Genomic DNA, 114,198 nt, shown 5'->3' with positions numbered 1-114,198 from the left:
ACTCATGCTTCCACCATCATCCTTGTGGGCTAGACTGATGAAGGAGAAGTATTTCCCCAATACTAACTTTCTCCAAGCTAAATGCCTTGCGAATGCTTCTTGGGGATGGAAATCGATTTGTTCCATTCGCAAACTTCTGCGGCAAGGCATTTATCATCAAGTGGGCAATGGTAACACCATCAATCCGTGGACTGATTATTGGATACCTTCTTGTCCCCCACTCCGCGGCTCCTTTTCCCCTTTTGCCTCATGCACCATCCTCGGTTGACTTCTTCATTGATCCCTACTCCAGGCAGTGGAACAGAGAGAGGGTCTTTCAATGGTGGCCTCCTGACGTGGCATGTATGATTCTATCCATCCCTATCCCCATCTTCTACACTGAGGATCGTTTAGTATGGCAGATCACATCCTCATGAATCTTTTTAGTTGCTTCAGCTTATTCTTTGGCGATTGACAAGGGTACTCAACCAATTGACAAAGTGTGGCTGCGAGTTTGGCACCTTCCAACTGCTCTTAAGGTACAACATTTGATTTGGAAAGCCCTCCATCAGAAACTCCCACTCTCAAATTTCTTGAATCTCAGAGGATTTAATCAAAATCCTTTATGCCATGTTTGTCAGCATCAGACGCAGACAGTCTCACACCTGTTCTTATCATGTAATAGAGTTTGGAATATAAGGAGACAAGTTGGCTTGTTACACCTCTTCACCAGTGAGGACATTCGCTCTGGAATTATCTCGGCTCTAAATAGTCCTCATAAGACTAATAGAAACAGCTGGAGCCAAGTTTCTCTTTTGTGGACTTATATGGCATATTTGGATAGCCTATTGGGATCTTGTCTTTCGACAGGTCCCCTTCAACCCTGCAGCTATTACCCTCAGAGCTATTGTGACTGCCAGGGAACAGGAACAGAATTGCACTGAACATCGAAGGAGAGAAGTGAGATTGATTCAATGGCACCCTCTAGTTGGTCCTTTTATGAAATTTAATGTGGATGGAGCTAGTCAGGGTAACCCTGGTCGCGCTGGCATGGGAGGAGTATGTCGATCATCCAATGCCACTTTCATTTGTGGTTTTTCACAAGGACTAAGATGGAATTTTGCTTTGGTGGCAGAAGCTCTTGCAGTTCTGGGAGCCTTGAGATTGGCAGTAGTTGGTTATGCAATTCCTCCTTCCATTACGGTTTTTATTTTTTCCCCCATAAGTTTTTTCTTTCTTTCTTTTCTCTTGGATTAGTTTTCAGAAATGTTGTGTGTAACTTTGGCGGGTGGATGCTTTCTGAAGCATGATTGAGACTATTTTATAGAAATAAAGGTCGATAAAAGCAGTGGAGTGAGTGGTTGAGGTGTTGGCACTTACAGAGGCACGGGAGATGGAGCAGGGTAGTGGTTTCCTCGAAATGAACCATAGAAGAAGAGAAGTGGAAGGGATCGGGACAAATGTAGCAGAAAGAGAGTCCAAGCCCTTAACAGCTAGGTCGTTCCAACAAGGTGCTCCTCCAACATCGGAGAAACAGACGCTAAGCTTTCCCGAAACCATTACCCATCGAAAGAATAATCCAAAGGACCAATGGAATAAGGAAAAACCCTTTGGAATTGAGAGAGTTCATAACCGATCTTTCATGGTTGATTTACCTTCGATTCCTCTCTCTGCTCTTGCATTTCGGAACTCGGCTAGGCAAAAATGGTTCCAGCGGCATCACCGAAATCCAGTTCGTCATCATCTCCACCACCACCAGCGAAATCATGGAGTGGTTATCCCATGACTAATCCATCTGCTCCTCCAGTCAGTAGGTTTATCGCCGGAGATGGCACAGAGTCCTGTAAGCAATCAAATGACTTAGGGTAGTAACCGGCTATGGGAGGTAACAGCTAGTTAATGTTAAAGATAAGTTTAATTTATTAAACGGATAGGATTAATCTAAAATTATTCTAACGGCTCAGATTAAGCCGTTGCGTTTAACAAAAATACCCATAGCGCTGCTACCACTCACTCTAAACATATAAACAACTTGGGAAAAGGATCTCTGTCCGGGAGTGTGGTCTATGCCAGCACTCCCATGAGTCTATCTCTCTCTGCCCCATGTGAAAAGACACCTCTACCCCCTTGTTTTAAGGAGGAGAGAGATTGACACATGGGAGTGCTGGCGTAGGCCACACTCCCGTACAGAAAACTGCTTCCCAAACAACTTATACACGATTTCGATTTTACTATCCAAAACCGTTATTAAATAGTTCGATTTTAGTTTGACCTAAAAAATCTTGCACCAAACCAAAACAACCATTTATGCTGGAACCAAGCTGTTTAACGAGTCCAATCCCTCTGTACGTATGTGTGAGAGGTAAGCACCTGTCCCATTTTTGCCATTTATAAGGGGAAGAGGGGTGTATTAATGGAAACAGAAAGGACAAGTGGTTACCTCTCAATGGAGAGAGCACACGTTTAATTTTTTTCTCCCCAAATACACTTTGTGACCTAAAAAGTAGTGAATGTTACATATGTCTGTCATGCACCATAATCATACGTGAAGCAAACATATATATTTGTGTGTGTGTGATCCTGCCGCCAATCGGGTGGAATGAGCAGTGGGCAAGTGCTTGGTAGGTCAACAACCAAGTGAACTGGGCGGGGCACTCAATTAATGGGGAGCACACTGAGCACAAGATCTCGATCTCAATAAGGAATTGGAATCAGGAAGGGGAGGCATGAATCAATGCGATAACAAGGGGCGAAAAGCGAAAGTGTGGTTCATCCTCTAAGATAGAATAGATGTGAAGGTTCGAATCAAAGATATTCGCGAGACGGCCCATAAATCTCAACCAATTGCATAGTTGGTGGATCCATGTAATTATGTGTTGGAAGTGTGTTCAACATATCCGAATTTTTATTAATATTTAAATTAATTTTTTATGCATGATTATTGAGAGGCTATGGTTGTCCTTAGATATTCCTTAAAGTCGTTCTTGGCTAGGGATAGGAATGGACATCCTATTCATATGGTCATCATACTATATATTATTTGCAATGGCGATTCTCAGATACCAGTATGAATGCATATATGGCATGTGCATTGAACTGGATCACATGAAAGTCTTGCATGTGTTTCTACAAGTTGTTGAGGAATGACCTGTTGACTTGAGAGGTCTTTGTTGTTGCAATTACACATCATGGATTTTGACGCATCAATAGTTGATGTCTCATTGACTATATATTGGTGTACTAAATTCATGGTGTTTGATCGTGAACGAGAGAGTCACTCAACATGGAATCCACAACCCTACTATGGACTATCAATTGGGGAGAATGCCTATGTATGATTGGACAAAAATCCAGATCCGGTAACATTTTTGTAAAGTGTTTACAAACTGTTTTGAAAACTAATATTACATATTAAGAATATTGTTTTATTAATTATTTTTTTGAAAGATATTTTGGATTAATCACTGGACACAAAATCTCTGTACTAACATATTCGATGCATTGGGGTTTGGTAGTAATAACTTTGCATGCTCTATAGTCTAGTATGTGATATTGTTTAGTGAAATTATCAATATGCAATTAATTAGATTAAGTTGCAAACATATCTACTACTGTAGGGATTTTTTTTTGGGTAAAACTACTTTAGAGAGTTAATGATATTAATTTATCTAATAATTATCTTAATAATATCTTAATTAGATTAATAATATTTTAAGATATTTGATCTAAATAAAAGGCCCAATGGGATTCTACTTCTTCCCTCTATATAACAATAAGGCACTTGTCTTTGTAGGGAACTACATTAGTCATTGTATAGTACCAAAAATCCCAAAGACAAACTAGGAAGGCCACTCTATTTGGTTATTCCCTCTCCCCCTTCTCCTTCCCTTTCTGTGTTTAAGATTTTCAGAAACTTAATTCTGCAGGTAATGAGATACATTACTCTGTAAGTACGACCACTCATTAAGCTTGGAAATGTTGTGTAATTTTCATTTTTTGAAAAAAAATATGACCATTCATCGCCTGCAAATTTATTAACCTGCTCTGTCAAACCCACGCTAGTGGGATTTTTTATTGCAAAGGGGGAAGGGGTATGTGTTAAGAACATGGAAAGAAAACTCAATTGAAACCTGTCGAAACCACCGAGATATCTTGATTTCGTAGGTTTTAGAAACGAGATGGAGGGGTATTTTAAAAACTACATGATTTCGACTCGGCATCGACAGTTTCGACCATGTTTCAACCATGTTTCAGTCGAAACATGGTTGAACCACTTTGAACCAGGCCTATATGATACCTCATCTCGACCGAGAAAGGCATATCTCGACTTGGTTTCAACAGAAATCCCTCCAACCATGGTTTTCCCATAAATGAAAAAAAATACCAAGTTTCAAACTGGTTTCGGTTGGTTTCGACCAAATCTCGGTTTCAGTCCCGTCGTAACCCGAATTCTTGATCCTTGGTTAAGAAATCAGTATCAAAACTATTACGTCATCGGCACATATTCATAGGAGAGTGGTTAGAGTCCTACAACGTCCCTTACCAAAGAAAAAATCTACAAGTGAGTTAGCTAACTTAATGATTAAATGATTTGGCGGAAAAGGTATACAGGGATACTTGTGTAAATAAGCATGCATGACTGTTAGTGGGCAAACCTTGACGGATCGATTAAGTTGCTCTATTGCAACTTGTTGGTTGCAAATTCAAAACTTGAAAACAGCCTCTCGTGCGAAACAGGGGGTTGAGACTTTGAGGGCAAAAAATATCTGATACAGTCAATACGGAAAGATGCATATCGGGTATCTTTATCTTTGTTTCTCCCGGATTCCAATTTCGAGGGTTCCAACTTCCAACCACCGATCTGATTAGAATCTAAAATAATGGAAATCGATCCTGTGTCCAATTTTGGGTTTATAAACCTTGCCGGCGAACTTTATCCCACGATTGACCATTTCAACAAGACCCGAGTCCTACTAACCTGCATCCCTTCCACAGTTCCACTGTTATATGTTTGATTGCAATTGATGAATACTTGCTGTCTCAAACTTCAAATGCAAATTATTATTTGGTTACAAGAGTTCCACATCCAAGCTTCAACCCTTCAACACGAAAAAAAGATAAAACACTTGCGTATATTGTATAACAATATCACAGAATAATAAACACGGAAAATGTTTCTATTGCTGCAACATATAACAAATAAAGTTGCTTACCAAAAAATATATAAATACTAGCAAACAATGCTATTAACTATAATATTACCTATTTCACAGGTGCATATTATACAAGATATTACAACACTTCCTCAGCAGTTATAGCTCTATTGCCAAGCATTTACTCGGTTTCAATGATACTCACTTTCGCTATCAGAGCTTCTGCGGCATTCATCCACAAGAGCAAGCGTTAACATCTCTGTGCAGAACTGGTCATCCGGTTGTAGCCATAAAGCCTGATCATAAGGACAGACCATGTTTAAATTAATCTTGCATAATGATAAAAGGATGTACCAATGACTATAGACGGATCTAAAATTTAATTTTCTAGTTCTTGAGTTACAGATGAATACATTTTTTTTAAATATAAAACAAGCTCAAGGACACAGTTGAAAACAGGGAACAGAAAGAAAAAAATCACTTTATTTTTCCTTTTGCCAATTTAGCATGGACCAGGATTAAATCAGAGTTAATTAAAGGGCAAAAGATCCCCACACAAGCAGTGTGGGATGCTTTCCAACACAATCACATTTTTACCATGTGGCGCACTGACACTCTCCTCTCTGACCATGTAGGTCCCCTGTTGACAATCATTTCCCTCGCCATGAATGGTATGGCGTGGGAGATCCCCCCCCCCCACATGAGCAGCGTGGGAATCCCTTGCCTTTCATTTAAAAGAATAAATCATTGATGAACAGAAACAAATAGGAGCTGCAGCAATTTACCTTGTGGTAATATGTAATTGCAGCATTGAAATTGTCCTGCACAGAAAAATTCAAAGTCATCAACTCATAAAAAATATCCAAATCCAAACAATATATGATTTAAAAAAAAGGGAGGGGAGGGGAGGGGAGGGGAGGGGGGGGGAAATAGAAACTAGAAGATAAGTCTGCAGTATGTGCGCTTCCCAACCAGGTCATTCCATTTTCAAGTACAGTTTTTCATTTGATCAAAGAGTTGTGGTATGGAGGTCAATCCCATAATAAGTTCATGTAACCAGAGATTTTGGTCCAAACCTTGCAATTGAATCCTTTTCTTAAATAATAACATATGGATTACAGACTAACGATTGCAATTTCACTTGAATCTTGCAATTCGGTTTGAGTCAGATAGGTTTTAATTCAGAATCTTCTAAAAAGGTTTTGTTATTTTTTTTCAATTAATTTTCTTATTTCAAGAAAAATATAAGTTGCTTCTATTTTAAACCCCTCTTACATACATCATTGAACTAGATTTTTAGATTCTTCAAAAATTATTTCAAGAGATTGAAGGGATTTAGGTTTAAAGACCACCAAGTCCTACTTCCAAAAGTCAAAATATCTTCTAAATTTTTTTTACAAAAACATGGCCACATATTTTTCCCTTTTTGCAAAGTAGTGGGTTGAATAGATACATAATTTTCAAACTTCCATCGCCTATTCTTCTGGAAAATGAAGGGAGAAGGAGTATACCACCTTTAGAGAAAATCTGTAATTTTATCCATAGTTGCAGTTTAGCTTGGTCAAAGTGAGGAAGAAATTCCTCATCACTTCTAACCTATTACTACTCGGCAGCTTCCTCTTGTTTTCACAGCTCACACTGGTATGTATGATTTTATCCTCCTTCTCTATGCAACCTTTTTCTCTTTTCTTTGAAGAAAACGGACAAGAGAATGACACACAGGAGGATTGTGCTAAAGTTAGATGTATGTGTACTTATGATGGAAAATGAGTCCAATAATACATGTGAATTTGCTTCAGATGATCATAGTCAATTGGTTATAATTTGACAATAATCAATAATTACACATAATTTTCATTCATAATTATCTGGTTAAAAATAGATTTAGTTATTAAAATTGGAAATAAGAGAACAAATGGATTCATTTAGATTCTATAGAATCGTTTTTAGCTTTGGTAACCTGTCAGGAGCTCAGCATGGTAACTCTTCCTGAATCAAGTATTAAACATCACCTTAAAGACAAATACAGATAGAAGTAAACCACGTCAGTTGAGCTCTAAGCTTTTATTTGTTTTACATAGAAACATCCAAACAGGCTTGACAACTTCCCCACAAAGTTTGCCCCATCTTCAGATTCCGAGAATCACATCACATCCAAATGAATTTACAACATCAAATTATGAAAAGATTTTGATCCAAGCCGTTTTAACAGCCATTAGTTGTAACTTGTAAAGAGCAGCCCAGTGATTATGAATTCAAGTCTAAATGTGCTTTCTTTCACTAGAATCATGGTTTCCAACTTGAGATCCACCTGTTCCAACATGGATCTGGAGAATATTGGGTCAATCCTAAATAACATTATATAGTGGATTATCTTTCCAATGGCAATATCATAATTATCCAAAGTGGAGTGGATTATCTTTCTGATGGCAATATCATATTGATCCAAAGTGGGTGTCTCAGTCCTGTGAATGAATCAGATTGGGATTTGATTGGACCAGCAATTCCTATACTCAGACCATTACTACAACAAAATTCATATTACTGTACATAAACTCAACCTCAGACGTGAAGTTCCAAAATCCAAAATGCGTATCAAAGTACCTGTAGGTGGTAAGTGTATGCTAGACCAGCATAAGTGCTCAAACTTTTGGTTGACAAGGCAAGTGCTTTCTCATAGTATGAGATTGCTTCAGGATACATCCTGTGACATACAAGAATTGTTTTTAAGGTTTAGTATGGTCAGATAATACAACAGATAGTCTACCAATTCAGTTATGCAGTTCATTTTAGCAATATGGTAGCATTGGAGCAAAGAATACTAGCCTAAAAAGGGAATCAATAAAAAAAATATGGTACAAGAGGGGAAAAAAAGGAGAAAAACATGATGGAGAGGGAGAAGTCCATCATCAAATAACAACAATCTGCACTGCAAATCATCAGTTTTCTACTATAACACACCAGATTAGCAAATTAGATATGCCTGCAATTTAAAATGGACAAGAAATTCAAGGACTGAAAAACAATCTTTTTAAAGCCAAACCATACGCTGAACAGTAACAAGTCAATAAACATGGTTTGAATAGCCAGTTTCAACAGTTCAAAACCCATAGTTGGAGGGGCGCCTAGGTGACAAGGCACCCTAGGCGTGCAGTATATGTAATATAGCAATGATAATTATACAATTATGCTTATATGCAACATAGAAGCCATATCAATGTAATATGATATAATTATGCCAGTAATGATCTAATATGAGAAAACCAACATATAATAAACAACGCATAGGATATAATATAAGCATATTCATCAAAAAACAAAAGAATAAACATAACTCAACATAAACTTGTGAGGTTTGAGAATTAGAGTTCACACTATGAGTAGAGTACCATTGGCATAATCTTACACAAGTTGTATAGCATACATACTTTAGTTTCCTCAACGCATGTGCAAGATTCACCACAGTTGGTTCCCACATTTCACTTAAACAAGGAATCTGAGCCAATGTCTTCTCAAACCACCACACAGCTTTTTTATACCTAAAAGCATATATAAAAATGATAGATAAATGTTGGCACTTTCACTCAAGTAATAATACAATATGAAATTTGTCAAAACTCAAAAATACACAAGGTTTTGAAATCATCAATAATGAAAAGGAATAATCAACCAAATCAAAAGGCAAAAAAAAATATTTAAAAAAAAAGAGTAAATAGGGAATGCTGCCACAAAACCATCATCCAGCCCTGATTCTATGAAAGTAAAATCAAATTTGGTGCTAATTAGAAATCAGTATCAGAGGCTAGCGACTCCTAGTAGTTCATATCAATATAGAAGGGATTGTCAAGTAGTTGGCAAATTCTTCTAGCAAAAAAACATTATTACTTTCCATGTTGGTTAAGTTTCAAAGTGAATTTGTTGGGTGTAACTAGTTGAAATGGATAGGTTAACAAGATTAGGTTACCAATCACATGTACTCTTGCTTCATCTGAAAAATTACTTGTCCCAAAGAATGAGCGGCTCCATTTTATGTTACAATATGTTCAAGACTAGAGAGAAACAAAAGGAGGAAAAAGTGCACTTAATGACAAACACACAGGAATAATATTTAAAAATTTCATTCCACTTAAGATAAGGTAATTTTTCTTAGTTTACCCACTCAAATGAGCAGTTGAAAGAATGTACACCATCACTCATCAGCATCTTATGACTGGAGAAATATAGTGACGGAGAATGCCTGGTAAAAACTGAATTTCCTCTATTTCTGCTTCCTCTTTTGTGAGTTTAGTGAAATATTATGACATAGTTGTTGGGATGTCTCAGCACTTCAAATAACAAAAAATATTACAGCGAAGAACCAAACCCAAGCTCTAATTTGTTATTGTGATAGCAAAGCGGGACCAGCATAGAAGCTTCCCTAGGTTATAAAACCCATTTGAAATAGAAGAGCAAGCAAAAGTTGCAAGAAATGGCTAGACTCGATGGGCTGATCAGCTTCCTATGTTTCTTTTATATTCAATTTCACCTATTCTGACCAATTGGGGTATTTATTAGATCATGGAAAGAGATTTACACCCAATTTGGCAATGTTCTTAGAACACTCCAGTAACGTTGACAAACCAGACCTTATGTGTGCTCATTCTGAGTACTCTGGCACAGGATTAATGTTATGCTTAGACAGTTTTCTGTAATTTTAAGACAGTTCTGGACCCCTTTTTGAAAGAAAAACAGATTCTGGGACAAAAGTACATAAATTCTGGATAGAAGGGCTTTCAGAAAGGATCTTGAACTGGAAGGGGTTGTCCGTAATATCAGAAAGTATATAAACACAAGTTTAACAAAAGACGAATGATTGGTGCACTTCCTGATAAAGTTTCTGGAGTTGCAGAAACACCAAGCAAACTGATCGAACTCTCCTCAGGCAGCTAAATCAATTAACACTTTAGGGTTGAGTTCCTAACCCCTAAACCTCTTAGAAATAGCCAATAATAGACCCAAAAATCAGGTATAAAAATAATTTCTGCAAGATGGATCTGGCAGCAGATACTAAAATAGATCCGCAACCAAGCTTGTGAGTCACCACTTTAGTGATATCTCTTCACCAAAATCTATGGTTAGAACCGAATCTAGTCAGGGAAATTGCAAACAAAATCTCAGACCAAACTGGAGTCGTATTGATGTAGGACAAGACATGAAAAAAAGAGGCCAAACACTGTTCACGTGAACAGTGTCACAGCCCCTTATTTTGCCTTGGTGTGAATGCTACTAGAAGATCTTGTGGGGCCCAAGACCAGATCATGTGAAGACTTTTTAGAAGGGTCAATTTTGTTTATGTATGGGGATTTAGGAGCTTAGTTTAGTTTCTATTTTCAGAATTATTCTCTTAAATATTTTGTGGTTGTCTATTAAGCAACCTTAACTCAGTTTAGTTTCTAATTTGAGATTTAGAAAGTAAGTTTAGCTTTTATTTAGAAGTTTCTATTTCCTTGAGTTTCTATTTTCAGTTTGTTTCCTTTTACTTGCAAGTTTCTAATTTTTTCTTTACTTGCAAGGCAAGCATAGCTGCCCATAAATATGTAATGCCCTTAGAGCCCTACCCCCACCCCCACCCCCACCCCCAAACAAACGATTTAATGAAGTTGATTATTATTGCTTTGAGTGAGTTTTCTCTTGTCCATGTGTGTGACATGAAGGCTGGGAGGCCTGGCTGAGAGAACCAAAATCCTAGGGCTGAGAGAGCCAAATCTCCTTATCCCCCTTTTCTATTTCTCCTACGTTCTATTTTCCTATTCTCTTCTTTTCACTGCCTTCTACACCCAACCGAGCCACTCCCTGCTGTGATTTGTGATTGCAACTATTGCAATCAACTGCTGCTGAAGTCCAGAAGATATTCTCCAATCAAGTCCTTGACTGCCGTTGCTGTTCATCACAAGAGAAGGATCGAAGCACACTCCTGCAGACCTGTTTTCTGTCCTGCTGCCTGCAACAATCGAAACAGCTTTTCTCTGAAGCCTGAGCCCTGATCCAGTAGAACTTTGGAGGAATTCTTCACTGCTACTGGCCATCCACTCGATCCAAGTTTGAGCCCCTGTTGCTGGTTGGATTGGCCTGCAGCCCTAAACCTTCTAATTTGGGATCTTCTCCATATCCCACAATTCAGCCATTCAAACTGAGTGAAACTTCCAGCAGTGTTTCACCACCATACAAGCAACCTTCGATCCAAATTTGTTGGATTCCAAAGGCTGGTTTAGTTTGAGCCCTAACTTTCTAATTCTGCCCCCTTGTTTCTATTTTGGATTTGTGGGTTTACTTAGGACTAAATTAACCCTAATTTAGTCTTACATTACGTATGATGGACCCACTGGCCTTTTTTCTCAGCCCAACAGTTCCGCCGCCTACAGAGTAACACCAATAAAACAAAAGGGAACTCAGATGGTAAGGAAAATAAGTAAAAGATTAAGGAGGAAATCTGCGCAACTGAATTGAAGAGAAATCTCAGTTCCCATGAACCGAGTTGAAAGTTGCTCATGAAATTTCAAAGGTTTCCCCTTCAAATCAAGATTTGAGAAATTCTCAACCATTAAAAAAAACCATCCATTAACCATTCTTCGTTCCAGAATCGTTTACGCTGTTACAGTATTTATAGACTGAATCCTAAGGAAGAAAATAGAAACTAAATATTGACTAGAATCTTGCCTAACATATGTAATCCCTTTTCCTAAAATTTTCCCAAGTAATACAACTCTAGAAACTTCTTGAAGTAAAACATAGAAATCAAAACTAATCCCATATAGGACTCAAGTCCCCCATACTTGAACTCATAGAGTTGGCCCATTACAAATAAAAACCCAAGAACAACTAGCCCATGACCCATATAACCCAATAATAGTCCTTTGAATTTAGACTGGATCAAGCCCAATTGACCAGATCTGGGCCTCTACCTGCATCATTCAGGCTTACTTCTCATTTTCAGTTTATGTCTTGTCAAAACATTAAGTGGTTCAATATCATTTTGGGTATTTATACTAAACTCAAGATTTAAATAAGTTTTTTAGAAGCATTTCCGCTCCAAAAAAAAAAAAAAATAGCAACATAATCTAAGGTCAGTAATTAATTTTTTTCACAGGTTTATGAAGGATTCTGTTACGCTTACTATTGGTCTTTGAGGCATTATCAAATCCTAATCATGGTGACATGGTTTTTTCTCTTAGGAGTCTAGGATTCTAGTGAGACCTAGATTATCTCTACCTAGATTATCTCTTTCCTCCTCCTACCCTTATTTCCTTTTATTTTATTCACAAACTCTTAGGACAAACTTAATTATGGGCAGACTCAATTCCCATTTGTTTTTCTCAAACCTTCCCTTACTAACACACCCTAACTTCCTGACCATGGTTCTCAACCTCTAAACCCTATCTATATGTACAGCTTGTCACTCTTTCACCAATAAACCATCGTTGCTCCATGATATCATCACAAACACCAATTAGCCAGACCCTCTTTCACTGTAGAAAACCGTAATTCTTCTAAAAGTCACCCTAGTAACCACAGATCCAACTTCCTTACAGCTCCTACATCACATTTGGGCATAGGCTCATAAGTTTCCCATCATAAATTCAAGAGCAGGCTGCATGGAACTCATCATAGCAAAAATAAGCAGAGTCAGCATGCATTCCAAAACATTGGATTTATGCAAGTGGACAATCCTTTCATGCAGTATTTTCTATTCACATGGCACTATAATCTGTTTAAAGACGAATAAATGAAATAGTCATCTTACAAGATTGGCTGCCAAGACAAGAACCAAAGATTCTTGCAAGCATTGAACAAGAAGTTGTACTCAAACCATTAGGCCATTTTCTCCAACAAATACATTCAGTACTTAATATAAAAATCATGACAGTGCTGTATGACACACAGAAAAAAACATTTTGCAAGGTCGAGGTTTCCTTACTCCTTCATGTGATATGCAACAACTCCAAGTTCATTATAAACAAGAGGATCAGAAGCGCAAATGGTTTTAGCCTCCATGAAAAACTGAAGCAGGAAAAAAAACAAAGATAAGATTTTGAAATTTCATTCATGAATAGAAATTTTGTTCTAATCACTCAAAAGTTCAGTGAGCAAACAAAAGAAAGTTATTAACTTGCTTTTTTGTTCAAACTTCAGAAATCAGAATATACAGCCTAAAGAGCAGTGGACCAAAAAAGGTTTCATAATATCTCGGAAGCAGCAAGTTATACTCTGGGACAATGCATGAGGCTGAAACATTTGTAATTGAAAGCATAAACAAACTGGCAAATGGAAGCTACATGCTATTTGATGAGGAGAGTGTTAGAGAAACAGTCTAACCCTTTGGGAATCATCATCTTTACTAGTTATGAGAGATGACGATAAGACAGCCTAACCCTACCAAAACTGTTTACAAAGGTGCTCTCCAAAAAATAAAATAAGAAATTGATATCATTCTATGTGAAACAACATGGAAGCAGGTTTTCATAAGATCACTTCTATACCAAACCTAAGGCGTTCCTGCATCAATGTTCAGTAACATCTACAGGATAAATAAACATAAATGACTTCAGACATCCAACTCATCTGCAACGAGTGAACTGCAAAGTACAGCTGTGTAAACAAGCATGAAAGTCACCTCTTCGGCCAGTTTAAAGCTGTGTGTCCGCATGCATTCCATCCCAATGTATACAGTTGGTAAATGGCACCTGGAATAAGAGAATAACAAGATTCAACCTGTAAACAGAACATTACAAGTGAAAAGAGGATTTTGATTGCTATAACATGCACAAATAATAAACATTCAGAAAAATGTCGTATTGAAAGAACAAAAACAATAAAAAGTTAAGGCTTTTAATAGCATCACTCTTGACAGATTGCAAAACTTGATTTAATTTTGTTGAGTTATATATAGCCCGAGGGGCATTTTAGGGTTTTCCCCCTATAGTCGATTCCTAATTAGAATCAACTATGGGGGTATTATTGTACTTTTGATATTTCTTCTTTTATTATAAATAAGGGTAAATTACACGTCACCCCCTGGTTTTCAAACGAAACTCAGATCACCCCCTAGTTTTTGAAAAAACTTAAATCACCCCCTCTACAGTAATAGTGTTAGTCTGCTGTTAGTTATTGGTGTGAAAGGACTATTTTACCCTTGTACTAAAACGTTAGAATTAAATTTACAATACTACCCTTCCTTCATCTTCAACATTGGTCAAGGGTAGTTTAGCGATTTAAATTTATTTAACTGGCTGACATCATCACTTAAAAGCATAAAACTAACAGTAGGGACTAATTTGTCATATTGGGGTCTAAACCAGGGGGTGATTTGAGTTTTTTCAAAAACTAGGGGGTGATCTGAGTTTCGTTTGAAAACCAGGGGGTGACGTGTAATTTACGGGACTGGGTCAGGGTGATCCTATTGATCACTCAAGCATTCAGTTCTAAGGGTTGCTAACATGGTATCAGAGCTAAAACTCTGATCTACAGAGCAGTATTTTCAGTTTTTTGTTTTTCTTTCCTTCCCTTTCTCACCACGATTTGATTCTACCCCCTCCACCACTCTCGGTTCTTCTCACTCCTACAGGGCAGCAACTATGAGGTGATCTACTGCAGATTTAGATGCTGCCCTCAATTCTACCTCATTGAAGATTGAAGACTACAGGTATGACCTAATTCTGCCGGCAGGTTTCTTCCATCTTTGGAGATCGAGTTCTTCCTACACTTGAAGACCAATTTCTGTTGTTTTTTGGAGATTGGTTCCTGCTCTTATTGGTACACACCCTTTCCTGTTTGAAGACTGCAGCTTTGGATGAAGTACAACTCAGATTCAGCCCTGAGATTTCTCCAAAAACAAGTTTTGACCTCATTTTGTGACAAAATTAGGGTTTTTTATTGGCTCATCAGAAAGAGCTAATTTTTGGAGGACTTCTTCCCCACCACTAGAGGGAAACTCGGTTCAAGTTGCAGCCCATTCTGACGGTGGAAAGTGCTGCAACCTCAAAACCCATCCATCACACTCAATTCAGGTTTCTACCCATCTAGGGTTTTCTATTTACTCATCAGAAGCTGCTGATTTCGGAGGATTTATTGTTCACCACCTGAGGAGGATTCGATCCAATTTTGAGCCTATTCTGATGGCTAAAATTGTGGGTTTTCAAATCCCGTCTATCACACTCTCTTGACATTATGTTTGATCTCACTACAGCTGAATCAGATGGTTCTGCTTATCCTGAGTACCTTCCTTTTGCTTCCCCCCACTAAATTAGATGGGACTAATTACCTGATGTGGTCTAGATCTACTTACCTTACCATTGCTGGTCGTGGCTACACAAGAGTACAAGACACCTGCACAGGATCGATGGCTATCTCATGATTCCATGGTAATGTCCTATCTTCTCCATTCTATGCATGCTTCCATTGCACCTGGTTATCTTCTCTTGGATATTGCTGCCCAGATATGGAAGGCTATCAAGGAAACCTATTCCCAGGTTGGGAATGATGCTCAAGTATATGAACTGAGGAAGAAAATTCATGATACTAAAAATAATGAATTAACTGTCTCCCAATATTATACAGAACTTCGTAAGTGCTCGCAGGAACTTGATCATTACTCGGATTATCAACCCACCACTGCTACTGATATTGCTACCTATCGCAAACATGTTGATAAGATTCGAGTATATGATTTTTTGGCTGGACACAACGCTGAATATGATCAGATTAGAGTCCAGATTCTCAGTAGGGATCCTTTCCCTACTTTGGAGCAATCTTATGCATTGGTTTGCATTGAGGATTGACAGCATTCAGCTATGCTCCACCTTACACCTGTAGACAGATCGGCCTTACATACTGGGACTGGTTCAAACTCTACTACTGTTGACAATTCCAAAACTGTTAAGGAAGCTGTCAAATGTGAACATTGTGGTAAACAATGGCACACCAAAGCCACATGTTGGAAATTACATGGGAAGCCTGCCGATTTTGAAGCAAATCGAGAAAAAGAGGGTGATAACAATGGTCGTGGCCAACCTACTGCCAAGGCCAATCAGATTGACACTACTACCACACCTCCTGTAGACACGGGTCTATCTCTGGACGAACTTCAGGCTTTCCGTCAGATGTCGAAGGCCTCTTCTACCTCTGCTACCCAGGCTTCTACACTTGCTGCCTCTTCTGGTTCTACATCTAACTTTGCCTCAGGTATTTCTGTTGGTAGTCAGTATACAGCGACAATCTCCAGCCCATGGATCATTGACTCTGGTGCTACTGACCTTATGACAGGTTCTACTCTTTTTCATCAGTACACTCCTTCCTCTGGGAAAGATACAGTCCGTGTTGCGAATGTGTCTCTTTCCTCTATCTCTAGAAAGGGATCTATTTGTTGTTCATCTAGTCTTACCCTTATATCTGTGTTACATGTTCCTTCCTTCTCTACTAATTTATTGTCCATTCGTAGTCTTACAAAGGACCTAAACTGCAAAGTAACTTTTTTTCCATCTCATTGTGTCTTACAGGATCTGGTGACAGGTAAGATGATTGAGGTTGGTAAAGTGCATGGTGGTCTCTACTTGCTTGATGGTGGTTCACAGCTACTGTTCCAACTCACACCCATCAGTTACATTCTGTCTCCTCTGACTTATATCAATGGCACTGTAGGCTAGGACATCCTCCCATTGGGACTTTATCTCATTTGTTTCCACATTAAGTTAAAACTTGTAATAAGGATGAGTTTTTTTGTGAAGCATGTATTATGGCGAAACAGAGTCGGTCCATTTATCCATCATTAAATAAAAGAAGTCATTCTCCTTTTCACATTGTTCATTCGGATGTATGGGGTCCTGCACGGAAAGCCTCTATTTCTAGACACCGATGGTTTGTTACTTTTATTGATTGTCATAGTCGAACTACCTAGATGTATATGATGCAACACAAGAGTGAAGTATTCATGTGTTTTCAACTTTTCCACAAATTAGTTCAGACTCTGTTCGATGCCACCTTGAAGATTCTCCACAGTGATAATGGCAAAGTGTACATGGAAGGGCAATTTCAGAAATATATGGTTGATCATGGGATTCTTCATCAAACCAGCTGGGTTGACACACCTCCTCAAAATGGTGTGGTTGAGAGGAAAAATCAGCACCTCCTTGAAATGGCCCGAGCCTTGATGTTTGACCGCAATGTTCCATCACAATATTGGAGTGACGTTGTGCTTACTGCTGCCTACTTGATCAATCGGTTGCCTACTCGGTCCTGTCCTCCTGTGCCCCGGTTGATGTTCTCCAAGGTTCCTCCTTTCTCATTCCTCCCAAGGTTTTCGGGTGTGTGTGCTATGCTCGCAATCATCATTCTCGTGGGAAGCTAGATCCTCGTGGCGTCAAGTGTATTTTTTTAGGTTACTACTCTGCAACTCAAAAAGGGTATAAGTGCTATCATCCACCCACTCACCACATACTTGCCTCTACGGATATAGTCTTTCATGAGTCCTCACCATACTATACCTCGCCACCTCTTCAGGGGGAGTTAGACTTGACCATAGTTGTCAAGGCGTCCAGGCGCCTTGGTCGCCTAGGCGGATGCCTTGGCCGCCTAAATGGTGTCGCTTTGATTTTCGACCCTCGCCAACGCCTTGGGTCACCTACACACCCTGACAACTATGGACTTGACTTGTGAAGATAAGCCGATTAAACGTTACCTGTTGACCCTCTTTCTCATGTTCCTCTTCAGGGGGAGCAAAGACCGGATCAGGTTCCTGTTCAAGACGGGCCTTCTTCGGATGCAATTCAGGGGAAGCAGCCTAACCCTGGTTCTGTTAGAAGACAAATTGAAAAAATCCAAGTAAGACTTGATCGCCAGGACCTTCGCGTCTTCACTTGAACTTCTAAAACGCAAGTTGGAACCACCACCATCACGGCACCTTTACCGATCCCATCGCTATTCTTTGAGCCAGAGCCTGCTAGTCCGTCTGGTAAGAATTCACCCTCTCTTGAATTACCAATTGCTGCCCGTAAAGGTATTCGATCATGTACCCAACATCTCATATCTCATGTTGTTTCCTATGATTCTCTTTCTCCTACCTATCATGTTTTTGTATCTTCTCTTTCCTCTGTTTGTATTCCTCAGAAGTGGTAGGAAGCCCTTGTTGATACAAAGTGGAAAGCAACTATGGTGGAAGAGATGAATGCCTTAGGGAAAAATAATACATGGGACCTTGTCGTTCTTCCTCTAGGGAAAAAACCAGTTGGGTGTAAGTGGGTGTTTGTAGTCAAGCAAAAGATGGATGGTACAGTTGACAGAGACAAGGCTAGATTGGTAGCCAAGGGTTTTACCCAGACTAATGGGATTGACTACCCGGAGACTTTTGCTCTTGTTGCAAAATTGAGCATTGTTCATATTCTCTTATCTTGTGCTGTGAATTTTGGGTGGGATTTGCAGCAGCTTGATGTTAAAAATGCTTTCCTTCATGGAGAGCTTAAGGAGGAGGTATATATGGAGATTCCTCCAAATTTCTCATCTGAGAAAACTCATGGGAAAGTCTGCAAACTGAAGCGCTCACTCTATGGGCTAAAGCAATCACCACGGGCTTGGTTTGGCAGATTTCACAAGGCCATGCTTTCAGTGGGATACAAACAGAGTAATGCTAACCATACTATGTTCATCAAACGGTCTGGCGACAAGGTTACTGTTCTTATAGTGTATGTTGATGATATTGCGGTGACAGGGAATGATGGTGCAGAGATCTCTCGTCTGAAGAGCTTCCTAGAGCGTGAGTTTGAAATAAAGGATCTAGGAAAGTTAAAGTACTTCCTTGGGATTGAAGTTGCTCGTTCCTCAAAAGGCATCTTTCTTTCTCAAAGGAAGTACGTCCTGGATCTCCTATTAGAGACTGGTTTGTTGGGTTGCCATCCCTATGATACACCTATGGAAGTTGTTACTCGACTGAAGGATAAAGATGGTGAACCTGTTGATAAAGGTCGTTATCAAAGATTAGTGGGAAAGTTAATTATCTCTCACGTACTAGACCAGACATTGCGTATGCAGTGAGTTTGGTAAGTCAGTTTATCCATGATCCCTATTCTTAACATATGGCTATTGTTTTTTGGATTCTTCATTACTTGAAGTCAACTCCAGGAAAAGGGGTTCTTTTGTCTCCCCATGATCATCTCCATATTGAGGCCTATACCGAAATAGATTGGGGTGGCTCTTCTGATCGGAAGTCTACTTCAGGGTACTGCTCATTTGTTGGAGGGAACCTTGTCCCTTGGCGCAACAAGAAGCAAAATGTTGTGGCAAGGTCCAGTGCTGAAGCAAAGTTTCGGGCTATGGCACAAAGACTATGTGAGTTGTTATGGTCTTATGGATTCAGGGTTTACTCCAAGACCTTGGTGTTCCCGTTCGTCTCCCAATGATGTTGTATTGTGATAATAAAGCAACAATTTTTTTTTGGGTGATTATAAAATGTATTAAAGTCCCAAAAAGGGAAACAAAAGTCCATAAGGACAACAATACAAGCCCATAAGGCCAGCAAAAAACTAGATGACAAAAGCCCACATAGGCATGTCCAAAGCAACACAAAAGCCCACATGAACTTAAAACAAGAGCAATGAAGCCCATAAGAAAGAAGAGGGGCAACAAGACAATTCCAGTAGGGTCCCCCAAACCGTAGACAACTGATCTCAACACATCTTCTTCCTAGCCGCAAAGAGGAAGTCAGGAACCACCGGCAAGAAGGCAACCAAGGCGGAGGGGCACTGGCTTTGCGGAAGGCCACGGTCAAACGAGCAGCTGGCCTAGCGAGGGAGACCGCCATGACGGAGGGCAACGGCGAAGAGGCTGCCGGCCGAGCAAAGAGGCAGCCTTGCGGGCTGCGGCCTTGCAGCTGGCAGCGAAACGGCCGAAGGCCGAGCGAGCCAGTGGAACTGGCAGGAAGGAGGCCAAGCGAGGCTGGCGGACGCAAGACTGCAAGCCAAACATACAGGAGACCGATTGGCAGAAGGTTGCGGCAAAATCAGATGGTTAAATCTGGAGTTATGGAAACTAAGTATGGAAACTAAACTAACTAATCCCGTATGCAACCTTATTACCCATAGTTTAGGCCCATAAAAGTGGCCTATTACATTGAAAACCCATGGGATCAAAGGCCCAACATGTATATAACCCAACCCTAAACTTATTCCCATTAAAAAATAAGCCTCTTTTGGTGATGTATCTGCATCATATTGCATATGGAGTAAGAAATGCCCAGATTCTTTCTAACCTAAGAAGAGAATGTTGCCAAAGAAGTAAGGAAAACAATGAAAATGATAGGGTTGTTTGTGTTGCCAGATTAAAAGGGGTAAAACACTTACAGAATTTGGGAAATTTGAGAAATGGCTGTGAATGGATAAGGGGTAGAGTCCTTTTGTGGACTGATTACAGTGGTCCAGCATCCTAAGTATAGAGGGATGCTTTCTGTTTGAATAAATACAATCTTTATCTTTCTTCTAAAAAACGAAGACTCAAAAGCCATATCAGGGCTAGCGTCTCCCTGAAAGAACAATGTAAGTTTCACACATCTTTACTCCACCCAAGTTTGTTCTCTCTTATTCTCTCCTCACACATATGGTACTAAAGCTAGGATTTTATGGATGACTAATAGTTCAAACAATCTGTTGAGGGCCTGAAGCAGCTTGGGGGCCACAGCCATGGGAAAGTAGAACCAGCAAGAAGCCTTCCACTCATGGATGGAAAAGAAAGATTTTCAGTCCAGGCCCCAGGGGTTGTCATTTTCATTAAGCCATGGGGTAAGATGTAATTTTAAATTTCTTCTAAATTGTTAGTCCGGTTATTAGTTGTAAAGACTAGAGAGGTCCCGAGGTTATTTATCATGTCCTCTTTACAGTAAGGGCATTCCAGTCTTTGTCATTAAAAATTCTAATTAGCCTGGTTGATTGGTGGCATGTTTCAGTAACTCAGCGATATTTCGGTGATTTCGAAGGGCCCGAGACGAAATGCCACACGAATTAAAGGATCGACCATGTTTGGGTCAAAATTTCGGTGTTTCACCGAAATTTCAACCCTATATCATATCGTTTTGGCAATATGGCTCAACAGGGTATTTATAATAGCCTGTTTCGAATGTGCCTGGTCAAAATTTCGCATAGACTCGACATGTTTCGCCCCTTTTCTCTGCGGGAAGAAGGAAAACCCACATTTCAACCTGATTTTGCCACGTCTCCTCTAACACACTGCTGGAATACAGGGCTGGGGGAGTTGCCACATCACTCCAATGACATCGTTTGCCGCATATTGGTGAAGCTTTGGCAAGATTCAACCATTCAAGGTATTAACTTCGTCCCAAAATGAAATTTTGTAAAATATATTTTTTCAATACCAGAAAGTTGATGAAATTTTATGTCAAACACCGGAGCCCGATCCACAACTTCACCGTGTTTGATTCTTTTCTACCTATATTTTTTTTTCCTGGTTTCAAAAAATGGATTTTCCTATAACAAAAATGTGAAAAAATAGGGTTAATATCAACTGGACGGGGCTCAATTTTATATATGTTAGATACAGTTGGCCGATCAACAACCTCACAGATTGGTTTTCAGCATGTTTTGAAGCACATACGAGGGTTATTATGTTGTACCATATTTGCTTTTGTTGTATTTATGGGGGAATTGACCACTCAAGAATCCTACTTTCCCAAAAGTTGTTCACAACTAGGTTTTGATGATAATGAACACTTGAACATAATTAATGTTTCTTTAGAATCTTGTAGTTACTTGTTGATGTAAGAAAGAAAAAGAAGAATTAAGAACAAGGTTTATGAAGACAATATCTATTGGAGTGAAGCCAAGACAAGATGGAAGATTGAAGTCAAGACACGCTTGAAGATTGAAGACAAGACAAACTACAAAGATGATCGTGTGCACTTAGATTGTGCTAGAGCAATTGCACACACTTACATTGCATATTTGCATACCCATGTGAGCAGACTTAGATAGACCCTAGGAGATGCCCAAGGACCCTTGAAAAGGCCGAATTAATGTCAAAAGACCCAACCATAACAATAAAAACAGGGCTGATTTTGCACCAACCGGCTTGACTGGTCCAAAAACCAGTTAGTGGCAGTGACCACTGGCCTTAACCGGCTGCACAGAGGTTGCAAGCGGTCTGACCGGTTGGCCTAACCGGACGATATCAAGCCGGTTGTCCAACGGCTCTTTCAACCGGTCCAGCCAGTTCATCAACCGGTAGACCAAAAAAAAAACGACCGCTATTTGACCGTTGGAGATTCTCTTGGCTCATACTTTTTTGCTATAAACACTAAAGGACAAACTTTACACAGCTTTTGAGGCATTCAATACTATTCATTTGAGAGCATTTATTAAAAGTAATGTAGTCCTAGAATAGGTGATAATCCTACTACGAGCCAATTGGAATCAAGCTTTGGTCAAGCCTGCTGTTTAGGGCTGATTTGGGGCTGTTTTAGGGCAAAATTAGGGTTTAGGATGGGAATTTGGGAATGGTGTTTATAGGGTTTTAATCTGCAGGTTTAGAGGGTCATTATGGTATAAAAATATCTGAATTTGGATAGGTTTTAAATTTCTGCAGAATTAGGGTTAGGTTTTCGGGTTTTAGAGTTAGGAGAAACAGACAGAAAATTAGGGTTTTAATGGGATCTAGGGGCTGGGACTAAGGTCGAGTTTTCTAAATAGGGAGGGGCAAGTTCGATCCAAATTGGGGAGGGTTTTGATGGTCAGAAATACTGAATCTGGAAATTTAGGGTTTTGATGATTAATGGAAATTCACAGAAATTAGGGTTAAGGTGGGGATCCGGACCAGGAGTTAAGATCGAATATTCAGATGTGTGGGAGGGAGGTTCGAGTGGAAAAAGGTTTGGATTTGAATGGCTGGAAGTATGAGATCAGGATTCTAGGGTTTGGGGTTTCAATAGGGTTTTATGAATCAAAACAGAAAATAAAAGAGGAATTGATTGGGGAAGGAGAAGGAAGGCTAAAACAGAAATTAAATCTCAACTCACCTTAGGATTCCACCGACAGTAAATTGAGGGATGAAGGATGAAATCACCTTCGAAGAGAGACCCTCCCAGCCGTCGCGGCGTAAGGAGTCGCAGGATTCCACCCACCCTTCCACCTTGATGTACCCACAAGGATGCAAACACTCTTGAAGAGCAAGGAGCAGCAGCAGCAGTCAGCCAGCAACAGAAAAAAGGGTTTTTTTTCAAATTTCAATTGTGGGGGAGCCTCCCACGATCTCTTATATTTATAATAAGGCCATAGGCCAATTCCTACTACAAATTAAATACCTCTCCTTCACAAAAACGTGGAAGGGAGAGGTTTAAGTCTAATTAATTACTTAAAACAGTGTCATGACTTAACTACCCCTACTAACTTAAAAATAAAAGAATCTAACTTAGAACAATTAACTTAAGTGAAGATTCCATACTAGCCAATAGGATATAAGAACCTATTAGCCAATAGGAACATTTCACTTAAATTAGGCCCATTGAACCAATTGGATGCAACCAAATCTAAACCGGTTCAATCTAAAAACATAAAAATAACTAAGTATTGGGCTAATCCCGTATGCAACCTAAGTACCCCTAGTTTAGGCTCCTTAAAGTGGTCTATTACATAAAAAACCCTTGGGAACAAAGGCCCAACATGGATATAACCCAACCCTAGGCCTATTTCTAAAGAAATAAGCCCTATTTGGTGATCATTCTGCATCAAAAAGTCTTTTGTCCTTATCGATTTTTGAGTTGAACATCATCATTATAAGATCTTGTTTGAGTCAACTCAACCATTGAAGGCTTGCAAAGCTGCTTTTCAATCTTCTCATCAAAGAAGCTTTGAGTTAGCCTTCATCACGTACATGCATTCTCTCTCATATCCTTTTGCACAAGGAGTATTCTCCATATAGGTACTATCTTTCCTCACTTGTTTATTTATATTTAAATCTTACTGTTGATCTAAGAGTTGGTAGAACTCTTGATCAAACTAAGTGTGCATTAACCTAGACTAAACTTAGGTGTTTGCACGGATACTCTTGTCCTTAAAAGATTTTATGTACGAATTATCTTATCCTTTAAAGAGATTTTATAAAGGATTCTCTTGTCCTGCAACAAGATTTTTGTAAAGGTGTTGTTTCTCACCTACTGTACTGAAAGGATACATCTAGTAGAAATCTCTCAAGTGTTGAGAGGAGTAGACTTAAACTCTTGGAGTCAAACCACTACAAATAGCTTGTCTCTTGTGATTGATTTGTCTGTCATTAATTTTCATTGTGTGATTTATTTTAAAAGAAAGACCCAATCCACTAGATACAAGCTATTCACCCCCCCTCTAGGTTGTTTCACAATATTAAGCCAATGTTTTTCAAAAAAAAATTATGAAAAAAGAATTTTTAAATAAAAGAAAAATAAAAGAGTTAGGGGGGAAATAATAAGTAGCTACATAGTTGTTTTAGTGGTCTTAATTGATGTGCCTCAGTTAATAATGGCTTGTTTACTTCATGCAACAGTACAATGGTGAGATAATGGCTGCCTAGAGCATAGTTGTCACGGCGTCACGGCGATCCAAGTCGGTGGAGGGGTGTCACGTCGATATATCGACATGTCGCCTGCCATGGCATTGCCATGGCGAGCATGTCGACCATGTTTTATTTTTTATTTTCTCTATTTTTAATGTCATTTAGTATGCTATAGTATATATCCTATAACATCAAAAATCAGCATGAAAGTGTACTATTAATATACTATGGTTTAATTCATGAAAGTGTAATATCCATTAGTGTACATGAAAGTATGAAAACATAGATAAGCCTATCAAATAATCGTGTATGTGTGCGTGTGCTCGTGTGCAAGGTAAGAAGAAGAAAAATATAAAAAACACCATCTCTCGTGATCGTGCAAGCCTCGCAATCGCAAGGCAAGAAGAAGGGGAAAAAAAACGAGAGAACTACTGGCTGTAATAAATCCCTCCACCCCCCCCCATTTTGTCTATCGACTCTCTCCCTGTCTCTGTGTGTGTAATTGTGTATGTGTGGCTGTGTGCAGGGCAAGAAGAAGATAAAAAAAAACACCTTCTCTTTCTATGTGCAAGCCTGCAATCGCAAGGCAAGAAGAAGAAACAAAAAACCGAGAGGTCTATGATTGTGTCAAGCCTGCAACTGCAAGGCAAGAAGAAGAAAAAAGTAAAAAAAAAATTGAGAGGTCTGCGACTGTAAGCAAGCCTGCAACTACAAGGCAAGAAGAAGAAAAAGGGAAAAAAACAAAAAAACTGAGAGGTCTCACACGTGTGCAAACATGCAATCGCAAGGTAAGAAGAAGAAGAACCGACGAGAAAGTTGCTGGAAGTGAAGAAGACGAAGAAGTGAGAAGAATCAAGAAGAAGAAGAAGGATCGAGTCGCACTCGCCGGAGGACTCGGGAGGAGATTGGAGAAGAAGAAGAAGAACCAAATAAATAAAAAATAAAAAATTACTTACCTAGAGGTTGCCGAAGGGGTTCAAACTTGCCGAGAGTTGCAGACTTGGAGCTTCAGTTCTTCTTCTTCTTCTTCTTCTTCTTCTCACTTCTTCGTCTTCTTGACTCCTTCAGTCTCCAGACGTCTCACGAAGTCTCTCTTCTGTCTTGACAAACTTTGCGATTTCTAAAATCCCCAAATTTCAATTCCAATAATCCAATTAGGGATTTAGGGAATACTACTAAAGTGTACTGTTTAATCTTTAATGGTTTTAATTTTTAATGTTAATGTGACCAATACAAATGAAGGAAAAAGCATTTAAGCTTTTAAAAAAACAAATTTAAAACCAGAGTTTTTTACACTTATATCGACCGATATGCCCATATATCGTGATATTGCGTCCATGGCGACGCCATGTACGCCATATCGGGCAATATTATACATGAGCCATGTCAAAGGTCGATATGCCAGTTTCTCCAGCGCCATGACAACTATGGCCTAGAGAGGAGATGGCAGCAGTGGAGACATAGCATGGAGGCATGAACTGTCAATTGGAGGTGACAAGAGAAACACGATGTAATTATTATGGTAAGAAGATCGTGAGAGGTGGAGCCACTAGACTAAAAGAACATTTGGCAAAAGAATGGTAAAAATGTGGCCACATGCCCTATGGTACATATGGAGATTTCTAGGGCCATAGCTAAAGCCATGAGGGGAGGGCAACAGAGGAGGGCGGAAAAGGAGAAGGCGATGGACAAATTTGAGGAGATAGTTCTAGCGTCCCAGCCAGAAGAGGGGGATAATGATGACAGTGATGATGAGTTTGACCGGTCCCATTATAGTGGTTACACTCACATACTCTCACCATCTACTCATGGAGATGATGGTAGCGACAATAATGATGGTGATGATGGCGCGGTGGTGATGGAGGTGATAAATATGCTTCCCTTCAAGAGGAAGATGACCAGGCAAAGGAAGAGCCAGAGCCAGAGCCAGAGCCAAAGCCGATATGATCCACTGGAGAGACCCAATTTGATCACGCCACATAGGATATGGACCATGGTACACATCCATCCTCTTTACGTACAGGCTACACGAGAGAGCCTCGTCGCCGGTTCCAACCAGATGAGTAGGCTGATTGTAGTAACATGGACATCGATGTAGATAGCTTGTCTAACAATGTTGGGGGATTATACATAGGGGACAGCACTGGACGTGAGCAGTCACATGCCCCATCCTTTGTTGCAAAGAGTACCAGGTAGGACTTCAATGCGTATGGTGGCGGCCATGGTAGATGAGGCCATCTATAGGGCAGCTGTGGAGGACTTCGAGTGTTTTCTTCCGGTACACTATGACGTGGCCTACATTTGTCATATAGTAGGAGGAAAATTGACGTCGGCACCATCGGTCCATGAGTGGGCTCAATCCTCCACGTAACTCTTTGTGGTATTAGCCATTAGGATGGCTTGAGGAGGTCCACTTTGTACTCATGTATCACCATACAGTACTGTATTGTTGGGATTTTTTTTTTTTTTGGTAGCAAATAGGACTATTTATTCATGCATGTCCAGCGCAAGGTATCTAAGATACAGATTTCAGACAACCAAGGAGTGGAGTTTGGCCACTATGAGTCTATGTTACATGTACTTTCTCCTATTCCATAATTAACCAATATTATGTTTCTTCATTCATGGTGCATAATTTACTTGTTTTACTTGCCTTTTCTATCTTCTAGTACTAAAACAATGTGTAGAATAGGCATATTACCTAAGGTATACAATAGGGTTCGGCGTATACTACCAACCAAGGGTGCAAATCCAAACCACTGTGACTTTTCTTGCAAAACAAAGGTTTACATATGTTTATGTAGGCTAAAATAAGGTTTCCCTGAAGTATTAGAGCTTAATATGACCATTTGCACCCCGAAATGACCAACTAAAATTTACTCAAAATTTCGGATTCGGTCAAGACAAAGCGAGACTGAAACCCGAGTTTTCAAACTATGATTGGCGGTCAACCACTTATCATGAGCATTCCTCAATTCTCAACAAAATATTGATGGATATAGACAGTTAATAGAGATCAACCTCAAGGCTCAAACTCCAGGTTAAACTTCAATTATTGACACACAATTCAGATTTCGGACTTCCAAGTTACCAAAATGATGACCAAAATTTTCCCCTTTTGTCCTTATGACAACCCAAAGATGGCATAAAGTGAGTAAAATAATTCCAACATAGTAAATTACCCAGGAAACAGACGAGCTGCAGTTCGATAGGCCAACATTGCTTGATCTCCCTCTTCTTGAGCAGCATAAGCATTACCATATCCTATCCAAGCAGGAGGGAATGTTCCATCCATATTCGTAGCCTTGCTGCAGAATTAACATCTTAGCCAACAAGAAAACTGATGACAAATTTATTGCATTACAAAACTAAGGGGGTCAAGTTATAATGGATATATTGACAAATTAATTGTGAAACAATGACTACACTGTAGAAATCAAGAGCAAGTCTAGGTACAAGTCTACAAGATATCAAGATCAGGTGCATGAGGAAAGGCAACACACAAAAGCCTTTGAGACCTCACCCATTCATCAACAACAAAAATGGGACAGGGCCATGCATCAAACAGTTTCAACCATATACAATAAAAACAACCAAGCCTTATCCCAACTTAATGGGGTCGGCTACATAGATCCTATAAGAGGCAATAGGTAAGAAGAAGTAAAAGGAGAGGGGGGGGGGGGCATACAGATAATAAAAGGAAACAGAAATATGATAGACTAATGCATCCTGGATTGTGCCTCAATTATTACCTGAAATAATGTCGTGATTGACCATACTTCTTGATACAATAGTAGTAGCAACCAACAGCAAACCATGATAAAGCTCTAAATAAGAAAGAAGAACTCTTCATCAGCATATGACAAATAGAAACCTCTAAATAAAAGTTAAGCCTACTTTCTAAATCTGAAATTAGAAACTATCTAATCTCCTATTACAACCAAACTGGAAACTAAAAATAGAAACAAGGCAAAATATCATAGCTAAACAAAAAATAGGAACAAAGCTGTCCATATGTGTCCCCAAATCACTGTTCATGTGAACAGTACCACATCAACAGTAACTCGGGTACTGTTCATGTGAACAGTAATAACAAAAAAACTATCTGTCTTGGTCCCTTCTCTTCCTTCATGCTTCTACCTGGAGTGGGACTGCTTTATGTGATGCTCCATCGAACCAACAAAAACCTGCCCCATCATCAGACCAGGCTGCCTCTCACAGCAGTTAAATCCCACAACTACACTGGGCTGGTTTTGGGGCTTGTTCCGGCGGCTACACATGGACCTGTGATCTACATCAGCAGTTGGTGTATGTACATTATAACATGAGACTGAAGATGAAGCACATACACAGATGGGTACTGATGTTGATGAGTTTATGGCATCTCAAAAGGGCCGTGTTCATTCACAAACACCCCGACCTTTTGAGTCTTAGCCTGATGGGGATGATGATGACAACATCACCTGGTTGCATGCTAGTGGCCACACACGCACACCGTCCACATTTGATGGTGGTGGTAATGATGATGATGGTGATGGTGGTGATAGATTTACAAGGATGTGTGAGGGGTACCACCAGCCGAAGTCGGAGCCAGAGCCTAAGCCGATCCGCCTCATGAGTGAGAGTCCAGTTCGATCATGCCACATAGGATGTTGACCAAGATGCAGATACCCCCACACGTGCAGGCTACTCGAGAGGCCCGCGCCGCCAATTCATACCACCACCTGAGGAGGCTTAGAGCATGGAGTACATGGATATCGATGCGAGCTTGACTAGCACTCTCGAAGGCCTGAGTCTGGAGGAGAGTAATGTGCATGGGCAGTAGTGTGTATCATCATAAGCTACAAAGAGCACTGGTTTCGACTATGCTAGGTATGGTGGGAATGGTGACTATGGGCAATTTAGCTCTTCATCATCATTACTCTCTGAGTATGAGGGTAAATCACACATTGGGTCATCATTTATGGACATCCTCTCATTCTTGTCCCCCCCCCCCAACCATACATACTGGTGGGATCTGGATCCTCTACTTCCGAGCTGCCCCTACTGCCGTGCGCCCCAGACACAGCAAGGCGGTAAAGACCACCTTACCCCGCTCAGGCAGGGGTAGGGTGGTCTTTTCCCCGCCTTGCGGTATCTGGGGCGCACACGGCAGTAGGGGCAGCTCGACAGTAGAGGATCCCAACGCCATACTAGTGCCGGTTCCACAGCCACCATCCAATAGCAATGGCCCTCGATCAAGTTCCTCACAATTCAGAGATCTATACGGCTATACCCTAGGTTAGGGCACCTCCAGTATGTTGACAATTCTATTTATAGGCCTATTGTGGAGGACTTTGAGCATTTCTTCCGCCTCGCCATACTATGACATGGCCAACTTTTGTGATACAATCAAAGGATAACTTGCTTCAGTAGCAGCAGCAACATTCTAGCAGTTTGGATCCTGCTCAAAACTTGATGCGGTACTAGGACTATAGGATGGGCATAAGGGTGACTCGCTTATATTATTGACTCCCTTTTCTTGTATTTTTGTAATTAACCATGTATGATGTATGATTATGAGATGCTTTATAATTTTTATGTCTACTCAATCCTAATGCATATGTAAGTTGTTTTAATTGAATTGCATTTGTTCTAGTACTAAACTTTGTGTGGAATAGGCCATATTAGAGAATGTATACAGCAACGTACAGCGTATACTACCAAGCTAGGCTCTGAAGTCAAACTACCATTTTGGGTGTGATTTTTTAAAATCTTAAGGTTCCACTATGTTTAGAGGACCTAAAATAGGTTTTCATAAAAGTTTTGAGACCTAATTTGGCCATTTGGGCCTCAAAACCCTTCACCGAAATTTGCAGTTGAAATTGTATAGGTTTCGACCTTAATTCCGATTTCGTTCGAAGTATTTTGGTTCCGAGCATCTTGACCCTTGTTATTATTCCAACCATGGGACTACAAAACGTAAGAGAATAATTTGGCTACAAATTAGGAAAATATTGCAATTATTACTTACAATATTTGTTACAAATAAATTTTATTTGCATACAATTACAATAAAAGGCAGATTGGAAAGTTCCACTCTGTATTGTTCCTTTCCCCAAGCTTCTTCCCATGATCACCTTCCACTTTCCTCATTTATAAATTCCTTTCCTTTCTCCTAATTTCAGTTAGATCCTTCTTTTTCTAGTCACATATCATCTTACATGATGAAACTTCCAGCAAAGTGGCAGAAAATTTTCTTCACCAACAGAGCTTATACATATATAGACATGTTCAAGAGACAGAGTTAACAGATACAAACTATGAAGATAATTGGTTCAATTAAAGTTGCATACATGATGGAGAGAGCAATTATGATAATATTATCCTGGCAGATACTGTTCCTACAAATGCAAGCACAGCAGATAGGAACTTTTTCAAGCAACATGATGAGGAATTATTATGCAAATTAAGACTCATAATTGCCCTCCCCCGAGGGGGATAAATAACAATTCTCATCAATTCAAAAGGTAAAAAAGTAATAACTAATAGAATAGTGTTACAACTCCAAAACAGAAAAAAGACCAGTACAATGAAACAATAATTGGCATATTGGACTTTCAATACCTATGCTTGTATCATCAAAACAAATAAAACATCGAAAGACAAAAGGACAAATGTCAGTATTCCATCAGAATTTGAGAATCACTAGAGCATCCTGATAGGTAAATTTCATGGTAAAACCGGTCAGTGCCAACTAACCTTTCAACTCATAAGCATGTCTGGACAGACATAAAAAGAAAGGTGCATAGATACTCACTTTTTAGGATGGTCCTTTGTTAGAGTGGAAGCCATAATATAGAGCTCATTTGAATGGCCAAGCTCCATAGCGGCGGCTAAATGCACCAAAGTACATTTCAAATGGAAGGGGTCTCTTTCAAGTAGTCTGAAATAAAAATGACATGAAACAGAAAGTTTCATAAATCCCATCTTATCACATACAAATTAGTGTTATTTTCTGTTTGTCGTCCTTATACAACTTACACAGAAGTCAGTTCAAAGCATTTTTGATATTCTCCACATTGATGGTAGTATTCAGCTTTGCAGGCCAACAGATCTGTGTTGTTTATCAGTGTGCACGTGACTGAGGGATTTGGAGAGTTAACATCACAATTTTCTTTCTCCAGATCTTTGAACTTCGCTTCTACAACACTTTCCTTGCCATACTGGATAACCAAAAAGAAAAGAGGTTGCTCAACAGTCATAAAGGCAGCACAAATAAAATAAGAATTACTACCATTAGCATTCAGTTTGAAGTAGACATGAGAAGGCTTACAACCATTCACATTTCCACTCTTGCATAAATACATCATGAAGTCATAAGTGAGCTTACCTTTGTTATTAAACATGAATAGAAAGATGCAAGCCATCCATCTTCGGGACCAAAATGCAATGATGACAGAAGACTTGTTTCTGTATTAATAAAAAACAACCAAGTCAAGTATTGGGTCTTCTAGGCTAAACAATGGTTTTGCAGGCATATCAGCTATTGCCAATACTCTTACCCAGGCACACAGGGGGAGGGGGGGTAGGGGCGGGAAGACAGCCAAGGGATAACACGAATCTTTGATAAAATCATGGAACACTTGCACAACCTACTAAAATAAAACAGAAAAAAGAAGAACAAATAGAATGGAAGAAAAAAGACGAGTAAAATCTAACCAAGGGTTCCCAAGCAATCACACTTTCAAAGTAGAGGAGCATTCTCCATAGCAATAGCAAAACATACAATTTAGCATCATATCTTGCAGTACAATAAGCATATATACTCTGAAATCCTAACTTAAATATGACTAAAAATAGAAAGACACACCACAAAGTAAATAACTAATATACCATCTACATTTTGGCCATATCTTTTCTAAAATGAACCTGGATTTGCAGGATCTTGATCCCATGAGATATATAATTGAATAAACATCAAATGACACAAAAATCAAGGAAAACAAACAACTTTTGGACCATAACAATTGGACTAAAGAAACATGACCAGTGCCTAGAATAAATTCAGCCTTCAAAAGAAAAACATTTATGTAACATATTGCAAGTTTCAAGAAGTGTTATCAAGTATGGTCAAAAGTTTTGGATACTAAGAGTTAATGAAAACTTTGGGCAAATTTTACAGGACTTGAAATAATGGAAAATTGAGGGAAGATTTAGATATTAATATTGTTGAATGTTCACGGATTTCCCGTGACCCAGACCCGGATACATTAAAGTGTCCAGGTTCATTATGCACATGTTGCACATGTGATATATATATATATATATATATATATATATATTCATGTTCACTGATAGCATTAAAAAATTTTCTTACGATCCATAATGTAAAATAGCTATGCACGACAAATAAAAGATGAAAGGGTACCAAGGTCTTGAAGTCATCAACTTTTTTTAGCATATCAACCACAATACTCTTTTAGCAATGGTATGGTATCCTATGCACACCATCACTATCAGAAACACCATATGGTACGGATGTAGATGTGCTTGAACATTTATATATTCATATCTAACCCATGCCCCTACTTGGGATGTTTAGATATTTCCATTCCCATCAATTTTGTAGTTCTATGCATTAACCAAACTAAGTTACTAACGTAACTTGACTAGAAGACAACCAGAAAAGGAGTGCACAAGTGGGAGAACCCTATACATGAAAGGCCATAGTGTTGAGAATCCTGAGATGGGCCATCAAATTCCAAACGAAGACAATCCAGAAAATATCCCCATCAATCCAATAGTCAGAATAATCAAATCATTGATCCACAAGGCATATATAGCTGACAGTACAAGAAAGATTTCCTGCAGTGACATTGTGAGTGTTTTTTTTCTTTTAATTAACCATAAATTGAAAAAAAAAATTACAGATACGTAGGAAATGTCTTCTACATGACCCCATCAATGCAAGCTTTCCTTCATGGCCCATTTACCTCGACCCCATGAAGGTCTAATATGACCCAACCAATTGTTGGATAGATAGGGCACCCTCTGCATTCGTCATGTGACAAGTTTCAAGCACCATCTCATCCATAAAGCCCATCATGAAATGAACTTTTCCCAATGTAGTTTCAGCCATTAAATCTCTTTTTTTGGGTTGGGGGGGAGGAGTGCTCACAACTAAAACCTCCACCCTTAAGCCCACCCCCCTCAAGGCGAAGACTGGATTTGATCCCAAGACATGGTGATAACATGCCATCATCCTTACCAGCTGGCACCTTCATTCAGCAATTAAACTTCTTTCTTTTTTTTGGGGGGGGGTAGGGGAGAATCATCATTCAGCCATTTAACTGATCTGTCCAGAACTAACTTTTGGTCCATATCTTGAACCCATACAGGGTCACATGGAAAAATATGTTTCATCTGAAATTACCACATGTATACATGGTGATGTGAACATGCCCTGTAAATTCGAGCCCCAGCTATGCAGCCATGGGGCACATATTTAAGGCCATCAAAGCACTAATGCTTCTTCTTTTGCAAAGTTTGTGCTTTCCTCTCCTCTCTCCTATCAACCATCCTCTGGTGCATGAGTCACCCATGATGTGTGTTAACCAATTTCATGAAGAGGGAAAAAAACCATATGGCCATCCAATGGGAAATTTTCTGGGAAACTTTACACCATGTGATGAAAAACATAAAATACCTTCCGAGTCATATGTTTCTACCGTACTGAATAAACTAAGCATGGAAATTTACCTTCCTCACAGGTCAGCATGTGATTGTCGATAAGACATTCCAAAGCCTGAAATATAAAGTTAAGAGATATCATGATGAGATACAAAATCACAGATCTATTACCATCTACAAAAACCCCCGGGAGAGAGGGGATCCTCTAAACGTGAGAACAATAGATTTTGGAAAAATAAGTTGTCAAACAAATTGAAACACATCTTATCATCTTGAGGTGGAACCATGGAAATTGTCGATTTAGGAACTTTAAGGAGTTACAGCAACTCCGCCTGTTCTCTAGTTGCAGGTTCATGCACACAACATTATGTCATGGATGCAGGAATAAACAGGACAAGTTTTGGTATTACACACCTCATAACATAAAGGATCAGCCTTGAGAGCAGCTCTGTACCTAAAAAAAATCACGAAGGAATTAAAGTGTATGAGCTCTTCCACCAACAAAGAATGTGGTCTCGCTTAAAGCTGGGAGGAACAAAAATTAAAACAAGCAAATGCTTAAAAAAAAAATAACTGACTTATAAATTGGGAATAAAAGCACATGAAGTGGAAGGTCTTCAAACTAAGAATTAGAAGATTTAACAGAGTGTTAACCAGGTTGGAGGTCAAAAGTGAAGGACCAACTGAAGCTGTAAAAAGCAGAAGGCTGGGAAAAGGTTCAATCCCCCCCCTCTTTCTTTCTTTTTTTATTGGCAAGGGGAGGCATAGAAGGGGAAAACACTATAGTTCTATTATATGCCTTCGCTACAAGCAATGAAATTCCATAATAACCTTCCCAAGCCCCCCCCCCCCAAATAAAAAAAAACAAATAACAGAGAGAGTATGAGCCCAAAATATTCTACTTTATAACTTCACATAGGACCCCGCTGTCATATAGAGAACACCTTTACAACCCCAAGAGAAGAGGCCCAGGCAGTACCAAAATTGAGATGAAGAGAAGCTCAGAACTCCAAAATCCAAAGAATAATTCATGTATTTACTCGGCAAACACATCCATTTAGAACCAAAGAGGCTATATGGCAATGCTCAAAAAAAAAAACACGTGCTATTTTTGTATTTTTTGGAACAGATTTAGAACAGAATTTGTATGTGTTGCCCGATCTGTTTTTATGCTTCTTTGAAACGAACGGGGAGAAAAAAACACTTCTCCACCTCCACCATCACCACCACCACCGTCAATGCCACCACACGTGTCTGATTGATACATTCGACGATCTTGCTTACGTGGCTAAAATAGTGTTCTCAAATATATGAGCAATGAAAATATGTGTAGGAAGGCATATTATGTAATTTGGTACAAACAGAGGAAATACTTTTGTTAATATGCATTCCATACATGTTTCTATTCTTTTTTACTGGCAAAAATATTTTTTCCAATTTTACCATACAACATTTTTATGTACAGAAAAGTATTCCAGATTAACAGAAACACAGAAAAGCACTACTGACTCAGAAATACTAATTTGGAATAGAAGAGTTGGCATACAGCCCCAAATTGTCGAAAATAAGAATCCCCCCAAAACACCTACACACAATAAGAAATTTTATCAATTACAACTGCAAGAACAGTTAGCACAGATGATCACTTAATCCATCCACCAGGTCTGCATCCCCTCCATACTAGCTTCAAATCATCTTCCAGAATAAAGATAAAGTTCCTAAATATACTAGAAATAAAATGCGTTAGACAAATTTACTCTCCAAGAGGGTTCTACCAAAGGACACTATGATATCTCATCCCCTCTCTGCATGTAATAGATCAACCAAAAGTCCTTTCACCTCAAAAAGTAGAGCTACACAAGTAATCTTCCCAGAACCTTCCACATTGCCAACTTTAATGTGGTAACATTTCAAGAGATCGTCAGGCACTCAACTCTGTCCATATACATCACATGCATAGAGTCATGAATGCCCATCATAGATTCCATCCTTGCCTTCAACAACTCTCCTCCAAAGGAAGGCCTTTCTACAATAAAACCTCTAAAGCCACCAGCCAAGAGGAGCTCATTCATTACCCATACTAATCTGAACCAACAAAAATGACTCACCACTCTATAATTTGCCAAGCAGAAGCAATTGTTAGCTCTCTTCCCATTACCTAAGAAAATCATAACTCTTTTCTATTTTTTTTTTTCAAAGGAAAATCTACGCTAGGAAAATGAAAGGACAAGGAGTCCACAGAGGAGCACCTCAAAACATTAGAAAATTAAAGCTGTAATTTAATAAGGGTCCAGGTTTCCTACACAGTACACTTAGGCAGTGTTTGGTATGCATTCTAAGAATTCATTCTAGGTCGATTTTGAATTCTTGGATGATAAAAATAATTGTTTTTATGGTCTGAGACTGCGAATTCGACCTAGAATGCATACCAAACATAGTATTAGGAAGCCTTACCTAAATGAACATAAAAATCTGCCATGTGGCAGACCATATGGGGCCCAAATTTAGCGTAAGGGTAAACCCCTATGTCCCCTGATCATATGACAAGTTTTGGCTCAATCAGAGTTTGCCAAGTAGAAAAATAGAACTTTGAAAATCCAAGACTATAGGAGAGTGCACAGGAATGGTTGGAGTATTGTAGATGTTCATAGACATAGAAGGATATGCATGCCAATACACGGAGCGTATTTGATTGAATTATGCTCTGAAATTTGACAAATGGCTGATCCAGACCATGTCCACTCTATCTGATGGTCGTAGTTGCCACATCATCTGTCCACGTGGCTCAAAATGGTGGATCGTTTAGAAAGTCCCTTTTAAATGGGGTCGTGTAAAAGCAAATTCCCATTTTAATAAATGACCATGGGAAGCCGAAATCTGCATGCCATGAACTAGCATTTTGCTTGTCAAAATGGGCTAACACGCAAACAAGCTTTGGGGCTTTTGGGGCTTTTCCCCCTCTTAGAGTCGAAATGCACGAAACTGTAATTTCGATCGAAACACATTATTTAAACCATATGAATGTATCGTTTCGCCGAAATGATACCAAAGATCTGAAACTATGTACCGAAACCTAAAATCTCGGCCGAAATGCCAAAATTTCAGTCTCCCTACATTTCTGAGCCGCACCCAGTCTCGTTCGACCTTCATCCAAACCAAATAATTTCGTGAAATCTCGGTGGCTTCGATCGAGACTTCAAACTATGGTCATGGCTAGAGACCTCCCCGTTGCTACACTCTCAGCCATTTTTTTCACATCAACACAACAATATATCATGCATTGACACTCGAAAACCAAAACCCACAACCCAAATTAACATTAAAGAAGTAAAGACTAATAATGTAAACGGAAGAAGTATGAAAGTGAGAGATTGGAGGTTTAAGTCTCCGTTGCAGTGAGTCCAAAGCAGAGCACCCGCTAGGCACCACTTGATGTTCATGGATCTTCCCCAATCCCATATTTTAATGCTTCTCACTTTATGTTCCTTGAACAAATCCATATGCATTGGAGTTGCTGCTATATGTTCCTTTCTCAGCTCCATAGTTCAACCCAATCCCACATGGGAAGAGAAGAAATTACCTATCAGATGTAGCAATTTAATGAGGAAAGTGGGAAATGCATGCTACCAAGGCTTCAAGATACATTGGTGAATCGGCAGAATTCGAAGAAGGAAGGAGAGGAGGGTCAAGAGATAGAGGGTTGTAGATAACATTCTTGAGGGAAGAATTGAGGGGATCTGTTGGAGTGCTTTTGATGGCTTCAGGGATGCTTGTGAGGATGGGGTCCTGATATGCAAGTGGAGGATTCAACAAGGTGGAGAAGAAGAATCCAAGTTGTTTATTTTGATGGAAGTGTAGTATAGATCAAAGATCGATCTGGCAATGGGAGCATAGCAAAGATCCAATTCTGAACCTGGTAGGAGGTGACAGAGAGAGGAAAATCCCTCCGACGATTGACAGGTTTCCAGCGAGGTCTGGAGTGCCGGCATGTTTCTTTGGCAACTCCTTCCCCCATTTCTCCAACGAAGTCTGGTGCCTTCGCGTCTCAGCAACACACCTCTCCCTTCCTGCCATCTCTCAGTCTTGTGCGAGAAAGTGAGAGAGAAGAAGGCTTGCATTGGCTTTCATTCTTTTTAAAATGTCAAATGACATTTACCCTTAATTTTGAGCTGTTAGAACATGTTCTTATTAACCTTTAGTGCATAAAAGATTTACGGCCAGAAAACAGAAACAAATCCTCTCCTATTTCTAAATTTCTAATTTTTTTATTTTTATTTAGGACAAATAAGGACCAGATATCATACCAAACAGCTGCAAAAACAAAAAATGTCAAATAAATAGAATTAAAAATCATACCAAAGACAGCATTGCAGCTAGGTTGATTTCCTTTTTTTAGTTTTTCATTTGTATATTGAACAATATTTAGGACGTCATGCAACACATTAATTTATATGGTTTATTGGTGTCTTATCACGTAGGATGAGATTAACCTGATTTTGAGATCAGGACAAGTTAGTTAATTAAGATATGTATGCTACTGCAAAGAGATATCTTAAAATATTAAAAAGAAGGACCCAATAACTATATTTGTACCAACATGAACAAGGGAACGCTGCTGAAACTCATTACTCACCATTGCCTAGCCTGAGCACGGTTTTCCAGAGCTTCATATGCCTTGCCTCGTAGAAAGCATATAGCAGAAGAAATCTGTCATGAGATATATATAAATATATGAAAAAGAATGTATTCACATCCTCCAAACACATAATTGGCGTGAAATACCAATCATTATTCACTTCAGCACTTAAATATCTGATTGAATTAAGAAAAGTTAACCAACTACTATCATATAACTTCACAAGTAATAGAGTACAGAAGGCAGCTAAATGGGTGTGGTACAATGAGAGTGCAGTCGTGTAGATAAAAATGGAGAACCACAAAACATCAACTTTTTTTACATCAGTGAAACATTGCGATATATTAGTATTTTCCCTTTTCTGATTGGCACTTAAAAGTCCATTCTTCTAGTTTTTGTGCTTGCCATATGGTTTAACCTTGTAATTCTCTTTTATTTTTGTATTATTTTTCTAATCAGATAGACTAATTTATATTTCATCTTTGCAGTCTTCAGGGACCAAAAAGATGCTAATAAGTATATGTGGCTTAGTAACTCGATTACAACCACAAAACAGTGAGACATTTAACTACAAACCATCCAAAGTCTGACAAATTGAGGAAATATTGTCAACTTCTGAAGCATAAGGAATTAAGGATTTAAAGGCAGGTTAAAAAATAAACACAATGTTGAAGGAAGACTCACCAATTAAAGCACTATTAAATTTCAGATTGCAACACAACCAAGTGGGCAGGAGGATCATATAAAATGCAATAGTAAGCCAGTACCAGGAAATCTTGCTTTTCCGCAGCAACATATCAGGAAAAGAAAACAAAGGAAGGGGCAACCCAACAATGCAGATTGCAGAAGTTGTTAGATCATGATTCCTCATCTCATCTTTTTTTTTTTTTGGGTCTCACATAGGAAAGGTATTTCATGGTATTCTTGGAAAAAGAAAAGTTTCAAGTTATGGTTTGCGAAGGGATATATTGAAGATTAAGACGAAAAAGAGTTAAGATTTCAAACACAGCCTACATAGCTGGATTAGAGGTAGAAACCTGAGAATGATAAGTACTGCCTCTGAAGTGTTTTGCTCTTTCTACACCGGCAACCCCAAAAAAATAATCTTATTAATATGTTTAAAATATAGAATAGGAAAATGTTAAGAAGACCCCAGGGTCAGCAATCTGGAGGACCCCCAATTTGGATTGGACCAGAAGGAATAAAAAAAATTCCTTGAAAAGAGGCAACAATAGGGGGAACCATGTGGCCCAATCCAATTTGGGGGATCAGCTGAATAGCTTTCCCTGGGATTCTCCTAGCATTGCTCTATAGACAAGTATACCTAGAGTATGTCCTTCACCCAGTACAAAACATACAAATCATGTACAGGAAAATGCTTTCAACCAAAATTGAATAAGAGATCAGCAGCCCATCAACTAAAACAAGAACACATTGAGACCTTACCCTTTGACTGACTAAAATCTAGTCCTTCTAATAGTGGATTTCCCTCCTAGATGGAACCCCCTGGAAATGCTTCAATGAAAACATTAAAATTTTATATGTTAATAACGTTAAACTTTCTTTGGTTCATAATAATATTCCAGGTTAGGAATAATTGAAAAAGCAATAGCCATTGCAGAGGTTGTTTAATTCAATGTTTTAGAAAATGAATGCCATATGATGTGCATATTTCATGTGCAGAATAAACAAATATATCTGTGCATATAAAAACAAAGTATATATCTAAACCATCGGAGTGTACATAATCACAAGAACACATCTTTGATAATCATTAAATACTTTTGATTTTCAATCAAATAATGAATAAAGTGGAACTTGATATCACAAATAGCTGATAGAAGAGAGTCAGAAAACCAAAAAAAAAAACTCAGTTTTTACTAAACAAAAGCAGCACCAAAGACAATAAAGCTAAAATTCTTCAAACAAATTTACATTAATTTCGTGATCTTCCCCATCCTTATCCAGGTACATGATGTTACAGCCCTTTACATCATGAACATTTCCATGTTCATCTATTCTAGCATCACCAAGCATTTGTAGGCATTGATCCCACTCCCCCAGCTCCTCCTGATTGAAGTGCCAAGAAAAATAAAAATAAAAACAAGAAAAAAAAATGTTATAATTAAGCAATAGAAAAGTTAGAAAATAAAGAATGTGTGTGGTTTATTGCATCTAGTATTGAACAAAATGTGCTTCAAATACTAGTAAGTCAGCTAAGAAACTAAATTAAGTGAAGTTTAATATATATATATATAAAACACTGACAAAAAGTTTGCTCAGCATATTGAACAAGTTATTTCAACAACAAATGACTAAAGAACATTTTTCAAGCTTCAAAGCAACTTTGCAAGTAATGCGTAAGAAATAATATTAAACAGAATCAAGAGGAATAAGGATAACTTTGAATCTTTTTCTATTTAATTGATACTTAGTTTGTGTACCAAAAAAGAAGAGAATCATGGATATCCACATACAGAATCTAAGCTAAAGGGACAAAATATTATGTTTTCCAATGCTGAAACTTATTTAAGCATTGGTTTACAATGCTGCACCTTCATTTGAGCATTGGCCAGCAAACTTGCTATTTTCCCCCCTTTTTGATATATAAGATTTTCATATATTTGTTGCCTCCTCATGGATGGTGTATTCCACCATAAAAATGATAGTGATAAACAAAACAACAGATGCGCGTTTTTGAAAGGGCAGAGCAAAGCACTTGAGTCTTTAGCTTCTATCTTGGATTGTGAGAGAATCAATGACATACTATGATCTCTTCTCCACTATTTGCTTCGTTAGGTGCTAGCAGGGTGCAATATACATGGCATGTTAAGTGAAAGCTGGCTTATATTTCGGTTTACTCCTTGTTCGGGTGCAATATACATGGCATGTTATGCAAAAGCTGGCTTATATTTCGGTTTACTCCATGTTTTCTCTGAAGATTAACAATGACCTTTACCGAATTAAAGTAATCGATGCCATCAAGGGCTTTCATCTTTCGAGTAAACTTTATGCATCAATAAGCATTTAATTTGACAACGAAGAAACATAAGAAGAGGGGTAGAACAAACAGAGAAACACGATAACATACAGAAACCCTAGATCTGATAACCAATCAGCAAGCAATACCCGGAAGACAAGAACAGAATAATGAATGAACATAACTGTTACCAGATTTGTAAGGAAATAAAAAGAAAGTACCAAGCATTTGGCAGCGAGGTAGCGAAAGCGGAGGTCGCGAAGAACGATCTGGGAAGCGTTAAGAAGGTGGAAAGCACGGCGATAATGGCGACCGATGAAGAGAGCCTGCGCCTGCATATAGATATCTGCAGGATCGTTCGTAAAGGCAGCAACTTTATCGGCAAAGAAAATTGCGGAGGAGTAGAGATGCTTGCTCACGCAGTCCCTTACCACACCTCGCATCCTCTCTATCTCTTCCTCTCTCATTTTGGTGATCGATTCCCAGAAGGTATAGACTGAACTGATCGTCTTCCGGGTTTATAATAAGAGAGAGAGATAGAGAGTGACAAACGGGGAAGCAACGAAGTGACGACTGAGAAGTGAGGAGTGAGGAGTGAGATGTCGAGGAGTGACGGGGAGGTTGAAAACGAAGGCAAAACGTAAAAAGAGCGGGAGCTCCTTCCTCTCTCTCATCTAAAACAGACCCGTTTACAACTCGGTTGTGCCCGCTAGAGATTCGGGTATGTTGTGAGACACGGGTCGCAAATTTCTTTCGAAAAAGGGGCTGGACCGGGTCCTAAGAGCCTTTGCCAGTGGACTGTATAACCGAAAATTTGAATTTGATCCGTATTCGTATCCGTTTCGGAGCATCTGAATTTGTTTAGAGATATCCAGAAAAAAATCTGAATACTCCGATAAAAATCCTAATCTAAATACTTAATTATAAAAAGTTAAGTAAATAATGATCTTGAGGATTTTTGAAGATTCAACAGGTTCTAGAATATGAGAAAAAAAGAATCATGATCTAAAACTATGGATTGAGAGTGAATTATATCCACTAGAGGGAGGAAAGTTCGAGTTACACAAGGCAGAGGAGTAAACGGATGGTCGAAATTTCAAATTCGATCTGCATCCGAATCCATCTGAATCCGTTTAGAAGTATCCAAATTCGACCAAGAAATATCCGAATCCGATTACATCCGATCCGTATCCAAGCCGAATCCGATCCGATCCGTTTATAAGCCTACTTGCCACATGCCACAATTGACCCACCTGGGCGTATCACTCAAAACATTGGTCTAGTGTGAGATCTTGTTTATTCCTAGGGAGGCTAATGTTATAGCCCATAACCTAGCAAAGGTTAGCTACACACTTCATTATGGCAATTTCCGATTCGATAAAGGAGTTAAAAACCGGAATCGGGAGCAGAATCGAACAATGCCCATTCCAATCTGAATCTATTTCTGATTCCCATTGAAGCAATTTGAATCGGAAAATTTGGGATTGGAGATCGTCGATTCCAATTCAAAATGGCCAATTCACTAATTCGATTCCCAACTTTTAAAACTTTGACTACTAGAGAGAGAGAGAGCTTGGTACTAATGTTAATAGATTCTTGCTCAGATACAAAGACTATGACATAAACCAATTTAGTCCTTAATGTGGTTTGGAAAAGCATATGACCTCGCAAGACTACACCAAAAATTCAAATATTTCTTTGGCATGCCTATGCTTTCAAATTAGCGATTACTTTTGCTCTTCATCGGAGAACTTTTCTTTATTATTCAGAGTGGTCGATGTGTATGACAAGAATCCATTTCACATATCTTATTGGAATGCTTTTTTGCACGTGCGGTGTGGCTTAGAAGTACCTTTAGTTATATGACCTCATCTTGATCTGAATGCTTTCCTCATCAATGATTCAAGGATGGAGTACTTGTGTTTGCACAACATGGGAAAGCAGTAAGTCGTGGTTTTAATGTCACATTGTTCTTTTCATTTGTTGGTTTCTATAGTTAGCAAGGAATGATTATGTCTTCCGTATGCGCAGTTGGATACTTGAATATGTAATTATACATTGCGGTGCTTCAACGATGCATATTCAACATTCCAACACTATCCATAAGTGGTTCATTGTACAGTCATTGATTTGAATTGATTGACTCATGAACTTTCCCTTAGGGTGCATTCCTGGTGAGTAAGTCGAGCTCTTCCCTTGATAGAAGGACTCGGTGAACGTCTTTCAATGCCTTATTTCTTAGCTTAGGTCTCCCTGTTTTATTAGATCCTTTAAGCTTAAGCTTTTCTGTTTTGAAAATGCTTGTTCCTGTCGAGTTTTCCAACGACCTATCGAGTCCGGAATAAGTACCTCTGGCTTGCCATGGCTATACTAACAACGTGGCTTACTCGTTAGGCCATTGGAAAAACCTGACTTGGCAGATTACTTCCTATGCTTCCATCAATGTGCCAATGGCTCATATTTGCCTCATTTATGCTCAGATGAAGTACCTAAGAGGGCAAGTTCTATTTCACAGTGAATCACTTTCAGACTAGCATGCCTTCAATCTCTCTTGTTAGTGGCCCTTGTGTGCCTCACTTATGCATGGGTGACATTTCTTATCGATCGGACTCCTTTTCTCTCTAGGCACTGGGTTTTGTTCTCGTGGTTAGCTTGCCAACTGAAATTGCCTTGGGTCACCCTAGCCATTAGCCTATCTTGTCTCTAATGGTCCCATCTTTCCTATCAGGCAGCAACCCCACCTGCCATTAAGTCTGGCCTGATCGGCTCGTATACCTTTGTATTTTAAGTCGTTATTGAGTCTTATAGGATACTTCTTATAAAATATATAGCCTACTTTTTTTTTTGGTAAGAATATATAGTCTTCTACAGCTAAGAGAAAGGAGGACCTGGTTTCATAGTATGTGTGTTAGAACACGCAAGGGTTTTGTCAAACCCAAATCCGTCCCCATACAGATCTCTAGAATACGATTGAATCAAATAATGCAGGGAAAGCATGTACCTGGCACCCACGTGTGTTGATGAAGAACAGATAAGATCGCCTCCAATAACTACAACAATCCGTCAAATAATGAATGCAATCCGCGATGGGGATCTTCTGCCGTCTCCTAGATTCTCCTACAACTCCCTTTCTTGTGGAGAAAAGAGAAAAGAGAAAAGAGAATAGTGACTGCAGGGACCCCTCATCAGTAGTATTTATAATACTCCCCAAACCCTAATCCACTTTCACAATGGGTCAGGCCGGTCCGGTCTATCTCAATAAAACAGTAGCATGTCACGTCAACCCTTATATTTCTTGATCCCCATCAATGATCGACCCGATAATTAATTAAGCCTACACTCGTCGCATTTTGGGAAAATCCTAACAATGTGAACTACTTGTAGTATTGCGCCCCACTACCTTCACCAATCCTACAATGGGCAAAGCCATGGTAATAGGATATGCACTCCTAGAAGCAATCTCTAAAGGCTATGATAATATAATGGTTGAATCACATAACAAGGATGTGATTACCTATCTTCACCAAAACTATAGGTTTTCTCCTTTGGAGATACGTTCTATTATTGAGGATATCATGTACTTATTTTCTCAGTTTATTAGTTGTACTTTCCCAATTTGTTCAAAGGGAGATTAACAGCTTAGCCGACTTAGTGGCGAGGACGGCATTGTCAGTAATGTGTACGACAATTTTATTGGGGTTCCACGTGGTAGGCGGAAAACATAGTCCTACATCGATTATAAAATGAGAATGTGAGGGATTTATAGGTACTCATGCACAGTCTCCTTAACGATAAGCTTTTGAGGATGAGTTCTACCTAAGTCCATAACAAGTGGTATCAGAGCCAAGGTTAATGCACGTGTATTGTAGGCAAGTGCACGTTGTGTCTATCTCTCTCTTTCCTCTGTTTTGAAATGACCTTTTGCCCTTTCTGTATGATATCCATCCCACGCCCCCATTGGTGTCACCCGCTAACTTACTGCATACGGACTGAGGAAACCATGTTACTCAATTTTTATTCATTTTCAATTTTACCCTAATAAATATATTTTTTTTATTTTTAAACAAAAAATAGTGAGACCCACATCATCCCCCTTTTTTCTTCCAACAGCCCCACTTGCCCCCACCCCTCTTCCTTCCCCTCCCCCCGCCTTGCCCTGCAACTTGCCCTAGCCTACAACCTACCTCCATACCATCGTCCCTTCTTCTTCACCCCAGCCCACTCCATCCAACGTTCCCCCCCATCCCCTAGAATCAGGATCCGCATAGGTCCCAAATCAGTCTCAACAAACCTTAACCCTAGTTTCCGTCCAGGGATCGGCCAATCTAGATCAATCAAAATCAAGCTCAAAGCCTCAGACGATCCAATCCTGATTTTTAGAACACTATGTAAGATTACTGACTAAAGAAATTGATTAGGTGAATCAACCATGATGAATGATCAAATTTTTCTCCATTCTGGTTAATATTTAGTTCATGGGGGCCTGCCTGCTTGTGCTATTCTGTCCGAGTTTGATGGCAGATCAGTATTTTTTCATCCCGTCCATTTGCTTGGCCATGTTTCTGAATTGAAACTTAGAACATAGAAGGCTTGGTTGATGGTGGACCATAGAGACGACTACTAATGACATCAGTGGTTGGCGATATGGAATACACAGGGCATCACCAACAGATGAACACTACTAAATGATCTGCAGGTAGGGCTCAAGATTTTGCCCTCATCAAGTGCACCTACTGCATGAAGCCTCTGGAATCCACTAAGTCGGCTTGCGAAATGGCTATTCTTGCAAACCCTCTCCCTTCCATGAGGCTTTGAATCCGGGGAAGGGACTTGCGCAAGCTCTGGAAGCTCAAGACCAATCAATCTGTAGCTGCAGTGAAAAGGGAAACCATGTTCGAAACTCTAAAGCGGACAAATCCTATGACCTGATGAGATTGCACTCATGGAATAAATTTCAACTAAAACAGAACTACAGGGGTAGCATTTGCCTGAATCAGGTTCCAGCAATTAGAGTCCAGGACAACAATGCTAATCATGTCCCGTAGGCTCTGGCTAGCAAAGTCAGTAATGGTAGCCAAGGGTGGGTTGCAGGGAGAGGAGGGAGCTTGCGACATGGGGTGGAGCGGGACTCGAGCAAGCAGGGAGGTGAGGCAGGGGAGGGTTGCAGAGGGAGAAGAAGAAAATATGGTATCGCAGCATTGGGGGTATGGGGTGCTGGGGAAGGAACACAGGAGGGGGGAAGATGATGGGGGTTGTAGAAAGAAGACGCATAAAGGAAACGGTGATGAGGGTTCTACTATTCTGTATTTAAAATATAAAATAATTTATAAAGCTAAAATTGAAAATAAACAAAAAAACATGAGTAACCTGATTAATTAACTTTAATTTGGTTCATAAGCAACCCAAACACAATTTATGAAACATTGGGTACATAAACTACAAGTTCTCCAAACATTAGATACCCTCATACCCTGGCCATCATTTATCTATTTTTCTTGAATAGCATTAAAATAGTAACAAAATAGAAAGTTTTTGTAATCGTTCTTATTAGGTTTTTCTTCCCCATCACCATGCCTGTTTCACTATTTGCAAAATAATAATACATCTCTGTGCTAAGGCCCCTTTTTTTTTTTTTTTTCGCCCGGGGGGGGGGTGGAGAGGTGTTAAAAGATCCTGGTGGTAAATTTTAGAGAAAATTCTAAGGAACTCGGTCTAGTAGTTGCCAACACTTGCTCTTGTTACAGGGAGCACAACCCTTGACAGGACACAGATGAAAGGTATTAGTTCAACTACTCGGATTCCTTTCAGCTCAGAACATTCGAACTGCGGGGTTTTATTGTAAGGTGTTACCAGAGCCAGAGCCAGAGCCAAACAGGTAATGCATTTGACTACTAATCCACCCTATGGGCTGAGTGGGGAAAGAGCGAACCTGGATTGGACAGGGAAATCAGTGGTGGTGCTCCATTTGGCAACTCTGAATATAACAAAATCCTTCCAAGGGGACTGGCTAACCGGCTGAAAGAAGAACCAACTTTAAACAAAACCAACAGAACATTTTCAGGATTTTTTTCTATTCTTGGGGGGGGGGGGGGGGGTGTGTGTATGTGGAACCTTCCATAGTCTGGTCTGAACTCTGAAGAGGTTCATGGGTTATTTTTGTTCCTAAGATGAGATGAAAGTCTGCAAAACACTGCATCCAACGAGAAAGCCAACTTCCCATGTATTTTCGGAGGAAATCAACTTCGCTGGAAAATTAGGAATAACAATTAGGAATAGCACATGCAACACTAGCTAATGAAACCAGAAGTGAAATAGGACACTGATCAAGTGGTCAATTTGACAGCTAATGAAATGAGCAACAAATCAATCTCATCAGTACTCAGGCTTATGCGCATGTAAATCACAAAAACATAATACCAACCATCCTCATAAGACAAAATTACTACTGCAATAACCAATTCTAGGGATAACAAATTAAGAGTCGACAAACTCAACTCTCTACAAAGAACAAAAAGGTAATTTAAGCTTGTCAAAACTTAAAATTGACCCAAGTTTAAGTTGTACTTTTTATCTCTCTAAGAAGTGTTCGACTGAGACTTGTTAAGGATCACACCCTCATACTTGACCTGGAACCACTTCATCGCGTCTTCTTTTGTGACCCTATGCTGGATTCCGACACGGGACTTGCACCTGCGGCGACGCCCTACACGGTAGCCTGGACGTTCCAGAACAACATAGAAGTCCATACCATAAATGCCTGTCGAGGGATCATACCTGGATAGAAAGGCGTCGAACAATGCATATATAATTAGTGCAAGGCAACTAAAAAGATATTAAAAGAGCCAACACATTTCAGCACAGTTTCAAGTAGTGAACAGCTTGAAGGAAATATGTATTCTCCTTTTTCTTCTATGGTTTATTAATGAATCTTTCTTACCAATAAGAAATGCTAGGACCAGATGCAACTTCAACATCAGTTCAAACATGATTCTATAATCTCAATGCATGTGGCATATGTTATTTTTTCCATTGTCCACCACAAGGCACATTTGATGGGCATTTTTTTTGCAAGTATACAAAAACAAAAGAAATAAATCAATTCATCACTGTGCTGCTCCCATCACACACCACACACTCGAAAGTCTAGGTAATATGGTAACAGATCAAACAACCCCAACAATGAATAGGTTCACTTTAAACAAGAGTGGCAAACCAAAGATTTTGGAAACAGGCCATCTCCCATCAAAATTAATAAACAAGATACAGCTGAATTTACTAGTAGTAACAATTAACAATTTGCATCTCCAAAAATCCGTATAGCATAGGGGGGGCAACAATGTTCCACCAAGAGATCCATTCAAAGGCCAACTTGACAGATGGTTAGGAGGACAATATACACAAATAACCAAATCATAGTTGTCACGGCGATCCAAGTCGGTGGAGGGGTGTCTGATTGATATATCGACATGTCGCCCTCCATGGCGATCATGTCGACCATGACAGAATTGTAACTAAATCTAAAGTTGAATGACAAACTAGTAGATAAATTAAGATTTACAAGAGCTATGGCAGAATGGTAATTAATCTGAAGTTTTAAAGGAATAATGGCAGAATTGTAATTAATCTGAAGTTTTAAAAGAGTGGCAGAACTGTAATTAATGGAAATCAATTTAATAAAGAAAATAAACCAGGGATAGCACGTTTGATGGGTAAAGGGTATACTTGTAACAAAATGGAAAATAATAGATGATGGGAATATAAGTAAAAGAAAAGGGTAATGTTGGGAACTAAGGAAAATAGGTTTAATAGATAAGAAATCGAGAAACAAAAAACAAAGGAATTCAGTCTTCTTCAACCTCACGACTCCTCAGCCAAAGAAGGAACCATAACCCAGTGGCAGAATGGAAGTTATTTCGAAGGTGGGCCTTCCTCGTAAGAACCCAATCGATACAAAGCTTCAGGCAAGAATCGCCACAACCTGTTCTCTCAAGGGCACCAAGAATCTAATTGAAAGAACTTGCAACCAAGAGATCGATGGAGATTTAGGGAAACAGACGCCATGGCGTAGATCGATATGGTCATTTCTCCAGCGCCAGGACGCCATGGCAGTGCCATGACAACTATGAAACAAATAAAGAGAGCAACAGTAATAATAATAATAATAATATATAGCATCACGAAATACATTTGAAGACCAATTTGGCAAGGGGTTAGGGAACCCCCCAATCCCCATGAAAAACCAAATAGTTAGATCAATAGGGAGAGGGATAAGCTCACCGCCCATGTGAGGTAAACAAGCAGGAGGCAACAATGGGGGCACAGGATGGGGTATCATATAGGAAGGGCAGGGAATCATATCAAAAGGGTAAAGAGAGAGAGAGACACAGAAGGCACTACTAGCTTACACCTGCAGTGTGCCCCGCCTTTTTCCATAATAATAATACTGTGTTGACAATCAAAACTTCAATAAAAAGAGAATCAGAATAACAAAAGAAATGAGAAAATTATAAAACCTATACTGTCAGTCTTGACCTAAAAGACTAGGCACAACAGTATAAGTTGCATAAAGAAATCATTTATCTAATTGGCTCAATATACTTGCTGGACCTCAATAAGTAGAAATTTAAATAAATCAACCAAATAATCTGATGAAAGTCTTCTGGAGCACTTCATATACACACAATACTTCAATCCACAGTACACTAAACAAAGATAAATCCACCAAAATTTAAACCTATAAGAAACAGGTTGGGCAAACCGGTACAAGATTAAAATTAGGTTTCCATGACCAATCCATTCAAGGGCCCCAACGGACTTATTATCAGTATGCATCCAGAAACAAACAGATACATATCTATGATTTAAATACTTAACAGTGTCTCGTATGATATAACATAGAACCCTGCAATCCTGTCCATATTCACGTACAAATTAGACTTCCGCATAGTTCTACGCAACAATCATCTTCCAAATGGAAGTAACATATGGGATAAGGAATCACTCGCATGAAATTAAACCCATTTGTCAATTATATGGAAAGTTTAATCTTACTTGATTCCAAGATCGATATGTTCCTGAATACCAAAACCGAAGCAGCCGGTATCACTGAAATTCCTCCTCAGGAGCTCGTATTCCTTCACCTTCAATCCGCTTTCCAGAAGCTGCATCGCCTTGTCACCCCTGACGGTAACGTAGCAAGCAATCTTTTCGTTACGTCTAATTCCAAACGACCGCACGGTGTACCTAGCTGTTTATTATGAACACAAAAAAAACACCACCACCAACAACAACAACACAACACAGCATTAGCTTGTTGGGGGAAAGCATTTATACACATAAGAATTTAAGGTTCACCATAAGTTTAGCCAATCAATCACATAAGCCCTACCCTTGGAGAACACAGGAGTTTGACCACTCAACTGCTCCAACACCTATCAGCAGAACAATAACCAAACGAAATCTGGCTTAGAACAATAAATCTATGATTACTGCAGGTGAGTAAATAAAAGACTGACGGTATTGGAAAACCTTAGAGGCTCTGGTAAGACGATCTCCGCTTTCTCCGACGGAGATGTTAAGCACGAGTTTCTGCACCTTAATCTCCCTCATAGGGTTCGCGAGCTTCTTCTCTGAAGCCTGTCATAATAACAGAGACAAAAAGGTAAGGAACAAGACTGGATCCTACAGAGCATAAACACATTTAGGGACAAAGAGAGAGAGAGATCTACCATGGCTCACAGTGACCGAGTTCACAGCAGCAGGTGAGGGGGTCGGGAGTGAATGAAGAGAAAGAATGAGAGACGCCCTAGAAGAGAAAATATACGAGACTTAAACCTCCTAGGGTTTTGTTTTGCACTAATCGGTGCCTTATGACCAAACTACCCTTTGGGCTGGGCTGGGAAGTTTGGGCCTTGGGGGTTGTCGACATGTCGTTACTCGTAAGCTAGTACCTGGGCAGAAAAAAAAAAAAAGGGGGGGAGGGGGAGAGTGTTGGTTGGGCCATAATTTTCTTAACTCGACCGGTCACCAAACCGGAGAAAGGACCTGATTCTGGTAAATCCTTGATTAATCAGACCATAATTAATGATAATAAAAATATTTAAAATTTAGAATACAAAAAATGAGAAAATATTTATGTGAAATTGGATGTATATTAATCCGATCAGGTGATGATTTGATGAATTAAGATTTTATATATTTAATTATACATGGGATTATATGTGAAATTGTTAAGGGAAAGTGTTGGAATTATATCATCAAATCCAATTGTTAGGGTCAATTCCGAAGCTCATGACCTTCTGGCCTCTAGGATTTTTCTTTACTTTTAGCTCATTTTGGTGGTTAATACCCCCTCTTTTTTTGTCTTCCTTTGTACCTTGCTCTTGGTGGAGTTCCGACACCTCATTCATATGATCGTTGCATTGTGTATCTAAGAATGAAGATTCTACGGCACAAGTACAAGTATACATATAGTGTGTACTCTAAACTGGATCATACGAGAATTTCACATGTGTGTTATTTTCAGTTGACTAGGCACGGAATTCTTGTCAGTAGTGTACGATCGATCCCTTGACCTGAGTGGTTCTTATCGGAACAGTTACATGAGTTTTGGCACACCAACGGTTGACATCTCCCTTGACTATATATTGGTGTACTGGGTGTGTAGTGTTTGATCGTATTCGAAAGAGATGGGTACCCATTGCCATAATTGAGAGAGTATCAATAGAGAGAAACTTTGTAATTGGTTGGAAATAAATCCGGATCTAGCGGCATTTTGATAATTTTATAAAATTAAAAAAAAAAAAATATTATTTATTATTAATTATTTTCACAAACTTTTTAGAAAATTTTTACTGGTCCAATCAGAATTACAGACTTTCTGAAAAAGGAATTTACAATAGATTATGAAAGTAAATTCAAACATGCCCTATAGTCTATTATGTGAAATTGTTCTATGGGGGGACGGATGCGTAATCACCTACTTGACTATGTATGTATTGGTAAATACCACGTTTGTAAAACCTTAGTTTTGTGATAGAGGTGACAGTGGTGGTAGCCTTCATTGACGGGAATAGTCTGTAAAAAGGCTAAGATTACTTGGAGGGTCTGCATATATAAATCTAAAGGTAACCATCGATTCCCTCTCTTAGTAGTTAAAATTTTTTGAATGACCGACCCTACTCGTAGCACAATCACCATGCAATTTTCCACACTAGAAAGGGCCTAAGCTAGGTTTGCACAACTTGCAATCAGGCAAATTTTTTTTAAAATTTTGACACATTTTTAAAATCGCATTGCCCACAAGGAACTCAGTCTGAAGTCCCAACTCCCCAGCAACCCAAAATCTTGTAGTATAAAAAACAAGAGATTTATTATTAATATGTGAAATAATCAGATCCAATTGAGTTTGTATTGATATCTAAATCCTCATTGGATTCAAATTTGGATCACTCACATAGTGATCTTCTGGAGTATCAGATCATATCGGATTGGAGGAAATTAATGATGACAAAATTAAGCATTATGAACAAATCATTCCATAGTCCCTCAATTATAATTGCTAACTACTTATTTTGATGATAAAAGATAATTTAGTTTTATACAAGTTCAATACAAATGTAAAATATACTAAAAATCAATGCTTATAAACATGATAAAGACCCAACATTCAAATTAATATCTGAGCTTCCCATATGAGTGATTAGAGACTTTAATTGCAAAACTTAGGCTGTGTTGGTATATATTCTTGGAATGCATTCTAGGTCGATTTCGCATTCCTATTTTTATCATCCGAGAATGCGAAATTGACCTAGAATGCATAGCAAACCCTGCCTTAGTTTCTCATAGAAGCATGCTGAAACCTTTGCTTAATTTTGCCATGTGGACTATTTATATAGATTCTTCTTTTTGGATCCTCTGCTTAGGTCATTTGTCAAATTTAGTGGTATAACCATACTCATAATTTGGGATATATATATTTTTTAACAGTTCCTGTTAATCCATGTTGAAACATAAACTGAGTTCTGTAAAAAAATTTATGTGAGCATCAACCTGACATGTGATCACTCCCTTATACAAATCGGGGGTGCTTATTACCAAGTCTGCAACATGGTATTTAGCTAAACAATGTCTTACTGGTAGATAGAGCTCAAGCAGGTACTCAGTGTGGAGTACATTATGGAAATTAAAACTCCACCCAAAGATCAAGATGTTCTAATGGAAGGTGCTAAACAGAGACTTGACCACGAAATCAAAATTGATTTTTTTTTTTTTAATTTGTACTGAGGATAGATGCCCCCCTTTTATAACAATGAAGTTGAGACGGGATGCCTCCATTCTTGTCATGTAGCTTCACTGAAGGATTTGTGCTGCAAGCACTTTAGGTTTAAGTCCTGAAAATATACAAGGGAGTAACTTACTCAATCTATTCCAAGACCTTATAACAAGTAACTCTCTCATTAAAGAGGAAAGAAAGTTGTCCCATGTATTAGTTCCATCACAATCTACTTCTTGTGGTATGCAAGGACAAACATGGTTTTTCGAAATCAGAAACCTAATCCCTACCAATTCCTTCAGAACATTTCCAAATGGTTGCATGATTTGAGTATTTTCCCAAAAATCTATCCCTGATCTCCCAAACTCAGAATGCCACACATCCAGACCTACCGCCTATTTGGATTTCCCTACTTGTGATCATCCACTGCTTATCACTGATGGGAGTTTCAAGCCTCACACATGAAGCAGTTGGTCAGGAATTGTTATTTTTACAAAACACATTGTTTCAGTTTGTTTGGATTATGGTCATGCAGGAAGCGCACAAGAAGCTGAGGCCCGAGGAATCCTGCAAGGAGTCATCAGAACAATGCAGGTAGGATGTGGTTCATTAGAGATATGGGCAGACTTGCAGGAGATGGTGAACAGGATCACAAGACGGAATAATCATTTATGGCCATGGAAGCTTTTTCCTATTTTACTAGATATTTATAGTTTTCTTAAATAAAACTATTTTACAACATGTCCTCAATCTTGTCGTTCCATGGTGAAGCAGTGCCTTGCTGCTGTGGTGATTCAGCAACGGTTGTTGTGGTGATTCTAACCTAGATCTTTGGTGGTATCCTATTATCATATCTTTCTTATGTTTTTCTTCTTCTTCTATGCAAATCTGATTTCAAGTACTTCGTGCTTTATTCAATCGTTGGTTTCTGCTGGTTTGAATTCAGCAACTTAGCGATCTCAATTTGTTTCTGCTCTGGTGGTATTTGATCTCCAATTTCGCTTCCTCATGATTACTGTACTGTTTTGTTCATTGATCTACTGAATACCATTCATTCTGAGATCAATATATGCTTATATTCTTCTCTGCAAAACTAACCTAGATCTTTGGCGGTATCCATTGATCAGATCCTTCTGATATTCTTCTTCTTCTTCTCTGCAAATTTGATTTCAAGTACTCTGTGCTTTATTCAATCGTTGGTTTCTGGTGGTTTGAATTCAGAAACCTAGCAATCTCAGTTTGTTTCTGTTCTGGTGTTATTTGATCTCCAATTTATGCTTCCTCATAATTACTGTACTGTTTTGTTCATTGATCTACTGAATAACATTCACTCTGAGATCAATATATGCTTGTACTGTTCTGATGTTGAGATTCCTACCTACAGTAGGAAACTCTTTGATCTCAGCATCTAACCATTTGATTGACCTGAGTTTCTGGTATTTCATTCACCTTGGTGTATTCAATCAACTTATTGGGTTTATCTGACCTATATTTGATCTGTTATTGGTAGCTTTCTAATTCTGGTCCTGCAGATCTGTTTTCCTATTCTCAGTAGGAACCTGAAATATCTTAACATCCAACCATTGTCTCAAGATTTTAATATCTATTTCTACCAGTAAAGTATAGCCCTCAACCTGAATTTTGTGTATATCAGATCCTTTGGTCTGGTTTTATCAGAGTTTCTTTGAAATTGAAGATTCTCTTTAGTCTGTGATCCTGTTGTTTGTGGTCTCCTGAAACCTAACCTATATGTGTATTTAAACCTCATTACTTTTCCTCTGTGTGGTGTGAGTGTGATCGGGAATTCGGCAACTTTTTATCAATAAGTGGTTGGTTACAAGAAATGATTACTTTCACTTAGTTAAAAAGAAAGGATTCGACTTAAACTGACAGCTTGCATATGAATGTTATCCTATAAAGCAAATTTTCTCCAAGAGAAACATCCTGCAGCTAGTTGCACTCCTTGATTTACCAGAGAAATCAAATCTCTCTCTCTCAACCGTGCCCTTCAATTTGTTCCTCTAAACAAGCCTTTCAAAATTCATTGAGGCTAACTTGCTTCAATTATCCATCTAAAGTCCTACCCAAAACCCTTTATCAAAATCAAACCTAACAAACCATTTTCTAAACTCACCTGATGAAAATGCTAAATAAAAGAATAGCTACCTTAACGGAGGTTGGAAGCCTAATTCGAACAAAAGATTTGGGAGGCCACCACAGGGTTAGAAATTGATACAAGAAAACGCCATTCAGAAGCATCTTCAGTGTTAAGTTGTGGTCCTATGGGGCCGTGGACCCCTAGTGGACCAAACCCTTGTTAGCAGTAATAGATTTAGGTGTTTCTCAAGATAGGGGGAGTGTCCCTATCGTGAGAGAGTTGTAGTTGGTTATTGTTAGGTAGTTTTCTTATGTTTCCTTTCCTAATTTAGTTTCCTTGTTTGATTGTAATTCTATTTTGATGCTGATATTATAAATAAGTATGAAGCCAGTGCTAGAATACACACTGATTCTAACGCTGGTTCAGTTCTCTTCTCACCTCTTCTCTCTCCATTGTCTCTCCTCCTATTTCTCTCTTTGTTTCTTCTTTTCTTCTCCTTTTCTTCAGTCTCTGGTTGACTGGTTAGTAGGTTCTCCCTTGCTACATTCAGCTTTGATGGTGAATATTTAACATCTGGTCTCCCCTACCCAAATCCACATATCAAATACATCTGGCTAACCCAAGATTTTTCAGTTTGAAAACTATGCTGGGCATTCAATAATATTCCTTTTTGCCTGTTACTGTTGATTCTGGTGGCTTATACATCATAGTTACTACCTGGATATTGAAGTGGTTTCCAACTGCAGCCGCCGGCCAGGTCCACCGTCCACCCCAAGTATATGTATGTGGGCAACAACCTGGTGCAAGTCCCACTTTCACAGGTTCCTAGGAGGGGTGAATTGGTGATGGTCCTAACCTTCAGCATTTTTGCACAAAGTGGCTGCTCTCAGACTTGAATCCTGGCAACCTGAGCTTTTTTCCATGGCATCAAGTGACAACCCTTATGTGTATATATATATATACCCTACGGACTCACAAACCAAAACCAAAAATTTCAAGCTCTTCAGATGTCTCTTCAGTTTCACACTTAGCTTCAACAGATTGGGAAATAATGTCCCATGGAAGATAAAATTTATAAGAGCATTTTTTTAGTGATAACCTTTAAATTGTATAGCACTTAACCTTTAAATTGTATAGGACTCAACCTTTACATTGTATAGGATTCTTTGCATCAACAGATTGAGAATTAGGTACCTCAGAACAAATTAAAATTCCAATGTGAAATGTTCCACATCTTGCAAAGAAGACCTAGAAGAAATGCAGAGTTCTTTGAACCCACTCTTCAGTTTCTTTTGATAATGCATCTCACTACTACTACCAAATGTAACATGTCTATGGGATGCTAAACTGTCCAGCCCCAAATTTCTAGCTCCTCAGATGTCTCTTCAGTTCCACATATAGCTTCAGAAATTGGAACGAAATGATAGCCTAAAAAGGCATCTGACAAGATATCCATCATAGGAGCATTTTGAGAAGAAAACCTAAATAAAATATAGTTTTACCAAACAAGGAATTGAAAACTAATTAACCCTAGAAGAAGACAAACAAATTATTTTTTTCTTTTGCAAAATAAATATACCTTCTTTTCAATAAACTGAGGACGGTTAGTGATCTTAAGACAAAGTCCAGAAAAACTCTTTAAACCCATTCTGAGTCTTGCTGGTAATCATGAAACAAACATCAGTCATATGTTCACTGAGACACCCACTTATGTAACAGCAGAACTGTTTCAATCTTGTACTCATACAGCAATTTGACATTAAACCGAGAGAGAGAGAGAGAGAGAGAGAGAGAGAGAGAGGGGGGGGGAAGCTATTGCAGAAGCGCTGCCCGTTTGAGGAGGGATCCCTCATGTTGATGATTTCAGGCTCCCAGACTCCTAACAGAAGTCTAGGACAAGGAGAGGGTCAGAGGTCTAGTAGTCTCTCCCTTCGCATGTCCTTCTTCTTCCACTGAGACAGCTCTCTTCTTTTGGATTTGTCTGTTTTCATTGATAGAACAAACAAATTTCTTATATTTATATAGTATTGCCAAAACATTGTGAATCTCTGACCATCTACAACACTTGATTCTCAAAGGTGAAGGATCAGGAAGACACGGAGACAAAACTTCAGATTGCTACTAGACTACTGATTCTAATAACAAAAAGATCATCTGTAAGCATTTATATTGCTCTCTTCCCACAGATTTTCGAAATAGTGCTTCCACACTACTTGTCCACAAGCCATGATACATTATCTTCACTATGCAAATAACTACTACTCTATCCTAGATATCAGAAGTTGGCCCTACTACTGACAAGATGACTCGCTTGTATCAATGATGTCCCATCTTGTTAGAGATCCCCCATCCCCGGTTGATTGAACGATCAGGGGAACTTGCATACTGCAACTTCATTCCACATGGTGAAGTTCTACAATGGCAAGCAGCAAACTAAGGCCTCAATTTTAATTTTTAGCATTAGGAATCTCAGGACCTTATGGAGTTCAGGTGGGGGAGGAGGGGGGGGCCAAATAGGGGAGGAAACTCGGTAAGAACAAAATTGCTTTCCGGATGGGATTGGACTGCTCTATTCAAGAGAGACTTTGACAACATCACAGCTGAAGGATACTCTGCAACTATTATAGCTAGGGCGGACTCCAACATATACCCATGGAGATGTGCTCACATCATTATACAAGTAAAATCCATTGTTTTCAGGAAAACTGCTCGTTCCAATGGAAACCAAGAACAGCAAATGACACGGCAGATATGTTGGTAAAGCAAGGGATTAATAGATTAAAGGGTTACTTATTAAAAACAAAATCCGAAGCAACAAATGAGCACCGTATAAATTCAAGAAACAAAAACTCACAGGAAGAAACCCTCATTATCGTTTTATCTATGTAAACTCCTTACGTTTTCAGTCTCTCCAACCAGAAATCTCACAAGCATTATATCAGTACATTCATCAATGAATACGATTAGAATACAGGTAAATTCCGAGAAAAATAACGGACGAAACATTACCGGAGAAAACCGGTGAGGTTTTAGGAAGACGGAGGCCACTGGTTGGGAAATAAACCAACAGCTACATTCATTATGAAGAACGAGAGATATATCCAGATATCAACCCTAGGTCCTCACTCCTCAGAGGCTCAGACCAAACAGTTGTCTCTAATCCAGTCTCCACAAACACCGTTAATATTGAAGATTTTTGTGGAACCCACCAAATATATTATTTTTTTATGGATCAGTAATTCACAAGCAGCAATAATATTCCCTTTAGGTCATCCCCATATGCCTCATACTTGCAGACCCAACTGCTAGCCGCTCCCCCTTTTCCCAATAATGTCATACGCCATGGGAACAGCAACAACAACTAACTTTGTCGCTCAGCCTCGTCACAGCAGAAGAGAAATTTCTCCAGGCAATCAAAATGGGTTCATCAGCTTCAAAGCTTCTTCCAGAATCCCTATCATGCCCTCAAACTTCAATAACTCTGCGTCCATTAGAGCCTCTGTATTGACTGACAAAACCAACAAAAGGGTAGAAGTCGATTGCAACGCAGAAATCTGCAGATTTTGTGAATTGGGCAACTTAAGAAGCGCCATGGACATGCTCCAAAACTCTAAAAAATCCCAGCTTGAGTCGAGCACCTACTGTTCTATCTTGCAGCTCTGTGCTAATCATAAGTCGCTTCAAGACGGAAAGAAGGTGCATTCAGTCATATCCTCCAACAGTGTCGATGTTAATGGTTTATTGGGTTGTAAACTAGTCTATATGTATGTTACCTGTGGGGATTTGAGGGAAGCGAGAAGGGTTTTCGATGGAATCCCGAAAGAAGACGTTTTTCTTTGGAGTCTTCTCATGAACCATTACGCAAAGGTTGGGGATTTCAGAGAAAGTATCACTCTATTCAAGCAGATGCACCATCTGGGAATCGATGCGAATTCTTATTCATTTTCTTGTGTTTTGAAGTGTTTTGGCGCTCTGGGAAGCTTAGTAGGAGGTGAACAGGCTCATGGTTATCTGCTCAGGTTGGGTTTTGATTCCCATAATGCTGTCGGGAATGCCCTGATTTCATTTTACGCTAAATGTAAGCAAATAGAGAGTGCAGATAAAGTGTTTGAAGATTTGAGTGATCGGGATGTGATATCCTGGAATTCAATAATAAGTGGCCACGTAACCAACGGTATTTCTGAAGAGGGACTTGAAATTTTCCGGGAGATGCAACTTTTGGAAGTTAAGATGGATTTAGCCACAATGGTCAGCGTTCTACCAGCTTGTGCAGAGATGGGTAGACTATTCTTGGGCAGGGCACTTCATGGTTATGGAATAAAAGCCTGTTATGGAAGGGAAATCACCTTGAATAATACTTTAGTTGACATGTATTCTAAATGTGTCTGCCTGGATGATGCAATTCGAGTTTTTCAGACAATGAATGAAAGGAGTGTTGTTTCATGGACTTCAATGATGGCAGGATATGCTCGAGAGGGGCAGCTAACAAGTGCTATCAAATTGTTTCATAAAATGGAAACAGAAGGTGTAAAGCCAGACCTATTTACAGTTACTAGTATCCTTCATGCTTGTGCATCTAATGGATCCTTAGAGGACGGCAAGAATTTACACGATCATGTCAGAAGAAACAACCTGCAACCAAATCTATTTGTTGCTAATGCTCTCATGGATATGTATGCAAAATGTGGTAGCATGACTGATGCTCGATTAGTTTTTGATGAGATGATTGTGAGGGATATTGTATCATGGAATACCATGATCGGAGGTTACTCAAAGAACTGCCTTCCCAATGATGCACTCAATCTGTTTATCAACATGCAAAGTGAATCAAAACCAAATGGTGTAAGCATGGCTTGTGTCCTACCAGCTTGCTCTAGTCTCTCAGCCCTGGAGAGAGGCCGGGAGATCCATGGGAATGTAGTCAGGAATGGGTTCTCCTCAGACCACCATGTAAACAATTCTCTAGTTGACATGTATGTGAAATGTGGAGCATTAGAGGTTGCACGATTGCTGTTTAATATGATGCCTGTGAAGGATCTGGTTTCATGGACTGTGATGATTGCAGGTTATGGAATGCATGGGCGAGGCAAAGATGCTATTGCTGTCTTCAATGAAATGCATCGCACAGGCATTAAACCGGATGGGATCTCCTTTATTGCTATACTCTATGCTTGCAGCCATTCAGGATTAGTGGATGAAGGGTGGAGATTTTTTAATTTCATGAGAAATGACTGCAAGATTGAGCCCAAGTTGGAGCATTATGCCTGTATGGTGGATCTTCTGGCCCGTGCTGGACATTTAACCAAGGCATACAAGTTCATTGGAATGATGCCAATCGAACCAGATTCAACAGTCTGGGGGGCATTGCTCTGTGGTTGCAGGATACACAGAGATGTGAAACTAGCAGAGAATGTTGCAGAAAGGGTTTTTGAACTAGAACCAGAAAATACTGGATATTATGTACTTTTAGCCAATATATACTCAGAAGCAGAGAAGTGGGAAGAAGTGAAGAAGTTGAGAGAGAGGATTGGCAGAAAAGGCTTGAAAAAGAATCCAGGTTGTAGTTGGGTTGAAATCAAGAGCAAATATCATGTATTTGTTTCAGGAGACAGATCACACCCACAAACCAAAAGGATACAATCATTTTTGGAAAAAGTGAAAACAAGGATGAAAGAAGAAAGGCATCTTCCAAACAAGAGGTATGCTTTGATAAATGCAGGTGACATGGAGAAGGAAGAGGCCCTTTGTGGACACAGTGAGAAGTTGGCCATGGCTTTTGGGATATTAAGCTTGCCACCTGGCAAGACAATACGGGTCACCAAGAATCTAAGAGTATGTGGTGATTGTCATGAGATGGCTAAATTCATCTCCAATATGGTTGGGAGGGAGATCATATTGAGAGATTCTAATCGGTTTCACCACTTTGAGCATGGACGTTGTTCTTGCAGGGGCTACTGGTGAGCCAAATGAGAAATACTTGGAATACAAAAGATCCAATTATTCAGACGTATTACTAGATTCTCAGCTTTAGTATTGGATGTTGCAAATTAAGGGTCTTTGATAGATGTGGTTGTGGTACTAAACTGGGTCAAAAGCTCAGGTTTGCTATTAAATTGGAACTTAAATTTTGGAAGAATTGGTTTCAACTGCGTATTTACATTATCATTGGTTTATTATTCGCCAAAATGACATCCATATGGGCCATACCTTAATCTAATCTCCTTAACCATATTGAACTGAATTGGGCTGTATTGATGCTTTCCACTTTTGCAGTTCTTAATATGGTGGGCATGCAAGTTGAATCAGGACAGTCATTGTTTGCTTGTAAGGATTTTTGCTTCGGACAGATATTCGGAGATGGAGAATCATGTCCCATCTTCTGGAAATTTTAATAATTTCATTCGCAGCTGAAGTAAAATTTTTGGTAAGCAGTATAATACAAACCAAGGTGACTGAGTTGTAGAAAAGGGAGGCTTAGTCACTTCACACAAGAAAAGTGAGATCTGAATAATCAACAGATTCTATGTAATTGTACTGAATTGGGTTTTGGAGGACTTCCAATTTTTCAGATGTCTATGTGGTAGAGATGCATGTTTCACCTTATAGTCATCCCTTGCTTGTGAGGAGTTTGATGTTTACTCCTAGATTGTATAGATAGACAAGAGCCTATCTCCTTATTGACAGGAACAGAGGTGGTGACCCTGTTCCAAGTCACTAACCCTTTGTATTATGCTTTTTATATTCTTGTAACTGTTTAATTATTGACAAGTGGCATTGGGGTAAAGTTGATATCTCTCAGATAATTTGAATTGTTGTTCTGGAAAAATGCTTATGCACTTCACAAGAAAGATCATGCATTGTTGTTGTCACCAGTTTATGACTGTAAATAGTTAAGGGCAGAGACACTGTGATACTATCTATTATAGTTTGACAAGTCAGAGACCACTGCAAATGGAGTGGCACAAAAGACTGTTGAAGCAGGAAGTGATGCTGCCCCTGTTGGTGAGAAAAAAAAAATTACCATTAAGAAAAAACTTGGATAGCTGTCGAATCATGTCATTGTATTCAGAATATTAATGCACAGCCACCCCACTGTTGGCTGAGTCTATCTTCAACTGAAACTGATTGATTTTATTTTATATAAAATTTTTGAGTAATGCAGTTTGATACCATTAATAAGTAATGGTGGTATCCAAGTTGAATTTTTAGTGACGGTTCCAAATTAGCTTACCTTTAGAACAGGATATGAAAACTGCTGCCATATGTAATGAATATACACTATTACCGGCGGTTTATATTACCGCAGGCTAAAAGTCTACCTCGAGTGGTGGTTTCAAATTGTGACATCATCTTGCATACCTTTAAAATTCTTTTATAAACTATTTGGAAACATGTCTCACTAAGCTCGAAGTTTCTGTCCAATCACAATCAAATATTTCTCTCAATATATTCACCTGGTCTGGAATGTGGATTCTATATTGAGCATTTCTTCCATTCATAGACAAACATTATGAATCCAATGCACTGATATATAGCAAGGGAGGCATCAACTATTAGTACACTAAAACGCACAATATGTGGTTGCAACGATAAAGACCTCTCAAATCTAGGGACAAATCGAAAACCATTAATGATAATCTTGTTTTTAACATGGCTGATAGTAATCCATTATAGATTCTGGTATGATCCAGTTCAATGCACATAATCATGGCACTTGTACTTATGTTTGGAATCACCATTCTTATGGGCGCATGATGCGACAACCATTTTGAACAAAGTGTTTAGTTCTGTCCCTAGTTGCAAACAATTTAAGATGTAAGCATGTGGATAGCATGTTAGTATGACTGTAGGTAGCATGCTTATAATGGTGTAGTTATGTAAGTTATGGATTTACGAGGTTAGTGTACGTGATTAGTGTGAACGGGTTAGCAGTTATTTGTAAATGGTTAGTATGAACATAGGTGTTATTTGAAAATGGTTAGTATGAACATGGGTAACCGTTGTTTGTTTGTAAGTTGGTTTTAATGTGATCTGGTTAGTAGTTAGTGTGAACATGGGAAAGGATTGTTAGCTTATTTATAGTTGTATTATCTAAAGAATAGGATTAGTTGTATATGACTAATTTTCGGTATATCATTAACAATTCTCAGTTTTATTTGTAGCATGAGCAAGGGATCTAATGATTGTACAGGGGATGCTACACTTCAATTTTCAGTTTTCAAGAAATGAAATTTTGTTCATTGTTTCTTATAGGAAAAAGATAAAAATCACCCAAAATTTAATAATCAAGCTGATCCCATTTTTACTCATCCAAGTCATCAATTAGTCAGGCTTGAAGATTTATATAGGTTAATTACTGCAGTAGCCTTGTAATGGCAACCAATATCTTTGGCTAAAATTTCATCTGGTCCCAAGTCCGAATAGAAGTTGGATGAATGAAGACGCTTGCCTGCTTTAGAGTCCACATATTTGTTTTGAACTGAAAAAATTCAAGCAAAACTCTGGGCATTGGATGGAAATTTATAATTGTATGTATTAGGCACCTTAATTTTGCTAGCTACACATCTTCCACAACATGATGAATCGATCTGCATAGAGATCTAATGAATGGTGATTGAAGAATGAGTGAGGGTAATAATAGTTCTGATCACACCTGATTCAATAAAAGGGGAAGAAGTTACATTTTGGGAGGGGCCGGGCAGCCAATGGAAGGAAGTTATATTTGTCCTTCAACTAAATAAATACCCACCAACTAGAGGAGTTATGAGGAGCTTTAAATTTCTTCCTTCTCGAGCTTGCGCCGTTGGATGAAATATCTTTCATGTGTCGAGATCTCAGGCCCGAACTGCAACGCATTGTAAGATTAAAGCGCTGCAAAGGATTTTTATCCTCAGAAGAGGGAAGTGATAAAAAAGAGAAATCACACTTGTTAGGTACTTTCACACTTACTAGGTACTTCACCGATACGACAAAAGCTCCAGAGCTGATAAATCAAACCCGTTAACTTATCATACACTAGATTGAATAATCAGTAGTCTTTGAAAGTTGTTGTGTGTTCTGTATTATATGTGTTTTAAGTAGCATAGGATTTGAACCAAAACCAGGTTTAGCGATCTTTCATCCACACCATTTGGAGAGTAAAACCAGGAACACAATCAAAAAGACAATAGATGAAAGCCCAATTGCCACTCCAAGAACAATCTTACTTAGCTCGTGCCGATTATCTCTCATGGGGGGTGCCGGAGCCGGAGCCTGGGAATGGGGGCTAGATTCATTCAAGGCTTGGTGGAGGAAGAGTGAATCGTCTTTGCTGCTATCGTCAGAAGACCCAAATGAATTGTATAAGCTATCCGACGGGGGTGACACAGGTAACCCATCTTTATCGCAGGGAGCAATCCCAAGCTTCAGCTTCGAAGAAACAATTGAGTGGTTGTAACAGAGATTGCTGTTACCACCTACCTTGAACACGGCCAATTTCTTTATGAAAGACCCATTGAAGGGAATCACACCATGGAAGTTGTTGTTCTCAAGATTAAGATATTTCAACTCTTTCATCTCAGTAAGAAATTTCGGTATTGTTCCATTGAAATGGTTTGAGCTCAGATCAAGATGAAGTAGACCAGGGATTTCCAACATCGATTCAGGTATCGGACCCGACAATGAATTGGACGCAAAGGAGAGATTTCGGAGTGAAAGCAGGTCTCCCAGCGAGGAGGGTAGCTCTCCCGTAAGAGAATTCGAAGAAAAATTCAGGAATTTAAGGTCGGAGAGAAGAGTTAGCGAAGTGGGTACGTTTCCTTTAAGACGATTTCCGGATAAATCAAAGTGAGTAAGGTTCAAAGGCCATTTTTTGGGGAGAATCCCAGTAAGATTCGTGTTGGAGATGGTTACTGACCTGAGCTTCTTCATGTTCCCTAGAATGATCGATGGTCTGCGGGTTTTAACTATCACTTGGGAGATCGTTAGATCGGTGAGATTCCTTAGACGGCTGAGCCACACATCGGTTAACTTACGGAGACTGTTGGCGCAGGTGAAGGAGCGGAGACTAGCGATGAGCTCGTCTGGGAATTGAACGGGTGGGATGGGGCAATTGAGGAACTCGAGATTTTGCAATGTGCTTAAGGATTTCAAGGCGGTGAGGGACATTTCGACATCGTCAGAGCAGTTGAGGAGGCGAAGCGAAACGAGGTGCCGGAATGGCTTTTGTGAGTTGCAGAGAGTGGCATTGTGGAGGGAAGGTTCAAAGCAGGGGTCTTTCGCAGTGGAGATGTTGAAGGAATGGAGGGCCTGCAACTGTTTGGGTTCAAGCTCTGAATGAACAGATGGAGATGGTGAGGGTCTTGAAGGTGAAGAAGGGAGAGGTGATGATTCTGGTGACTGTGGGGAGACACAGTAGGAGATGTTGATGGGGTAGGTTATGAGCAAGAGTGTGATAAGAAGGGCTGAGGATTTGGGTTCCATTGCTGAGAGACACATGGAGAGAGAGACCTGAGTGATTCTTTATCCTTAATGGGTTGTTGCCCTGAACTAGAGTGAGTTGAGTATTTTCAGAGAGAGGGAGGGAGGGAGAGAGAGTTTTAAATGGGGTTCTCTGTGACTCTGGAGTGACTGAGGACAGTATTTACTATTTACTGAGAGTGTGGAAGAAGATCTCTTGAAGGGTAGGGAACTGGGGAACCGTTGGAACCATTCAACTACCCTTGCTTTGGATTATTATATGTAATGAAGTACAGAACTAACTTGCACTCAACGAATCCATTGTTATTAATTTATAGTCCTACATATTTTCAGTGGTTTCTAAATCAGGACCTTTACTACTGAAGATATCAACATAATCAGATCATTGTAGAGGAGGAACTCTTATGCAGCGTTTGATATGCATTATTGGAATGCATTCTGGGTTGATTTCGCATTCTCAGCCGATAGAAACAACTATTTTTATCATCCAAGAATGTGAAATCGACTTAGAATGCATACCAAACACTACCTTAGTATTCTTTGGATGATCATCATGTCCAATAATTATTTGAGTCACAAGTGTTTACACTTACAGTGAAGTTTGTCAAATTACAGATTTATTAAGGGAGAGTAAAGGGAGAGTGAACCCAAAATGGTAAAACCCCTGAATCTGTTTGGTGCTTTTGGGTTTACTGAACAGCTATCTTTGATGGTGAGTACTTTGTAATGCACAGATTAAACCAAAGCCAGAGACCTCATCTCACTTAGGACCTTATTGATCACCATCTCCAATCAAAGTGGTTATAATCACCTCCTCACTTCTTATGCTGATGTGGCAAAATAGGCCACATTAGCTTACAATCCAAACCCAAATTTACATATACCTAGAGTTTGATTCCCTATGGTTGACCCAGTTCTCAATCTAATATACCTATTGTACATACTTATCGCCAAGGCAATACAGTAGCTGATTCCCTGGCTTCCTATGCCTCTCTTCATCGGTGTTGCTCCTAATGCTCTTTTCTTTGATAGATGTAATTCTTCTTTGCCACGTTCAGTGGCCAGCTAAAAAAAAGTTAAAAAGTAAAGAGAGGTTTAGCTTACAGGTGATCTAAGCTTTGTTAGTCCCTTTTTTTGTTTTTTTTGCTGTCAAGATAAGCTTGTTAGGTACAAAAGGAATAAGGTGTAAAGCCAATTCAATGAGAATTCTTGCACCACATTTCAGAAGCATACACCCAATCGGGGAACACGAGAATGGATTTCATCATATGATCGGCTGAAGAGAGACTGACGTGGTAAAACATTTCCCACACTGATGTCATGAGAATTTTTTTTTTCCTTCCATAAAACCATTCTGTAGGTTTCCTTATTCGTCTGGGAATGTGGATTTTAGCTCCTTTCCATTTTTAAATGAAATTCTAGCTCCTTTCCCTGATTCCAGACGCAACAATTTTGCCATACGCTATTGTGGTCTTCCTTTTTTTTTTTTTTTCTAAACAAAAAACTGCCAGGTGAATGGCCTGTGACATTGGAAGGGCAAAATGACCACGAGTCCAGTTCCTCTACACGTACGTCCAAGTGCACACATGTGTGAGAGGTAACCATTGTTCCATTTTTGCCATTTACAAGGGGAGGAGGGGTATTACTGGAAACAAAAACGACAATTGGTTATCTCTCACATGTACATTCCCTTGCATGTACGTACAAATATCCTTTTTCAATGACTACCCCATCCCCTGTCAAATAAAAAATCTTATCCCTATTGGATGCCTTCCCATTTTTTGGTAGACGATATTATGCAATCTATGTTTTTTTATTTTTTTAATTTTAAATTACAGTCGAAGACACAAAATTTGGTGCCCTCGAGGGGGCAGATTTTATACAAGAGAGTCTAGAGGGAAATATCTTTATTGGCACCTTCGTTGTTTTGGGACCGAGATTTCCTTTAGCCATAGTCAAGGGATACGTGTTACATAAGGCAGTTATTGTATAATTGTTCGGTTTTTTGCAATTTTTTCCATTCTTCTGTGTAAATAACCTACTATGGGTTCACAGTCAATAACATCTTCACCATCTAAAGTAACGATGAGTCGAAGAACACCATGCATTGATAGATGGTGATGGACTATCATAAGGTCTTTTCTTGTAGCTGGTACAGTCATATCAATACTGTAATTAAACAATCGTTTCTTTCGAATATCCGTTTCCACTACAATGGGTAGATCTATAGGACATACACGAACACATACTTCACAAGCAATGTATTTATCAAATTCAAAGTGGATTCGACCGTGGAAATGCTCTGATGTGATCAATTTTTCATAAGGATATTGAATAATTACAGATAAACGGTTCGCATGGGATAAGGTAATCATGAAACTTTAACCGACGTACCTTGCAGCTCGTATTGTTTGTTGACCATAATTCATGAACCCAGTTACCATAAGAAGCATATCGTGAATATCTATGAATAAAATTCAAATAATTTGATGTTTTTTTCTCTTGTTTGAGAGAAGGTATGAATCTATAATCTAGAATATTGTATTCCTTTACAGCAAAAAAAGTTTAGAAGAAGTTGTCAATGGGTTAAAGCCTTCGATTGGTGTTGATAGGCATCGCACAATGGGTGGGGGAATTATCGATTTCATCATTTACGTGTTAGAGAAATTAAGCAATACCTTAGTAGTTTTTTTTTTTTCATTTTTTATTAGACCATATATTATTCATAGACCTAAGTTTGGTTTATTTTTTTATTTTGTTTGGAGACAGGAGGGAAATTTGTGGCAAGATTCAGAGTGGCCCTAAGGTTGTGGAAATTGGAGTTATGAGGGGCAAATCGTTTGCATCGGTGTTGACGGCTAGAGATTTGGCAGATTCGATATGGCACACCGATCAGAATTAAATTGAGAAAAAAAAAAGAGTTAAAAAGGGAGAAATGCAGCTTCAAAGCTTGGCTTCACACCGATCAGAATTAAGTTGAAAAATCCAACCTATTAAATTGAAACAGGGGAACCTCTGATGATTTCCATGTACGTTTTGACGGATTGCTGATTCTGTCCTCTGTGATCTTCTCTTTGAGTTCTCGGCCACCGCTTAACTGATTTATAGGTCTTGCCTCGTTGGGTTTTCTGCTTTCGATTTCAGGATCAGAAATTGACCCGCTAATTCCTCTTATGATTCGAACAATCAAATTGGAGCTTGATTTCAGTGATTCGAAACTATGAAGGCTGGCATTTGCAATCGTCCATGTAGACTGGTGTTGCCATTCATGTCATGACTGCGGCTGAAGATTCTGGCGGCTTCAATTAGAATTAAGAGTATGACGGTGATGAACCAGAAATCAATTTTGGATGGTATAATGGCATAACCAATTAACCACCAAGAAGCCAAGCTAATTTTGGATAGTATAATGGCATAACCACCAAGAAGCCAAGCTTGGCTTCACACCGATCAATTCTGGCATCTGATTCAAGAACTCATCTTCCCCAAACCCTAAACAATTTGGGGAAGATGAGTTGCAGGTTTTGTTTTTTTGTTTTTTTTAAGTACGGTCATTTTGATCATTTTACCCTATCCAGGGGGGCAGAATGGTCCATCGAAGTTTAAAAATTGGGATCCATTACGTTTCTGTCTAACGGTAGGGACTATAGTGGTATTTAGTTTGAAAAGCAAGAGTGCATGTGAAATTAGTGAAAGTTTAGGGGACAACTGTAAATTTGATCATTTTCAAGGGGGCATTTTGAAATAACCCTTCATTTTTTATCCATTGTGAAACATCCAAAACTGAGAAGAACAAACACTGTATGTTCCAACTTACAAACTTCCAAAAAACAAAAAAATGCTTACAACTTCTGAAGATAAAAGTAAAGGAAAACTGGATATCTCTTAGGGATACCATTCAAAGAATAGCAACTGTGACCCATAATTATACAGCTCCCAGAGATTGCCATAGAAGCAGTATCAAGGTTTGAGACATCTCTGGTATAAAAATCAAACAAACTTTCTTCAGTGGCTAATCAGCAATCTATCGAGATGCAGTTCTGTGAAATCGTGTTGCTATTCGTATTGCTCAAGAATGGATCCACCTTCACCCAAATAAGAGAGAAGACTGAAGCCAACAACACTGACCAGAGGACAACAATGGTAGGGGTTCGATTCTGCCTACCCATGAGACCCTTAAGGAATGGGTAAAGATGAAATATCACCCAAAATGCAAAGAAGACCTTGCCAAAAAGTGGGCCCCATGCTTCATATCCGCTGTTTAGCGCATCAGAAAATCCAGCAACGATACCCACCATGTTGACAACAAGAAGTGTTGTTGGGGGGATCAGCAAAGTTGTCCACTTGAAAATATAAAGCTCACCAAACTCTGCGTCATCAGCAGCTTTTGCTGTCACTGTGAAGTTGGTATCAAGGCCAGCCACCATCTTTAGGAATCCTTGGAAGACAGCAAAGAGATGGGCTGAAACACCACCAATAACCCAAAATTGTTCATTGCGCCACAAGTCTTCAATACCAACACCACTCCACCTCAGCTCAAGCACGCTAGTCATGATGATGGAGATGAAAAGCCCAAGAAACCAGACGGTTGCAAGATTTGACAGCTGAAATATATTAGGAAGATAAAATTCAAATAGAATGTCATCAATTTCTTCAACATAACTGGCTTCTAAACACATATGCACCTTAAAACACAGATTTTAAGCAAATTAAAGGCTTGAACATGATTAACTTGACAGAAGCCACTTGGCCACTTGGCCCAGATCTCTCTACAAGTCCTAGAACAAGTAAAAAAACTTAAGTATCATAGTATATAACAATAGGATATAATTAGAATATAATCTTTTACTTTTACATTTAGTGTCATCTGTCCTAGGTTTCAGATGGAGGGAAAAGAATTACCGTTGGTATGATAAATTTCCCGGTGAGAAGACATATTGCAGGCAGCGAGCAGTAAGCTATAAGTGGGAGGGAAGTGAATGGGTAAACAATGGTGTTTACATATGCCAGTCTTTGCAGCCACCTGAGGCGGCCTCCTCCAAATCCATACCAGAGGGGACAATGTCTGCTGAAGAATATCTCAATAGATCCAAGGGCCCACCTTAGAACCTGGTGCAGCCGATCAGATAAGTTGATGGGAGCTGAACCTTTGAATGCTGGCCTCAAGGGCATGCAGTAAATTGATCTCCATCCTCGGCAGTGCATCTTAAACCCACTCAAGATATCCTCCGTAACAGACCCATATATCCAACCAATCTGAGATTAAAAAAGGCATAAATATCCACGTTAGGGTCAGTATTATCTTCTCATGCACAGAGGACAAACCACCACCATTTGGTAAGACATTCTAGCTCAAGTATAAGACATAAGATAATTCCGTAACTAAAAAAGGTGAAAACTCAAGACGGAGGACAACCAGAAATGAAATGGAAGAAGTCAATTCAAGAAGTTTCTTGTTTTGTGTGAAGTCCATTGTTTTGAGACACTTTCAAGTTTTGCAGTTTTCTCTATTCATTTACTGGGACAACATTAACTTCCTAGATGGACACCCAATGGTAACCAGATGCTGATCCTGCCAGCCAAATTTTCAGGCTTCCAAACAGCCCTGAGTGGTTAAAATCTGGTAGTCACACCTGTAAAATGTCTGGTGGTCCTTCAAGTTCCCAGAGTACCACGGCAAGAATATAAATATAAAACCATATAGCTTACCTCTTTTCCCCATTCAGTTTTCTCTTCATAACCACAGCTGATGACATGAATTGCTTCCATGATCAATGTTGATGGATTGGCAGAGTCAGGAACTCCTCCATTCTCCATAAGTGTAGACTCAATGAACACTGTAGACAAGCCAAAAGACTTCTCAAAGCTCATCTGGGAGATCAGGAGTGACCTCTCATACTCGTCATAGTCTGTAGAATTTCCCACAAATATCAGTACTGTTACGAGTGAGAAAATTGCTACTTAGATCTGAATATCACGGAAACACACTCACTATCAATTTCTGTGAGGTTAAAAATTGCAGCATCGAGATCTTCACGCTTTGCATCTCTATAAAGCTCCGAGATATCTTTGGACTTCTTCTTGGAAGGGCAGCAGCAACAACAACAACCACACCACGAACAAGATGAAGCAGCCTTGGGAAGGCTAGGCAAGGATGGAGGCCCATACCCATAGAGTGCTTGCCTATTGAAGACACAACCTGTGCCCACATAAACTGGCCCTTGAATGCCATCCAACCCTTTCATGTTAACCTGAAAATATAAAGTTATGCATTATCAGGAAGCAACAATAGTGCTTCAGATACCGGGAGGGGGGGGGGGGATGTGGTGGTGGTTGGAAATCAGATATTCTGATTTACAAACTTACATCAAAGAAGACAATGTTCCGGTTGGCATATCGATCACTACGATCAATACCATCGAATCTCTGAGGAAACTGAACATAGCAGACATCACGACCAACTTGTGGGTCCATCATGAAACACATTGCCTCACGAACTGCCTTGCTATTGTTAACATAGTGATCACAGTCAAGGTTGAGAATGTAGGGTGCATTGGTGAGAACTGCAGATACTCTGACCTATACAGAACCAATAATTGCAGCTTAAATTAGACTGGATAACTAAAGATCCTACTCAGAAAATGTACTTTTACTTTAATAATGTAGGTAGAAATACCAGAGCATTCATGGCACCAGCCTTTTTATGGTGTTGGTACCCAGGTCTCTTCTCTCTTGAAACATAAACCAGTCGTGGAAGTTCATTTCCTTCTGTGTCATGGGCACCACTGTGTCCAAGAAAAACCTGAAACAAATCAGAAAAATGCCTTTGTAAATTTCCCACTTATAGACTGCATGATGTACTTTAATTTTCTCTCCGCCCCCCCCCCCCCTTTTTTTTTAAGATAACATCAAGTACTTAACCTCAATGAATGCATGCAGACATTTTTATGCACACACTTGCATGCACACAAACACACACACACACACACAAATATCTACATCTTAAAAACATGGGAATAGGCTGGCACAAGCTAGTGCCCGTTGTGTCTATCTCTCTCTTCCCCCTTTGAAATGACCCCTCTGTCCCTCCTGTGTGATGTCCCGTCCCGCGCCCCTATTGGTGCTGCCTGCTAGCTTACCGCACGCAGGCGGTGTGCCTATCCTCTCCCTAAAAACATATAGGAAACTTCATAAAGCTTGTCACAATATTTCTAAAGGAGGCAAGAGCATCAAATGATCTAAAGATAAGGACATTGATCTCCAAACTCACATTATGTTGTGGGAGAAACCATCAGTTTAGATACAAGTTTAAATATCACAAAATCTAAAGCTAACTTCTCAAGTTAATATATACATTTGGAGAAAAGTTTTGTGTCTTTTGACCAGGAAAATGACTTCGTGGTCTGGAGTCATCCACCGTGGAGAAGGCATTAATATTCTCCCTATTGAACAAAGTTACAGAAATGCTCCCTACTCCCATCCAAGAGTCATTATGACTCCAACTTTTTTAACCTGCCAACCAGATAACATCTCCCCTATACATTTACATTGTTATGAACTCAAATTTGAATGAAAGTTTAGCATGGCCTTTGTCCAAAACAATCACTTCAATATATAGGTCGAACTCTATGAAGAATCAATTACATGTTTAAAGTAAATAAATAAAGAAACCACTAAAAGAAAGGAAATGAATTTCTAATGGGTATTAGATTTGATAAGGACAAAAAAACAAGTGACCAGATTAGGGAAAAAAACTGCAAAGGCATCCCAGATCAAAAGCAATTGGCATTGACCCCATAGCACAGTTCAGGGGAAAAGGAAAATGTATAACTAAGAGAGAAACTGATTAAACCTGAATCATGCCAGGGTGGTCACGGGGGTTGTTTCCTGGCCAAGTTGTCCCATCTTGCATCGTCCAGCCCTCATCCGGTGTTTTCTGGGCCTTTGCAACCATACCATTTATTCGCACCTTGTACTCTTCATAATCTCTCTGTAGTCAAATGGAAAGCAAATCATGAGTATATTATTCTCAGATAATAATAATAATAATAAAGCAAAAGTTTCCCCGGTTGGCAGATAAGGGGGTTTGGGACACCTAATTCCACCCCATGGAAGGATCAAATTGTAAATCTGACTGTTGATACCTAGGAGATGGTCTGAATAGATCACGTGTCAAATTTCAGAACCAAATTTAATCATTTACCCCAATGTAATTCCATGCCCTCCCATGTATGTCCATTCACCTTCTCAGTAGTCCCTTGCACTCATGTCAAATTCCTAGATATTTCAGTGATCTGTTTCGCTACATAGCCAACTCCCTTTGGGCTATGACATATGAGCCAGGGGACCTTGGAGTCTACATATTCACAAAATTTCAGCCCAATTCGATCTGCCACGTGGCAGTAGGCACCCAACCATGGATTGGTTATGTGGACCACCAGACCAGAAAACCTTCTCCCAAATAATGGTAATGATAATAATAATAAAAATAATAATAATAATAAGGGAAAATTTACTCTGTCTGGGGGTGCAGGCTGCTCCCAGACACATGGGGTGTGAGCGAAATGACCGCCCCCGCCTCCCTGAATGGCAGAAATACCGCCCCCATGTGTCTGGGCACAGCCTGCGCTGCGGCACAGAGAACATCGGCCCTAATAATAGTAATAATAATAATGATTATTATAATAATAATAATATAATCATCATCATCATATTCATCCTAATAATGCAAGCATCACAGGATTCCAATAATTTGCTCCTTTTCTGTATGAACCTAGTAACAATGGATACTAGAATGGTGGACATGCAAATACAAGATCTGTAGGCTTGCAAAATCATTAATGGAAGTGTTCATATGCTTACTTTCATCGCTCTACGTTCCTTCACAAAAGATGGTTGAATTTTATCCTTCAAATAGTCAATTTTCTGTGAGAAATAAAACTCAGGTGCACGGGGTTCAATTGAATACTTTTTGCAAAATGGGACCCATTTCCTGGCAAAATCAGCTGTTTCCACAAGAGCTTCGAATGTAAGCATTGCAGATCCGTCATCAGACACATAACAAGACACTTTTTCGACAGGATAGTCCACAGCAAGGATTGAGAGCACAGTATTGGCAGTGATCAATGGTGGTTCTTTTAAGGGATCAACTGTACTAACAAAAAAATCAACAGCAGCAAGCTCTGAGGGTTCGCCTTCTCTTTCATACCTGGCGTTGCAGTGAAATATTAAAAATCCTTTTGTTATAATCATAAACATTCTGACAAAGGTATACTAGTTTCAGGTGCTAAATAATTTGAAACAGATCTTGTTCCATATCTGTGGCAATTGTGGATGTACCTTGCGGATAGCTTGTCAATATATGTCTCCCTATTGACTGGAGACCATTTTGGGAACTGATCCAATACCCAAGAAACAGCAAACCAGATCTCGCATATGATAGAAGTAAGCCATAGACCATAAGCACTATCAACAGGATTTGTAACTCTGTAATGGAAGAAAAGCCCCAAAATTATCAATCTCATGATAATCACAAATCTATATGGCTTGAGTTTGCTGGAAGGAATTGGAATTGTTCTTGAAAAGGATTCTACAGCTTCTGGGGACCTGCAAAAGCAAATGGCAAATGATATATATTGTCAAGTACTTATGTTCAAATTCAAGATCACCCAATCCAACAATCCAAGATCAATGCCCCCCCCCCCCCAAAAAAAAAAAAAAAAAGAGAGAGAGAGAGAGAAATGGAGCTCTAAAGAACTAATAACTATCATATGCATCATTATCTTCATAATCAACATCAGTTTTTTTCTTTCTTGTTTAAAAAGGTTTTATAGGTGGGTCCCCTGGATTTCTTTGCCAGTTAACCCTCCCATCTAAGCCATGTGGGCAGAATGTGGCCAATCTGCATGTGTTCATTAGGAAATGGATGTTTTGAATTGGCCACATCCTAATCTATTTCAGCTGATGAACCACCATGTAATAGCTTTTCAGTAGTAATAATTACACTCAAAAGTTCTATATTTTTCTATTCAAACTACTGTACTTACTGTTTCTCTTCCATCTGCACTTCGGGTGGAATTTCAGTTTCAGCTTCCTTTTTAGTCTTACTTGTGGCTGTTTTCTTCTTATTCTTTTTCTCTTTCCAACTTTCAACCCTGTTCTTCCATATAGGGTTCCCAGATTCACCATTTAACTCTTCAAAATATCAAATAATCAAAGGTTAGCGTCTGCTTAAGGCATGGACCCCACTAAATGTAGGCAAAAAAAGATTAGCTTAAGACTCACCACTATCCAATGTAGAGAGGCTGCTCAAATTTCTTGTGTGGACACCACCCTCCTGTATCAATTACAAATTGACAGGTAAAGAGAGCTTTAGAACAAGTAGAACTTCTGTAAAGAATGTGACATCAAGCATTTGAGCAGAATGCTAGAGGTGAAATTCTGAGGACTAGCCTGAGTTTTCCTTTAAATTGTGTATAAATTTTACAGCCCGTTTACACAGAACATCATAACCACAAGCCCCGATGGTTGCACTTTAGAGAGTTTAAAAAATCATTAAGGAAATGCACCAACGTGAGTACATGACCTACTCACCTCATCATTTTGGAGATGAGATGCCATCGTTATACGATTGTCTGATGTCTTCAGCTCCTCATTAGCCAATGCCAAGTTTTCTGAAAACCAACGAACAAAATTGTCACAACAAACAACCGAAAACTAGAATCTAAAAGAGGAAATGGAGTGCATTAGAACCCAGCAGTCAGAGACCATTTACTTCCACATGGTAATATCAATCCAATTCAAGCTCAAACGGATAAATTCAAACCAAGAGGAGATCAACATTGAATCATACCGTCATAGGGAGCTCCACATCTCAAGCAGACTTTGCGTCCATCCTTGAGCTCATACTCGAAACAGGACCGGCACATAGGGAAATTACATTCATGGCAAGCGACGAAAACCTCACCATTGGAAGCTAAACCGACGGATTCACCGCAGGAATGGCAGAGGGGAACTCCAGATTCCATCATCTCGATGAAATTTCCCTAGCTAAGGTTACCCTTATCAAACTTCTCCCTCTCCGTCGTCTTCTTCTTTTTTGGTTTGAAAACCCTAAAGAGCCCGAGCCTAGCTAGGTATGGATGGAGTGGAAGAGAAGGTGTTGTTGGCATCTTTGTAATGGTAATGGAGAGATATGGAGGAAGGAGAAGGTGGTTGGTGGGAATTGGAGGTTGGGGTGTTGGTGTCATTGAGAGTTGCAGCAAAGAGGAGAGCGGGGAAGATGAGAAGTAACGTCCATTTTCCTCTTCCTTTTTCTTTCTCTCTGGATGAAAGAAAGAAAGAATTCAAAAATTAATGGAGATCTGTGCAAAGCGCGGGGTTGCTTCAAGGAACCGCTACGGTTGGCGGGGGAACGCCATATTAAGCTAACCAACTCACTGACACCGACCTATGGCTGACAGGGCAGGAGGATGAAATTTCCATCCTCCATGGACAATGGCTACGTGGCACATCCAAAAATTTGAAACTGTCTTAGACCCAGGCCTCCCTTCCACTCCCAGCCCACTCAATATATGAACTAATCTTCTCATCAAAAGAGCCCAACCCAATTACTAAAGCCCTCCCCACCCCATCAATTTTGTGGTCCAAACATTTAATGGATCTCTTAATTTGTACTACTTTCAGTTGTTAAACCAAATTGTCCGAGACTGACTTTTTAACCATCATCTTTCAATGTAAAGGTTCCTATTAATAGTGGCTGTGAATGGAAACATTTTTCCACCCGATTGGTCTCATTACAGTCGGGTGGTTGCGTGAATCAAATAATAACAAAAGGGAAAATGTTGTCTGAACCACTGGGGTAAGGTATGCTATCAACTTCTTCCTCACATGAAATACCTCAATGCTCTTTAATTTACGACATCATTTTACTGTATCTCATTGGTTCATTTTTCCATGTTGCTTCCTTGCTCAGACAACCTCCTCCCCATAACAAATTAGTATCTCTTCTCTCTCTATATATTTGTTCAATAGTTAATCCTTCTTTCTCCAAAAAGGGCTAATCGCAAAACATTTCGTTTACCTTCACTGGAAATTGTTTGGTTGAATTCAACCAAACGGAGTCATCTATAATACGAAAACTGATTGGTAATGAGTTTTATAAAAGATGGAGTTTGGAATGACTTCTCCCTTATCGTTTCTTGTGATAAGGTGAAGTATTTATAATTGTATTTCAAATATTTACAACAGCTATCTTAGTTACAGTGGATAAGAATCCCTTCACATCTCTTCCTATCTTGTAGGAGTGAGTTTGGCTTGAGGAGTTGGAATGTCTCTAACGGACTCTGACTTGATCAACGTTGTATTTGAATTGATCATGTTTGAATTCAAATTTGAATTTGAATTATCTGTTACACTCACCCTCAAGCGAAGCGGCCGCTCGCAGACCGTGAGCTTGTCCTTCAGTAGCTTGAACCGTGGTGCTGATAAGCCTTTGGTGAGAATGTCTGCTACTTGATCTTGACTAGGTACAAACCGAACACACAGTCGATTAGAGGCCACTTGTTCTCTGACAAAGTGGTAGTCTATTTCGATGTGTTTTGTGCGTGCATGAAATAATGGATTGGATGCGAGATATGTTGCTCCAATGTTATCATAGAACAGAACTGGGGTTGGAATTGTAACACCCAGATCAAGTAGAAGTTGACGAAGCCATATCAATTCAGCCGATGCATATGCCACACCCTTATATTCGGACTCGGTTGACGACCTGGCAACCGTATGCTGCTTCTTCGAGCTCCATGAAACTAGATTATCTCCAAGGTAGATGCAGTATCCACTTGTGGATGGTCTGTCATATGGGCATCTTGCCCAATCGGCATCCGTGTAGGCATATAGCTGGACTGCCTTGGAAGGACGTATTGAATGCCTTGGCCAACAGTGTCTTTTAGATAACGGAGAATTCTCTTGACTGCGCCCCAATGCTCTACTGTGGGTGAGTGCATAAACTGGCATACCCTATTGACAGAAAATGCAATGTCTGGCCGAGTTAATGTGGGGTACTGCAATGCTCCCACAATACTTCGATACTGTGTGGGGTCTTCAAAGGCCGATCCAATACCTGGCACAAGTGTTGTTGTAGAACTCGGGGTAGGCATTGGCTTAGCAGCATCCATGTGTGCCCTCTGCAAGAGATCCAATGTATATTTGGTCTGGGACAAATGAATCCCGTTGGAGGTTTTGAGTACCTCTATGCCTAGGAAGTAATGCAATTCCCCTAGGTCTTTAATAGCAAATTCATCGCCAAGCTTGCGTATGAGATCCTGCAGTTGGGAGGAGCTTGCTCCCGTTAGGATTATGTCATCAACATATACTAACAAATACATGGTTTGAGTCCCTGTTGTGTGAACAAACAGTGCAGAGTCTGATGATGACGGGCGAAACCCAATTGAAACTAGAAACGTGCCAAGCCTATTGTTCCAAGCCCGTGGATCCTCTTTAAGGTCGTAGAGAGCACGCTTGAGGTGACACACATGATTTGGATAGGTTGCATCAATGAACCCTTGTGGTTGTGTCATGTACACATTCTCCTGTAGGGAACCATTGAGAAATGCATTCTAGATGTCTAATTGACGCAGGCTCCAACCACGTGACACTGCAATAGAAAGAACAGTCCTGATCGTGGTCGGCTTCACCACAGGGCTGAAAGTGTCAAAGTAATCAATCTCCTCAAGCTAATGAAACCCCTTGGCGACTAACCTTGCTTTGTAGCGTGAGATTGTGCCATCTGAATTTCTCTTGATTCGATACACCCACTTGTTTCCAACCAAGTTCATGTGGGGTTGCTTGGGTACAAGCTGCCAAGTGCCATTTTTTAGAAGAGCATGAAATTCTTCGCTCATTGTTTCTCTTCAGCGTTTGTCCTTGCTGGCCATGGTGAAAGAAGTTGGCTCAACGTCATTTGGGTGGGCTTGGGCTAGGTGTGCTGATGGGATGGGATAACGGGTGGCAAGGAGATTAAGTCTGGCAATTGGTTTAGTTACACCTGATCTAAGGCGAGTAACCATATGGTGAGGAGCTGGTTTAGGTGTGGGTGGTGTGATTCGGTGAGTGGTTGAATTGGTTCAGATAGGGTAATTGGTGGTTCGGGTAAGGAGAGAAGTGGCTCGGCTATCATGGGACTTTATTGAGGTGAAGGCTGAGTGGTCATTGGTTCGGGTATTTGATGGCTAGATTGGGCTAGAGATGGAGTGGGCCTTAATGTAATGGGCTGATGGGTCTGCACAATATTGTCATTAGTGACAATAAGTGTAGGGAAGGCTCGGCTAATGGTGTAGGACTTGCACTTGGTTGCATGGCATATGGGAAGCACCTCTCATCAAAAGTAACGTGATGTGAGATGTAGGTTCTGCCCATTGAAGGATCGAAGCATTTATATCCTTTGTGACTGTTACTGTAGCCAATAAAGATGCACTTGGTGGATCAAAATTGGAGCTTATGCCTATTGTACGGTCGTAGCCAAGGATAATAGGCGCAGCCATATGTTCTGAGCATTGTGTAGTCAGGATCCTTCTTGAACAGTACTTGGTAAGAAGATTGATTATTTAGGACTGGCGTTGGCAGTCGATTAATTAGATACACAGCTGTATCAAAGGCCGAAGCCCAAAACTTCATAGGAATCGAGGACCGTGCCATTAGAGTCAGACCCGTCTCTATTATGTGCCTGTGCTTACGTTCTGCCCTTCCATTCGGTTCAGATGTGTGAGGGCAGGAATATTGATGCACTATTCCATTTGCTTTAAAAAACCTGTCAAATGACTGATATTCTTTTGCACCATCTGATTGGAAGCATTTCAGGTTACTCTTAAAAATATTCTGGACATGAGCATAAAATTGCATAAATATTGATAATGCTTCAGATCGAGCTACAAGTGGGAAAATCCATGTAAAACGACTAAAGTCATCAATAAATGAAATATAATAATGAAAACTCTGAACTGAGGTAGTTGGTGCAGGTCCCCAGATGTCAGAGTGCACAAGTTCAAAAGGTGCAGAAGCAATGGATTTATTGACACCAAAGGCAAGTTTGTGAGCCTTTCCCATTTGGCATGAGACACAAACAGAAGAGGTGGCTGATGCCTGTAATGGTAATGAAGCCTGATGGAGTAAGTGGTTCATACACCTTGATGAAGGGTGACCCAGTCGATCATGCCAGATTGACTTTGTGACTCGTTCGCCAAGATGAACGGTGGGCAGCAGTGGTGTTTGTGAAGATGATGGTGGATGCGGAAGCCGACAAAGCCCATCTTTAATCGGTCCTTTGAGCAGGGTGATCCCCGTTTTTTGGATCCTTCACATAGCAACAGGTAGGATGAAATTCCAAAACAACATTGTTATCGGCAGTAAATTTACTGACAAATAAAAGATTCTTTGTAATACTAGGCACATGCAAGACATCACTGAGAGTAAAAGTACGCATAGAAGATTTAATGAGAGAAGTGCCAGTATGATTGATGTTCAAACCTGCTCTGTTTCCAACCCGGATCTGATCCGAGCTCGTGTAAGGATGACTAATATTCAAATTAGCCATGTCATTTGTAATATGATGGGTTGCACCCGAATTCGGGTACCAGGCTACATCAAAGGATGTTGATGGAGTAGCTAACAGGGCTTCAGACTGGACCGAATTTTCTATGGAAGATGGAGGATGATAATTCGGATTATACCTATTGTAGCAAGTTACTGCAGTGTGATTGGTCCTATGGCAGATTTGACAGCCTGAATCGGATGGCACTTGGTTGTTGGTGTAACCTCTTCCACGACCTCCATTGTAATATGAATTGTGATTACCTCGACCTCGGTTGTAGTGGTTATAGGAACCACGGTTTCTTCCATTATTGGAAGAATTGTTGGTCGAACTCCTGGCTGTATTATTGGTTTCTGCAGTTGGAAGATCGAGAGGAGCTGACCGTTGCTCTTTCAAAATTTCTTGGCTAAGAAGTAAACCAGTAAAAACATCTAGAGGTAATGGTTCCAACCAAGTGGTGATGGAGGTGGCAAAGGACTCATACTCTGGGCCAAGCCCTTGAAGTATACTGAGTATAATGTCCGATTCAGAGACTGGTTGGGCGACAGCAGTAAGGTTATCGACCAAGCTTTTGATGCGTTGCAAGTACTTCGCCATTGAAGAGGTGCCTTTCTTGAATTGTAAAAGCTGATATTTCAGCTGCATCACTCTAGCTTGAGAGGTTGATGCGTAGGTCTTTTCAAGGGTGCTCCACGCAGCATGGGTAGAAGTAAGGCCAACTATTTGGGCCAATGTACTCTCAGTCTTGGAGGAGATGATCCAGCTTAGTATTATCTGGTCTTGTCTTCTCCACGCTAGGTAGGCTGGGTTTGGTGTGGGAGGATCTGTGGAGGTGGATGTGGGAGAGGGAGATAGGGTTCGAGGTGGGGCAGGATGACTTCCATCAACATACCCGTAGAGATCATGGGCTTGAAGAAGTGGTAAAAACTGCGACTTCCACAGGAGATAATTGTTTTTGTCCAGTTTGACAGGGAGAAGGGTAACGATGTTGGTAGGAGAGATTAGGGCATTTGGAGCAGTGGTGGTAGCAGCGGTGGTGGTTGAGTTGTTGGAGTCACCCATTGGATAGTTTTGGACGTTAGTCACTGGCCGATGATACCATATAAAAGATGGAGTTTGGAATGACTTCTCCCTTATCGTTTCTTGTGATAAGGTGAAGTATTTATAATTGTATTTCAAATATTTACAACAGCTATCTTAGTTACAATGGATAAGAATCCCTTCACATCTCTTCCTATCTTGTAGGAGTGAGTTTGGCTTGAGGAGTTGGAGTGTCTCAAACGGACTTTGACTTGATCAACGTTGTATTTGAATTGATTATGTTTGAATTCAAATTTGAATTTGAATTATCTGTTACAAGTTTAATTCTTTCAAAACTTGGAATCGGAGTCTAAATTGGGTCCGATCGATTTTGATTTGAATTGAAAATTTGGTTAATCAGTTTACAAAACTTCCTTCGTCACTCTTCCTCCCTCTCACCGGTGAGTTCCCCCTAGCTGCCTTCAAGTTGCTCAAACTCTAATTCAAAGTTTTAGTAAAATTAGTAAAATACCATCAAATGGAGATGAATATAAAATACAAAATGACATCTTTTGTAATTTTTAGCTATATCCTCTAATCAATTTAAATTGAAATTGTACCAATGAGATGCTTGCATGATCCTCTATCACATGGACTAACCAACCGATGTACTGCCTTGTGGCAAATAGTGAAACATTATACTTCACTAGGCATAGAGACAGGGAAGAAAACCTTTAAATTTTTGTGACATTTAGACCCACCTTCCTCAATGCATGGTGCATTTTGTCCAAATTGTATACCATATGTGAAGAATTAGAGTGTAGGAACTGCTAATATCAGTAGGGCGTATAGGAACTGCACTCTCGATTTACAATGTTAAAGTGGAATAATTTTTCCTTTTACAAGTGGAAATACAAGTAAAGCCTTAAGGGTAGGGATGTAAACAGACCGGATTTGATTCGGATAGTGCTATATCCACATGCGCATCTGATTAGCTTTCGGACGGATTCAATAGTGCTAAACGGATACAGACAGGGATACGGATCGGATATTTTATCCGTTTACATGTAAATATAGCTTTTCAGATAGCTATAGCCTATCTGTATTCACATCCGTTTAGCTTTCGGATAGATTCAGATAGTGCTAAACGGATATGAAAATGGATTTTGACTATTCATTTACACCCCTACTGAAGGGTGTCTTTGCACTGCCACATGATAGTTTAAACAGACTTAAAATTTTGTGGACAAGTATACTTGAAGGTCCCATGCTAACAAGTCAAATTTAAGTTCAAATAGAATTGACAAAATAAGAAAATAAAGTAAGAAAAATTCTATGACCATTGATGATTTGCATGCTATTACTTAGGATGGAATCCTGCCCTCACTCTTCTAATCCTCCACCCACATTTTCTCGTTGAAAAACATGAGGGAAAAAAAAAGAAGATAAGAACCAGAATCATGACAATACATATTGGGTATGTGATTGAATTTGAATTTAAATATGACATATAGTCAATCCAAACATTCCTTACTCGGTGAGCATATCATCTTCTATCAAAGCAGATTTCAGAAAGCAAATCATGTGAAGCATCATCTTCACGAATGCACTCATGGAGTTCTATTCTAAAGTTGTTTGAAAATGTATATGGTCTTGCTCAACTCTATCAAAGATTCATCATTTTTTATGGCGTGCTTGTGTTTCAGGACTTGCTACTATTGAAGGACTTTGTCAAAGGAATATCAATGTTGAACCGCTATGTGGACGATGTGAGATCATGAAACGATATCCCATAATATATTGGGATGTCCTTTTGTCAGAATGGTATGGTTTGAGAGTGTTTTGGGATATGCAGTCCCCAATCAGTCAAATATTTCTCTCTACATGGATTTTGAGATGGTAGGCTTTTTCGGAGCATGGTAAGGCTATCGATAAGAGCATAATAACATAATGCTCTTTTATATGTTGGTACCTTTGCCTCACACGGAATGATTATTGTAGACGCTGATTTTTGTCACCCCCTAATTGGCGATGATGACAATGGGACATGGACGATGGATGATGCCACCCCCCCTCTTTTCAGATCCAAAGATACCTGGCCCATAAGACCAAGAACCATGCTGAGCACAAAATGGCCCATTTTAGGCCCAAAAAAAAGGAAAAATGGCATTGCGCACCCACGGCACCGTGGACGCCTTCCCACAGCATTGTGGGGAGGTGTACCGAATTTCCACGGTGCTATGAGGGGGTGTGACATCAGCCTACTGACATCACCCACGGCGCCGTGGACATCTCCACGGTGCCGTGGAGGACTTTTTCGGCCAGGAGAGAGAAAAGGTCCCTCCCTATAAATAGGAGGGTCCCCTCCCACATTTCCCAAGGAATTTTGGGTAGAGAGACCCTCCCCAAGTGATTCCTAGTATCTTTGTCTCCCTTTTCACCTTCATTTCTCCTCCTTCTCTCATGAGTGTGTGAGTATTTGAAGTTTCCTTGAGGTGGACAGATCCTTCGATTGTCCCTCTGAGTATAGAGCGCTTTGGCTCCTTAGCTTTGGTATCCCGTCTGTGCACGGATAACCATCGAAACTCCCTTGGTACAGATGTTATTCTGTCTGTTTACTCTTTTCCAAATCACTCAAAAGAGCCGTTACTCTGCCAAGAAAGAAGTAGCGTCAGTCCATTTGTCCATCTCCCTTGAGCCAGGGGCATACAACCATACAGGTATAATTATTGCATTTTTGTTGATTCAATGTAGTCCTTTCATATTTTACTGTTTTAGTCCGCATTTTTCACATATATAATGTAGTTTATTATACTTTAGTTCAATTCATAGCATCTGAATGTAGTTCATAATATCCTCCATCCCTGTAATAAGAGAGAAACAACATTCGTCCTTATGTAGCATCTAACATAGAGAGACCAGCTTCGACCGGGCGAGGTGGGTGCCTAACACCTTCCCACACTCGTAACCTAACCCCTTATCCGAACCTTTGGTTGGACCATATGGAGTCACGTAGCCCGATTCTGCTCACCACAGGTAGGGCTACACTTAATGGGTCCTAGGCCCTAACCCTAGGTGGCAACTTCTCATTAGGTTAACATATTTTAATGCATGATCCCAATCCCCTATTTATCATATATTGACAATGTTATCCACATCCATATACACACACATGTATCTCCTAAAACCCTATGTCACCAATGCACCAACAAAAGGGGCTGAGGACACCTTCGTCCCGAAGGACCGCGGTACTTACAGTGGCGACTTCACTGGGGACATGGCGGACAAATGTCCACCCGAGGTCAAACTCTCTAAATAGGTGCTATCAATAAATGACAGAATGTTCTCTCTAAACTTTTATAAACAGAAAAAAAATAATAATAAAAGAATATAAAAAAATATATATACAAAACAAAATACAAAAAAATAAATAAATACCATAATATATTTGTCTGGCTAACCCTTGTGTGTACTAACCGCATCATGCATAGTGCTCGAAGTGAAATCAAACGGCGAGGGTACTCCCTGTCGTGCCTTTACCCCCGGGGAGGTGAGGCACGTCATGCTAAGTACTCTGAGATCGGATGATAGTCGCTTCCTGTACCACTTTCTTGCACACATACACTGTATGGAAACTCCTCTTACCCCCGTAGTTAGTCGTTGGACCCCATGAGTAGTCATGGGTAATTCGTGGCGGCTACAACCCTTGATATTTACTGTACGAGTTTAGAATCACCAGCAGGGTATTCACTAGTGTCTCGTGGAGTGCTCTGCCGCTCAAAGAAGGCACTAGCTCGATTACTCTGAGTTTGTGTGACCTATTCTCCAGGTATATCAAAAGAACTACGTGCCTATAATTCGCGACCACGAGCGATAGGTATATCGGTTCTGTCAAGGGTGGCCTTGTTCTGTCCTATGAAAGCCTACCCATTACATGCATCATGTAGGAAAATAGACCACATATAATTAGGGTACGACACAAACTAACCTTTATTAGCTGTAAGAAAGATCGAGTTTAGGGTCATTTGACGATTAACCTAGTTTTGATATGAGATACCGCCAAAGATAAGGAATTCCATAGTCCCACGATGGTCCCTCAAAGAAAAATGGAAGTCCACTTCCATATAATGGAACCTTACATGTCCCTCGAGAAAAAAAAAAGAAGGCATCTCATCTTGACTCCAGACATAATCATCAATGACCCGGTAACTAGGATCTTTCTTTTGTTTGTTTTTTGTTGTGTTTGAAAATGCTTGGGCGATGACGGCATTCAAAGTCTGGTCTCAGAAGGAGTTTGCTGAAACTCTGATGACCACTCCGATTACTTGAGTCGAATAAAATAATAAAATGAAACAAATGTTATAAAATACAAAAAAATCATAAACAAAGAAAAAAGACAAATAAAATAAAATTCTTCTTTAGCCTTCTTAGGGTCTAAACTAGGTATTCTTCTCTCTTTCGTAGAAGCACGATTCTGTCCTTATCCATCTGGGTCCGACGCAACGAAAGGTTGACTCGAGCCAGCCCACCATTCTCCTCAAGATCCCTGATTCCTTCTCATTCTTCTAGTTCATCTTCTGAGATATCACTTGTGAGTAACATGAATCCTCCGGAGGATCACCTGTCTGAAAGTCACGTCGAAGATCGAGTGGATAGGTTATAAGTAGACATGGCCGAAATGCGGTAACTCATGGCACAACTAGTTCAGTCAATCAATGAACTATCTAGGGGCGGATCCATAGCTGGACCAGCAGAGCAAGAAGTCTGGAAAACTAACCCCGCAACCCTCAAGACTCCAATCATCATACCAGTGGAAGAAGGGGAAGATAGCCACCCTATGGACCCTCCTGAGACTGAAAGGGAGAAGAAAATGAGAGAAAAAGTAGCCGAATTGGAAGTGGTTGTCAAGGGCAAAGTCAAAGAAAAAGATGAAGAAGACCTGGTATTCTTTCCCGAAGGGAAAATCCCCGAAGATTTCAAATGGAAATTGGATAAGTTCGACGGATCGGGAGATCCTAGGGCTCATCTCAAGATTTTTTCTACCATTGCCAGATCATGGGGACTTTCTGAAAACCAAATGGGACAGGCGTTCTTATATTCTTTGGCCGGATCTGCCTTAAGGTAGTTAACCCAATTCGATCACACCCAAACCCAGTCATGGGCCTCTGTGGTTAAAGCCTTCACTAAGCAATATTCATACAACACTGAGATGGATATTACTCGAAGAGAATTGGAAACCTTGAGGCAAGAACCAAGTGAAGAGTTCTCAAACTACATCATGCGATTCAGGGAGAAGGCCGCAAAAATGTGGAACCGCCCTACTGAGGAGGAGCAGGTCCAGATATTGTTAGAAAATCTGTATGGGGAGTACCGTGAGAAGATATACTACCAGCACATCAAAACATTTGATGCTCTTATGACAATCGGGAAGAAGATTGAAGATAAGATCTTTAAAGAAAGGCAGAATCAGGGTATGACCCATGAAGCATCAGGAAGCTATTCAGCAAGGAAAAGCCCAAGAGCCAAAGGAGGAAATGCTGTAGGGACAAGCAGCCAGGCGGCAGAAGTCCAGGTGGTAGCCATAGGATCCACCCCTCTCGTGATCCAAACTGAATCTGAAGCACCCAGGAGGAATTTCAACTTTGAAGGAATGATGCCCTTGTTGTTATTCACCAAGCTCAAGAAACAGGGAATGATCAATTCCGTTCCTCCTAAGCCTGTGGATTTGAATAATCCACCTACCTGGTATAAGCCCAATCTATACTGTCATTACCACGACCAACAAGGCCATCATACGGATAGATTCCTAGCTCTTAAGCATGCGATCCAGGACTTGATTGACGAGGGTAAAATTGAACTTCAGAAGAAGCAGCCGCCAAATGTCACCACAAATCCTCTACCTAACCATGGAGTAAATATGCTTCAAGAGGATGCCGAGCAAGCAGATCCTACTACCTTGATTCATCCAGCCGGGAAGAGGAAGCTAATGAAGGCACACGTCTACATAGCAATGTTGACCAAGAAACTTAAGGAGGAAAAAGAACCACAGATTTGACAAGAGGTGTCTCAGGAAGTGGATCAGCCCGATTCCCCTTTCTATCATCCAAAGTCAGAAGGTGCCACATGGGTAGAATACCAGATACCTGCATGGAAAATCTCACAACCACTGGTGAAGGGGACCTATTCCCCAGAGTCGTCTACGGGATCAGTGAACATGCTGCAGGAAGAGACACCATTCCAAGATCCTACCACATTGATCCAGCCCATCCCGTGGTATTCAGGAAGAGATGAGCAGTCACGACAAGTACGGGCAAAAATGATGCAGATTTGCGTTTATTGCGCCCGAACCAACTGTGACGGGAATATCCGAATAGGCGGGCAACCATGTGACCAAGGTAGAGGTATAGCATCCATCAACCGGCTTCGAAAGTTGGATTTCTTGGAGTATGGATTAGAGGGTCTCGAGATAATGACACTATTGTGCAAGTATGGTTTCTCATCATCCAAAATATCTCACCTGGTTCCTGAAGAAGAAGGAGGGACTGAAATCACCAGAGTCACACCTCAGCTCCTTAAAGCAGTTTCAGCACTAGCTATTGGACAAGCTCTGACCAAAGAAGTCTCTCTTGCCCATATAGGGGGAGATATTGACAATAGCTCAGATGAGGAAGACGACCAAGATATCCACGAGGGATGGATAGAGTATGCCGAGCAAAGTCCAACGATGGAGGATGAAGGAGTAGAAGCGATGGATTGGGTAAATAACATTGGAAGCGATGATGATAATGACCCTACCAGCCTTATTCAACCCATATCATTAGATGAGTATGAAAGCAGAGATGATGAGGAGATATCATCTCCAGAGGTTCCCAGAGGTGATTGGACGGTGTCCAGAGAAGATTTCGAGCATTGGAACATGAGCGCCTTCTATCAGGTCGCAGATATACTCGATGTTTCCATCCATACTCAAGAGATCCTGTACAAGGCTACTTCTCTATTTCCAGATTTGGTGTGTAGTAACTTCGCAGCACGTTGTGAGAGCTTGGTGATGCCAAATGAGAGCGATGATCTCGCTCGAACCCTCCATGAGCTAAAAAATATGACTTGGTTAGTCAATGTTTTGGCCTGTGATCTGTTCGAAACTCCTCCAGAAGACCTGGTCTTGTATTCAGATTCATTCTCCTATCCAGATCCACCCCGAAGAAGTGAAACATGGGACGCATGGATCAATGATATTAGCCTCGGGGAATTTTAGATTGACCCCACCATAGGTATCTTTCCTATGGACATCGATGATGAAGGGGAAGAGCCGTTGGAAGAAGAACAATCATCTGAAGAAGATGAAAGTGAGCAAGAATCTGCATCAGAGGAATCCAATGTTGAAGTGTCTGAAGGGGAAGAAGAAACGGAGGATGAGGAACCTTGGCAACCAAGGACACGTCTAGAGAAGTATGAGAACATTTGTGGACCCGCACTATGGGAATTATCATTCCGGGTGAACAAGATCCACCGGGATGTAGATAAAATCTGGGAAACACTCATGAGGACGGTGGTCTTGGATGATAAGTACCAGGAGGAGCTTCAATAGCTGGAATCTGTTAGAGAACAGTGGGCTCTCCCTCAAGCAATTCGCCATTTGGAAAACTCTGTAAAGTTAACTTTGGCCTTGACACAAGACCTATGTGGGACTCCTCCCTCGTCTCCGTATCAGGGTGACAGAGAATACCGCGCATGGGCAAGAGCACATGATGATTTCTATATGTGTCATGTCAATGAGGGAGAAGCAGTAAATGACCCAACAGGGAATATCCACCCAGCTATTTCAACCCCAGAAAAGAGGTCTGAAAGTTTAGTTTCTCAAGGAGAAAAGAAGGATCACAGCTTCTATGAGTCATTGACGAAAGCAAGGAAGATGTACCAAGCGGCTTCGAAAGCCTTTCATGCCATTGGCTAATTGATACCAGAAGAACCCCATACAGTCCAGCAGGTTGCTGAAAAGCAAGAAACCCTGTCAGGAATCCTAAATCAAGCCCAGAAGCCTATCGTGGCCTTATCTGATGAAGGAGGTAAAACCCGAATTTGTCCCAAGGGTCCTCTTATCATCACTGATAGTGACGAAGAAGATGGGGACTTTTTCCCAGTCCGGTTGGTTATTAAAGAAAGAGAGTCAGAGGTGGCAGAAACCAGGAGTGGCCAAAACTTCAAGCATAAAGAGTTGACAGTGGAAAAATATCGGTCTAGCCAGTCCATGGCAGTTGTTGAGCCAGAAAACCGAGTACTAGACCAATTGAAGAAAGCCCAAGCCAACATCTCAATATGGGGTTTATTAATGGCATCACCAACCCACCGAGAAGCTGTTCTGACAGCTCTTACCAAGGTTCAAGTGCCCATAGAAATGGGGCCTGAAGAATTATCTCACATAGTGGGGGCCACTTATGGCATTCAGTCACTCTTTTTCTCAGAAGAGGATTTACCCCCAGGAGGAAAGAATCACAACCGGGCACTTTACATTACGGTGGAATGTAACAAGAATCAGGTCCCCCAGGTTCTGATAGACAATGGGTTCGCCCTCAATGTGATGTCCCTCAAAACAGCCAGATGCATGGGTTTACCTCTAGATAAAATGAAGTCGTCCAGTCAAACCATCAGGGCATACGACAATTCCAGAAGGGAGGTCATTGGGATTCTTACCACCAGTGTCAAGATTGGACCAGCCTGCTTTACCATAGACTTCCAAGTCATCGACATTCAAGCATCCTTCAATATGTTGCTTGGAAGACCATGGCTACATTCAACGGGAGCCCTAGCATCAAGTCTTCATCAAAAGCTGAAGTTCATATATGATCAGAAAGTGATTACCATTTTTGGAGACCCAAAAATGGTACACACTTTGGCCAACATTGAAGTAAGCGGTTCATCCTCGCAAGAAGTGCAACTGGGTGGGTTTGAAATCGGCCACATTTGTACTACCTCTACAAGTGAAGAAGACCAGAGTCTAGGGAAATTCCTGACAATATGGAGCGAAGCCTCTGTAAAGATTATGAGATAGATGAAATATTTCCCTGGATTGGGATTGGGTAAAAACCGACAAGGGGTACCGGCGTTCCCGGAGATACCAGCCAATGCCAACCGTTGTGGATTAGGGTTTAACCTGAAGAACCCAGGGAAGAAAGCCACAGGACAGACGAATAGTGCGGCAAATGGTGAGCCATATTTCAAGACCCTGAACGGGTACTTCGTGAAAGAGGGAGAAGACTTCCCTTACTGTGGAAATCCAAAACCATGGTTCGATCAAGAACAGGGCGAACGTCTACCAGGACTTGAAATATTCTTTAAGAATGAAGTAGACTGGATAGCCATGGAATTGGATTAAGCCAACAAGAAGGAAGTCACAGGGGATCAAGGGATCGACAAACTGTTCGAAGTAGCAGTGATCATTGAAGAAGAAGAAGAAGGATCGGCACCACATCTTCTTATACAACCTCTCCAAGGATCCGTAGCGAATTGGGCAAGAATGATGGAGGATTTCCATATTGATGAATCTGAAGTTGTAACCAGCTCTAGCATAGTCCTGTCTAAGTCTCAGATTCGAGTCCGGTGGAAATGTCCAGTCCATTGGGTCGCATCGTACTCTTCCCCTTATCATGAATGAAATTACTGATTCTGAGTATGTTTCTTCTTCTTCTTCTTCTTCCTATTCTTCTGATGATGATAATGTCTTAGAACATCGTAATCTGTTAGAACAATTGGAGCAAAGAAGAGCTTAACCCGTCCGAGAGGATATCCGTAAATATAGGGACCGATCAATGCCCTCGAATAATCAAAATTGGTGCCTCTCTTAACAATAACAAAACATCCCAAATGATCTCTCTCCTCAAGGAATTTGAGGAAGTCTTCGCCTGGTCCTACAAGGATATGCCCGCCATCGATCCAAAGATTGTGCAACATGAATTACCAACATATCCGGAGGCTTGCCCAGTCAAGCAGAAGTTAAGAAGGATGCGGCCGGAATGGAGTGAAAAGATCAGGGAAGAAGTAATCAAACAATGGAATGCAGGATTTCTTCAAGTAACTCAATACCCTCAATGGTTGTCCAATATTGTCCCAGTCCCTAAGAAAGATGGGAAGGTCAGAATGTGTGTGGATTTTCGTGACCTAAACAGGGTCAGCCCGAAGGATGATTTTCCGTTAGCCCACATTGACATTTTGGTAGACAACACTGCAGGCCATGCTCTACTGTCCTTCATGGATGGTTTCTCAGGATATAACCAAATTAGTATGTGCCCGGAGGACAGGGAGAAAACTACCTTCACCACACCCTGGGGCACGTTTTGTTACAAAGTAATGCCTTTTGGGTTGAAAAATGCTGGGGCAACATATCAAAGAGCGGCTACGGCTATCCTACACGACATGATACACAAAGAAGTAGAGGTATATGTCGATGATATGATAGTCAAATCTATTGACCGATAAGGCCATGTTGTAGCTCTCAGAAAGTTCTTTGAAAGAATCAAAGAATACAAGCTAAGGCTGAACCCTCAGAAGTGTGTGTTTGGGGCCAAAGCAGGAAAATTACTGGGATTTCTTGTCAGCGAAAGAGGGATAGAAGTGGACCCTGACAAGATAAAAGCCATCACGGAAATGCCACCACCTCGGACAGAAAAAGAGGTACGAGGGTTTTTGGGCCGCATCCAGTACATCAGCAGATTCATATCTCGGTTGACATCCACTTGTGAACCTATCTTCAAACTCCTAAGGAAGAAAGAGCCGAGAGAATGGAATGAGAAATGTCAAGATGCCTTTATGAAGATCAAAGAGTATCTACTTTCTCCTCCCATACTTGTCCCTCCAGTGTTTGGTGAACCTTTGCTCCTATATTTGTCAGTAGAAGAAACAGCGGTCGCATCAATGATCGCCCAAGTTGGCAAGGCGGATGGAGAAGAGCATGCAATCTACTATGTGAGCAGGAAATTCATCGAGTATGAAACTCGATATGTCCCAGTAGAAAAGACATGTACATCTCTGGTTTGGGTAACTAAGCGCCTGAGGCACTACATGGTGTCACATCCCGTTAGGTTGATCTCTCGTATGGATCCCATTAAGTACCTCTTCGAGAAACCAGCATTGACAGGAAGGATGGCTAGGTGGTTGTTACTATTAGCAGAATTCGACATAACTTATGTCAGTCAAAAGTCTATGAAAGGGCGAGCAATCTCTGACCATCTAGCAGCATTTTCCTCAGAGCATGATTCCCGAGCAACAGATGACCTCTTCCCAGATGAAGATTTGTACTCCGTAGAAGCCGGACCAACTAGGGGGTGGCAACTGTACTTTGATGGAGCTGCCAATCAAAAAGGATTTGGTGCAGGGGTATTATTGATAACCCCAGAAGACTTTTACTTGCCGATGGCCTTTAGATTGGAATTTAGTTGTACCAATAACATAGCAGAGTATGAAGCTTGTGCTATTGGGTTAGAAATGGCTCTGTCTGTAGGAGTTGACAAAATTAAAGTTTACGGGGATTTCTCTGTGGTAATCTGTCAAACACAAGGAAAGTGGAAGACTAAGGATGAGAAGTTGAAGCCCTACCAAGTCTATCTGGAACAACTGACGCAATGCTTCAAGGAAGTTTCTTTTGAGTATCTGCCCAGGGATAGCAATCGGTTCGCCGATGCTTTAGCCACTTTGGTGTCCATGGTAGAATGTGATACTCGAGACAAGATCCAGCCCTTCCTAATAGAAAGAAGGGCTTGCCTAGCATATGGAGAACCAGTCAATATGCTCACCGAGGATGGAAGACCTTGGTATGCTCTAGTGGTCGACTACATCAAGGAAAGGAGATATCCTGAAGAGTTTTCAAAAAGAGAGAAGAGGCATTTACGAAAATATGCCACTCAGTTCATCCTCCAAGGAAACTTGTGGGTATAAGAGGTCTTATGATGGTATCCAACTATTATGTGTGGATGAGGATCAGGCTCAAATCATTATGGAAGAAATCCATCAAGGAATATGTGGACCACACATGAATGCAAGGATGCTGGCCAAGAAAATTCTCAGGGTGGGATACTATTAGGCCACTATGGAAGCTGAATGTGCTAACTTCGTAAGGCGATGTCATAAATGCCAGATATTTGCCAACATCATTTATATTCCTCCGACAGAGTTGCACTTATTAAATGCCCCTTGGCCATTTTCTACCTGGGGAATTGATGTGGTTGGAAAAATAACTCCAAAGGCTTCAAATGGACATCAATTCGTGTTAGTCGCCATCGACTATTTCATAAAATGGGTAGAGGCTCAATCTTATGCAGTCCTAACTTCCGCCAAGGTGACAAAGTTCATAAAAGAGAATCTCATCTGCAGATACGGGGTGCCGCAATAGTTGATTTTAGATCAAGGTCTGCATTTCAGGGGAAAAGTGGAAGAACTCTGTAACCAATTTGGCATTAAGAGGCATAAGTCTACTACTTACCGACCACAGACTAATGGAGCAGTAGAAGCAACCAACAAGAATATGAATGTCATATTGCAAAAAATGGCAGATACACATAATGACTGGGCAGAGAAACTTCCACTAGCTTTATGGGCATATCGGACATCTATCCGAACCTCTACCGGAGCTACCCCGTATTCTCTGGTATATGGGATGGAAGCCGTATTACCGGTAGAAATTCAGGTCCCTTCTCTTCGAGTCTTACTCGATAGTCAATTGCCAGAAGGAGAATGGGTAAGGGCCAGGTACGAAGAGCTCAATCTCCTGGATGAGAAAAGGATGAAGGCCATGGATAATCTCAAGAAATATCAGCAAAGAATGGCTAGGGCATTCAATAAAGGTGTCCGCACTAGGAGCATTGAGGAAGGAGATTTGGTCCTTAGAGAGCAGCGAGCTCCAATCCACGACCCAAGAGGAAAATTCTGACCCAATTGGAGTGGACCCTACAAAGTCAAGACCATATTGCCAAGACAGGCGGTCCAACTCCCTGATCTTGACGGAGAAGATCTTCGGGGTCTGGTCAATATGGACCAACTAAAGAAGTATTTTATTTGAGATATGTGAAGCAATTTGAACTACGTTCGACCTGATTCCTCCGAAGGGATACGTAGGCAACTCGATGTATTCGGGTACGGTCTCAAAAAAAGAAAAAAGAGGAAAAGAAAAAAAAGAAAAAAAAAGAAGGCATTGTATTGGTTTCCTCTCATAAATTCCGCCAGCCGGCGTCCCTTGCACATATGGGTAAATCTCACCATTTGGCCTTCCATCCTTGACCTAGCTTAGGAGTAAAAGTCATCTAGAGCTGGTTATTAACAAAGGATTTATTCATTCTGTGTCGCAAAATGCTAACCCAATCCTTGATACAGGTAGCATGAGAGGACCAAAGAAAGAAGGACTCGACGAGCAGTTGCGTCAGTGGACTCTCCGGATGAATGTGGACAAGCCTACACTCCTAGAGGATCACCATCTGATAGTATTGGGAAGGATTGGTTGCTTCAAGCTCCATCATGATTTACTAAGGGAAGTGTCGAAGTGCTGGAACCCCCAATTGCACGCGTTTCACTTTGGAAAGTCTGGCTGGCTCCCACCATTGAAGAATTCCGGGCTTGCATGATGTCACCCCCTCGAGGAAAGTCGTTCCTCCCAACTATGAAGAAAGAACAGCTCTTCAAAAATTTGGGAGATTTCTTTGCCATGAATAAGAAGGAGTTAAAGCAAGTTCTCAATTATGACAAGGTGGATGCGTTAAAAGTTGTGAAGATCTTCAACAACAATGGATTTGAAGAAGAAAGACAGATCCGACGCAGAAGGTGGGCATACTTATTCTGTATGATTGGGAGGTACTTGTTAGCATCTCCAGGAAAAGGCATGTCGCCAATAATTGCAGAAGTGGTGAGGCAAATTGAAGAAGGATGCGACATCGCTCCTACCATTTTAGCAGAAACATTCAAAGGGTTTGATACCATGAGTCAGTCTTAGAAGTACGGTACAGACTTCCTTCATGGATCTCCGGCGGTATTCCAAATGTGGTTGACGGAAAAACTAAAACTGGTCACAACAATTCCGTGTCCTCATCTCCGGCCTATGCATTATCAAATACAGAGGGAAAAGTCAGAATTCCACAAGGTCCAAGACTAGAAGAAATATTTGGAGGAGAGAGATGTCCAAGAAATCCAGTGGAACTGCCCTTGGATGAAGGCCGAGAGAGAAAAATCAGAAACATCAGGGAACAATTATGTGAGATTCATGGGTTTAACTCACATCAGTTTTTATATCACTTCCTTAGTATCTCCGAGGCAGGAACAACCTAAGATGGAAAATTTCAGAACCTCAGAGATGTGACACAAGAAGTGGTGATGCTATTATCCGAAAAATGTTACAAATAAGTGATATCAATTGGATGTTCCTATCTTTACTTGTTTGTCTTTCTTTTCTCAATTTCTCTGTCCTTGCTCATGTAATGGAACCATTTACCAATGGAATTTGTGCTTCTAAGGAAAGGGATGGAGTCTCATGTGCATTTCAAAGAAAGAAATATCCAATGAATTCATAGACAATTCGTTTGTGTACAAAAAAAAAGAGGAGAAAAGTGTACATAAAAATTGCACCAGTATCCATACCAAAGTGTATAAACAAAAAAGAGAAGGGAAGGAAAATAAATGTACATAAGTGTAACAATATTTCCAAAGAAAAAAAATATATATATAAAAAAAAAAGAGGAGCGGTCATGACTCAGAGGAGTAATCGTCAACATCCAAGCCTCCCCCCTCTCCGCTTTGGGACGCTATCAAGGCATCCCTCTCGACCTCAGCCCGCGTAAGGTTGAACTGTAGCTGATCATTTGCAAGCCTGAGTCTCTCAATCTCTCTCCGACAATGGTCGAGCTCAACCCTCTAAAAAAGGAGAGAGAAAGAGAGAGAGAGGAAAATCAAAAGATAAGCAAGAAATAACAATAATAAAAATTGAAATAAAAAAAAAAAAAAGAAAAAAAAAAGAAAGAAGAAAGGGGGGGGGGGGGAAGAGACAAAGTATTACCATACTATGGCCCGCGTCCACACGCGAGATGATCATCTCATCCATGCTCGCCATCATGCGCCTCATATCGGCGTATCGGCTCGCATCCACCTAAACATGATAACCACCCAAGATGTCAAGAGTTTGGAAAATAATGGATGAAGTTAGAAAAGTCGGATGTGCTTACCCCGTCATAAGGAAGAGGGAGGCCTAGGTCCGTATCCGCAGCCTGAGGGGGTGGTAAGATGACCTCAACCATCCCAGGCTCGTGGTGGCGAATGAACCACGAACGATACCCTGGAATGTGGTCGTCTGGACCAGCTCCACAGGGCTGGAACCTCTCCAAAAGGCCCAACACCTGACTCCACCTCCCCTACTCGGGAGGCGCGAGAAGAACTCCCACCACCATAGACCCCTGGAATCATGGGGCGACCTGGAAACTGTCGAGAAGAGAAACACGTCAGAATAAAAGCTAGATTAACAATCTGAGGAGAAGAGGGGAAAATGGAGAAGATCTTACCTGAGGACCCTCGCGGGTGAGGGGGACGCAGACTGTCTCTCGGAGAAGGAAGTCGGTGTAGTCCGTCTCGGCTAGCACCAACCCAATCGCGGGCTCACCAACCCTCCAGTGCCTCGATCTCATCCCGATCCATCAAGGCGGGCCGATGGACCCGAGCAGAGGAGGGGGGGGGCACCAAGCGAGCCTCGCATCACCGCAGGGATACTCGCTCTCCCAAGTAAAAAGCAAACCCCCATGGGCCCTCAAAAAGGACCCTACGAGTGGAGAGAGCTGAGGCCCTGTCAAACATGTCCAGCTCTAAAATCACCTCCCCCAAATAAGGACGGAGAGAAGCCTATCAAGAGAGACACCAGATCGATGCAAAAATAAAAAGGAAGAGGAGAAAAGAGAAAATAAGATAAACAATCACTTTAAATTTACCTCGGTCGGCTGCAGCTCGTTCAGGAGGCTGCAAATGGACCCAAGGTCCTTATGGCGACCGCTCCTGAGCAAGTGGGACTTACGCCATCGCGTAGTCCGAGGAAAGGTGGTTCCGGGGTCATCCCCAGGTCTGAAAGTAGGGACCCAAAATCGAAGGATCTCATAGCTCCACGTCTGCAATAGGCAATCATAAATGAGCTCAAAAAAGTAAGAATAAAATAAAAACAAAAAAAAAGAGGGAAAAGAGAAAAAGGCAAAGTTGAGAGAACTCACCCATAAGACATAGCAGCATCCGATCAGGTTCGGTGACCCCACAACCAGATAATCTAACATATCCAGGAAGTAGGCGTACGCCGAGCCCCCCCAATCGTAGCCCGCGGCCACGTCAAAATGCTCAAAGAAGCGAACATATGCGGCATCGTCACTGCACGTGCCGTCATATCGCTAAAGATCACCTCCGCCCGGAAGAATAGGAGGAAGCATCAAGCCTGCTAATCTCAAGGACTCGCGCGATCGTCTCAGTAACAACCCTCTCATCCAGCCTACCCTCGGGACCGACTCGGGGATCTCTCTCCCTATAACGGCAATCCCCAAGCGTGCTGTAGTACTCCAGCGCTGCGATGGCTCGCGAGGCTATAATCCTCTCCTCCGGAGTCGGTGTCACGGGTAATCCACCAAAGGGGAGTCCCGTGATCATGTAGAAATCTAAGGGGGTGACCGTCGCCTCACCAAAGGGAAGGTGAAATGTATGGGTGCTCGGCCACCACCTCTCTATCAGAGCTCTCACAGTCGGACTGTCCAACTCGCGAGCCAGGGACAAGGCAAGGTGCCCCAGCCCGGTCTGAATAACCCACGACTGTACCGCTGGGCAAAGTGTGCGGTACCACTCTGAAACTGCCTCCAGCCCACAATATTTCTTGGGCGAAGGAAGGGAGCTGCCCTGCAAAGAAAAATAAGGCAAATGGTTAGTCGAGATAGTGAGGACAACAATTAAACAATTAAATAAAAAAAAAAAGAAAAAAGGGAGAAAGAGGGAGAGGCTGTAAAAGGGGGCGTCACCCAGATTTGCGTACCAAAGGACACTTAGGGTAGTGTCTGATGGCCTCGCTTTAATTTGTGTGCCATTGGGTGCCTAAGAGGGTATCTAGAGACGTTACCTAGATTTGCACGATAAAGGACACTTAAGGTGGTGTCTGATGGCCTCGCTTTGATTTGTGTGCCACTGGGTGCTTAGGAGGGTATCTAGAGGCGTTACCTTGATTTGCGTGCCAAAGGACACTTAAGGTGATATCTGATGGCCTTGCTTTGATTTGCGTGCTATTAGGTGCCTAAGAGGGTATCTAGAGGCGTTACCTTGATTTGCATACCAAAGGATACTTAGGGTGGTGTCTGATGGCCTTGCTTTGATTTGCGTGCCATTGGGTACCTAAGAGGGTATCTAGAGGCGTTACCTTGATTTGCATGCCAAAGGACACTTAGGGTAGTGTCTGATGACCTCGCTTTGATTTGTATGCCATTGGGTGCCTAAGAGGGTATCTAGAGGCGTTACCTTGATTTGTGTGCCAAATGACACTTAGGGTGGTGTCTGATGGCCTTGCTTTGATTTGTGTGCCATTGGGTACCTAAGAGGGTATCTAGAGGCGTTACCTTGATTTGCATGCCAAAGGACACTTAGGGTAGTGTTTGATGACCTCGCTTTGATTTGTATGCCATTGGGTGCCTAAGAGGGTATCTAGAGGCGTTACCTTGATTTGTGTGCCAAATGACACTTAGGGTGGTGTCTGATGGCCTTGCTTTGATTTGTGTGCCATTGGGTGCCTAAGAGGGTATCTAGAGACGTTACCTTGATTTGCATGCCAAAGGATACTTAAGGTAGTGTCGGATGGCCTTGCTTTGATTTGTGTGCCACTGGGTGCCTAGGAGAGTATCTAGAGGCGTTACCTTGATTTGCGTGCCAAAGGACCCTTAGGGTAGTATCTGACGGCCTCGCTGTGATTTGTGTGCTACTAGGTGCCTAGGATGATATCTAGGGGCATTACTTGGATTTGCGTGCCATTAGGAGCTTGGGGCAGAGTCTAGGGACCTTACCTCTAATCTATGAGGTAAGGTATGAAGCTAATATAAATGAATGCATAAATTGAGAGGGAAAGAGTAAGAATACTGACCTGGCCCCATATGGAGTGGCAACCATGGCGGGCCGTGTCGGCCAGGGTGACCCCTGAAAGATACCATGCAGCCCGTGCATCGCGAGCAGTGGTACCGAGTAGTGGCTCCCGGTGAGACTGGCGTCCTCGTCGGCGGAAAGACATGGTGTGAGCAAATAAAAAGGGTTTGAAGTCAAAAATCAAACACAGCAGAGCTTCGCAGCAGAAATGGGAGTGAAGGAATGAGGGAGGGAACCCTCTATTTATAAATTCTCTATCGCGCCCACGGCGCCGTGGAATTCTCCACGGTCCCGTGGAACAGCGGCCCACGGTGCCGTGGAGGATGGCCCACGGAGCCGTGAAGTCTGGCACGGAGCCGTGCACACGGGGCCGTGCAAGCACTGTGCAGCCCATACACGGGACGGTGCAAGCACTGTGCCGCCCATACACGGGGCCGTGCGGACCCGCACACGGCGCCGTGGACCATAAAAAAAAAAAAAAAAAAAATTATATATATATATATATATATATAAAATATCCCTAGTGAAATCTCTCAATACTAACTTTCGGTCGAGTGGAACCTTATAACCATCCAAGTTTGACTTTTGGTCAGTGGTGCCTTATCTAGATCTTCGGTTGAGTGGTGCCTTATCACCCTCCAAACTTGATGGTTTGTCAGTGAAACCTTATAACCATCAAGTTTGACTTTTGGTTAAGTGGTGCCTTATCACCCTCAAATTGGATCTTCGGGCCGAGTGGTGCCTTATCTAGATCTTCGGTCGAGTGGTGCCTTGTCACCCTCCAAACTTGATGGTTTTGATCGAGTGGAACCTTATAAACCATCCAAGTTTGACTTTTGGTCGAGTGGTGCCTTATCACCCTCAAATTGGATCTTTGGGCTAAGTGGTGCCTTATCTAGATCTTCGGTCGAGTGGTGCCTTATCACCCTCCAAACTTGATGGTTTCGGTCGAGTGGAACCTTATAACCATCCAAGTTTGACTTTTGGTCGAGTGGTGCCTTATCACCCTCAAATTGGATCTTCGGGCCAAGTGGTGCCTTATCTAGATCTTCGGTCGAGTGGTGCCTTATCACCCTTCAAACTTGATGGTTTCGGTCGAGTGGAACCTTGTAGCCATCCAAGTTTGACTTTTGGTCGAGTGGTGCCTTATCACCCTCAAAACTTGATGGTTTCGGTCGAGTGGAACCTTATAACCATCCAAGTTTGACTTTTGGTCGAGTGGTGCCTTATCACCCTCAAATTGGATCTTCGGGCCGAGTGGTGCCTTATCTAGATCTTCGGTCGAGTGGTGCCTTATCACCCTCCAAACTTGATGGTTTCGGTCGAGTGGAACCTTGTAGCCATCCAAGTTTGACTTTTGGTCGAGTGGTGCCTTATCACCCTCAAAAATTGTTTGAGCAATGCTCACAAGATAAAGATTTGGTTTTTCCGAGTTTTTCTTTTGAGGATTATCGAAAGATTTCATCGTGATTAACCGCCTGTTTTTAGCAACTCTGCCGCCTTTGAGCAACGAGTCAGCAGTACATGCTCTTGGTGACAAAATTAGTTGGTCTTTTGTCTTTACCCTTCGGCTGTTGGCACAGGCCTCGGCCAAAGAGGGGCAAACTGTAGACGCTGATTTTTGTCACCCCCTAATTGGTGATGATGACAACGGGACATGGACGATGGATGACGCAGCCCCCCTCTTTTCAGACCCAAAGATACCTGGCCCATAAGACCAAGTACCATGCTGAGCACAAAATGGCCCATTTTAGGCCCCAAAAAAAGGAAAAATGGCATTGCGCGCCCACGGCGCCGTGGACGCCTTCCCACGGCACCTTGGGTACCTTCCCACGGCACTGTGGGGAGGTGTACCGGATTTCTACCGCGCCATGAGGGGGTGTGACATCAGCCTGCTAACGTCACCCACGGCGCCGTGGAGGACTTTTTCGGTCAGGAGAGAGAAAATGTCCCTCCCTATAAATAGGAGGGTCCCCTCCCACATTTTCCAAGGAATTTTGGGTAGAGAGACCCTCCCCAAGTGATTCCTAGTATCTTTGTCTCCCTTTTCACCTTCATTTCTCCTCCTTCTCTCATGAGTGTGTGAGTATTTGAAGTTTCTTGAGGTGGACAAATCCTTTGATTGTCCCTCTGAGTATAGAGCGCTTTGCCTCCTTAGCTTTGGTATCCCGTCTGTGCACGGATAACCATCGAAACTCCCTTGTTACAGACGTTATTCTGTCTGTTTACTCTTTTCCAAATCACTCAAAATAGCTGTTACTCTGCCAAGAAAGAAGTAGCGTCGGTCCATTTGTCCATCTCCCCTGAGCTAGGGGCATACAACCATACATGTATAATTATTGCATTTTTGTTGATTCAATGTAGTCCATTCATATTTTACCGTTTTAGTCCGCATTTTTCACATATATAATGTAGTTTATTATACTTTAGTTCAATTCATAGCATCTGAATGTAGTTCATAATATCCTCCATCCCTGTAATAAGAGAGAAACAACATTCGTCCTTATGTAACATCTAACATAGAGAGACCGGCTTCGGTCGGGCGAGGTGGGTGCCTAACACCTTCCCATACTCGTAACCTGACCCCTTACCCAAACCTTTGGTTGGACCATATGGAGTCACGTAGCCCGATTCCGCTCACCACAGGTAGGGCTACGCTTAATGGGTCCTAGGCCCTAACCCTAGGTGGCGACTTCTCATTAGGTTAACATATTTTAATGCATGATCCTAATCCCCTATTTATCATATATTGACAATGTTATCCACATCCATACACACACACATGTATCTCCCAAAACTCTATGTCACCAATGCACCAACAAAAGGGGCTGAGGAAACCTTCATCCCGAAGGACCGCGGTACTTACAATTATGTTTTTGGGCGACGACAATGGCTGCCTAAAGAGATAATCCGTATGTCGAATAATGCATATATGGAGTTCTATTCTATTCAAACTGGGGTAGATACAGAACCAGTACCAACTGCTATATCTCATTCTCATTGGATTGCTTTTCCTATCAATTTTGTAAAGTGCAATTGTGATGCAAGTTTACAATCGTGTGCAAACAGTGGTGTTCTGGGATTTCTTTATCGCGATTCTCATGGTGATCCACTAGTTGATGTTTCAAACCCAATAAATTTTAATGAACCACTTGAAGGTGAAACATTGGTTATTCATATGGCACTTTTGGAATTGATTTTTCATAATTTTGAAAAGATGTTAATTGACAATGCTAACGTGTACGATTGTTTGACCCAATTCTGATCCTCGAATTAGGGAGATGTGTTCATCTTTTAATCCATGAGTTTTCCACGTTTCCCATGAATAAATGCACTCATTTCTACCCCGAAAAAAATAATAAATAAATAAAATAAAAATAAATAGAAACCAGAAATTTCCCCTTTCATTTCTTTTCTCAATTTCTTACAGAGCGTTGGTACAGGCATTTGGATTTTGGACCTTCCTCTCTTTACAATTCCCAGTAAAACCCTAAAACTGATCATCAGCCTCATCGACCACCGACCGCCCACAAATAAGAACACAACATCATGGAATGACGAGCTTCTTCCCAGCATAGATAGTGTTCCCTGTGAGCCCATTAGCCTCTTTGATTGCATCAATCGATACCTAACACATAACGATAAAATCAGAATTTTTTTTTTTTGAATCGAAACAATTACAGAAACTCAGAAAATTGAAAAATTGAAGAACAAAAAATTTACTCCGTATTTCCTGGAGAGACCCCACAAAGTGTCTCCCTTAACAATCTCTACTGTCCGAGCCAACGATGCTGGCGGCCGTTCTAGGGTTGTTGTGGGCTTCATCAGAAGAAAAAAATACCAAAATCAATATACCCATAAGACAACGAGGAGAACAGAACAACAAAGGATTTGAGCCTTTATTTACCTTGATAAGTTTTTCCAGAGGAGGAGATTTTGATTCTTGAAGCGGCGGGGTTGATCCGCTGCAAGACTTGATGCTGCAACCATTGGTGGTTTTGTTTTTATTGTTGTCGAATGCAATGAGGGTTTTGAGAAGGCTCATGGCGATTCCTGAGAAGACTACGAACCCAGCAGTCTTAGCAATGGCGGCATCTTTGTCAATGCCTCCTTGATTATCGTCCTTACCTCCGGTCGGCATAGTTTTGAAGATCTCTGTGCTCAGAGATCCTTTTTTTTCTGGTGTTAAGAATCTCCGCCAGACAGAACCCAAACAACCAGAAGAAAGAGCATTGCTTCGTTTGGTCTGCGACTTTGTTTCGAACAATTATAACGGACAGTAGTAAAGTATGATCAAAGGGTAACTAGAAACACTGTAGAAGTTAAAATGAGGACTTTTTTTAATCCCACATCGGTTTTTTAGAGACAAAATTTTCGGTGTTTGAATTAGAAAAACTAGGCCTTCAGATCACCATCAGGGGTGTGGGGTGGGAGAGACACGTATGTTCTGAAACCCTAAACCGCTCCCTGTATACAGGGTTTGTTACTAAAACAGAGGTGGTTTTCCGGTGTTTTCCCTCGTGTGAAATGAGAAACATCGATGCCTTCACACGTGAATCTCCCACTGTTGACAATATTACCCTCGACAGGGCTAGTAGGTAGTGCTGCCGGCATTTGAACCAATGCTTCGCGGTTCACTGATCAATGATCATCCTCGCCTTCTCGGACACCCCCTTTTTTCCGTTCACTCAAGGATACAGTAATTTAAAACAAAGGACCGTGTTTCCCTCCGTCCACGGTTCAAGGCGGGAATTGGTATAAGAAGAAAGGGTATTTTGGAACATACAAAAACCCTAAACTTCTGGGGACAACGATCGGCCGTGGCCGGAGAAGATGCTGTAAACTCAAGGCCACCGCCATTAACTCCAGTTCTCAGGAGGAGCTTGCGGATGACTATTACGCCGTCTTGGGTCTGGTAAATGTTCTTTCATAGAGTAGTATCTCTAAGCCAAGTTTTTTTCGCTGAGATTTAATTAGAGAATTTGTTATTGTTATAAGATTTCAGATTCTGCAACTGCAACGTTAACTTCTTTTTTTTGCTTTCTCAGCCCAGTTGATTGCTTTCATTGGGCTTCTGCTGCTTGAAGAGTAAATGTAAGACACATAACCATGGTTTGTAGCTTCTTTCTTTTACGACTATGATTAGTTCCTTTCTTTGCCTTCATGATGATGCTGATTTGCTTGGTGTGACCATGATTAGTTTCTTACTCTCTCTCCTGAGTTCAATTGTCATAATACAATAATTGAAAACGAATATCATGCTCCAACGATGACAATGCTCCCAAATTTTGGAGCTTCCCAAATGTGACCTTCCATTGGTTTTGTCTTGTTCCCTGCTCCCACTGTAAGGCACAAAGTGTAGGTGAATTGGACCTCCTTGAGACTGTCTTTTGTTCTTGGTAACGGATGTAAAGTTATTTATTTACATTGCTTTTTTAGTTCTTTGATTGGTCTTTTCTCACTCCAGTTTAACATAAAAGCTTGGACTTTCACATTACCTTCAAAGCCTCTTCTTGAACCCAAGTTTTAGAAATCTGAGAAGATCTTTAGTATCTGCTTCCCTTGTTTGGAGGAGATCATTTTGGGGCTTGGCAATTTCCTTTCTTCCAATTGGACAATAATGATGTTCTTTATTTGTAATTTTGAGTCCATCTCACAGTGTCCATGCGTCCAGACATAGTATTCAGTTGTTCTAGGGATATCTTTGGTTTTTCAGTACAAACTTTGAAGTTAAGAATCAATTTTTGGTTGGCCCAAAGCTGCAAACGTAGAAGACTTGATATTCCTGTTATTGTTTTCCCTTAATAGTTATTGAGGAACTTTATTGCTTTGATGCTGGTTTTGGTGCTCCATCAAAAACTCCATTAGGTATCACTTCTTGGTGTCATTCCTAGAAATCTCTTGGTGTGATGCTGGTAGGACTTATTTTTCTTCCTATCTAAATTTTGTTAATTTGCGGTTATTAACACACTAATCTGCAACCTGTCCGTAAATGCTTATAGTAACCTACTTCCCAATCCACATTCCATTCCATTAATTTCAACCCAAAATCCAACTCACTTCAGTCTCCCCTGGGGGTTGAAATCCTTTATACCTATCTGCTTTCTTTAAATCCCACTTAAATTTATTCTTATACCAATAGGTCAGCCTATCTCTTCTTGCCCCCATACTAGAAAGCCCTAGCTCCAAAGCACTTATTTCCTTCAAACCCAACCTACGGCCTGTTGCTTTGCCTTTTGTCTTAGATCAAATTCTCTTGACTGCAATAGTTTTGGTAGGTAGTAGAGGAGTGCTAGTTTTGAAATTGGAAGGTGGGATTCAAGCCCAAGCCTTATAATGACACCCTCCCTGCTTTACCAATGCAATGCACAGGCACCCGGACCCCTACAGGCTTTTCCTATGTGGATTACATAGGGCAACTGAAGCCTTGGACTCTGAAATTTGAATCTTATGGAGTAAAATTCTCTTTGCAATGTGCTGGTGCATGTGGAATGTCAGGTATGCTGTAGCTTTGAGGATTTATATGGGGCAATTTAGTTGGTAGTCTGATGTGTAAAAGTTTCATTAGCTTTGTTGTCTTTTGTAGTCCTTTGTACTTCTAGAGTACAGTACAGTGGTACCAATCCAAAGATATTCTTTGAAAGGGTGCCACCATAGTTCATGGCTGTCTTTGTGAGGTTTGAGTTGTGGAATTCTGTCTCTACTTCCTTAGTCATTTCTCATTTGTACATGCTGTCCCTTCTTTTTCTGCACTTTGCTTTTAACCAGAATAAGTGTTTCTTGTACATGCTATTGGTCCTTGATCTATTGAGCCATGAAAACTGTTATTCCACTGTGTGGCTGATCTTTATTGAGTGTTGGCCTCAAAAGGAAATAAATTTTTTTCAATGGGACTTCCATTGTTTATGCAGACCAAACTTTTCCTGGTTTGAACTTCTATATCTCAAAATTTTTAAATGAATTTATGTGCAAGATTTCAAGTTTCAACTTAGTTCCAGCAACTACATCTGGATATTCTCTATCATTATTGCCTGCCTACACACCATTAAAGTCAAAAACCTTGCAACAGGGCTTTAAACAGTTCTGAGTTTCCCAGGAACCTTTGCTTTTTGATTCTGTTTGAGTGCACAAGTGCAGCTCTCTTTTTTTGCTAATGGTAAGCGAGAATAAATTAAAAAAATAAGAATATGACAGGTGGCTGTGATGCTTTCGTGAATGGGAACTGCTTCAGTCATGATGCGATTATTTTTCCTTCATTTGCTTAGATAAATATTATTTTTCTTTAGTGGCTAGTTCTAGAATATTTGGGAGTAAGGATTCTTAAAGGCCAGTGGTTACATGACACCCCAGCTTACCTGATGAAAAAACACATGGCCAAAAAAAGGTATATAGGTGTATTTATGTAAATACACAGGGTGGGTAAGTGTATTTATTGAAATAACCCTAAATACTTTTTCTGCTAATGAAATTGACCGGGTGAATCTCCAGGAGGTTTGACAATCATTTTCCATTCGTAAATGATTGATTATGGCTTAAACATGTTGATCTAGGGAAAATGGAAACAGAACTGCATTTTCTTGCTTTTCTCCCTCTCCAATCAAGCTTGTCAATGCTTCATCCTTGAATTTCAAAGTGTCCTTCATCCATGATCTAAATATCTAATACACTTACACTATAGTAACTAAAACCTATTATATTTTACTGGGATGTAAGAACAAATAAATCTAGTGTCAACCCCCCCCCCCCCCCCAAAAAAAAAAAAAAAAAAAAAAAAGAGTAAAGGAAAGCCTCTCTATCCTCAATTTCATTATGTGTAAAGCTTTGATTGTTTTTAACCCTTATCTCTTGCAAAAACTGGGAGGAAATTAAGTGTACACTTTTCTTAGGCTTCAAACTTCCAATTGATGTATATGAATTGGTTGATAGTTTTCTACTGTTTGTTTTGAACCTGTCAGACTTCAGACATTGCTGCGGATTTCCGTTTGTTTGTTCAAAACAAGTTGTACCTCTGACAGTACACATGCAATTTTTGAAAATATCTCTTTTTTGCCTCTCTATATAAATTTAAGTGGTAAGAGATCCACTGCCATATATAAAATATTGGCCTCAGCTTTGCTCTTTAATTAAAATGTTGGCTGCTTGAAAGTCAACCAGATCTGGAGGTACTTATGTTGCTGCGATGCAATGGCAATGTCAAGCCTCTCATACTTTGCCATTTCTTAACAACTTGGGTTGCGATGTTGCATCTCCAGTGACTAAATCCATTGTTTTCTGTTTAGTGTTTGGAATGGCCCAGTAATCTTCATATCATGTTCACTATAACCTGCTTGCAGACCTTGAACCCAATCATGGTATCTCTCTCTGCTGCATGACTCTTAGAACTAGAGCCAGTTGTCGTAAATAATCACTCCTTGTGACAGGAGGAAAATACTGCTTCAGATGTTTGCTTCTTGGAGAAAACTATCCACTCCCAAAACAAAAAAGTTGCACACTGGAACCATTGAGGATGGCATACAAGAAGTAAAAGGAACGAAAGATGAAAAGAATGTTTCTCCCAAAACCATATATCTAACAGGGGATAGTCAATACTAGGACTTCAACTGTGGGGAAGATCAGGTGAAAATCCTTTCGATTTATCCCTATTGCCCAAAGTCATAGACAGTATCTTCAGGCAAGAATGGCTAGCCAAACCAAACAAGTAACAGCAATTTTGTTCACCAGACAACAGTGATCATGGCTGTAAATTACTGTAGACTGGAAAGGTGGAAAGCCACCACCAGAACAGTTCTGTGGATGCCTCATCCACGACCAGGAACACCATCACCATTGCACTGTTGATTCTTTCCAATGACATAAATGCCGACAAACTTCACAGATGAAGTCCAGAAGAGGTAATGATCAGAGAGGAGTTGAGCATTCATGGCCATTTTAAATCCTATAGTCATGACTAGAGAGGACATGGGAGAGGTGGTATTGAGGCTTACCCCGACTCCAACAGAGAATTTGAGCTGGAAGCAGCTTGCACCCAAAATTTTGGTGAATCTTTTATTAGTTTCGGAGAGAAAAAACTTGGGCTCCACATGATTGTGTTTTTGTTAGCACATTTTATGCCTAAACAAGACGGGAATATTAGGCAAGTTATTTTTACAGCTGTTTTAATGTCTGGATGAGATTTTTCTGCGTTATAATTGTCTTTGTATATCTAACACCTTTGATAATGTGGCAGGCAAGCACTAAGTGGGAGAAGCAACAATTGCAAGTTTTGGTAGGGACTCTGATTCTCCTTTTAGAGTTAAGCTATATCTTATGCAAGCTAATATTAGGATTGGTAATATTCTTGGCCTCCTCTTTTTTTTTTTGTATGGGGAGGGGGGGGGGGGAGAGGAAGATAATATTCTCGTCCTTGTCTTTGAGTGTCTTTGAGTGTGTATTTCTGCTAAAGTACATGTGGAAGACAATGTTTCTTTTTTATTTCATATTTCCCGTTTGAGTATTATTCTTCAGTTTAAGTTTTGTGTTACAAAACCTTCTTACAATTCTTATGCATGAAAAGTCTTATTATTGTGCAAAATCATCTTTTCGGTTTTAGACCAAAATAACCTATATATTCAATCTATTATACCCACATTACAATAGATTGAAACCATAACTCACCAGAGAGGCAACCCAGTGCACGAGGCTCCTGCCACTGCAGGGTCTGGGGAGGGTCATAATTTACACAGCCTTACCCCTGCTTTGCGGAGAGGCTGTTTCCTGACTCAAAACCGGGACCAGTTGGTCACAGTGGAGCAACCTTAGTGTTTTTTTTTTTTTATTGTTGGATGCTGAGGAGAGTTGAACTCATGACCTCTTCTTTGTGAGGTGTTGGTCCTTGCCAATTGAACAACCCCCTTGGGGTGCGACCTTACTGTTGTGCCAAGGTCTGCCCTCTAAAGATTTGTAAACATTTAATACCTGAGTTAATCCGTTCATAAACCCAAATTTTCACATTCTGAATTATTCCTGAATCCAAATTTGCTAACTATGATTTAGAATTAGTTTGTGTTTTATAGAAAAGATTCATAGTTGTGTTCAGCTTTTACAAGTACTATCAGTGGATTTGTGAAAGCTCCTATTTGAGAGGTAAGCTGTAAATCCCTATTTAACCGGTGCTATAAATTATTAAACCTTTTAATGAGTTTCTTTAGTTGTTTTAGGAATTTATTTTCCTTTACTCACTTTTTTTATTATTATTTTTAAGTTATGTTAATGTACTATTTCACAAAATCATACTGACGCTTGAGCATTAGATACCTTTGCTTTAGATAATGGTCCTTTACTGCTGCATTCAATCTTGATGGTTACAACATACTTAAAATGTAAATGCATAATATGGACTTTAATTTTTTTGTACTTTCTGACTTTGGATGCCGGAAAAAGCTAAACAGAGGATGATGAAGCAGAAATATCCTGATAAACATAGATCATACTGGAGTGACTTTTGCGGAAAGCTCAAAGACTACCAAAATACAGGTATTATGGGAAAAATAAGAAAAGAATGATTAGACTTGAGACTTTTTACAACCGCTTATCCCAAAAGCTCAAGCTGTTAAATAAGGGCCACAACAATGTATATCAACTCATAACACCCCCACGTGCAGGCCCACACACATACATGGATTTGCACGTATGCCATCACTTGGCACCAAGGGGCTGCAGCACTTAGTGGCACAACAACACATAACACAACCCCCTCACACTTACTAGGGATCGAACACTCTACCTGCTGGCTTTGATATCATGTTACAAAATCAAAGCAAGAAAACCTGTATCACAGGGAAGAAAACCAAGTATGCACAGAAGAAAAAAAGAAGGGAAGAGAAAGAAGTGGAGAAGTAGGGGGAACCTAGCTTACGATTGGATTAGTTATCCAAACCGTGGGCTAATATCTATTTATAATATATTAATGGTATGCAAATTATAACCAAGGACAGAATAGCAATAATTACACATAGCCCCCTGACTGAAAATGTACCATTACAAAAACACCGCTATGGTAGACAATAATTAATAAACGATAACGATAATGATAACTAATAAACACTAATAACCAGTAACTTCTAATACAGTATTCTTAACAAGACTTAATTGATCTTGCTAACTCACTGAATTTAAAAATAAAGGGTAAAATGACAATTTTTTTTAAGAATGGAAAAAGACAGAATTCAGTTAGGTCTAAATCTTGTCTGTTATTTTGCTTCAACAATTTGGTTCTATTTTAACTTCAGATTTTTCATTTTTTATTCTGACGACTATTAGCTGTTCCTGTTATATATAGTACTTGATGAACATGTAAAGGTCCCTATTGTTTGTAAATTAATAAATTGGTTGTCCTTTTGGGATATGGCTTTTCTTTTTTGTTTGCGGGATATGAATTTTTGTGACATAGGAAAATGGGAATGGGACCTGGTTTGGCAGCATGCAGCATAAGCCCTTGACGAGATGACTGTCAACTAATGCAGCTGGTAGGCCTGAGAGGCCATTTTGGGCTGAAAGTCACCTGGATTTGTAAGAGCTGGTCTAGCATCCAATGGGCCTGCTCATCTTGTCATGGGACCGATGCTGCACATATTGTTATTATTATTATTTCAACTTTCTACCACAAGCGGTAGTGTTGATATGTTGTTGTCAATCATAATGTGCTCTTGAAGAAGCCTTCTGTTAAGGTCCATCTAGTGCAGGACACTTCACTTGAAGCTATGCCCACAACTTCTATAGCTTCAAAGGCCTTGCTGTTGTGGTCCCACTAGCATCATTTTATTTTGTCAATAGGTTCCTAAATCCTGACCATTGGATAGAGGCATAAAAATCGTGTACTTTTTAATATAGGTTGGGCCTCCGTTGCATTTGGGTGTAGTAATGCTCCAGAGGATGTCACATTCATAGTCCTTGCTTTTGTAGTTGAATCGTTGTCTTGTGGGAGCACTGACTTTCCTCCTATAATAAGTGATTTTAGCTGAATTCTGTACTTCTCCATTGCCTTTGCTTGTTACTATTTGCCAAGAGGTGTGGCTTTTCATTAACTAAAGGGAAAATATTGTTGTAACATACTACTAGGGTAAACAAGATGATGCAGTCTTACAAGTTCACCATTTTGGTTACAACAAAGTGTTCCTTTACATAAAACTAGTAACTCACTTATAGGGTAATGGTCATAACTAATACATTTTGCTGATCTAGGTCTTAACTGCAAGTTAGCAATCATCGAAAGTGCACCCTCTTTAGCTTTAGTTGCTGTGGAAAAAAAATTGACTAGTTATTGATAGATAAAGAAGTAGAATTATTTGATCCAATAGTACATTTTAAGTGTGTAGTTGATAGGCTTTCCTTATAGAAATTAGCTTTTATCTTGTGCCCTTGAAATAGTAGTTAGCTTTGTTGTTGATTCGAGTACAAAGAAACCCTAAACTATTAGATTCAGCAAATAAATGTTCCCATCATTTTTTCTTGAGGAATGCCCTCTCTCACTCACACAATGTCACACACACACACACACACACGAGTGTAATGGGCTAGCTCTGTGGCAGAATTGTAACTTGAAATGATTTGCTTTCTGACAGAGGAAGAAGTGAAAGAAAGAGCAAGGGAAGGTGCTGCATGAAGATGGAAGGAGTACTCAAGTAAGGGTGCTGATAGGC

The 114,198-nt window shown here is 40.3% G+C and overlaps 6 protein-coding genes across 7 annotated transcripts; 1 reads left to right on the top strand and 5 right to left on the bottom strand.

Annotated features, from left to right (window-relative positions):
• Positions 1-5,011: 5,011 nt before the first annotated feature.
• LOC122652891 (anaphase-promoting complex subunit 6) lies at positions 5,012-42,568 on the bottom strand. Of its 2 annotated transcripts, XM_043846777.1 has the most exons (16): positions 42,196-42,566; positions 40,930-41,064; positions 38,992-39,065; positions 34,773-34,812; positions 34,428-34,473; positions 32,059-32,138; positions 31,710-31,891; positions 31,486-31,611; positions 28,439-28,513; positions 27,869-27,994; positions 13,783-13,852; positions 13,087-13,169; positions 8,561-8,671; positions 7,737-7,836; positions 5,918-5,953; positions 5,012-5,428 (listed from the first exon to the last, which is right to left on the bottom strand). In XM_043846777.1, the coding sequence occupies exons 1-16, from the start codon at positions 42,439-42,441 to the stop codon at positions 5,324-5,326; spliced, it is 1,635 nt and encodes a 544-aa protein (XP_043702712.1). In that variant the 5' UTR covers positions 42,442-42,566; the 3' UTR covers positions 5,012-5,323. The 2 variants fall into 2 exon arrangements, with proteins under 2 accessions (XP_043702712.1, XP_043702713.1); XM_043846778.1 differs by lacking the exon at positions 8,561-8,671 and having other exon boundaries at positions 42,196-42,568.
• A 5,835-nt stretch (positions 42,569-48,403) lies between these two features.
• On the bottom strand, positions 48,404-51,792 carry LOC122652724 (60S ribosomal protein L11-like). Its single transcript, XM_043846548.1, has 5 exons — positions 51,703-51,792; positions 51,503-51,610; positions 51,363-51,405; positions 51,026-51,221; positions 48,404-48,748 (listed from the first exon to the last, which is right to left on the bottom strand). The coding sequence occupies exons 1-5, from the start codon at positions 51,703-51,705 to the stop codon at positions 48,550-48,552; spliced, it is 549 nt and encodes a 182-aa protein (XP_043702483.1). The 5' UTR covers positions 51,706-51,792; the 3' UTR covers positions 48,404-48,549.
• A 7,834-nt stretch (positions 51,793-59,626) lies between these two features.
• On the top strand, positions 59,627-62,575 carry LOC122653180 (pentatricopeptide repeat-containing protein DOT4, chloroplastic). Its single transcript, XM_043847122.1, has one exon. It carries the CDS (start codon positions 59,677-59,679, stop codon positions 62,305-62,307), a length of 2,631 nt encoding a protein of 876 aa, XP_043703057.1. The 5' UTR covers positions 59,627-59,676; the 3' UTR covers positions 62,308-62,575.
• Positions 62,576-65,440: 2,865 nt separating this feature from the next.
• LOC122650039 (receptor-like protein 51) lies at positions 65,441-66,848 on the bottom strand. Its single transcript, XM_043843336.1, has one exon. It carries the CDS (start codon positions 66,820-66,822, stop codon positions 65,464-65,466), a length of 1,359 nt encoding a protein of 452 aa, XP_043699271.1. The 5' UTR covers positions 66,823-66,848; the 3' UTR covers positions 65,441-65,463.
• A 3,736-nt stretch (positions 66,849-70,584) lies between these two features.
• Positions 70,585-78,103, bottom strand: LOC122651476 (cellulose synthase A catalytic subunit 8 [UDP-forming]). Its single transcript, XM_043844870.1, has 13 exons — positions 77,657-78,103; positions 77,398-77,477; positions 77,089-77,140; positions 76,851-76,998; positions 76,144-76,410; positions 75,667-76,012; positions 74,657-74,794; positions 73,481-73,606; positions 73,171-73,383; positions 72,797-73,055; positions 72,514-72,713; positions 71,707-72,060; positions 70,585-71,408 (listed from the first exon to the last, which is right to left on the bottom strand). The coding sequence occupies exons 1-13, from the start codon at positions 77,832-77,834 to the stop codon at positions 70,821-70,823; spliced, it is 2,949 nt and encodes a 982-aa protein (XP_043700805.1). The 5' UTR covers positions 77,835-78,103; the 3' UTR covers positions 70,585-70,820.
• Positions 78,104-105,062: 26,959 nt separating this feature from the next.
• Positions 105,063-105,686, bottom strand: LOC122652347 (probable endopeptidase p60). Its single transcript, XM_043846057.1, has 3 exons — positions 105,429-105,686; positions 105,245-105,340; positions 105,063-105,149 (listed from the first exon to the last, which is right to left on the bottom strand). The coding sequence occupies exons 1-3, from the start codon at positions 105,660-105,662 to the stop codon at positions 105,069-105,071; spliced, it is 411 nt and encodes a 136-aa protein (XP_043701992.1). The 5' UTR covers positions 105,663-105,686; the 3' UTR covers positions 105,063-105,068.
• Positions 105,687-114,198: the final 8,512 nt, after the last annotated feature.

Source organism: Telopea speciosissima, chromosome 2, assembly GCF_018873765.1.
Source record: "Telopea speciosissima isolate NSW1024214 ecotype Mountain lineage chromosome 2, Tspe_v1, whole genome shotgun sequence".
NCBI lineage: Eukaryota > Viridiplantae > Streptophyta > Magnoliopsida > Proteales > Proteaceae > Telopea > Telopea speciosissima.
Note: the sequence above shows the minus strand (reverse complement) of the source record. Positions and strands in the feature narration are given on the sequence as shown.

Bases quoted from the DNA above. Each gene is read 5' to 3' on its own strand.
- LOC122650039 (XM_043843336.1), bottom strand. From the start codon at position 66,822: ATGTGTCTCTCAGCAATGGAACCCAAATCCTCAGCCCTTCTTATCACA.
- LOC122653180 (XM_043847122.1), top strand. From the start codon at position 59,677: ATGTCATACGCCATGGGAACAGCAACAACAACTAACTTTGTCGCTCAG.
- LOC122651476 (XM_043844870.1), bottom strand. From the start codon at position 77,834: ATGATGGAATCTGGAGTTCCCCTCTGCCATTCCTGCGGTGAATCCGTC. The intron at 76,411-76,850 runs GTAAGTACAGTA...TTGCTTTTGCAG, and splicing joins GTGCAGATGGAAGAGAAACA to GTCCCCAGAAGCTGTAGAAT. The intron at 73,384-73,480 runs GTATTTCTACCT...GGTTCTGTATAG, and splicing joins CTGGTGCCATGAATGCTCTG to GTCAGAGTATCTGCAGTTCT.
- LOC122652347 (XM_043846057.1), bottom strand. From the start codon at position 105,662: ATGCCGACCGGAGGTAAGGACGATAATCAAGGAGGCATTGACAAAGAT. The intron at 105,341-105,428 runs GTAAATAAAGGC...CTTCTGATGAAG, and splicing joins CTCTGGAAAAACTTATCAAG to CCCACAACAACCCTAGAACG. The intron at 105,150-105,244 runs GTAAATTTTTTG...GTTATGTGTTAG, and splicing joins GTCTCTCCAGGAAATACGGA to GTATCGATTGATGCAATCAA.
- LOC122652724 (XM_043846548.1), bottom strand. The intron at 51,406-51,502 runs GTTTTCCAATAC...TTCTGCTGATAG, and splicing joins GTCTTACCAGAGCCTCTAAG to GTGTTGGAGCAGTTGAGTGG. The intron at 51,222-51,362 runs GTAGGGCTTATG...CATAATAAACAG, and splicing joins AACTCCTGTGTTCTCCAAGG to CTAGGTACACCGTGCGGTCG.
- LOC122652891 (XM_043846777.1), bottom strand. From the start codon at position 42,441: ATGAGAGAGGAAGAGATAGAGAGGATGCGAGGTGTGGTAAGGGACTGC. The intron at 32,139-34,427 runs GTAAATTTCCAT...TTATTAATACAG, and splicing joins CATGCTGACCTGTGAGGAAG to AAACAAGTCTTCTGTCATCA. The intron at 7,837-8,560 runs GTATGTATGCTA...TGTATGTCACAG, and splicing joins CATGCGTTGAGGAAACTAAA to GATGTATCCTGAAGCAATCT.